This window comes from Chionomys nivalis, chromosome 2, assembly GCF_950005125.1.
Source record: "Chionomys nivalis chromosome 2, mChiNiv1.1, whole genome shotgun sequence".
Classification (NCBI taxonomy): Eukaryota; Metazoa; Chordata; class Mammalia; order Rodentia; family Cricetidae; genus Chionomys; species Chionomys nivalis.
This window is the reverse complement of record NC_080087.1, coordinates 110,719,846-110,864,024: the sequence shown is the minus strand read 5'-3', so window position 1 is coordinate 110,864,024 and position 144,179 is coordinate 110,719,846. Positions and strand designations below refer to the sequence as shown.

Here is a 144,179-nt window from a genome sequence, read left to right as displayed (position 1 = left end):
TTTTGCAAATCTTTTAAGTCTTGAAGCAGTCGCTTAGAAGGCGGTGGGGTATTGAAGGGGTGAAGACATGGCCCACAGCATTTGTTAACTTTCTCATCACTGTGACCAAATGAATGAAACAGCCGAAAGGATGAATTATTCACGTTGGTTCACAGTTTTAAGGTTACCCTTGCATCATGGCAAGAAATAGCTCAGAGTAAAGCAGCCAGGAAGTGGAGAAAGGAAGGACAGGAAGGACAAACATATCCTGCAAAGACGTACCCTGGTATGTCTTCCTGCTAGGCTCCACCTCCTACCTTTTGCCAACTCCCAATAAGGCCACATTGTGAATCCATGGAAGGGATTAATCCGTTCATTAGATCAGCGCCTCCACAGATCTAATTTTTCTCCAGAAACACCTTAATAGACACACCCAGGGGTGTGCATTACAGATAACCTTGGCGTTTTCAAATCAGCCAAGATGAGGAGATTCACCATCACGTTCATTGAGGTTATACTGGACACCTCATGTTGCTTCTCAGGGAATCTTCCCCCTCTCAGAAAGAGCAGGCAGAAAGGTTGGAAGTGTGGGCTGAAGACTTTCAAATATATGATGTCACTTTCTATAGCCACGCCTTTTTAACGCAAAATAATGTGACTCAGGGCAGTGCCAATCCTCCGTTACAGTGACGGTCATTAAAAAAGGACAATAACATATTGGAGATTTAGAATTCAGAATATACACTGTTAGTAGGAATGTTAGTGAGATGTCTACTGTGGGAAACAATCTGGAAGTTACCACGTGACCCATTCCATTTCTGAGTATCCACACGAGAGAATTTAAACCACACCCAGACAGAAACCAATATGTGAACGTCCTAACAGCACTGTTGATAATAGCTAAAAGTTGGAAACAACCCAGTGCCCAGCACATGATGAACGGGTAAACTAAATGTGGTATAAAACATCAGAATACTGTGAAACACTACTTGCAAAGGAAAAATAATGTGCTTTATTGATAACCGCTACAACACAGATGAACCTTAAAAATACTAGTCTAGAGAAGCCGATCCTCCCAAGAGTTAATACATATTATTTGATTTCACTTGCAAAATGCCCAGAATAGGTTAATCTATTGCCCTGGATAGGAAAGAGAGAAGTGGGGGTGTCTGATGATAGGGTGAGGTTTCTTCTTCAGGAGATGGAAGTGTCCCAAAGCTATATAGTTGTGATGGTCACACAACTCCACAAACATACTAAAGTCACCTAGCACACTAATAGGAAATTAAAGGACTTTGAGAGTTATATCTCAATTTCAACTTTTTAAGCTGAAAATAAAAGCATTGTTTGTAGAATCCTTGCTTTCCCCATTCCAAGAAAACCATGTGTTTTATAAGACAGACTAAGCAGGAAGTGTACTGAACCTGCTAGCTGACTAACTGGCTTTACAGCACTGAAGACTGAAGCCCTTGTCAAACCCAGCTGGAATTATCCATCAAAAACCAGCTTGGCCAGAAACAAAGGTAACATCTTCCAGTTCTGCTAAGTCAGGTCCCAGAAGAACACAGAAATGGTAAGATTAGGGAACTGTTTCTGGGAGAATAAAGCGGTGTAGTGTTTGCCTTTAGGATAAACTGGTGCTCACGATGTACATGGAATATAACAACACCAACTCCAGGAGTCTCGTTGCAGCCTCTCATGGACAGTACCATCGCCTGCTCACATCACTTCCTACCAGTTCCATAGGAAGGACTTTCCCTGACTTAAAGGTTAAAGATCTTGCTCCCAGCACTCGAGAGCCAAAGGCAGGATCTCTGAGGCCAGCCTGATCTACAGAACGAGTTCCAAGACAGCCAGGGCTATGTAGAGAAACCCTGTCTTAAAAAGAAAAAAAAAAGTTGGAGATCTTGAGCTGATGTCCACTTCTTTTTTTCTTTTCTTTTTGTTTTTTAGGGTTTTTTGTTGTTGCTGCTGTTGTCATTGTTGTTGTTGTTGTTGTTGCTGTTTTTTCAAGACAGGGTTTCTCTGTAGCTTTGGAGCCTGTGCTAGGACTAGCTTTTGTAGACCAGGCTGGCCTCGAACTCACAGAGATCCGCCTCTGCCTCCCAAGTCCTGGGATTAAAGGTGTGTGCCACCACCACCCGGCAAGTTAATGTCCACTTCTGTAATGAACTTGCTATGCTCTTTAAGCCTCAGGTTTCTTATCTGAAAAAAACGAAACCAGCACATTCCATGTCACAGGGTTGCTGTCCCAATTGAACACGGATGACAGGAAGCACTAGACAGGTGTAAGCAATCTCTTTGCATTGCTGTGATTCTTCCCAAGTGATACCAGCCTGTAACCCACCTCTTCTTCCAAACAGCTAGTCCCCCTTGTGTTTGAGAAGGGACAGCCCTGTAGGGGAGCTGCCTTCTTATCGTTCAGTCTCACGCCTTTGGGGTTTCCTGTGGTAACACTGCAGCTGTGACTTCTAGGGTTGCCCTCAAGACTGTGCCCCACCCCCAGGAACATGGCGCCGCCCTCATTTCTCTCATTCTCTGTCCAGCAGTGCCTCTGACCTATATGGCTCCACGCTCCTGTTCCTGTATGGCCTGCCCTGGCAGCTCTGCTTGCTGGCGTCGTCTGGGGCTGTGTCACAGCCGCATCTCCGATGTCCTCCTGCCTCGGGACTGGCAAGCCATGCCGGGGAGAGGATTCCCAAACCTTCTCACCTTCTACAGGTTCCCAAGCAAGTGGGAGGGATAAAGCCTTGAGCGTATAGTTCCCAGGGCCAGGCTCCGTCCTCAGACCTTAGTAGCAACGTGTGTAATAAATTCCTCCAGAAACCATAGGTCTTTCCAAAGGAAAGCCTTCCCCTCTAAATATTCAATTCTGCTTTGGTGGGCAGACTCTTGTGGTACTTTTTCTCTTTTCCACAGAAGCCCTCACTCCTGAGAGCACCCCTCCACCCTAGCCCATTTACATATATATATGGAATATATATATTCCAGTCACCTTTTTTGATTCATTCCATACATAGGCAGCATCTATTTAGCACACTGTATGTGAATTATCCCTGGAACTCATCAATAAACCTGATTATAACTCACACGCCCTTTCTACTAATAATAGAAAAACCTGCCCCATTCAGAGTAGGCCGTGCTGTTACCATGAGCATCCACAAGGGCCTTATGTTCCAGATTGGTCCGTTGTCAGTCCCTCCTCCATGGCATCGCCCAGTCTTTGGTTGATGTTCCTCTTCCACAATGACCTCAGCAGAAATGTTTCTAGCCACTGTCACTCACGGGAAGACCCTCGTCCATGTTAAGAACGGACTGAAGATGTCTTCATTCTTGCAGGACTGCTGGGTTACGTGTTGGGGCTAAGAGAGGGGCGTCTGCCCAGATGATCAGTCCCACTTGTGCTCAAGACGACACAAAAGCCCCTGGCAAAGGGCCTTCCACGCGGAGGCCTTCTATTCTACAGCAGGAGCGCGGCCCACTGTCCCACATTCTTCTCCTCTCCTTACCTTTGCCAGCTCCCTCTCCTGCAGAATGTGAAAGACACACACACACACACACACACACACACGGGGGGGGGAGGGAGGGAGGGAGAGAGGGAGGAAGGGAGGGATGGAGGGAGAGAGGGAGGGAGGGAGGGAGGGAGGGAGGGAGGGAGGGAGGGAGGGAAGAAGGGAGGGAGAGAGGGAAGGAGGGAGGGAGGGAGGGGCTGCTCTAGGGAACAGAACATGCCTGGCATCAGAGATGCCAGCTTGTCAATCCCGTCCAGGAAAAGCCTGCCCACCACTCACCCACATAATGTGCCCATCCATCTGCTGCCAGGTGGTGACTGGGTTCCCATGGGTAAAAAGAATCAAAGTCTGCTCTAGCTGGATGCTAAGCACTATGAGAGTCACCTAAACATCTTCACCTTCCAACATGTTCAACCTGGTCGGTAGCTAAGACACATGCGTTTAGAAACCTCTACACAAAACAAGTAGTGTTGGGTCCAGGAGGGTTCCTGGGAGTTTGAGAGGAAGACAGCACCATGTCAGGGTCCACAGCATTGTGTGCCCAGTGTATGAGCCAACCCCAAGAGCATCCTGGGGTCCTCTACTGCTTAAGATGAAGAGGAGGGGTCTTTTAAGCTGTAGGAAAAACCAAAACAAGGTTCAGACTTAGGAAAGCAAGGGAAGGAGGCCTGGATCCCATGGCCAGCGAGAGACTCGTGGTTTTTATTTCTTTTCCCAAGGGAAAGACTGCTTCCACAGTCTTTACCTTTTCAGAGGACTTAAAATAGGCATTCACGTTAGACAAGAATCCCTGCTTTGGTCGGCTTCCTCTCAGATGGGCTGCTTCGTTTCCGGGATGCCTTCGTTGCATTTACCGGTACACTTGTTTGCTGTCCCAGTCTTTGCGGTGGTATCACTAATCTGTGCTTTCCTGATATCTAAACGTCTCTGAAATGCCTCCGAGAGTTGTTGTGAAGCCTAAAGGGGACATTGAGTGGGGGGTGCCGGGTACCTGGCCCGGCACATCATGGTCTGGACCACCCTCATCCCATCACCCCTCTGAGGCACCAGGCCTAGGCCAGCCCACCTTCATGCCCCAGGGGTCTTGCTGGAAGCTTTGTAGGAAGGGGCGGGGGCACTCGTTAGGGTACCCTTTCCTTCCTTTAGAAGGAAGATCAGGACGGGACCCTCTAAGTTCCCTTGTCTCCTTCCAGGACACAGACACTAAACTTTTCTCCCCCAACCCCCCTTTCTGCTCTGCTTTGCAGAAAACCTTCAAGGAAATACTGCACTTCCCGTAACTCACGCACTTCAGGCTCTCGGGGCTGTTGCTGTGTCTCTGGGGGCCCTGGGAGCTGCCTACTTCATCGCTGAATCCTTGTGAACTGAACCCCAGGCCCATGGTCCGGCAGGTAGGAGGATCGCCTTGTTCCTTTCCTCTAGATAGAGCTATCTCAAGGTGGACTAGGCCTTCAGCCTGTCAGGGAAAGTTCATCGTCTAGGCAACTCATTCCTGACTCAAGATAGGCTGTCATGGCTGTTCCGGGACAATTTATAAGAACCATCAGGACGAACTCCTACCTTTTCTCTTGTCCCCTGCCCTGCTATGGCTTCCCTAGCCCCATGGGAAGAAGTAGCGTGGTTGGGATTAGGTTGCTCACAATTTGGGGTCTTTCTTAGAATGTCTAAGAAAACTGACCACCCTTCTCAACATCTCTAGTCCGACCTCTCTTTGGTGGCTTAGCTCCCCCGGTGTACCCCCCCAACTCCAGTGACTGTTTCCACTCACACCAGTGTCCTCCAGCCTGTTCCACAAGGTTCTTTGGAATGTGTGTGATCTCTCCTGCTCATTATATCACACCATCTCTGAGTATGGGGATGTCTTCAAAGGCCACTCCATTTCACCTGAGCCCCCTGAGCCCCTGAAGCAGAGCTGGAAACAAGGACTGGGTACACCCGATACCTTAAGGAAGTACTCTCAGGAGAAAGCCAAGGTGGGTGGGAAGGCAAGAGCAAGAAGGGAAGGCCTCAACCTGGCTCCATGGAGCCCCCGAATGTTATTTGTACAATAGGGCTGCTCCCTCAAGAGACACAAAGCTTCCCCTTCCATGTCCCTGCGCCCCTTGATCAGTATGGGACTATAGGGGTGTAGGGAGCAAATTTGGGTCTTGGTGGAAAAATCAGTTCCTCAGCCTGAGTGCCAGTCACTGGAGGAAGGAGTAGCCCTTGGTTATCAGCAGCCAAAATCTACCATTCAAAGAGCCAATGCATAAGCTGAGAAGGGAACTGGGCAAAGTGATCGCCAAGAGCACCCACGGTCATCCCAATAGCTAGATCTTGTTCAATGAATACTTAAAAAGTGGTGGTTGAGGGAGGGAGCCAGAGCCAAGGGAGATATCTCAGCCTGACCCTGAGCCGTCTATCGTCCATGGGAGTGGATGGGTGATGATTGAAGTCAGACACAGGTCTGGGAATCAATGCTTAAAATATTTAAACATCCAAATCCTGCAAATGGCTCCAGTGGGGGTCATTTTGCCAGAGCTCCTGATGTCCATTCAAGGGTCATCTGAGGAATAATAGTAAACCACCCTGCCCTCCAGGAAACATCGCATGCAGCACCTAAGAGCCTTGGCTTCCCTCTTCTTGCTGGGAGTGAGGAGGTGTTTGAGGGACATAGTTGGCGGCTGCTGTGTCTTGTTATCATACCAGCATGGCGCCCAAAAAGTTGCTGGATTTGGAGTTAACGTGACAATCTCTAGTCTAGACTGTACCGTTTGGATTCGGTGTTAGATGCATGTTCTTAACTTCTCTGTCAGTGTTATCTCTAGTCGAGAGTAACAGCTCTCTCTCTCTGAAGACTATGGACATGAGGAGTCAAAGAGAGAGACTCAGAGGTGCCATGTTCAGGGCCATTGCCCCAGGTGGGGATGACAGTGGCACTAGCCACATAAAAGATGCAAGCATTTCATCTATGAGATTCCTTGTAGCATCACTGCTTGGAAGTACGGGTTCTGCAAGCATGCAGGCTTAGGGTTAGATGTTCCTTTGGCATCCAGTGCCTGGAGCCTGGGGCAGTTTCTGGCATCTCATTCTCTTCCTGTTAAGTGGAGATAATACCAGCAGAACTCTCTTGTTGGGAAGACTGAATTTTAAAACTGGTAATGGCGAGATGTCTCAGTAAGTGAAGTATTTGCCTGGCAAGCATGAGGGTCTGAGTTCAAATCCCCATCACCCATGTAAAAAGCCAGAACCAGCAGTGTAATCCCAATGTTGTAGACTAAGAGGCGGGGATTCTTAGGGCTCTCGGGTCAGCCAATCTAGCCGATCCCTGATCTCTAGGTTCAGCGAGAGACTACACCTTGTCTCAAAATAAGAAGGAAAGCAATTGAGGAAGACTCATCATGTTGACCTCTGCCTTCTGCACATATATGTCAATCTGCACACATGCAGAGACAGATGGGTGGAGAGGGGAGGAGGAAGAAAGAAGAGGAAGAGAAAGAAGAGGAAGAGAAGGAAGAGGAAGAGAAGGAAGAAGAGGAGGAGAAAAGGAGGAATTTGAATCCTAAGATGATTAACCTTTTTACAAAAAGCATTTAGTTGTTGAACCCTCATTGGGAAGACTGTCAAAATGGAAAGTTGTCTAGATAGATGACAAGGGATTGATTAAGCTAATAACTGTGTCACTTACCTATTATTTATCTTTCCTTACAGATCCAGTGTCCATCAAAGGATCTCACTTGTCACCAAAATAGAGAAAGAAAGATATCTTGTCTCTTTTCATCATTTTATTTTATTTTTTTATTTTTGAGACAAGGACTTCCTACCTAGTCCAGGAGAGCCATTAACTCCTAATCTTCCTAGCAGAGCCTGCAGAACGCTAGGGTTTCAGGTGTGTGCCACCAGACCCAGGTAGAAATCTGTCTTCAGTGTGTTTTACTCAGAAATATAAAAGTTGGATCCAGCACCCAGGCATGGAGGTAAGAGCCTTGAGGATGTTTCAGTCTGAGAAGGAACCTACCATTCCTGGCTTGGCCTCTCACCAGGGAGAACCACAGTACACACATTAAACAGGACAATGTTTTCTCGCTCTAAAAGCAAGAACGACGGGGCTCATCTCAACGCCTAATTTAACTGGTCAGTCGCATGTCAGGCCAGTTAACAAGGGCAGGAGGGACAAGCTAGTAAAAAGCCTGTGTTCTGGGAGGCAAGGGCCCTGAACCCAGCAGGGCTATCTCTAGGAAATGGCCCCTCTTGGCATTACTTGTGAAGGGGTCCTGATCTGCTTGCACCCTGTGACTACATCTGGTCAGTGCTGGGTGGGCTTTTTCTTCTAATTCTTAAACTGTCAGGTAGAATCTTAGTCTACAGTAATCCCAGCAAATACTCCTGGAAGAAGCAGGTGTTACAAGGAAGGGAGAAGACAGCACTGGCGACAGTGGCCTCTGCAGGCAGCTGGAGGCAGACCCTGCTGGTACCACCTTGGAAGACAGCAGTACACACCGTCAGAACAAACCCACCCAAGAGAAAACTAACAGTTAGTAGCCGCTGCTACCTGCTGTTGATGGCGGCCTACCAAGAGGGAGATGGCTGTACTTCCATCCTCAGGAGAGGAATCCTGTAGACAGAGAAGAGTAGAATGGCAGAGAAAGTCATGCCCAAGCCTTGTGGAGCAGGTAAGGGTGGGATAAGAACCTGCTGTTCCTCTAAGAGTTGGCCAAGGGGGAAATCTAGCCAGACTGCCCCCAGTGAGGCAGGTAACTGATCTTCCTGGAGCAGTGGATAGAACTGAGTGGATAGGTCAGGCTAGTTAGTTACTGGAAGTCCCCAGAGCCTGTGAATCTTTGTTTAAGGTGATCCAGCAAATACCACTAGTTGAGGGAACAAGTGATCGGCACTGGGGTTCCGTCCCTGAGCCCATAGAAATGTTCTCTGAGAAGTCAGGCTCCTAAAGAATGCAGAACAAGGGACCCAGGAGGATCATTCTTCTGCCCTGTGCTGTGTTTGATATGACGAATCCCACAGATATCAGAGACCCAGTGGCCACTACTTCTGCAAGGCCTGACTCCTATGACCAAAGATGAACTCCTTTCCCTGGTATATTAATTAGATCCTCTTCTGTTGTAAATGACAACTTGGCAAAACTGTGACCCTGGTTAAATCAGCCCTCTGCACAGCACACAGGCTTACACAGCTACACTTGGAGCCGCTCGCCCACACAAGTAGTTCCCTCGCTCTTAAGTCTTCTCAATCTCCCTCGATGCCTCGTGTATCCCAGGCTGGCCGTGTCTTCCAGGACGGTCTCGTGTATTCCATATCCCCTCTGTAGGAGGAGACCACATTCCCTGAGGAGACCTTGAACGGATCCCCCTGCCTCCACCTCACAATCACTAAAATTGCAGGTATACACCATCATGCACGGTTTATTCAGTAAGAGGGATCAAACCCAGGACCTCGGTCAGTTCAGACAATCACTTTACCAACTGAGATGCATCTCTAGTCCCAGACTTACTTTCGATGCCTGACCACAGACTCCCGGTGGGACTGCAAGCCACTAGGAACCAGATCACCTTATATTCCCCGTGCATTTATTGGTTGTCCTCATGTCCCCACCCCCAGTCTATAAGACACTGCTCACAGCACCTCTATAATGACTGCCCATTACCCTGTCCCTGAGGCATTGACTGATTTGATGATGCTGGCCACAGGCCTGTTCTAGAAACCAAGATAAATGGGTTCTTCAGCCTGGCTGCTTTTCATACAACACAACGTTTTGAATTTATATTTCAGTCCTATATGTAGCAATTGTTCTCTTCTTATTTCTAAGTGTGTCACAATCTATTTCTTCATTCATCTGCTACTGATGGAATGTCATTTTTTCAAGTTAGGGTTCTTAAAATAAATTTAATATGCTTGTGTCATTTTTTTAATGGGAGCAAAGTTTTCATTTCATTTAAATATCTAGAAAAGAAATTGCTGGGTTTTTAGGTGGGCACATGCTTAATGGATTTGGTGAGAAAATTTTTTAAAGTGTTTGTACCATCTCAGCCTCATCTACCAGAACTGTGAGTGTTCTGAAGACTCCACACTGCCTAGCCGTGTAATTAACCAGCACATGGTACTCCTCTGGACAAACAAAACCCTTTCTACTGGCTCACTGTCTAGGTCCTTTATTAAGGAATGACAATAAATGTTTAGTTGTGAGAGTGGGTTTTATAGTCAGTGTTAAAATAGTCATTTATGCTGAGCCAGTGACCTCAGTTGGAGCAGGCCTGAGGCAGCAACCTCCACAGGAGCAGGTACAAGGGAACGACCTCTGAGGGAGCATGCCTGAACCAGCGACCTCTGCCTGAGCAGGCCCAAGGCAGCTGCCTCAGCGGGATCAGCCCCAAGCAAGCAACCTCTATGGGAGCAGAGCAACCGCTCGGAACACCAAATGACCTCCTGGATGACTGGAACTGTCGACCTGACTGCACCACCAGGAGTAACCATCTGAGCCTTAGATCCACTGGCACCTGGAAGACTGATCACCAGAGGCACAGCCCCAACTTCACCAGTGAGAGGAAAAGATGGGTAGACAAGGTAAGAACACACTCCACACCACAACGACACCAACAAAAACTAGTGGCCCTGAAACAGCAAGACTCGAACACCCAAATACAAATGAAGCAGAAGAAAAAATAAGTGTAGGAGAATGTTTAAGGCCCTTAAAGAGGAAAGGAAAAATTTCGTCAAAAGAAATGGAGGAAAAGACAAAAAATAGGAAGAAATCAAGAAATTCCTTAAAGAAAATCAAGAAAAAGCAATAAAACAGATGAAACAATTCAAGACTTGAAAACTGAAATAGAGACAATAAAGAAAACACAAACAGAGAGAATTATGGAAATTATGAGAAAACAATCAGGAACCACAAATGCAAGCATAAACAATAGAACACAAGAGGTGGAAGAGAATCTCAAGCTCTGATGATACAACAGAGGAAATAAACTCATTGGTCAATGAAAACATTAAATCTAACAAAATCTTAACACAAAATATCCAGGAAATATGGGACACCATGAAAAGAACAAACCTAAGAATAATAGGGTTAGAAGTCTAACTCAAAAGCACAGAAAATATATTTAACAAAATCACAAAAGAAAACTTTTCCAACCTAAAGAAAGATATGCATATGAAGATACAAGAAGCTTATAGGACACCAAATAGACTGGATCAACAACAACAACAAAAAAAAAAGTCCCCTCGCTACATAATAAAACACTAAACGTACAGAATAAGAAAGAATATTAAGAGCAGCAAAGGAAAAAGGCCAAATAACATATAAAGACAGACCTATCAGAATTACACCTGACTTCTCAATTGAAATAATGAAAGTCAGAAGGTCCTGGCAAAGTGTTATACAGAAATTAAGACACCACGGATGCCAACCCAGACTACCGTAACCAGCAAAATTTTCAGTGACCATAGACAGACAAAACATTTCATGACAGAACCAGATTTAACCAATACCTAGCCATAAACCCTACACAAAGTACTAGAAGGAAAACTCCAACCCAAGGAACTTAGCAACATCCAAAAAAACACAAAAAAATAGATGATCTTACAGCAGCAAATTCCAAAGAAGGGAAAAACACAAAACATCACCAACAATGAAAACTAAAATAACAGGAACTAACAATCACTGGTCATTAATATCCCTTAATATTAATGAAATCAACTCACCTATAAAAAAGACACAGGTTAACAGATTGGATATGAAAACAGAATCCATTCTTCTGCTGCATACAGTAAGAAACACACCTCAACCTCAAAGACAGACATCGCCTCAGAGTAAGGGTTGAGGAAAATTTTTCCAGTCAAATGGACCTAAGAAACAAGCTGGTATAGCTATCCTAATATCTAACAAAATAGGTTTTTCAAACTAAAATCAAAATAGACAAGGACATTTCATATTAGTCACAGGAAAAAACCATCAAGAGGAAATCTCAATACTGAACATCTATGCCCCTAGTACAAGACGTAAAAGAAACACTTCTAAAGCTTAAATCACACATTAAACCACACACACTAATAGTGGGAGACTTCAACACTCCACTCTCACTACTGGACAGGTCAGTCAGACAGAAAATTAACAGAGAAATAAGGGAACTAACAAGTTATGAATCAAATGGACTTAACACACATATATAGATCATTCCATCCAAACATAAAAAAATATACTTTCTCAGCACCTCATGGAACCTTCTCAAAAACTGACCACATACTAGGTAACAAAGCAAACTTCCACAGATACAAAAAAAATTGGAAAAGCTCCATCTATCTTATTGAATCACTACGGCTAAAATTAGAATTCAATGACTTCAAACTTTACTACAGAGCTACAGTACTGAAAACAGCCTCGTATTGGCATAAAAACAGGAGGACCAATGGAACCAAGTCGAAGACCCGGATATTAATCCACACCTATAAACACCTGGTTTTTGACAAAGGAGCAAAAAATATAAACAGGAAAAAAGAAAGCATATTTAACAAATGGTGATGGAATAACTGGATATCAACATGTAGAAGAACAAAAATAGATCCATATCTATCACCATGCACAAAACTCAAGTCCAAATGGATCAAAGACCTCAACATAAAGCCAGCCACACTGAACCTCACAAAAGAGAAAGTGGGAAGTACACTTGAACTCATTGGAAGAGGAGACCACTTCCTAAATATAACCCCAGCAGCACAGACACTGAGAGAAACAATATGTGGGATCTCCTGAATCTGAAAAGCTTCTATAAAGAAAAGGACACGGTCAATAAGACAAAATGACAGCCTACAGAATGGGAAAAGATCTTCACTAACCCCACATCAGACAGGGGTCTGATTTCCAAAATATACAAAGAACTCAAGAAATTGGTCATCGAAAGAACAAACAACCCAATAAAAAGACGGAGTACAGACCTAAACAGAGAACTCTCAATAGAGGAATCTAAAATGGTTGAAAGACACTTATGGCAATGCTCAACATCCTTAGTCATCAGAGATATGCAAATCAAAACAACTCTGAGATTCCATCTTACACCTGTAAGAATGGCCAAGATCAAAAACACTAATGACAACTTATGCTGGAGAAGACGTGGGGTAAGGGGACCACTTCTGCATTGCTGGTGGGAATGCAAGCTGGTACAACCCCTTTGGATGTCAGTGTGGCGATTTCTCAGAAAATTAGGAAACAACCTTCCTCAAGACCCAGTAATACCACTTTTGGGTATATATACAAAGGATGTTCAGTCATGCCACAAGGACATGTGTTCAACTATGTTCATAGCTGTATTGTTTGTCATAGCCAGAACCTGGAAACAACCTAAATGCCCCTTGACAGAAGAATGGAAAAAGAAAATGTGGTACATTTACACAATGGAACACTACATAGTAGAAAAAAAATAAAGGAATCTTGAATTTTGCAGGCAAATGGATGGAACTAGAAACATTATTTTGAGTGAGGTAACCCAGACCCAGAAAGACAATTATCACATGTATTCACTCCTAAATGGTTTTTATACATAAAGCAAAGAAAACCACCCTACAAATCACAATCCCAAAGAACCTAGATAACAATGAGGACCCTAATAGAGACATACATGGATCTAATCTACATGGAAAGTAGAAAAAGACAAGATCTCCTGAGTAAATTGGGAGCATGGAGATCATGGGAGAGGGTAGGATGTGAGGGGAGTGAAAGGGAGGGAAGCAGAAAAAATATATAGCTCAATAAAATCAATTTTAATAAAAATAAAAAATAATTTATATATTATAACATATAATGGGTATAATATATATATTATGGGTATGGAGATGGTGGAAATTCAGAGGAAGTTAAAATGGGTTGATTGTTGTGGGAACCTGGTGAATAGTGGGTCATTTTTCCTCAGGGGTTCATGGCATAGCACCCCGAATATGCCACTCTGCATAAGCTGAAAAGCCATTGAGAAAGAGCTCTTTAACCCCTCTGCACCACCTAAAAACAGAGCATCATTTCTGCTATTACAGTGAGATGACCGCACCCCAGGATGGGATGAACAGTCTTGTTGCTGGAGACAGGTTACAAGAAAACCACCCCCACAAAGCTTGCCTCGTCTGTCACTGGTATCCCCACATTCTGTGCCCTTCCACAGTCGGCTACCACACAACTAGCTCGTGAAGCAGCTCTTTAAGTCCTTCCTTGTGTTACTTTGCTGCACGCCCTCACGTGTGCATGCACTGCCTTGGAATAACTTGGTTTTTCTTTGGTTTTTCTCTTGCTAATCTGCCTGTTGTCAGTCCAATTTGGAGGACACAGTCAACAAACCTAACACGGGTAAATGAAAAAGGATTTTTTTTTCCATATTAGATAAGAATCTTTTATCATCCCCACCCCCCCCCACACACACACACACACGGCCAAATCTGTATGTTAAAACCTAAGCCAATTCCAAAAATGTCAGTATTAGAAGGTGAGGCCTTTGGAAGATGATTAGGTCATGAAGGTGGTGCCCTCATAAATGAGTTTAGTACCCTTAATAAAACAAAAGCAAAAGGTCTCAGGGCTGGGGATGTGGCTCAGTTGGTAGCGTGTTTGCCTAGCACATACAAAGTCCTAGGTTCAACCATTGGGACAACATAGACCAATGTTCTGGCACTTGCAATCCCAGCACTCTCCAGATAGAGGCAGAAGGATTAGAAATTGAAGATCTTCCTCCTCTGCTTAGCAAATTCAAGACCAGCCTGGGCTGCAGGAGACCCTGTCTCAAGTCCAGTTGTGCCTCCAAAAAGTTTCTCCTTGCTCTCATGTCTCGCAACACTGAAGACTTGTGAAAAACCTCTGTGATCTCAGGAAGACAGGAGACCTCGCCCCACCAGTAAGCCACACTGATGCTGTGATTGCCACCACTGGATCTTTCCAATCCAGTTTCAACACAACCTGCCTGGAGATAGATCCTACTGGATGAGGCTCACCTTTCAAGACTGGCCCCATCCAGCAGATTCCAGACCCAGGTCCTGCGCTTCTGAACCACTGGTGATAAATCAGAGTTTCCCCCAAGGTCTCTTCTGCTTTGAATTTGCTAGAATGACTCTAGGGACCCAAGGAAACATGTTTATTTGCTTATAAAGATCTGCAGAGGCTGGACAGTGGTGACACAGGCTTTTAATCCCAGCCCTCGGGAGGCAGAGGCATGTGGACGTCTGAGTTCGAGGCCAGACTGGTCTAAAAGCACCTAGCCACCTTGCCTTCGCCTCTGTTTAAGTCACTTGCTCAAGCTGGAGTTCACCCTATTGAAAACTGCAAGTTTCCATGGTGATCCCCAACAGCCCTCAGTATCTTCGAATATACCATGAACTACCTCCAGGCAAAATAAAGCCAGTTTTGGTTTTTCACAGGGGTCACATATCAGATATCCCACATACTAAATATTTACATTATGATTCATAACTAGCAAAATTACAGTTACGAAGTAGCAACGAAATAATTTTATGGTTGGGGGGGTCGCGACAACATGAACTATATTAAAGGGCTGCAGTATTAGGAAGGTTGGGAACCACTGGTCCAGGGGTTAGACATCTGATCCTAGAATAAAATCCTCTGCCAATGGCTGAATGCATTCTGGTTGGGGGGGTCAAAACTGAACAGTTGGACTCCTCAGCTCTGTGACCCCCAAGTGCACACACCGTGTACCTGCAGCAAGAGCTAGGATAGCAGTACTGGGGACCCTCAGACACTCTGTCTTCATCCTTGGGGGACGGTCACTCCGACAGACTAACCACAAACTGCAGAGGGAGAACCTGTGTCCTGAGGAGAGGAGTCATGAGTAAGGACAGATAGGAGCTAAACACCTCTGCCTTTCTCATAGTGATCTCCAAGGGGTGCTGCCTGCAGGGGCTCAAAGACCTACCATGCCTTCTTGTACTGGGGCCAAAGCCTTTGGGGGAAGGCTTGGCGTCACGTGATAAATGTCTTCCTTCTCCAGGCTGTTTCCACCTCTTGAGAACAAAGATGAACTGGGGGTCAGTCCAAGTCACCATTCATAAATCCCACAGGTGACTCCTAAGGTGAAAGGGTTGGAAAGGAAAACCCTTATGAAGAGGGGGGTGAACCCCATTCAAACTGGAGCAGCCAGGCCCCGCCCACCAAGGCACTCAGCCCGGTACAAAGCCATATTCTTGAGCAAGAGGAGGCTCAGAGCTGGGAAAAGAAACCCTCTTTGGGCCTTGGCTGCGAGTTTGCCTCTCACAGCTTAGCTCCCTGGAAACCTCCAGAGAGAAGTGACTCACACACACATCCCAGCATCCTCTGCTCTTGGCAAAGGCAGCTTCTTGGGGGAGCTGCTTGGAGGAGGTGCAGTGTGGGTGCTTTCTCTTCTTGCCCCCTCACTGTTCACAAACACAGAAAGACCTCATTCACAAGCCGCTATTGAAAGATCGCTGGAAATGCAAATTGCTCCGAAGTGGATTCTTCTTTTCAAACACCAACGTTGCATATTCCCGATGAGAGCTGCCAAGCAGGTCGGGCTTCCCGAGGCGGGTGGCTCCTGAAGAACTAACGTCTGCTTTTAAAGGAAGCAGAACTTGGGGCTAGCAGCCAAGCAGGAGGCTCGCCCCTTTGGGGATCTGCAGGTGTCAGGCCTCCGGCTTTGCATGCTGACCCCAGCCCCTGCCACTTTCGTCCTTTCTTTTGGGTGCCGCATTAATCATGGATGACTAGGGACTCTATTCGAAGTGGCTGTTTGCTCATTTACAGTTCAAATTCAGAGAACTGGATAAGCCACTAAATGAGTCAATAGTTCCTCTCCGCCCCAAGAACCTGAAGGCTCTGGATACAGTCTCCCACCCCAAACTCTGAAGATGGCTGTCAAGAAGCTTAAGGCTGGCTGATTGTGCTCCCTCCACTCCTCTGGTGCTCCTGACCCAGGCCCCACCCAGTATCCTGGGATCCCTGCCCCCCCCCCCCAGGACAAGGTGTTCTCTCCTCTCAGGCTTCAAATGGCTCCTTCTCTTCTCTCCATAGTTCCCATTCCCCACCAAAAAACCGCTTGGTTAAAATGGATGGGTTTTTTTTCTTCTGGATTCTGTAGAATTTCATATCAAAGATTTGTAACCTGCTTTTTCCATTTTCCAAGAGAATCTCTTTACAAAATCTCTTTGTTTTCAGGGCAGGGGTGTTTTGGTTTTACTTTGTTTTGTTTTTTGACAGGATCTCACTATGTAGCCTAGCCTGGAAGACACTGTGCAGATCAGGATGGCTTCAAACCCACAGTGATCCTCCTGCCTCTGCCTCCTGAGTTTTGGATGTGTACCAACATGTCCAACTTTGTTTGTTTGTTTGTTTGTTTGTTTGTTTGTTTGTTTGTTTGTTTAAGATAGGGTCTTACTAGGTAGCCCAGGCTGGCCTAGAACTCATGATCCCCCTGCCTCAGTACCTTCACTAGTGCTGGGATAGCAGGTGAGTGTCACTAAACGCAGCCAATTTCTCACAGTTGCATGATGATCCAGCATATGCCTAACCCTAACCTTAACCCTAATCCTAGCCTGGTTTATAACGGATCAAGCATAAGTCGACCAGGCTTGCATTAGTATCTGGCTCACCATACCACTCGGTGAATTCTGTCTATGATGTCAGTAACAGTCACAAATAAAGGAGAGGAAACCAGGTTCATCTGCCTGAAACAACAGGGGTACTCTAATAGCTTGTGTAACTGTATAATCTATAAGTAGCAGGCTTTGAGGAAGGTTTTAGCCTCAGACTCCTTTTCTTCCCCACTCCCCTTTTGCCCTCTGTGGAGTTAGTTTCACCCTGTGGTTATGATGGTTGTATTGGGACAGGAAGATGTGATTCCTTCCTCATCCATCATAAGAGCCTGCCCTCCTACAACAAAAGACAGGCCAACAAAAGAACAATACATTCGTTGCATCGGTTTTACTTCGGTACTGGAGACCCCAGGTCTGATGAAGCTCAGCTTCAATTCCACTGTTCAGGAGGCGGAGGTAGGCAGATTTCTATGAGTTTGAGGCTAGCCTGGCTCACATAAAAGAGTTCCAGGCCAGTCAAGGCTACATAGTGAGAGCCTATCTCAAAAACAATAAATAAATTAAGCTGGGTGGTTGACACACTTTTAATTCCAGCACTCGGGAGGCAGAGGAAGGCAGATCTCTATGAGCTCAGGGCCAGTCCAGTCTACAGAGTGAGTTCCAGGACAGCCAGGGATACACTGAGAAATCCTTTCTCAAAAAACAAAGAGAGAGAGAGAGAGAGAGAGAGAGAGAGAGAGAGAGAGAGAGAGCACCAAGCTGCAGGGAAAATTGTTTCCAGACTTAGGTTTGATAAAGCATGGACAGCCACATCGACGTGCGACTGGACAATGTAAAGCTAACAGAAGGAAGGTGAAGCCCAGCAGGACCTGTCTTCTCAGACTCTCGTTAGCCTGGGTGTAACACTCCTCCCTCGTGGCTATGGGGCAGAAGTATCTGGAATGATAGCTAGCCCTTAAGGGTGAAAGTTTTCTGACTTCTAGATAGATTTTTATGGTTTAGGGAAAGGTTCCTGTTCCTGTGACCCACCTTGAGGAAGAATTCTGGTTTCTCTGACTTTGGGAGGGAAGGGCAAACAAGAAACAGGAGACTGTGGTAGAACTTCTTTTATTTAGTTCAAAGGAGCAGACCAAAGCACCATACTTTGCAGTATTGTTTGCTGAGCTCCAACGGCTGCCAACAATACCTGAGGCTACAATAGATCTTTAGCCCCGTCCAGAGAGCATGCCTGTGAGCATGTTGGTCTCCTAGCATCCCAAGCAAAAGTTCTATGGTTCAATCTCCTTAGTTATCTTAGGTCACATGAACTCCTGTGACTGGGTTAGGGACCTGGAATTACTCAATAGGCTTATGCCACTCACAGCCTCTTGGTTGCAAGTAGGCTGCCTGAAGGATGGCAGGATATTAGAATAAAAATCCAGTTTTAATAGAAAGCCATGGGATACTGAGGCCTTCAACATATGCCAGTTCTCAGTATTTTTTTTTTTATTTTGAAACATTCTATTTCAAGAGATCTAGAGACTTCTCCGGTGTCTCACTTCTGGAAAGAGCACTGCAATGGGCATCCTCCATTAGACATTTCAGAAAAGAACCTTCTCAATGCTGTTCTCTGGTTTATAAACCTCGCCCCTTGTCCATGCCCAGTTCTTCAAGGTTGCCCCCACTTCTCTACACAGCTTCTCTTCCTTCCTCAAGCAGGTTACCTCATACTTCACTATCCCTACCTACCCAGACTGGTCCAGATGGCCTTCTGAGGTTGGAAAATCTGAAACTTGATTCTCTTCCTAAGACAGTCAACTGCGATGAAAGAGAATTCACATTAAATCAAAAATTCTGATTGGATGGGGCCCATCCACCTGGAGTCTTTAATCTACTTCTTAACTCCTCACGTTAAGCCAAGCACATTGATAGAAATTTGTCTGGCCATCAGATAAATTGCCCTTCCTGTATTCTGTGAAAACATGGAAGTCTTTAGAAATATGACTGAAGTGGATACAGTAACGTACTGCCCACAGATGAGCTGACTACCCGCCATCCTGGTGTCTTCACTGCTGGCCATTTAAAGCCATACCTCTCTCTGAGCGCATACCTCTCTCTGAGTGCATACCTCTCTCTGAGCGCATACCTCTCTCTGAGCATTGTTTTTTGTTTTTTGTTTTTGTTTTTGAAAAATAACAAGGAGGGCTGGAGAGATGGCTCAGAGGTTAAGAGCATTGCCTGCTCTTCCAAAGGTCCTGAGTTCAATTCCCAGCAACCACATGGTGGCTCACAACCATCTGTAATGAGGTCTGGTGCCCTCTTCTAGCCTGCAGACAGAATATTGTATACATAATAAATAAATAAATAAATAAATAAATAAATATTTAAAAAATTAAAATTATAACAAGGAAACTTTATTCAAAAGCACAGCAACGGCACAGATGAGAAAAGCACAGCCAGTGAGCAGTGGGCCACTTGAGCAAGAGCTCCCTCAAGGCCTTGTCTTTCTATTATGGGATTCAAGAGAAGGTGTTTGGCTACTAAGGGGAGAGGCAGCAGTGGGTCTCTGTTTTGACTGACAGGCTTCAATCATGGAAGCCTCTACTGTATGTGTCCTTACCCACAATGCATCTGATTTTAACCATACACACACCTCATCATAGGGTCATCAAGGATGAGTCAATCAGTCCATTGTTGGAAGTGGGGCATCCTTGCAACTGGATGGAAGTGGGGAGGGAGGGTCTCAGGCTGCTCTGTGCATTGTGAGGAGAAGGGCAGGTGGGGAGGGTCCTTGCTTGTCAGGTTCACTATTTTTATTTATTTTTTATTGCTTTATAAATAATACCATTCAAAATTTCCACTTCCTCCCCTCCTCCCATTTCCCTCCCGCTTCCCCACTCTGAGCATTGTTTTAACTAAAGAAAGCTGCCTCACCCAAGATCATACCACTTCCCAAGAGGCAATGTAGGTTGACTGACAGGTCTGTGTGTGGTTAATAAAAGTCTAGATCTGAGACTCGTTTGGGGATAATTCTGGAAGACCATCCTGCTGAATGGAAAGCAAAACAGAACAAAACGAACCAAGGACATGACTGTTCCTAGGTATGGGTCAGGGAGGCAGTTCATTGTAGATATGAGGGAAAGCACAGCCAGAGGCATCCGGAAGGGTCCAGACTGAACCAAGTGGGGGGCAGGGGGCACTGATCAAGAGAAAAAGAGAAGAGAGAGAGAGAGCAAAGAGACTAACTGGGAATCCAGAGACCAAAAGAACCAAGAGGGGCTTGTAGCCAAAATGGTTAGGTTATATAGGAATCACAGGCACGGGGAAGGGGAAACCTAAGGGAGGGAGTTGGAGGAGCCAGGACCCTGTAACAGGTATTGGCTATGCTGAGAGAGACCGGCCCTGCGGGCCAGCGTCCACTTTGATGTGTTCAGTAGGCACATCGGTCAGCCATTTGTCCTGAATTTGAGACCTAACTCCAGCTCCAAGGCTGCTTGTGTTTCGGTCACCTGCATCCACACAAAAACCAAAGTTAGCACCTTAAAACAACTGTGTGTTATTCCCCATGCTTTACACAATCCAGCTGAGGCTCTTCATGAAGCCTTGGATGGAGAGTTGATTAGAAACAAGAACCCAGGACGTCACTCAGCCTCGTGGTTTCTCTCCACAGTGTCTGCACTTGTCAGTCATCTGGTGTCTCTTTACAGACAGCAGCTGAATTCCAACAGTGTTTCAACTGGACACACCCCAGTATTCATCCATGGCTCAAGTTGGCTTGCCTTATTTTGGCTAATGTCCTATTGGCCGTGACCTGAGCCTTTATGAAACTACATAAGAATTTTAATAGCAGAAGGTGTGGCTCCCCCAAGGGCCACCAGTTCAATAATCTATCACAACCTGCCTTCTGACTCCCTCCCTGATTCACATCTACTTGTAAAATGAATCTCCCCTGGAGCAAAACCTTATCCAGAGTATCTTAAAGCAATCGGACTCTGGTTTGAAGTCCAAAGGGTCACCATCAAAGTCAGATAGCAGGGTGAGTCAAGTGAAATATTTCAAGGGGTATTACTGGAGGCAGAGGTCTGTGAACTACAAAGATGGCTTGCCTCCCCTGCACACAAAGGAAAAATCATGGCGGGACAGAGACAAGAAAACTACAGAATTCTCCCACTCAAAAAGGTTGAGTGAGGACCAAGGGGGCTCATTATAGCCATTAGTCCATAGCAGTTTTTAAAAATTCTTTTACTTAATCCCAGCACTTGGGAGGCAGAGGCAGGCGGATCTCTGTGAGTTCAAGACCAGCCTGGTCTACAAGAGCTAGTTCCAGGACAGGCTCCAAAACCACAGAGAAACCCTGTCTCGAAAAAACCAAAAAAAAAAAAAAAAAAAAAAAAAAAAAAAAAAAATTCTTTTACTTTACAGAGGTCTGAAAAGCTTCTGTAAGACAAGAACACGGTCAACAAGACAAAACTACAGCCTACAGAATGGGAAAAGATCTTCATCAACCCCACATCAGACAGAGGTCTGATCTCCAAAATATACAAAGAACTCAAGAAATTGGTTATCAAAAGAACAAATAACCCAATAAAAAGATCTCGGAGTACAGACCTAAACAGAAAACTCTCAACAAAGGAATCTAAAATGGCTGAAAGACACTTAAGGAAATGCCCAACATCCTTAGTCATCAGAGATATGCAAATCAAAACAACTCTGAGATTCCATCTTACACCTGTAAGAATGGCCAAGATCAAAAACACTAATGACAATTTATGCTGGAGAGGTTGTGGGGTAAAGGGACCACTTCTGCATTGCTGGTGGGAATGCAAGCTGGTACAGCCCCTTTGGATGTCAGTGTGGCGATTTCTCAGAAAGTTAGGGAACAACCCTCTGCAAGACCCAGTAATACCACTTTTGGGTACATATCCAAAGGATGCTCAATCATGCCACAATAACATGTGCTCAACTGTGTTCATAGCAGCATTGTTTGTCATAGCCAGAACCTGAAAACAACCTGAATATCCCTTGACCAAAGAATGGATAAGGAAAATGTGATACATTTACACAATGGAGTACTAAACAGCAGAAAAAAATGACAACATCTTAATTTTTGCAGGAAAATGGATGAAGCTAGGAAACATTATTTTGAGTGAGGTAACCCAGACACAGAAAGACAATTATCACATGTACTCATTCATAAGTGGTTCTTAAACATAAAACAAAGAAAACCAGCTTACAAACCACAATCCCAGAAAATTTAGACAACAATGAGGACCCTAAGAGAGACTCACATAGATCTAATCTACATGGGAAATAGAAAAAGACAAGATCTCCTGAGTAAATTGGGAGCATGGGAACCTTGGGAGAGGCTTGAGGTTAGAGGGGAGAGGCAGGGAGGGAAACAGAGAAAAATGCAGAGCTCAATAAAAATCAATTTAAAAAGGAAAAATTCTTTCATTTATGAATCTGGTTGCACCCCACGACTTTTGGTATTTTATTTTTACTTCATTCTAGATTTATTTGTTATATGTGTATGAGTGTTTTACCTGTGTGTATGTATGTGTACCACATATATGCCTGGTGTTCAAGGAGGTGCCGTTTAGGCCATCAGATCCCTTTAAATTGGAGTTAAGCCTCCATGTGTGTTCTGGCAAGAGCATTAAGTGCTCTTAGCCACTGAGCTGTCTCCTCAACTCCCTGCTTTCACTTTTATTCAATTAAAAATATTTTTCAACTTCATTTATGATTTTAAAAAATTGTCCCATGGATCAACTCAAAATATATTGTTCAATTCTTATAAATTCTAGGAATTTATAGATATCCAACTGAGATTGATTACAGCTTAATATTTCTATGATTGATTGCTGACTTAATACTTCACACCATGTGTGAGGTGAATCTTCGAAGCTTTGTTTGTTGCTTTTTTTGTTTGTTTGTTTGTTTGTTGGTGTTTTAAGGTAGGAAGGGTTATTTAGGCTCACTGTTGAAGAGTACAGCCCATCATGGCATCAAGAGCCTGGGACAGCCGATCATGTTGCATCTGCAGTTGGGGAGCAGGGATGAGGCTCAGCCCTTTGAAAGTTGCGACTTGTTTCATGGCCCAGCCTATGGTCTCTCGGTGAGTGCTCTGCATTTTTTAATTCAGAGTGACAGTCTCTGCTTTTTTATGGAAGTATTTCGTTCACCGCTATTAACTACTAACACCTCAGGTTTTTCTGTGTCCGTTATGTTTCTTTTCTTCTACTTATCCTGTGTATCATTTAGTTTGCCAGTGATGTCCTCTGTTAGTGTTTTCGTTTTGTTTTTGAGACAGGGTTTCTCTGTGTATTCCTGGTCGTCCTGGAACTCACTCTGTAGGCCAGACTCTGGCCTCACACTCAGAGATTCGCCTGCCTCTGCCTCCTGAGTGCTGGGATTAATGGCACATGCCACTGCCACCAGGCCTCTGTTAGCTTTTCTTGGTGTTGGTTCTAGTATGTTTTCTGGAAACCAAGAAAGGCACCTTTAGTTAATCTGTGCCCTAGAACTCCAACTTGCCTGCCTAATGCCCCTCCCCCAACCCCCAAGTCCTGGAAGACCTCAGTCCTCCCGCTCTTCATTCACCTACCACATGCGTACTTGAGCAACAGAAAGGAAGAAGGTCTGTTTATTTGAGCAATGCTCTCCTCAACTTTAGAGCAGTTTTTGGGGAGACTTCCCTCCCATAGTCTCCCCTGTGCAGCAAACAGAGATACCCCCCAAAAGCCCATGGTCTACCTCTGGTCTTTTCTCAGGGTAGACTTGACTGTCTCAATGGGCAATTCCCAGAACTTCCAGCCCCAGATAACACAGCAATATCTGGAAAGAAAGAAACTTCCAGAGAGTAGCTGAGTGCAGGGACTGAAGAGAGTGGAGACTAGGAAGGCAAGAGGCTGTGAAGAGCTGCAATTACTATGTATCTGCAAACAAGAGTGACTGGGTTGGGGGGGGGAGTTCTAGAAAGCTGCCCAGCCACCTAGAGGAGCAGATTTCCATGAAATCACCTTAGGGCTGTGGGCAGGACACCAGCGTGGCAAGTGCTGATACACTTTCTGCCCTTGCATGTTGAGTATCTGCACGTAGGATTGTCCCCTCCAGCTTCCTCAGTCAGTGCAGGCACACCCTAGGGGCTGAGTGCACCTCCTCCCAATACTGTTAAGTACTCCAGGGCCCATCAAGAACACAGTAGAGGCTTCCTTATGCCAGATTTCTGTCTCCAGTATTCTATATTTGTTTTAATTTTTCTATGTTTCAGGTTTTTGTTTTGTTTTATGTGTAGGGATGTTTCGCCTGCATGTATGTCTGTACACTATATGCATGTCTGGTGACTGCAGAGGCCAGAAGGAAGTGTCAGATCTCCCTAGAACTGGAGTTCCAGATAATTGTTGGCTGCTGTGTGAGACCTGGGGAAGTCCTCTGAAGAACAACCAGCGCTCTTAACTGCTGAGTCATCTCTCCAGTGCCTCGTCCAGCCTTTTTAACACACCTTCATCAAGTAAAACTGAGATGATTACCTCCAAGTGAAGGCCAGCTGGCATGGAAATATGTTTTCCTATGCCAGACTGAAACCAACCCTCGCCAAGTAGATGAAGAAATGAACTCTTCCAATAGTGGTGCCCTGTCTGGCCATCCAGCAGCCAGAACACAGCCTGGGGCGAGTCATTGAGTACCCACAGTCCCTGCCAAAATGGTTTGGTCTGTACTTTCTTCTATCACCCCTCATTCCTTTATGGGTCCTGGGGTTTCTCTGATTTCTACTCAGGCAGCTCCCGGGCTCTGGCTCCCACCTACGACTGCGTGGCCCATAAAACAACAATCGGGCAAAAAGAGACAGCCCAGAGAAGGAGAGAAGCAGGAAGAAAGAATGAACGGTGGAGAAGGAAAAACCATAAAAACAAAAACAGGCGGAAAGAGAGGAAACAAGGAAAAGGAAGGAGGCACCATGAAAAGGGGTCAAAAATGCGCCCTTTGTTTTCCAAACTAACCTTTTCTTGTTACCCTTAATCCTCACTGAAATCCTGCTGAAGCAGACAGCAAGGGCAAATGGTTTCAGAAATCCCAGTCTCCGATTACAGCCATAGAACACCAGAAAGAAGAACTCTCGTTGGTTTATGTTGGGGTGTGGATGGCCAGGAAGAAAAAAGATTCTTGGCATTCTGCCTGGTTTTTGTTTTTAAAGTCTCTGTAATTTCCTGTTAATTTCCTACCAGAACCTTTGCTGTGTAAATAGCACAGGTAAAGATAAGCTCACTGGCCCTGGACTCCAACCTTTGTGTAACATTCCCTCCTCCATCTGGTCTACCTCGCACCCCACCTCTGGAAAGTTTGGAATTTATTACCAGGAGATTGAGAGCCCAAGAGGAGAGTGGGCAGGTCAGGAGTGCTCCATGGAATGTCCATTCTCCTTAAAGAGGTGACCTTTCTGTTCACCTGGCTCACCCTGGCCCGGTCATCCTCTTAGCCTGCACCCACTTTCAAGGTAAAAGCATCCTTGAAAAGCGAGCCCCTTCTGTGTATACACCCTGACTGTGCTACAGAGGAAGAGGAATAAGGATGCTAAGAAGCTAATGTAAAAACAGGAGAAACCCCCACAAGGCCTCCACCTCAAGGCAAATAAATAAAAGGGGAACGGAAACTAGGGCCAAGTTAACATCTTAGGCCTGTGCTCTGGTGTCTGATAGGAATCATTACCTGTCTCTAGTCCCAGGCCCATGCATGGCACTCACAGACAGAGCAGGGTACAAGCCAGGAATGAGGTGAGAAGCCACAACAAAGGGGTCTTGCACTCCCTTCTCTTCCTTGTGTGGCTTAGGGATTCTAGCTGATGAAAAGAACAGGGGCCAGGAGAGAGAGCCAAACTTCTGACAAGTGATTTAATCCCTTGTGCTTGCTGTACGTCCTAATTAGGTTTCTACTACTTATAAACACCAAGACCAAAAGCAACTTGCAGAGAAAAGAATTTATTTCATTTTGCAGATTACACTCCATTCTCGGGAGAAAGCCAGGGAAGTAACACAAGGCAGGAACCTGGAGGCAGGAACGGAAGGCGAGGCCATGGAGAAGTGCTAATTACTGGCTTGCTCTTTGTGGTTTGCTCTTCCTGCTTTCTTACACCAACCCCATCTGCCCAGGGCTGGCACTGCCCACAGTGAACGGCACCTTCCCATATTAATCATTAAGCAAGAAAATGCCCCCGGAGACTTGTGTACAGGCCAATCTGATAGAAACATTTACTTAACTGAAGTTCCTTTTCCCAGATGACCCTAGAGTGTGTCGGGTTGACAAAAACCTAGCCAGCACACGCAATTACTTTTCTTGATGCGCTGGCAAAAGCAAGCTGAAGATGAAAGGGTTTGTTTTGGCTCGTGGATGGAGAGCACGGTCCATTGTGGTGGGGAAAGTGTGGTAGCAAGAGAAGGGACAGCAGAAACACGTGGTAACTGGTCACATTGTCTCCATATCCCCAAAGCAGAAAGTGGAAAATCCAACAGGAAGGCTGTCCTAACTGTATAGATGTTTGTTAAGGCGTGTAGACTTTGGGTCTGGTTCCTTTCTGCATGCGATTTCGTTTCTTAGTTGCAAGGTTTTTTTTTTTTTTTTTAATAATAAGGTTTTACAAGAGAATTTTCCTTTAAAGCAGAGAGAGATGACTGCCAGTATTCACCTCACTTTTTCCTATTTCACTCTGTATAGGACCCCAGCCAATAGGATGGGGCTGCTCACATTCAAGATGGGTCTTTCATCTATTAAATCTCTCTCTGGAAACACCCTCATAGACATGCCTAGATGTGCTTCCCAGGGGATCAGTTGACAACAAATTAATCATTACAAGTCCATCCCTTGTCAATTTTATACCTAAACACATCACTTTGTTAAATGCTACTGAACGTATTTCTTGTGTGCGTGTGTGCGTGTGTGTGTGTGTGTGTGTGTATGCACCCATACACGGGAGTGTAGCTGCAAGCATGTAGATGCAGGTGCATGCATGTCACCACATGCATGTGGAGGTCAGAGAACAACTCTCTGGTATCTTCTGCTACCTCGTGGGATTTAAAGATCAAATTCAGGTCATTGGGCCTGTAAGTTAGGCCTCTACCCACTGAGCAACCTCTCCAAGCCAAGCACATCATCTTATTTTTTATTGATTTTTATTGAGCTCTACATTTTTCTCTGCTCCCCTCCCTGCCTCTTCCCTCCCCTTCAACCCTCTCCCAAGGTACCCATGCTCCCAATTTACTCAGGAGATCTTGTCTTTTTGTACTTCCCATGTAGATTAGATCTATGTAAGTCTCTCTTAGGGTCCTCATTGTTGTCTAGGTTCTCTGGGATTGCAAGCACATCATCTTAAAATCATAACTTCTCATCCTCCAGGCTTGGCAGACACATGACAATCTTATAACACAAAGTGCATCCATTCCCATTTCACAAACCCTCCACAGCCTTGACAGTTCCAAATTATTCAAAAGTGTAAGTGCAAAGTCTCCCTCAAGAGTCACACAACTTCTTAACCGTAAGCCTCTGTAATATATATATACATATATATGTATATATATATGTGTGTATATATATATATCCAATGTATAATGACACAAAATGAACATTCCCATTTCATGAAAGAGAGAAATGGAGACATAGCAAAGAAAAATCAGGCAAAGCTTAAGGGAAACCTACTAGGGAAAGCACCAGGTTCTTCAACTCTATGTCCCGAATGTGGGGTTCTTTATGACGTCATCTGGGCTCCAACAACCCCACTTGCTGCTCTTTCTCACTGTAAACCTGGATGAGAACAGTGATCAGTAGCTACAGCACTGAGTGCTATTTGTGTTAAAAATAGCCTCTGTCTAACTAATTAGTTCATTCCCTTTTGATTCAGCCTCACACAAGTTCTCAGAGCATGGGCAGAATGTGGTCATATTCTTTCACAGAATAGCATATGGATAGCCCCTCTGGGACTATTTGTGTTTAGAAGGTTTCCCTCTGGGACCTTCTAAACACAATCTTTACTGTCTACCCTCAAAGAGTTCTGCTCTTCTGCTCACCCACCAGAATGGGACACTAAACTCTGCTCAGAGCATTTGGGGTTGCTCTAGCACACAGCACTAAACTCGTCCACCTCCCTTCCAAAAATGAATCCCAAAGATCTACAAACCACATGGTCAGGTGGATCACAGAAACATCCCTTTCAAGTACAATGATAGCCATCGTTTTTCTAGCTGCCGTGACTAACTACCTGACTAAAGCAACTTAGTGAGAAAAGGTTTGCTTTGGATTGCAGTTTGGGGTGTATTCCCTTACACCCAGAAAGACAGAGCAGCAAGAGCCGCTCTGCTGCGATAGCAGGAGCCCAGGCATCTGGTCACACTGCTTCCAGGGAGCAAGCAAAGAAATGATTACTGGGGCTCTGCTCCCTTTCTCCTTTTCCCTTTTAATTCCATCTGGGAGCTGTGTGTGTGTGTGTGTGTGTGTGTGTGTGTGTGTGATATGTGTGTATGTGATATGTGTGTGTGATATGTGTGTGTGATATGTGTGTGTAATATGTGTGTGTGATATGTGGGTGATATGTGTGTGTGATATGTGTGTAATATGTGTGTGTGATGTGTGTGTGTGATATGTGTGTGTGTGATATGTGTGGGGGGGTTCAACCCACATACAGGATAGGCTTTTACTCACTTAAATCACTCTGGACACAGCCTTGCAGGCACACCCAGAGTGTGTCTCCAAATGACTTGAAATCTAGTCAAGAAGACAGTGAAGATTAACCATCAGACGTGCTGCTGTCCTCCTGGACCTTAGAGCTTTGTGCATGCCAGTACTCCACCACTGAGATATACCTCCAACCCCTAGTCTCTTAATGCAGTGTTTGACTTATGTTCTTTTCCAGTGCTGCCATCGAGCTCTTCAGGGGGAGATGTTGATGGCTGGAACTTTAGCTGTCATTCTGGTGGTACGATGAGAGAATAATCACTGTTCTAAAAACTGAGTCCCCAAAGACCTAGTAAAGAGGAGTCCCGTTAATGAGAACCAGATAAAAATATGTTGCCTTAGGTGGGTGTTGATGGTGCACACCTTTAATCCCAGCATGAGAAGCAGAGGCTGGTGGATCTCTGAGTTCAAGGCCACCCTGGTCTACAAACTGAGCTACAGGACAGCCAGGACTACACAAGGAAACCCTGTCTTGCCGTGTGGTGGTGGCTCAGGTCTTTAATCCCAGCACTTAGGAGGCAGAGGCACACAGATCTCTGTGAGTTTGAGGTCAACCTGGTCTATAAGAGCTAGTACCAGGACAGGCTCCAAAGCCACAGAGAAACCCTGTCTCGAAAAACCAAGAAGAAGGAAGCAGAGAGGAGAAGAAATATGTCGCCTTCCTCCAAATACTGGCTAAAACCACTACTAGACTCTTAAGGAAGGAAGGGCTGCATCTTGGGCACCTTGGACTGCTCTATGCATACAGTAGGTATCCAAGAAAGATTCATTTTATGGACACGAAAACCCCTCCATGATGTTGGAACATAGTTATAAAGGGTACGGAACAAGGTATTTCAAAGAGAGGCTTGAGGTTATATGATGAATTAAAATTATATGGACATTAAAATGTTTTGACACCAACAGCCTTTGGGGAAATTACTATGTAGTGAAAGAAAGGGGAAATAAAGATGCTAGACACAAGCCACGGAGGCCTTTTGAATTTACATTGACGTTAAATAGCATGTAAAAGTCATTTGCACCAACTCCTCTCCTGTGTACAATAATAACCACGTGTGCGTTAAATAGCATGTAAAAGTCATTTGCACCAACTCCTCTCCTGTGTACAATAATAACCACGTGTGCCTGAGGTGACTGCGTTTGCACAGGGCGGGAAAAACATTCACAGGACATTCCTTTGGGCAAAGCTGCCCTGGTCCATGAAAATCATAGAAAATATGTTCCTGCTTCTAACCTGGTTTTCAGACAGACAGACACACAGACTTAGATACATACATACATGCGCACCTACACATACACACCAAACACCAGAGCATGCCAGCATCCCACATCTAACTCTAAATCAATGGTTCTCAATCTTTCTAATACTGCGACTCTAATGCAGTTCCTCATGTTGTGATGACCCCCAATCATAAAATTATTTTCATTGTTACTTTATTACATTAATGTTGCTACTGTTATGAATCATGACGTAAATATCTGTGGTTTCCAATGGACTCAGGCCACCCCTGTGAAAGGGTTGTTCAACCCCCAGTGGTTGAGAACCACTGCCTTATATTCTGGTCCACAGGGAACAACAGTCCCACAGTACCTCAGGCAGTACCCAGAAGTCAACAAGTATTTGTGGAAATAGTGGCCTTGGTCCATTTGAAGGGAGTGTCGGTGGTTAAAAACGAGATCACGGTAGAGGAGCTATGCCCTAGGTGATGGTTAATTCTAACCGCCAACACAATTTAAAATCACCCAGGAAGCCAGTATCAGTGCAGAATTGTCGAGGTCAGGTTGGCCTGTGAGCAAGTCTGGGGGTGGCCGGGATCATCTCAGTTGACTAAATTGATGCGGTAAGACCCAGCCTGAAAGTGGGTGATTGCTGTGATTGTACAAAAGGAGAGTTTATTGCTCTCCACTCTTGATTGTGGGTGTGATGGTGGCCAGCTGTCTGGAGCTCCTGCCTCTGTCACTTCCCTGCAGTGACGGCTGCGACCAGGAACCGTGGCCTAAAATAAGCCCTTTCTCTCCTTCCCTAAGTTGTTTGTGGAAAGGGTATTTTTATCACAGCAACAGACATGAAAAACTAGGACACCCTGCTTCGCTTCCCTCGCCCACCGACTCTTCTGCTCCATCTCGGTTCCAAAGCCTACACCACTGAAAAAGTAGCCCCTCACCCTAAGCCCTGTTGGACTCCTCCATATTAAACATTAGCTCCAGAAGCTAGGAACGGTGGCACAGGTTTATAATTCAAATTGAGACTAAGGGATCTCCAGATTCTAGGCTAGGATGGTGAGATCATGCCTTTTGGCGGGGGCGGGGGGGGGAAGGTACGGGGGGGGTGAGAGAAAAGAAAGAAATCTGAGACTGTAGAGATGATTCCACAATCCAGAGCACTTGACTGTTTCTGCAGAGGACCTGGGTTGAATTCCCAGAACATATTCACAACTCCGCTGGTGCCAGCGCTCATACACGCAAGCAAAACACTCATACACATAAAATCAAGTAAGTAAATAAGTCTTTTTGAAAAATAAATAAATCTGCTCCGGGGTTCAAAACCATCTTATCTTGAGCGGGTACGTTTATGAATTCGTTAACGTCCACTCACCCTCAGCCCCACAAGAGCCCGCACCTACTAACTGCTCAGGAAGTGTGTACTGGGTGTCTAAATGAACGAATGAATGAATCAATGATATTCAGCGCACTAGGACAGAAGCGCGCAGGACGCAGCCAGTGAGCCAGGGGGTCGGGGAGGCTCGGCCCTCGGGGGCGTGTCCGTAGAGGAGGCTGCGGAGCTCCGGGCCCCGCGCAGGACGCGGAGGCCAGCATGGAGAGCGAGCTGGAGCCGCTGGCCCAGCAGCCGGCGAGCCCGGCCGAGCCGCACTTCCAGGCGCTGGTGGAGGCTGCGGGCGGCCGCGGGCAGGTGCTGCTGGTGGGAGAGCTGTGGGAGCGCGAGCAGAGCCGCGAGCTGCTGCGAGACTTCTCCCGCGCTGTGTTCCCTCCGGAGCCAGAGCCGGAACCAGCGTTGGGCAAGTCGGGGAAGCCCGGTAAGCCGGGCCACTACACAGAGGCCGAGAGCGCTGCCACCGCGGCGGCCATCGGGCCGCATCGGGCTCCGGGGGCAAAGGCAGCGCGTTCCATCCGCTCGCCGCTGGTCTTCGTGCTGTGCCGCTCTTCGTCGCTGGCCGCCCGGGATCCGCGGCGCCTCCTGCGGGAGATGCTGCGGGATGTGCGCGGCCGGCGACCGGAGGGCGCAGCGCTGGTCGGAGTCCTGGTGGCCGATGCGGGAGCGGAGGACGCGGTGGCGTCGGGACTGCAGCTGCTGGAGACGCTGCTGCGCTCTGTGTTCGGCCGCCAGGTCGGGGGCCCGGTGCAAGCTGCTGCCTTCCGTCCCGGCTCCCCGGCCTCTAGCCTGGCAGTCCAGGAGGCGGCCTGCAGGGCCCTGCAAGCTGCAGCGCCAGGTCGACCAGGTGAGGCTGTGCGGGATCGAGCTGGGTACCGGTGAAGGCGTCTAGGGAAAGACTTCAGTTCCTTTAGTCCGGTTGAACCCCGTTAGGCCACCCAACTCTGTTGTGCACCATGGTAAACTGAGACCCGGAGCAGAGAAGTCCCTAGCACAAGGTCTTTGAGCCTAAGGTGACCTAACTCTGGAAAGGAGTTGAGTCGATCCAGACTGCCAGTGAAATGGGGGACAAGGAGCTTAGGGTTCAGCTGGTAAGTAAGTGGATAGAGTTGAACTGTTTCGAACAAAATGTACGAGTTGCAGGAGACTGGGGATAGCGGAAGAAGGTGGAAACGTCTCGGGGTGCAAAAGTTTGGGTGGTGTGCGTGGGGGATGGTGAAGAACTGAGACGGGCTAGGGGTGGTGACTGTAGCTTTAGGGCACGGTGCAGGCATGGTTGTCGCAGGAGTTGGGGGAGAGCGTGAGCAGCGCCGAGAGTCTCGGTGTGGAAGGGTGGAAGGCGGACACAGTTCCTGGCAGAGGCACGAAATAGGTGCCAGGAACCTGGTGTTGGTAAGCAAGCGCAAGGGACCGAGACCATGGTGACCTCAGTGATTCCTGGCTTCCCGCCTTCGCTGATCTGATCGCTGCTGCCAGACGTGGCGGGGTCACCTTTTTCTTTTCCACACACGCTTAAAGCGTAGAAAGGAGTGAGAGCTTCTCCCAGCCGGGGACTCTTCCATTACAGCCGGGTCAGGTGTCCCAGGGCAGCAGGTTTTGCAGGAACTCTGCAGTATAGTGGATTAAAATGTGGACCTTCAGTGGAGCTGGGGCAGACACTGGGAGATCTTTGCACTGCTCAGCTCCCTTCCGTTTGACTCTTTGCTATAGTAAGCTTCCCAGTTAATAAGTGGCTGTGTGGGGGTGTTGCAGGGCATCTGCTATTGGCCGTTAGCCAGCCACTGGGAGACGTCAGACCTATCTCAGCGGGGAGACACTATCTAATGTTCCAAACGTCACACTTGCGCCTGCCAGCCTGGCAAATGTATTTGTGTCATTGGAGGCTCCCCTAGCTTCTGGTCAACTTGCCTTCTATGGAGGATGAACAACCTCCAGCATCCTGAAAAGTGAGGGAAATAAATTCCCCGTGTATACTCCTGTTCTGAGCATATCCAGCCAGCTGATTCCTTACTTGGCCTTGAGGGAAAGAAGGGAATTCACACAAATTCTCCCTAGTGAGCTGGCACCTAGAAAACGCTAAGCCTTCCTTCTCTTAGCTCTCAGTTCCCCCAGGCACACTTAACTCTGGCCATGGTTTTGTGTACCTGACTGTGACCCAGCCCAGAGACCCCTCTCTTCTCTTCCTTCTGTAGCTCGCCCCACCCCTCCATTCAATCGGGGGAGCCTTCTGACAAGCCTGCACTCCCTCCTGCCTGCAAACTCACTAGTGAAATTTCAGAACCTTTGATCTTTGGCTCTCTCAGCAATGACCAAATGGTTTCGTCACTGCTCTCTTGTGAGTTTAACAACCCGAGGATTCCAGTTTCCTAACTCCCTGCCTGGCATCCAAAATGGATGACTAAATCCTTGCTTTGAAATAAACACTGACACCCCAGAAAATGGCACCTTAGCAGATGTATCATCTTCTGCTATAGCCGACTCTTGCCAACTTTTATAACAACACACTAAGAAAAACAAGAAGTTCAAGGCCGTGAGTTAATTACAATCCACTTCCTTACAGTTTATGGAAGTCAGGCATGGTAAGCCACGCCTTTAATCCTAGCAGCTACAAGGCAGAGGCAGACAGATCTCTGTGAGTTTGAGGCCATCCTGATCTACATAGTGAGTGTCAGGCCAGCTGGGGATAAGAAATGAGTCCCTGTCATTTAAAAAAAAAATGTAAGCTATTGGTGTTCTGAAATAGTTTGAAGCAAAGAACAATGATGCATACCTGTAATCCCAGCATTTGGGAAGTTGAGGCAGGAGGATGGAAAGTTCAAGGACAAACTAGACCACACAGTGAGATCCTGTCTCAGGAACGAACAAAAGGATGGATGGATAAACAAATGAAGGATTGGGGTAGGGAATCAAGGAAAGAAGGCGGGGTTTGAACTAAAACTGAGGGAGAAACGACTGCTCTCTGAGAGGTTTCTTTGGTGGTATGCGATTGTGATTGATTTCATGTCATTTTGTTGCTATGGTTCCCCCAGCATGTGCACATATCACAGAAATCTGTGAGGCTGAAGTAAGATAACCAGACAGATGAAGGCAGGGGGGTAGAAAGTCAAGACTCCGGGGTTGCTGAAGAAAGTCTCTTGGTTTTGAAGCAGGCACTAGCTGACCTCTGCCTTGGGGATTTGGACTCTTTCTAGCAGAAGGTGCCTGGGAAAGACCAGGCCTCCCTGGCCTACTGACTTGCTTTTCCTGGGGTCCTCGGAACCAGAGGAAGAACCAAGGATATGCCACCTCCTCCCAAGGCCCAGCTCAAGGTAAGCACATTGGCTGCCTGGATCCTGAGCAGACACAGGGGCCTTAAAGACACACTTCCTCAGTGCTGAATGGACAGGAGCACTCGGGTGCCTGTCTCTCCAGCAGGGCTCAGGCTGGCTCAGGCAGAGTTCCTACCCTAAGAGTCTTCCAACCTGGTGAAAGCAGGAAGAGAACCAGAGGACAGGAATTCCACATGCATAGTGGGGGATGTGGGGGCAGACCAGTGTCTCCCGAAGAACATGAGTGTTAAGGACCTAGTGGCATTTCAGCTGAGATACAGGGCTTCCTGTATGCAGACATAGGAAGATGCAAAGAGCACCCTGAGCAACGGCTGCTAGCAGATATCATATTCAGAAAAGGAAGCCCCCTCAAGAGTGCTCAGGGCTGAGGTGCAGATGGCAAGGGAAGGCCTTGAAGTGGAGAGCTGGGCCACAGAGGGGCACAGGGTCTTAGACACAAGCATGAAGATAGCAGCCTGTGGAAACACAGAGATCAGAGGCAGATTCCAGCTAGAGGGGACCACAGCAGCCCCTAAAGCGATATCGGGTGACCTCACCCACAAAGGCTCGGAGACTAGAAAGGAGGTAACTCACTCAGAGTGGTTTCTAGGTTGGGGTCATCTTGCTGGTAAATGGAGGCAAGGAAAGAGCAAACAATGAGTGGCGGCACAAAATAAGCTTTTATTGTGTCCCTTATTTAAAACTGACAATTCACTGACCTAGCAGCCTTCTTTCAATGCCTAATAATTTGCTACAAACAGTGGCTTAAAACACACACACTGGGCTAGGAGGATGAAGTGGGTAAAGGTGCTTGCCACCAAGACTGAAGACTTGAGTTTGATTCCCAGAATCTATATTGGGGAAGGAAAGAACTGACACCCCACACGTCATTCTCTCTCTCTCTCTCTCTCTCTCTCTCTCTCTCTCTCTCTATCACACACACACACACACACACACACACACACCACACACTAAATGAGTAAATATAAAAATGACATGCATTTATTAAGTGGCCAAAAATGAAAACTGAAGATGCTCAAAGCTCTTATATAAAATAATAGAGTAGCAGGTCTGGGGAAATGTCTCAGTGGTTAAATCGATTGCCAGGCAAGTATGAGGATGGAGTGTGGATCCCCAGAAACCCACTAAAGACCAAGAGAGTGTGCCAGCAGGCCTATAATCCCAGCCTCAGAGGGAGGAAGAGGAAGCAGAGGAACCAAGAACAGGCAAGCTAACAAAACTGATCATACTTACAAGTTCTGGGTTTGCTAGATAGACCCTTCCACAATGGATAAGCTGGAAGAACAATGGAGGAGGACTCTTGACGTCAACCTCAGGGGAGCCACCACGTGTATGTGAATGTATGCAAGCACAGACACTCACTTGTGTACTGGCACCCACACAAATGCACCCACATACATGAAAAGACATGCACACGTGCACATACCACACACAAGAGAAACGAGGGGGCACAGTGTGTGTGTTTAGCCTATGTAATCCTTCTGTACATTTCAGTCATCCCTAATAGAATGTGAACATTATGAGAGCACTAGCTATACTGTATTTATTTATGTATATGTGTTACCTCCATGTATGTATATGTACCATGTGCAGATAGTGCCCACTGAGGCCAAAAGAGGGCGCTAGATCCACTGAAACTATAGTTACTGACTTTTGTGAGCCACCATGTGGTTACTGACTGGGAACTGAACCCAATTCTCTGTAATAGTAGCAAGTACTTTCTACTGCTGAGTACATGTGTGTGTGGGTGTTTAGTTTTATAGAATTTTATACAATATCTTTCATTTTAAACAAAACAAAGCACCTTTTTGTGGTTCTGGGAGATGGACCTACAACCTCACTCTGAGCTACATGCACAACCTTTTGTTGTTGTTTTATTTGGTTTTGTTTTTTAAATAATCTTTATGTAGTCCTTCACAATTTTATACACGTTGTTTTGTTTCTGAGACAGGGTTTCATACATTCTAGGTTGGCTTTGAACTCAAATGTTTCCAAGGATGACCTTGACCTTCCGATCCTCTTCCTTCACCTCCCAAGTACTGGGATTGCAGGCAGGCACCATCACTCCCGGTTTATGCGGTGCATGCGGTGCTAGGGCTTGGACCTAGGATTAATGTGTGCTAGGCAAGCACTCTACCGACTGAGCTGTGTCCCCAGCCCCATTCTTAATGCAGAGCCCCAGCACACATAGAAACCCTAGGTCGTTCGCCTCATGCGCTCTCTGGATGCTGAGAATCAGTTGCACGGTTTCAGTTGCAGGTGGCGAAGCCAAGACTCAACCACTATAAACTGTAAGAGACCTCACTATCTCTCATGAAAACAGTGACGGTGACGTTAGAGTTGGTCAGCATCTCACAGACCATAAGGACCTGGGACTTTTCTTTCTCCCTGCTGACCCATCATTTCACCCTTAGACGGGTACTGAGATGGTGGCAGGAGTGTGGAGATCACTCCTAAGCCTGTCCTTGCATACACAGCTGAAGGTGGGCTTGCTGGGTCAAAGGGAGTGTGCCTATTCTAAAATAGTTTTAGGCCTGTATTTTGCTTGGCTTTTTACATTTCCGATGTGCACGTGGCATGGTGTGCTTGTGGAGGTCACAGGACAATTTGAGGGAGTTGGTTTTTTGCTTCCACCATGTGGGTCCTGGGACTCAAACTTGGGTTGTCGGCGTTGGCAGCCAAAACCTTTACCTGCCGAGCCATCTGACATCCAAAAAGTCCATTTTGGCTTTAAACATAGATCGTGAGCAAACTTCTTCCCTTTAAGTGCTGGATATTGACTCATAAACTTGACCTTTTCATTCTCGAATGTGCCAGAACACCTCCAGGTCTCGGAGGAGGAGCTTGCACTGACAGCCATGTGTCCCAATGGAGACTGTGAAGACCGAAGGAGTGGAGCCAGAGCCCAGGATAGAGTTGTCCGCACGCCATCTGAGCCCTTGGAGGACACAAGATGAGGACCGGACCCCTGGACTGGCCCTAACCTGCACACTGAGGTCTGGACCTTCTCAGTGGGCTTCCATGTCACAGTGTTGACCTCAGCAGCTGGTGACTGACTGACCACAGAGACCCCACTTGCTTGGGGACTTTCACTGTTGCCAGCGAGGCAGCAAGGCCCATGGGACCTGCCCCACACTTAGTGTTTCTTCTCTCTGTGAGCAAGGTGATCCTGTCTCTCCGTGCCTTCATTTCTCGGAGCCAAGGAGACACTGTACCGCTTTGCAGACATGCCACTCTGTCTGGGGCTTCTGTTTCCCAGGAAGCTGCCAGCCCAGTGGCTCTCCACCAGGGACTAGGATGCACCTCCAGGCAACATTAGAAACTTGTGGGGACAATTAGTGGGCATCTCATAGCCTGTAGGACGGTCCAACGCCAAATAATCCATTTTCTCAGAATACCAGTTGTGACAGTTTTGAGAGATGGAAGAGCCAATCCCTTCTCCCTGTCAGTCTGTGAAGAGATCCCCTTGGCTTTCCTGGGTCCTTGGTCCCCAGAACAAGTCAAACTCAAGACCTGACTATTGCCATGAGGGGGCCTGTCAGGTCAGAGTTGAGATGACCTGTGTGTTGCAGGGCCAGGACCAAAAGCGCCTTGCGTGCTGTGAGAAAAAGGGGCCTCGGTCTTTCCCGTGTAGACACTGATTACTGTGCCAAATCCTCTGTGGAAAAGTTTCCTGGGAGTTGCCTAGAGCACCAAGGACAGGGAAAGCCAGGGTGCTGGGGTGTTCAGCTCCCCGACTTATATTAGAGCTCAGGTCCTAGCCCAAGTATTCTGGAATCTTCCCTCTGAGGCTTTGAGTCACAGAGGGTTCACGCAGAGGCAACTGGGGATTGCCTCTTGGCCTTGCCTGCCCCCGGAGAAATCAGTCTTTGGAAGGGGAAGGGCCCTACTGGTTTTCCCTGATGTGAGAAGAGCATTGTCAGAGGGAAGTGGATAGACCTACATAGTCAACTGTGTTCCACTCTGCAGATACCCAACTGTGCTGTGCTTGGTGTAGCTCCCTGTGAGGCGATACACACCTTTGGGTCATCATCTCAACTCTTTCTGTGACAGCACCAAGGGAGGGGACCCTCCCTGCTCTGTGCCTCAGTTTCTTCTCGGTGAGCCACGGCCTAATCCTGTTCCCTCTCAGTCTCATGGAGAGAGCATGAGGTGCGAAGGGATTGGCATCTTCCCGGCATGAGGTGGAAGCAGACTCATTTTAATAATGCAAGGTTGTCCTGTGGGAAGTGGTCCAGCTAGCTTATTTTATTCAAGTGTGAGCTAGAGGCTGGGGTATAGTTCAGTTAGTTAGGGAGAATCTAGCATGCTAGTTTGATCCCCACAGCTATATGAACTGGAAGAGGTGCACATGCCTGTAATCCTGGTTCTTGGGAAGTAGAGAGAGGAAGATCTAAATTTCAAATTCACCCTCAGCTACAATATGAATTGGATGGAGGCCAGCCTGGGCTACACGAGACCCTGTCTCAAAAAAAAAGCAAGTTTGAATTATCAATTTGACTTGATTTTGGTTTTATTGCCTTTTTTTGTTTTGTTTTTCAAGACAGGATTTCTCTGTGTTACAGTCCTAGCTGTCCTGGAACTAGCTATTGTAGACCAGGTTGGCCTCAAATTCACAGAGATCTGCCTGCTTCTGCCTCCCGTGCTGAGATTAACTATGTCTGCCACCACAGCTCAGCTTGATTTTGTTTTTAAATGGGAAGACTGATGTATCTGAAGCTGCTATATTTTTGTTACAATGTTGACCTATGCAATCCTATGTGATCATTCAGTTGAGTTCCATTATTTGAACAAGAAAAGGGGCTTGAAATTTAAGCTGGGTATTTGTCTAAGACAGAAGTTACAGAGTTAAAAATCTTTTGTACTTGTTACCCGTGTTTGAAACTTAGGAAACAGCACACTTAAATCAGCGGAGTTTCCTGGATGAGGAAGGCTGTACCTTCCTCTCCGTCCTTCACTTGGAGCCCCATCCCTACTGTACCTCAGGGCCTTCTGAGGCCGTCACCTCTGCTCTAAAGGGCGATTTGCCCACCATTCGCATTAGTTGTGGTCTGAGTTGCCTGTTGTCTTGTTACTGGTTGCAAAGGTCGGTGTACTGAGCCTGGATTCTGTTTCCCAGACAACATCCTGCTGCCCATCTTAGTACTGTTTCCCAGTGGACAGCAGGACTTGGGTTTCACCAGGGATGGCCTTGTGGGACCCTTCCAGAGGAAAGAAGAGAGAACCAGGGGTCCCTGGGAGCCACATGTGAGGACCTGACCACCAGCTCCACTGGGTCCTGGGGTTCTAACCTGGAATGTGATGGTAGTTCCTCTGCTTTTGACATGAGTCCTGGCTCTTTAGATCTAATAAACCAGACAGTGCCTCACCGGTATCTGATAGAAGCAGAATGAGTCTTCCTTTTCTTCTCTAACACTATCTTCACGGGGGTCTGGGGAGGAGGGAGTCTGAACAAATGAAATACCCCTAAAAGTCCTCCAGGCCCTGGTGATTTCTTCACAACCCGTGTCTGGAACTGGAAAATATCTGGGGGAGTGGAAGCCAGTATTAAATAGATTTATTTGTTTATTTATTTTTACTTTTTACTTATGGTGGCGCATACATACCACAGCACATGTATGGAGGTCAGGATGACTTGTGGGAGTCAGTTTCTTCATCCACCATGTGGACCTAGGGGATCAACTTAGGTCATATGGTTTGGCAGCAAAATACTTTGCCCACTGAACCATCTTACAGCCCCAGAAACAAATATTTAAAAGGAGATTCTCTTTTTAATTGAAAGACAGCATGGCTTTGACATACAATAGAGGGTGTGGATGTGTATGCGTATGTGTGTGTTTAAGCAGAGCTAACCCAGACCTTCGCTGGCTTTCAGGCAAATCTTTGTGAGATTTGTGTCATGGTTTCTCTCCTGTTCAAGTGCTTGCCTCCAAAGAGTTCCAGACTTGTCAAAGCAAATCTTCAGGAGAGCGTCTACAGGAACCAAATGTGGTTGTCCTGGGCCTGCAATATCAGTGAGCTCCTCTTTTTCTGCAAGAAGCAAGGACCAAACTTCAGCCAGACGGTAACGGCCACTGACCACTGAAGAAGCAAAGGCAATCTGTGCTTTAAAATGCCAATGATGGCTGGCCAGTGGTGGTGCACATCTTTAATCCCAGCACTCGGGAGGCAGAGGCAGGTGGATCTGTGAGTTCCAGGACAGCCAGGACTACACAGAGAAACCCTGTCTCAAAAACCAAAAGCCAAAAACACAAAGCCAGTTACAAGGTAGGGCTTGCTTCACAGGGCCAGGTTGCCTGGACTTTGTCCTGTTTGCATGGTACACAGAGCCTGCCCTGTGAGGGGAGGAAGTTGTCTTTATTGAGGGCTGCGCCAGCACTCTGACCTGATTTTTTGTGTTAGTGGATCAAGCATTGGGACAGAGGTGGAATTTAGCCAGGACAGCCAGTCACTTGCATAACGTTGGTGTTGGAGCAAGGGGAAGTTGGAGGTACGGGACCACCAGGAATGTATGCACATCCTATCTGCCTTCAACTTTGAACCCAAGTCTTCAGCCTCACACTCATGGCTGCCACCTGGGAGAAGAGCATGGCTGCCTGTCGGACAGAATCACGGGAAGTAAATGGGTGAGACTGGAAGGGGAGAACAGGGTGTGTTGGGGGTCACATCCAGGTGGCCTGTGGCTTTGGTAAGGCTGAGAACCCTATCTACCTTCTTCCCTGGGATCTCCAGCCATGACTCCTACCCAAAATGCTTAGCAGGGCTTAGAACACCCTGCTTAGTCCTTGTGACCAAGCCCTGGTTTTGAGATCTAGTTATAAAAACTGGGTCTGTCTCTGTCTTCGTTAGGATTTTTATTGCCGTGAAGAGACACTGTGCCAACAGCAACTCTTATAAAGAAAACATTTAACTCGGGTGGCTTGATTCCAGTTTCAGAGGTTCAGTCATTCTCATCATGATGGGGAACATGGCCCCGTGCAGTCAGATGTGCTAGAGCAGAGAGTGCTACATCTCTCAAGCCACAGGAAGAAGACTAAGACACTGGGTGGTATCCTGAGCATAGGAAACCCTAAAGCCCACCCCCACAGTGACACACTTCCTCCAACAAAGCCATACCCACTCCAACAAAGTCACACCTCCTAATAGTGCCACTCCCTATGAGACTGTGGGGGCCAGTTATATCAAACTACCACAGTCTCTTAGCCCCAAGTTCTTCTTTTTATCACCAGTGTAGGAGGTCTTCATGCTGAGGGTGGTTTGCATCATTGCTCTTATTGCAGGCTAACTTCACTCTGACCTGCAAGTCCCTGTGGGCTGCCTGCTCCAGAACCCATAGATGTGGGGGACAGCTACTCTCAACTCCTTGGTCCCAACAAGAGGGTGCCTCCCCTTCAGCCTACCCAGAGCCAGGCAACAGGAACAGCTCCAGAAAGTAGGCAAGGCCCTGAAGGGCCACACTTGAACTAGAGAGCTTAAGAGGAATCTATGGCAAGGCGCAAGTGAAACTTCCCATTTTCTAGGAGCCTCCTTGGGGAAAAGAGCAAAGAAACAGGTAACGTTAATTTTAATCATGAGCAATCTTTGTTTCTTCTTCTTCTTCTTCTTCTTCTTCTTCTTCTTCTTCTTCTTCTTCTTCTTCTTCTTCTTCTTCTTCTCCTCCTCCTCCTCCTCCTCCTCCTCCTCCTCCTCCTTTATCTTCTTCTACTTCTTCTTTTTTACAGAGTCTCACTAGGTAGAGCTCTTTCTGGCCTAGAACTCACCATTTAAACCAGGCTGTCTTCAAACTCATGGAGAGTGAGTCACCTGCCTCTGCCTCCTAAGTACTGGGATTAAAGGCAAAAGTCACCACGCCCAGCTGAATATACTTTAAAAACACATTTATTAAGTCTTATGTGTATGTATGTGTGTGTGTGTGTGTGTGTGTGTGTGTGTGTGTGTGTGCCTGAGTGTATGTAAATGCATGATGTGTGTGCAGAAGCCCGTGGAGGTCAGAAGAGGCATTGAATCCCTAGGGACTAGAGTTACCGACGGTTTTAAGTTGCTGTGTGGGTGCTGAGAACTGAACCCAGCTCTCCTGCAAGTAAGTGTTCTTAGCTGATGAACTATCTTTCCAACCTTCATTTTCTTTTTTTTTTTCTTTTTTATTCTTTTCTTTTCGGTTTTCTTGAGACAGGGTTTCTCAGTGTAATAGCCCTAGCTGTCCTGGAACTAGCTCTTGTAGACCAGGCTGGCCTCGAACTCACAGAGATCCACTTGCCTTTGCCTCCCATACCAGAAATAAAGGCATATGCCACCACTACCTGGCCCAACCTTTGTTTTCTTAAATACAGGGTCTCCTGTATCCCAGGCTGTCCTTCAGCTTGTACTTGAGGATGACCTTGAATGAACTGCTCCTCCTACTTCTACCGCCCTAGTGTTGGGATTATATGTGTGGCACTATACCTGGTATCGTGTGGGTGTGCGTGCACGCACACACACATTCACAGAGGCCAGAGGACGACGTGGGTATACCCTTTCTTTACCATTTTCCATCTCATTCCCTTAAGACAGGGTGTTTCATTGAACCTGGAACTCACTAGTTTTTCCCTAGGGTGGTGGCCAGCAAACCCCATGTACGTGGGGCCATCTTGGATTTTTTTTTTTTCGAGACAGGGTTTCTCCGTAGCTTTTGGTTCCTGTCCTGGAACTAGCTCTTCTAGAACTCACAGAGATCAGCCTGCCTCTGCCTCCCGAGTGCTGGGACCATGCTTGGATTTTTATGTGGGTGCTAGGGATACGACCTCAGGTCATCTTGCTTGGGCAGCAAGCTCTCTTACCCACTGAACCGTCTCCGTAGCCCCACACCTGATTTTAGGCAAGCACACTACTAACTGAACTACACCCACATCCCATATAAACTTTACTAAGAGCAAAATTCTCTTTCAGTTGGAAATGAATAATAAAGCATTTTACATGTTTAAAAGCAAACTCTCACTACTTAGCCCAATAGCCTTGAACTTGGCTGTGTAGCTCAGGCTGGTCTTGCATTCATGATGCTCCTGCCTCCGCCTTCCAAGTACTGGCGTTACGAGTGTGAGCCCCCACGACATTTTCCATCCTGTTTTGCCAAACCACTGAACCCTGTGAGAACTTTAGCACTTAATTCATGGCCAGCAAAATGGCTTAGCATGTAAAACTGACCACTGCCAAGCGTTTGTGCCTGAGGTGGATCCCAGTGACCTATATGGAAGAAAGAGAGAACCCGGGGCTAGAGAGATGGCTGAGCAGTTAAGAGCACTTGTTACTCTCATAGACGATCCCGGTTCAAATCCCAGCACACACATGATGATGATTCACAACCATCCATAACTCCAGTTTCAGGGAATCCGATTATCACCTCTTCTGGCACCAGACGTGTATGTGGTACACATACATACATACATGCATACAGACTAAACACTCAACCCTGAATTAAAATAACTATTTAACATATGCATTTATTTCCCGAGAGAGAGATCTGACTCCTGTAAGTTAGCCTCTGATTTCACATGCACACCTTGGCACTGAAAACACTTGATTTCTATTTAGAGTCCATTACATTTAGTCATAAGAATATTCACACCTCAAACTGTTCCATCTATGAAGCTTTCCAGTAAACAAGTTGAGTATTTGTTCAATTGGGAAAAAATGCAATGAATGGAACTTCATTTGACATACCAGTTGATTACATTAAATCAATAAATTTTCTACTTCAAAATAAAAATTTAATGTTAAATGATTAAAATTAAATGCAATCTATGGTTTTGTTCCCTCACGGCGTGTGCCTCACAAGCACAAGGTCCTGGCTTCAATCTTGAAAAATCAAACAAAAATGCAATGTAGCTGGGTGGTGGTACACGCCTTTAATCCCAGAACTCTAACTCAGGAGGCAGAGGCAAGCGGATCTCTGTGAGTTCGAGGACAGCCTGGTCTACAAGAACTAGTTCTAGGACAGGCTCCAAAATTACAGAGAAACCCTGTCTCAAAAAAACAAAAATAAACCCGTAAAAATGCAAGGCAACTGTTTTGTAGTTCCAGGTGTGAACAGCACTGAGAACCAGGAAGACACTAAAGACTTACTGGGGGGAGGGGCGGGGGGGGCTGGCGAGACGGCTCAGGGGTTAAGAGCAGTGGCTGTTTTTCCATGAGCTCAATTCCCAGTAACCACATGGTGGCTCACAACCACTCATGATGAGATCTGGAGCCCTCTTCTGGCCTGCAGGCAGACATAAAAAATAAATAAATAATAACTATTTTTTTAAAAAAAGACTTTCAGAAGGGTTCAAGGTGATTCCTAACCCCTAATTCCTGGGAGGAGGCTGGCCATTTCAGAAAGAGAGAGAAAGGACCAGAGAGTGGACGCTCGTAACCATCCCATCTGGACATTTCCCTGTGCCTCTCCCTCCCCTCACCCTCACCTTCAGTGATCATTCGGTGCCTCAGTCTACCCACACCAATTTCAGCCGTGGACAGGCGTTTGGCATCCACACGGAGGGAGGGATTCGTGTTATCAGCTGAGGGTCACATTTCTCCTCCCTCTAATAAAAACTTTATCTCTAAAAACACGTGGCACTGGTCGTCAATGAAACAGTCCCAGCCGGACGGCTGAGTTGCCTTGAGATCTGCGGTGGTCGGTCGCCATTTGGCAGTAGAGACCAGGAGCCACAGGACTCAAACGACGCTCAGCCACTACACCACTCTACTGCTGGGGAGGGCGCCAGGTCTGTGGTTCCTGCCCAGCACTCTCCGGGATTGACGCCAGGGCTGGAGACCTGGGCCACGCTACCAGCAAGGGGCCTTGAGACCACCAGAGGGCGCTGTAAGACCTGCCAATTTTCTGCCCTGAGCCATCAGGATTGGAAGCCTGCATTCGCTTTGGTATGCCATTGATCCCTTTTCTTTTAGACTTAACACTGACTAAAACTAAGTAGCTAAAAAAAAAAAAAAAAGTTACGCTCGCACATGAAATTGTCATTTCTGACTTTCTCGGGGAAAGCATCGACTTCACAATGGAAGCCTGCACTCTTGAATGGCATTGCTATAAACTCCATAGAAGCCGCGTCCGTACACAGGCCCCTCTACTCCCTAGCCTTTGATACTATCGCTGTTACAACCGAACCTAGTATTCTCGTCCTCCCTGTGGCCTTAACCTTCGTAGGACCTTGAGCATAGTAAAAAAGAACTTTGCCACTAATCTGTATTCCTAGCACCCAAGCTCTGATTTTCTCTGAAGTACTAGGGACTTAAGTTGGGGCCTCATGCGTGTTACCTCAAGGGCTCAACCACTGAACTATATAAGTGGCCCTTGAGCTAGTATTTTCTTAACAGAGTCTACTTCCGTTCTTCTGAAAGATGGAAGGAGAAAGATCAACGACCCAAACCACCATGGCCAAATTAATTAAAGTAAGCAATTAATTAAAGCAAGTTTTTAAATTCAAGTACTTGGGTCCCCCTCCCCCCAGGCGGGGTTTAAGAGGACACCCTTGGATGTGAAGAAGACATAGCTCAGGGGTAGGGGGTTTCCGAATGGGAAATTCGGTGGGCAAAATAGAGTTACAGGGGCAGAACATAAACATTCAATCCCCCCTGAAACAAAGGCATGATTGCAAGGTGGGCATTCAAGGTGGTCATATAATCTTTTGAAACAAAGGTAGGGTTGCCAGTTGGTTATAAATAACTTTTTGAAACACAGTCACAATTGTCATTCCTAGAACAGGCAATACAGAACCATTTGTAGTTAAGGTTACAGGTAGGGCATAGCCCAATCCTTGAGGCACAGAGATTTAATCACAAACAGGAATGAACCTAGTTGGTCTTTACTATAAGATGGCTTTTATAAGGTGGAGGCAGGCTGGTTCTTGAATTCACTCTTTTGTGTGACCTGTTGGCAGTTGCCTGTGACCTCTCTAGGGGCTTGGGAACTCACAGTGTCGTTCTGTGGGAGTACCTCTGTAGAATTGCACGCCAAACGTTCAATCTGCTTATCTCTTATGCACACCTGTTTGGTCAGTGCCTTTTGATCTGAGTCACTGGCCCTTCAAAGGAGTTCGTTTCTTGGCAAGCATGGCTTCAGAATACCAAATTATTACAAGTTCATGCGTACACTCAAGTGTGTTACCAATCATTTAATCTGCTGGCAACCGCAAAGCATTGATTTGTCCCACTATATTAGATTGTTTTGAGAAGGCCATAGAAATAGGCTTCAGTCACTGCTATCCAAAGAGAAGATTGGTGTTGCAAAGCCAGTGGCTTCAACAGTACTGTTTGCCAGGGATAAGACTAAAAGGTAAAGCAAGACCGGTTTGGTCCCCAGCAACTCCCCCCACAGACATGTTGTTGTTAGGTTTACCACTAACTTTTGTCAAGATTTTCCCAGCATCAACTACCAAAGTCAATCTGCTGCTCGCTCTTGGCCTCCGAGAGCAGTAGGCACACATATGGTGCAGGGACACACACACACACACACACACACACACAAAACAAAAGAGAGTAAGTGAAAGCCACAGCCGTTACTTCACAATTCTTTTTTAGATTTATTTATTTATTTATTTATTTATTTATTTATTTATTATGTATACAACATGCCAGAAGAGGGCACCAGATCTCATTCTAGATGGCTGTGAGCCACCATGTGGTTGCTGGGAATTGAACTCAGGACCTCTGGAAGAGCAGTCAGTGCTCTTAACCTCTGAGCCATCTCTCCAGCCCCCATGTTACTTCACAATTATGAAGAAACACGAGGAACCTGTTGCTAGGAGGAGGAGGGAGCACCGGCTAGATAGGAAGAACGAATATGACATCGTTCCTTCTCTAGACATACTTTTTCCTATATATTGTCACATATTTCTGATTTTTGTTTTGTTTTCTGAAACAGGGTCTTTTGACAGAGCACTGGCTGTCCTGGAACTCACAATAGACCAGGTTGGCCTTGAACTTACAGAAAACCCCCTGCCTCTGCCTTCTGAATGCCTGGGGTTAAAGGTGTGTGCTGCGTCACCCAGCCAACCTCTGCTCTTTGAAACACGTGAATAGACAGTATTAGCTGCTCAAAAAGTGCAGTTTTAAAGGTCTTCGTGGGGTTACGGATGTAGCTCAATTGGCAAAGTTCTTATGTAGTATGTGGGAGGCCCTGGGTTCCAGCAGCAGTACTGTTTATACTAGATGTGTAATCTCTGCATTCCCCAACTGGAGGCAGGAGGGTCATAAGTTCAAGGTCATCCTTAGCTACATAATATGTTTTAGGACAGCCTATTATATAAGACCATTCCCCTAAATTCTCATTGTTTATCTATAATAGACTGATTAATTATTAATTCATTATCATAATAAAGTCCTATGAGAATTTTGTATTTTGGAGGCAAACTTTTTTTACTAGAAAGTCTATTTTTTTAGATATATTTTAAGGATTTATTTATTTGTGTGTATATGTGTGCAGGTCCTTGTGGAGGCCAGAAGAGATCATCAAATCTTCTGGAGCTGGAGTCACAAGCAATTATGACCTGCTTAATGTATGTGCTGGGAACTGCACTTGGGTCCACTGGAAGCTTAATCACTAAAGGCGGCTCTCCAAACCACCCGCAGCCCCGCCCTTTTTGACGCGGTCTCTCTCTGTAACCCCTACTTGACTGGAATTCACAATGTAGATCAGGCTGGCCTGGAACTCACAAAGATCTGTCTGCCACTGTCCCTCCTAAGGCATGTACCACCACGTTTAACTCTTGGGAACTCTATTTTTGTATGTGTGTTCATATTTGGGGGAGGAGGGGGATCCTCCGGAGGTGGTGGCTGCACAAAAGACACCGGCGTGGAGGTATATTTGTGCCAAGTATGTGTTTTTGTGCAAGTAGGCTAGAGGTTGTCACTGGGTGTCTTCCTCAAATGCTTGTACTCCTTTTTGGTTTGTTTGTTGTTTGTTTGCCCTGCGACAGGGTCTCACTGTGGAACTCTGGTTGTTCTGGAACTCTCTCAAGTAGTCGGTACTGACCTCGAACCCACAGAGTCACCCGCCTTTGCCTCCCGAGTGCTGTGAGATTAAGGTGTGAGTCACCACACCAAGCCACGTCATTTCGTGAAACAGGGTCTCTTACTGAACGTGGAGCTCACCAAGTCGGGCAGGCCCCAGAGAGGCGCCTGTCTCCACCTCCTCCAGCACAGAGACTCCACCCGCCCCAGGGAATCCAAATTCAACCTCAGGAGCTTGTGCTTTCGTGGCAGGCACTGAGCCGACCCAGTCGTTTCTCCGGTCGTACCCACCACCCCCTTTCCCCGCTTAGACAGCAGCTCTTTATATAGCCCAGCCTGGCCGAGAATTCAAGATCCTTCTGCCTCAGCCACCTTTCTAAGAACATACTTTGCTACACTCCCTACCGTCTTGAGTGGGCTGGCATTGCCGCAGTGAGACCTCCAGGGCCATAGGTGGCGCTGCGAGCATTGTTTAGACCTTCCCTAAACCCTTTCTTCTAGCAATGGCGGGTGATGAATGGGCCTCTTTTTTTGCAAGGGTGTCTATTTTGAAGCCTGATGACAGGTGCTGATCAATGTTCCTTCCCAGCCTGTCAGAGCTCTGATGACCTCGCGGAGAGTTATAAAAAAAAGCAACGGCATGGTTTTTGCCGTATTGCATGGTTTCGAGTGGGGGCAGCTGCCCAAAAGACACAGGCGCGGAGGCGAATTTGCGCCAAGTCTCAGGCGGAGGTGCGGGCAGCCCTAGGGAGGGCGGGGTCCTCGACTAGAAGCGAGCCGGCGGCCTGTGGAGGGGACTGAGTGAGCAGCGCACCCGGGAACCTGGAGCCGCGGCGGAGCGAGCGGGCCCTGAGCTGACAGATCCAGGGCTTGGCCAGGACTGTGGACTAGAGGAAGGGCGAGTGCAGGGCGCAGCCATGATCACTTCAGCCGGTGAGTGCGGCCGGCAGCAGGCGCCCCAGGGAGGAGCCGCCACCGCGCCGGCGTTTAGCTGAGTCAGGGCGAGTGACTGGGCACCTCCGGGTCGAGCGCCGGCCTGCGCGGCCCCTCTGCCCGAGGCCCACCCTGGGCACAGGGGCTTGGAGGCTGGCCAGGCCACTGCAGGCCCCTTGGCTTTGGAGGAATCGGACCAGGTGGCCACCTGGGCATCCCGCTCCAGCCACACCCCCGTGCCGGGACTGGACCGGGCTCCTAGGCGGTCGCTGGACCTCAGGGAGAGTTCCTTTCTTCTCTCTGTCCGCTTCTTGGACAAGTGACCCCCACCCCCAAGTCCTTCCCCTCAGGTGTTTCGGGTGGGGTGGGCCCCGATACCATTGTAAGCATCGTAAAGCAGCTCCCGGTCTGGCACCCTAACTGCTACACTAAGTGCTTCTGGCTCGGGCTAAGATACCTTCTCCTGGAAGTCCGAATTTAGATTGAGGTGACTGGGTTTGGGGGCCACCGTATTCACTTAAGAACCTCATTCGGTAAAAGCAAATTTGAATGGAGAGCCACCTTAACTCTGTGTGTTTAGGTGCTCGGGACTCGGGGCTACAGAGCGATTCCAATACACTATAGTTCTCGTTTCTCTCTCTCTCTCTCTCTCTCTCTCTCTCTCTCTCTCTCTCTCTCTCTCTCTCTCTCTCTCTCTCTCTCTCTCTCAGAGCGATTCCAATATACTAGTTTTCTTTCTTTCTCTTTCTCTCTCCTTTCTTCCTTTCTTTTCTTTTTCTTTTCTTTTTACTTTTCTCTTTCTTTTTTTCTTTTTGGTTTTTCGAGACAGGGTTTTTCTGTGTAACAACCCTAGCTGTCCTGTAATTAGCTCTTGTAGACCTGGCTGGCCACGAACTCACAGAGATCTGCGTGTTGGCATTAAAAGCGAGCGCCACCACTCCCCGGCCACTTGTATAGTTTTTTTTTTTGTTTTTTTTTTTTTTTTGGTTTTTCGAGACAGGGTTTCTCTGTGGTTTTGGAACCTGTCCTGGAACTAGCTCTTGTAGACCAGGCTGGTCTCGAACCCACTTGTATAGTTTTACACGTAGGTCCTTGTAGTGTTGATTGGATTGTAATGGGAGGGTGTAGAGATTAACTTCTAAATGGAGATTTTCAAGCCCACCGCGCCTCACGCATTGCAGACTGATTTGCATATAGCTGTCCCCAGCCTTGGTGCTTTTTCAACCTTGGCTGCTTACACACCCTTGCGTGGTTGTCCTTTTTATTCTGTACACTTTGCTCTATATGTATTTATTTTGAACAAACAGGTTATCTATCCATCGACAGTGATCTGTTTGGTGAGGAGCTTGAGACCATCTTTTTGAGGATTGAGTAAGGAAATTGGTAGAGATGCTAGGAATCGTAACAGTTCTCTCCTCCTTCTTTGTTGTTTGTTTTTTCAGACAAGGTCTCACTGTGTAGTTTTGGCTGTCCTGGAACTCACTATGTAGACCAGGTTGTACTCACACTCACAGAGATCCCCCTGCCGCTGCCTCCCAAGTGCTAGGATTAAAGGTGTGCGCCACTACACCCTGTGATGGTTATTTTCAAACACATGGAGAAGTGTTGCCTGTACATGTGATAGACTTTTGTCCTGAAGGATACAGGTGATTACAGATGAATTTCATTTCCCATCAAAGGAAGCATTTTTTTTCCAATTAGCTCTGGAGGTAAACTCTAGATTTCTTGCCATTTGTAAATATAGGCTTAGGTCCAACCATTCCCCCGGTTGTCAGTAGATGTTGTCCTCAGAGTGTTGGCTTCATTGATCTCTGGGTGCTTAATTATCTGCTGTTGGAGTAGACAGACCAGAAACAGCCATCTCACTTGGGATGTGGTCCAGGCCACCTTCATCTCTTCCTACATTATTATACTAGCCTCAAACTTTTGTTTTTCCACCAATACTTTTTCTAAGTCCATTCTTCTAGTTCCTGGAATTGCTTTGGAAGCCTTGCATAGCATTTCTTCTCAAGAACATCAATGATGGTTAGAATAAAATCCAGATTTCTAATACCCTCGTCCTTATTAAACCATGATCACACTAGACTTTTTGTTCAGTTTCTCTCCTATTTGAGAGTTCTTGCAGATCTTGCCCTACTCTGTCCTTTTCTTTCACAAGGTATCTTAGATCTTCGGTCTTAAATGTTCATCTCAGTCTTACCGCTCTAGTAAGACATTCTGACTCCCCCTTGGCAGTCACCTCTCCATCATAATTCTATAATGACCTTGTTAATTTGCCTTAATACTATTAGACTGAACTCCATGGTAGAATTTTGGTCAGGAAATGTTTCCACAATTTTTGGGGCATTGCGGAGTGTGTGGCTAATGTTAAAAAGTGTGCCTCAAATAAAGAAATCAGTCCCAAGTTTTTAAAACAGACTGAAAGGGAACTTGGTGAGAACATACGGAATTTTAGCTTCTTTGTGGTGTCAGGACTAAGGATTTGAGTCCTGCCCTGAAATACTGGGATGATAGCATAGTGTACATTTATAGCTATCATTTAAGTTTATCGAATTGCCAGCTTCTGCTCCAAAATTTGTCACTTTGTTTCCTGTCAGCTCAAGTTGCTTAGGACATGGCTTAGGATCTATCCCGGGTGTGACACAGACCAGAGTCAGGGTTCTAGTGTGTCCGTTCATTTGCTCATTTGCTCACTCCCGTGTATCAGTCTCTGGAGACAGTGGTGGGTAAGAGACTGATATGTGCCATTTTGGTTTTTTGGTGTTTTGTTTTCAAGAGGTTTATTTGACTATGAAAGGGAAGGGGGACAGAGATTATTAATTACTCGATGGAAACATGAAATTGAGTAAATTAGATTTAGCACAAGCAAATAGAGGAAGTAATGCTGACAAACTTTGAAACAATACTTTTCTACCTTCTGTCTTCTTCTGACCTCCAGAATTGACTCTGTGTGTGTGTGTGTGTGTGTGTGTGTGTGTGTGTGCGTGCGTGCGTGCGGTTGTTTTTTTGTTTTTCAAGACAAGATTTCTCTGAAACAGTTTTGGCTGTCCTGAAATTAGAGGCCTGCACCGCCAACGCCCACGACCATTTTCAACTTTCAAGTAATATTTCCAGGACATATCTCTATATTGATAAATAATATAAAAATATTGCTATTAATTGAGTCAGTAATTTAAGGCAGTTATGATATAAGCTTTTGTTTTTATTTAGATTTATTTTATGTGTGTAAGCATTTTACCTTTGTGTATGTATGTCTACTACCTGTGTGCGTGCTACCCATGGAGGTCAAAATGGGCATAGATTCCCCCAGAACTGGAGTTACAGATGGTTGTGAGCTTTCATGTGAGTACTGGGACTTGAACCTTGGTCCTCTGCAAGAGCAGCAGTCCTGGCTGTCCTAGAACTGCTGTGTAGACCAGGCTGGCCTCCAACTCTCTGAGATCCACCTGCCTCTGCCTCCCAAGTACTGGGATTAAAGGCGTGCACCACCATTGCCTGGCAGCAACCAGTGCTCTTAGCCCCTGGGCATCTCTCCAGCTCCATACAGTTTTTTTTTGTTTTTGTTTTTAAGATTTATTTATTTATTTATTTATTTATTTATTTATTTATTATGTATGAAATGTTCTGCTTGTATGACAGAAGAGGGCACCAGATCTCATTATGGGTGGTTGTGAGCCACCATGTGGCTGCTGGGAATTGAACTCAGGACCTCTGGAAGAGCAGCCAGTGCTTTTAACCTCTGAGCCATCTCTAGCCCCTCCATACAAGTTTTTATAAAGCGCATTCTTAGGTCTTTGCATGAAAAAAAGCACATTCTTGGTCTTCTCCTATCTAAAGTTGGATTCTGTTTCGTGTTTAAGTAGAAAATATTACTGTAGGAGTTTATAGCATATTTGATTTGGCTGAGCTCCATCACTGAAGGCTGACATTCTGTGCCTGGACAGCCATGTAAGGAATCAATCACAGCTGAAGCCACATGGGAGCGTCTAGAGATCCATCTCTTCTGGCAAAAAAGCCATGCTGATAGAACATTCATGTGGTAGGCAATAGTGTCTTCGGGATTAAGTGCTGTATAGTCATTCTGCATGTCAACCGTTCTGGCCTGCCATCTGTTCCACACACACACACTCACACACACACTAGTTACTTTTTTATTTTAACAATAAAAGTGTTTCAATAGTCAAGACATTTAACGGTTAAATTGATTTCATTTTAAGTTTATTTTTTCTCCTCTTTGTTCTGGGTGTGTCGTGCCAACCCAGCACACCAAGGCTTCGGCCTTTAGAGCAATGAGGTGCCCTTGTTTTGCTGCTAAACATTGTGCCTTTTCCTTCATGGCTCCCCAAATCTGCTGGAGCTGTTTGCCCAATCTGTTTTCCAGGTGGAAGAAGCTACCTCTTTGAACTAAAATGACAGGGACTCTTTTTAATTAACCAGTTTCAGTGTTCCAGAATGATTTTATAACCAGTGGAAAACATACTTAAGAAAACTTGGTTTTATTTATGGTACAAGGACAGAATTTCCCACTATCATTTTCTTAGTAATCTCTTGTGTTCTTGGGAGAAGACAGCGTTCTTTTATTCTGGTTACTGTTGTCGCTCTGAAGCTAAGGTGAGACACGAGGAGAACATCGTTTGGTGAGACTGTTATCATTTAGTAAATTTGTTGTTTGTGGGCCAGCAAGATGGCTTCATGGGTAAGGGCTCTCGCCTCCAGGCTTAATGGCCTGAATTCACTTTCTGGAGCCCAAATGGGAGAAGGAGAGCTCTGACTCACAGATTAGGAAAGTTGTACGCAGTGTGGCATGTGTGCTCAAACATAATAAGTAGATAAATGTAAAAATAAATTTTGTAATCTGTTATTTGTGAAAGGAAGGGGGTACTTTAATACAGTCACACTGAAATAATTGAAACATTATTTTTTCTAAGTTATTTTACTTCATTTTTTGAGTCAAAATCTGTTGTGGGAGCTGCGGGCTGTGTTCCTGCCGCCAGCTAGCTTACGGGCGCCACTCTGTAGTAGTGGGGAGCGCCAGGGCTGCGTCCCACGACCCGGTTAGCTTTACCCAGAATAATTACGGAAACTGTAGAGCTGCGGGCTGCGTTCCTGCCACCCAGCACCTGGCCGCCTGGCTAGCTTATGCCCCGAAATAACAACACACAAACTGTATTCTTTTAAACACTGCTTAGCCCATTAGTTTTAACCTCTTAGTGGCTAGCTCTTACATATTGATCTGACCCATTTCTAATATTCTGTGTAGCATCACGAGGTGGCTTACCAGGGAAGATCTTAACCTGCGTCTGTCTGGAGTGAGAGAGTCATGGCGACTCACTGACTTGGCTTCTTTCTCCCAGCATTCTGTTCTGTCTACTCCGCCTACCTAAGGGTTGGCCTATCAAATGGGCCAAGGCAGTTTCTTTATTAATTAACCAATGAAAGCAACAGATTAGAAAGAAATCACTCCCACATCAAAAATCAGCCTCAAATTGAATTCTCCTCCACATGGCAGGATTACAGCATGTACCACCACACTCAACAGTTGTTAGTTTATTTTGAGGTTTTTTTTTTTTTTTTTTTTTTTTTTTTGGTTTTTCTAGACAGGGTTTCTCTGTGGCTTTGGAGCCTGTCCTGGAACTAGCTCTGTAGACCAGGCTGGTCTCGAACTCACAGAGATCCACCTGCCTCCTCCTCCCGAGTGCTGTGATTAAAGGCATGCGCCACCATCGCCCGGCTGTCAGTGAGTTTTATCGACCTGTATTGAGCACAGGAACCACAGGAACCCTGGGTCTTAGCCCCTTATTTTCTGATAAATAAGTTCAGAGACAAGAAACAAGACCAAGATTACACTTGTAGTACGTTTCCAAGTAACAGTAACACTGTTGGACCAAGAACCATACTTTCAAAATGGTTGGGCTAAGCAAAAGATGATCTATAGGAGGTTGGTGAGATTTTATGTATTGATACAGATAGATATAAAAGCTCCAAAATATAAATTTCCACAGTTGTTTTGAAATGCTTTTATTCATGGACCACTGAGGTAGTTCAGTGGGTAAAGCACTTGCCCCAAGCCTTGACCCATGTGATGAAAGAGTAAACCCATTTCCACACAGTGTGTCCATGGCACCTACATGTCGTCCCCCCCCCCCCGACACACAGTAAAAAGTTGGTGTGTGTGTATGAGAGAGAGAATATTAGATTATGTACGAGGTATATACACAGGTGTGTGTGTGTTCCTGCACACAAACAGAAGCTAGAGGAGTACATTGGGTCTCCTGCTCACATGCTTTCTCGTGCTTTCTCTGTCTCCCCTTCTTCAACCCCAGCTCTCTCTGTCTTGTTCCCCTGAGACAGGGTCTCTCATTGAACCTGGATCTAGGCTACAGGCCTGCAAGCCTCATTGATCCTGCTGTCTCTGCCCCATTCTACTAGAGGTGGGATAGTTGGTACATGTGGCCATGTGGAGATCTAAACTCAGGCCTTCTTAAGCAAGCACTCTTACCTGCTTGGCCATCTCCCTAACCGCATTAACTTCTACAGTTTTAAAGAAATATAATTGTTTTCCTAACGAAGTTGTACTTTTTTCTTTGTCTTTTGTGTATATATGCAGTGTATGTATGAATGTGTTTTGAGTGTGCATGCACACATATGTGCCAGTGAATGTGGAGGCCAAAAGTTGTCAGATGTTTTCACTCTACACTTTGGTTTTTAGATAGGGTCTCATGGGGCACAGAGCTCACCAGTGGGCTAGACTCTGGCCGGAAAGCTCTGGGTCTCCGTGTCTGTGTGTCTGTGTTATGTGCCTATGTGTCTGTGCTGGGATTATACCTACCTGTTAAGCTGAAGCTAGGGCTTGCACTGAGTTCGGGGTTGACAGGAGGCATCTTCTGTCACAGTCCATCTTTTTTGAGACAGGGCACCTGCTTGTTTCTTCCTTTCCCTCCTCAGCACTAAGATCCTGCCCATCTTTATGGATGGGGCTGGGGCCCACCTTTGGCCCTCATGCTTGTGCAGAAAGCACTTTACCGAGTGAGCCATCTCACCAGCCCCATTGTTAGGTTTTGACCAGGTGTTAGTCTACATGTGCATGTTTCTTAATCATGGTATGTCTTTTTTCTTATAGCTGGAATTATTTCTCTTCTGGACGAAGAAGAGCCACAGCTTAAGGTATGAGTTGAAGAAAGTCACCTGGCTTACTGTGAATTCTGTGAAGCTTCTTTGGTTTTGTGATGTCTTTATATTTCCTGTCATGTAAAGTAATCATCCTATAGCCTATAGCCGCTAATTATTGAAATCTAACTAGAGAAGACAGTATTTTGTTTTGTTTTGTTTTTGATTTTCGAGACATTGTTTTCTGTGTAACAGTACTAGCTGTCCTGGAACTAGCTCTTGTAGATCTTGTAGACCAGGCTGGCCTTGAACTCACAGAGATCTGCCTGCCTCTGCCTCCCGAGTGCTGGGATTAAAGGTATATACCACCACCACCTGGCAAGAAGACAGTATTTTGATACTAGAAATTAATTTAAGGGTAATAAATCATAAAATGGCACATGAGTAACTGAAAGTAACCGGTTTCATTATCAACAGTAAAAACCAAATTTTGCTGCGTCTGTGCCCCATTCTGTCCTCACATTACAGCATTTTGGAATACTAGGTAGGAGAGATGGCTCAGCAGGTAAAGGCACTTGCTGCCTGGCCTGACAACCTGAGTTTGAGCCCCAGAACCCATATGGTAGACGAGAACTGACCCCCACAAATTGTCCTTTTACCTCCACAAGCACATGTGGTACATGCACACACACATGCACACACAGAGCTAATAAATGTAATAAAACAGTTGTTCTTAATGTTAAAAAGAATTAGAACGTTCTGCAAGTGGCTCTGCATACCTACCTGTATCTGTGTAATACAAACTAGTAAGCTGGAGTCTTACATTTTCAAAAAAGGAAGCATTCATTATAAGAAGTAATATTGCATGCATAGTTTGCTGTTTTGTTTGAAAACAACCAAAAAGTGAGTAAATCTAAGAAAAAGTATGTTTCTAAATTTATGTATATGTCAGACAGTGAAATTTTTAGATAAATGTTACTGAATTTGGCCATAAATTGTGGATTTCTTTTTTTTTGTTTTTGTTTTTGTTTTTTGAGACAGGGTTTCTCTGTAGCTTTGGTGCCTGTCCCGGAACTAGCTCTTGTAGACCAGGCTGGCCTCAAACTCACAGAGATCCGCCTGCCTCTGCCTCCCGAGTGCTGGGATTAAAGACGTGCCACCACTGCCCGGCTGGACTTTTGTTTTGTTTTGTTTTTTGATACAGGGTCTTTCTACATAGCTTTGGCTATTCTGGAACTCAATGAGAACAGGATGGCCTCAAACTTGTGGAGATCTACCTGCCTTTACCTCCTGAGTGCTGGGGTTAAAGGCATGTGCCACCACACCCGGTCGACTGGTGGATAATAAAGGGAAGCATGATGTTAAGTCTTTTTAAAATCCAGTTTTGTTTTATTTTACAGGAATTTGCACTACACAAATTGAATGCAGTTGTTAATGACTTCTGGGCAGAAATATCTGAGTCTGTAGACAAAATGTAAGAAAGTACTTTATTTCTATAAGTTTGTATAAAGTAGAATTGCTTACTAACTCATTTATGAATGCTAATTTGTTGCTTGAATATTTAAACTTTGAGTTTTCAAGGAAGATCATAGCTTAAAATGAGGCCTACCTTTTCTTATTTCTTTCAGAGAAGTTTTATATGAAGATGAAGGTTTCCGGAGTCGGCAGTTTGCAGCCTTGGTGGCATCTAAAGTATTTTATCATCTGGGGGCTTTTGAGGAGTCTCTGAATTATGCTCTTGGAGCAGGTGACCTCTTCAATGTCAATGATAATTCTGAATATGTGGAAACTATTATAGGTAATTATCTTCTATCTGATAAGGTTTTTAATCTTGGCAGATGTCTTTCTTGCTCTAATGGATAGAGCCTTTTTATTGACTTTAATCTGATGTTACTAGATTTTAGTTTTAGTTTAATTGGAAGTTCATAATCATCTAATAGCATTAAACAGACATCAGCTTCTGACTGAGTGCAGCTTACCTCAGCAGTGATTGTCATCTCCTGTCTGGTGAACAGTTTGGTGAAATGATGATATCAGATTGTTATGAGTAACCAGTTAAATAATACTGATTTTTACGTTGTCTGGTTTCTGTTTGTACAAGACAAGTTGTCAATATCCAGCAGTCTGGTCCTAGACTCCTGCTTCTGGTTCCTGGGTGCTGAGATTACTATAGGAACTGTCACAGCTGTCTTAATAATTGCTGCTAATACAGGGAGTGTTTGTAATCACTCTTCACACTGTGCTGGCCATTCTTCATAGTCTTGATTTGTCACAGCTGACCTGTGAGAAGGAACTAGCCTTGTTGCACAAATGAGAAGAATAGGGTTTAAAATGAAAAGGTACATGACTATTTAAAAGGATAAGAAATTAAAATCTAGATTGACTCACTCTAAAACCCTTATTGTTATTTTTTTGTTGGTTTATTGAGATGGGTTTTGCTATGTATATAGCCTGATACAGCCTACAACTCACTCTGTAGCTCAAGCTATCCTCAAACTTTTGATCTTCCTTCCTCCACCTCCCAAGTACTGGGATTGTAGTATGTGCCACCACGTCTGGCGTTTTTGTTGATTTTAGAAATATTGGTGTGGTAGTCACTGTAACAGAGACTTGAGATTATCCACTTTTAAAGAGAAAGTGGTTTGTTGTTCAGATTTTTTTTTTAAGTCAGGGTTTCTTTGTGTGACCCTGGCTGTCCTGTACTTTGTAGATCAGGCTAGCCTTATACTCAGAGATTCACCTGCCTCTGACCACTGAGTGCTGTGATTAAAGGTGTGTGCCACCACAGCTCTACTGAAAGGGGTTTAGTTCATGGTTTTGAAGGTTTCTGTTTTTGATTATTTGGACCTGCATTAAGGCAGTACTATTGTGGTAGCACATTACAAAGTAAAACTGTTCATCTCATGTCTAAAATAAAAGAGCCAAGAAGAAGAGACCAGGGTCTTGTTACCTTTATGTCTATGTTTTATAAGAGCTCCAAGCTAAGGACCACACTTTCAACAATGGGCCTTGGGTAACTCACAGGCAAAGCTTTGGATTCTCACTTGTCTTAAGTTGATACAACTGCATATGGTTTTCAGTTAAAGGTTTTGTAGCTTTAAAAATTGTTTGAAAATTAGCTGGGCAGTGATGATGAACACCCTTAACCCTAGCACTTGGGAGGCAGAGGCAGGCAGTTCTCTGTGAGGCCAGCCTGGTCTACATAGTGAATTCTAGGACAAACAGAGCTACACAAAGAGACCTTATTTTGAAAAAAAAACTTGATTGAAAATTTTTATCTGGAAGTTGAACACAGGGACTGCATGCTCTTCAGACATAGTTTTATGACAAAATAAGGATCACAGTTTCAGAGAGCTCAGGAAGGTTTCAGAGAGCTCAGGAATGTGTAGGTGCAGATATTTGCGTTGCTAATTAAAAGGGTAGTTGCATTATTTGCTTAGACCTTTAAAAGGAGAAATTTTGGTATTTTCCTTCAGAGATTTTTAGTCTGATAAACATTTTCTACAATCAGAATTGCTTGATGTCTGTTTTGTGATTGCTACTTTATTCTTATTAACTGACCTGAACTTTCATGGTGAACCTTAAATATGGTATACCCAGTTTATAAAGGTCCATTGCTATTCTCCCCATATAGACTCACTTCGCATGGACCATCTTGTGGGCTAACAGTTCTTTGTGCTGGTTAAGGTTAGGAACTAATTAGTCTGAAACTAGTATGTTTACTTCTCTTTGAGTGGGAGCATGTTAAACCAGTGAAGAGATGGTAGCTTATAAGGCAGCTTGAGGGGAAATCCCCTCCCCCCTTTTTTTGTTTTGTTTTGTTTTATCTAGAATGTTTAGAACATGATTCCAAATACATACAACTAACTTGTTCATGTAGTGTTTCTCATCTGGTGTGTTACTGGTACCATCAGTATGTCTCTTTCCTCTCTTTCACCCTAATCATTCTGAAATGTGGAAGTCAAATTGGGCGTACATGCTCCTGCATGAATTTTCAGGCACTCTGGGGGATATAGATTCCATATCATGTTAAGATGGTTTTTTGTTTTTGTTTTTTTGAGTTTTTTTTTTTTTCTGACTTGCTGTTGTTACTTGAAAAGTATTTGGCATTTCTTTGGAGTTGCTTTTTGAGCCTGTGGTACCATTATTCTACAAAGATAATTTACTTATAGTTCCTAATCTCGAAATACTTATTTCCAGATGTGAGGTATAATATATTCATTGTGGTAATTAATGTTACAGGCCTTTTTAAATATTCTGTGTAATGACAAATATTTTTTTAAAAAATGAAGCAGCAATTATTTTAGCCATCTCTTTTGAATTAATTGAATTGATAAGTATGATTTTAAATATTCTGTGTAATGACAAGTATTTTTTAAAAAATGAAGCAGCAATTATTTTAGCCATCTCTTTTGAATTAATTGAATTGATAAGTATGATTTTTATAAAAATAATTAGTAATAACCCTGCCTCGAAAAACCCAAAAATAAATAAATAAATAAATAAATAAATAAATAAATAGTAATGTTTGGGATAATGCCAGCATTGTTGGTTTTGATGTTTGGTCCTTTATTGTAACTATCATAAAAATGACTTATTTGGAAGTCCTAGTGTTTTAAGTCGTACTTGTTACTTCGTACTTATTTATAGTGTTCATGATCGTAAATTTATTTTCTGGTAGTTTAAACCAGTTTACAAAATAAATATTTTATTTTCTCCATAGCAAAATGCATTGATCATTATACTAAACAGTGTGTAGAAAATGCAGATTTGCCTGAAGGAGAAAAAAAGCCAATTGACCAGAGATTGGAAGGCATTGTGAATAAAATGTTCCAGCGATGTCTCGATGATCACAAGTATAAGCAAGCGATTGGCATTGCTTTGGAGACCAGAAGACTAGATGTCTTTGAGAAGACTATACTGGAATCTGTAAGTAGATAATGTCATTTAGAGGTTGGGATTGATGGGAAATCACTCTTTTTTTGTTGTTTTGTTTGTTTGTTTTGGTTTTTCAAGACAGGGTTTCTCTACGTAGCACTGACTGTCCTGAAACCAACTCTGTAGTCCAGGCTGGCCTTGAACTCACAGAGATCCACCAGCCTCTTCCTCCTGAGTCCTGGAATTAAAGGTGTACTTGTTATTGATTCTCTGACAATCTCATGCATGTATGTAGTGTATCTGAGTCATACCCACTCCAGCCTTCCTCTTCGCACTCCTAGATGTCCCCACCTCATGACCTCCTTTTTTTTTTCCCATTGCACTTTATTTGTTGTCTGTCTAGATAGAGCACACATGCGCCACAGTGCATGCAGAGAAATCAGAAGACAATGAGAATTGGTTCTTTCCTTCCTCCACGTGGGTCTTGGGGATTGAGCTTAGATCAGTCTTGGCAATAAGCATCTTTACCTGCTAAGTCACCCAAATACCTGTCCTTTCTTTTATAACTTATGGAGTCTCATTATTGCTTCCTCCCACTGACATGGCAGTCTACCGGTTGTCACACCTCCAAAGAAAAATGATTTCCCTTCCCCGGTAACCATCGCTGTCAGTAGCTACTCTGCTAGAGCTAGAGTCCCTTGAGCCTCCCTCATCCACACTGGAATGTTGACTGGCTTGAGCCCATGCAGGTCTTGTCCAGGTGACCAAGGCTGCAATGAATTCCTGAGTTCAATGGAATTCACGTCTACTCAGGTCACATGTCTAGAAGACATATTTTGCAGTCTACCTGTTCCTCCTCACCCTTCAGCTCTAATATTCTGTATGTTTTCTGTTCTTCAGTGTTCCCTGAGCCTTGGAATGGTTATCTAGATGTCCTATTTAGAGCTGAACACCAGTGAATCGTTCTCAGCACTTTGACTAACCCTGAGTCTGTATGTTAATCACTGCCCACTGCAGAAAGAAACCTTTCTAACCAAAGTTGACAGCCCCACTAACCTGTGGCTATAAACATAAATATTTAGAAGGTATCTGACAACATATCCATTGACAAAAACAAGAGCATCAAACAAAGGCCTGTGTCAGTCAGAGATGGAGATAGCTCTATCACATTGTGCTTTGTGGCCTTTGAGTGAATGTGGGCAGCAAGTCACAGGGGCTTTAGCAACAAAATAGGAAAAGGTAATTCAAAGCAAAGCATTGCACAGCCAGGTTTTTATAATTTTTATTATATGATCATTATAGCATACTATATTCACATAATGACATCCTGATTGATCATTAAGTAGTATTGAATTCTTTTTACTCCTTTTTTCTGTGTTTGTTTTATTTAATATCTGTTTGGGTTTTATAGCTTTTCTGAAATAAGGTCACATGTAGGCCAGTTTGGCCTCAAATTTGAATTCCTGATCCTTCTCCCTACATCACTCAAGGTGTGGGATCATGGATGTATATCACTGTGCCTGGTTTTTCATTCCATTTTTTTCCGTAAAGATATAGAAATATGTAATTATTCTTAGGATTCCTCCAAGCCACATGTGTGGTGTATGCCTTTAATTCCAGCACTTGGATGTGAAGACAGGAGGGTTGACTACACAGTGAGGTGCTCTGGGAAAGTCAAAGGCTGGGAAGGGACCTCAGTGGCAGAGTGCTTTTCTTGACTTTGATGCCTGTGATCACAAAAACAAACCTCTTAGCTGGTTTAAGTTTTCTAGTTTAAATCATTGGCTATTCTAAACACAAAATAAACAAATAAACAGTGATCTCTAAATGTACATAATGCTTCAGTAACTAGATAATGATATGTCTTTAAATTATGTCTTTCAGAATGATGTCCCAGGAATGCTAGCTTACAGCCTCAAGCTCTGCATGTCTTTAATGCAGAATAAACAGTTTCGGAATAAAGTATTGAGAGTCCTGGTTAAGATCTACATGAACTTGGAAAAGCCCGATTTCATCAATGTTTGTCAGGTACTTACTCTGATCACTTTACTCCATGAGAACTACTGCATGGTACAGCATAGTCGCTGTTTTGTTACGCTGAGTTGCTATGGGCTTCATACAGATCATTACACATCCTGTGAGGATAAGATAACATGATTTGTATTCCTTTTTACTGCTAAGTGGATTCTCATAACACTTAAAAATAATTTTCCTACAATTATCCTACAGTGTATTCTTTGTATTCATGTTTATTCTGTATTTAGTTTAATATAATGTATGGGCTCATAACTCAAAATACAACATTGGGTATATTTTATCTCTCTCTGTACCACTTAAATTTTTCAAGTAGCGTAGAAAAAATATGAAATAAAGCCTGATTTTTCCCCCCTTCTCTCTTGGAGGCCTTTCCCTAAAGATCATTAATGGTAGATGTTTTCCACAATTTATTGCACATTTAGATCTACTAAATCTCTGCTCAGTGTCTGCAACTTTCAGTGACAGAAGATATGCATGGTTTGCTTTTAAGCAATTTGATACACTGTATATACTTTTGTATACTGATTAAGAGTATAGTATTTCATATTCATTGTAATGAATACAATTATATATATATATATATAATTATATGTGGGGGAGTACATACATATATGTCCCCTTTAAAAAATGATTCAGAATGCAATTTGAGACAGAAAATACCAGGATTAAAAATGGCCACATTGAAATTACTCCAAGTCAACACAGGGTTTTAATTTGATTTTTTTTTTTATATTACCCAAAGTCAGTTTAATATTTAACACTGTATTTCTTTTTACTTTTCTTTGATGTTTTTGAAGTTCTGTTTCTAAATTATTTTTTTAATGCTCATATATAATATTTCTCTGCCCCTTTCTTCTGGTTCTACTTCTTTGTTTTACTCCCTTTGGTAATGTTTAATGACTTACTGTGGCTATTCAGTACATTAACTCTGCCTTACTTAAGCACTACTTACTAGTCACTTCCTTTGTTTCCATTAATTCTTGTTCTTAGTTTATAATAATTTTGACTATGTTTTTCTTGAAAGTGAGTAGCTTGCTGCTTATGAGGGAATAACATTTAAGCTGAGTTTTTAAAAAATTAAACTGAATTATTGAAAGGTTAGTTTTGTTTAAACACATGGAAGATTTTTAACAAAGTAAAAGAAATGCTTTAAAATGATAATTTTGATTACTCTTATTCTAGCACAGACAGTATAATACGTGTTAAATGAATGATTGATTCTCAACATTTTATGGCAATAGAGAAAGTATAGGTTAAAAAGTACTGGATGTAAATTATGGCTAGGCAGTGGTGGTACACGTCTTAAGTCCCAGCACTCAGGATGCAGAGGCAGGCGGATCTTGAGTTTAAGGCTAACCTGGTCTACAAAGTTCTAGGACAGCCATAGCTACACAAAGGAACTGTGTCCTTAAAAAAAAAAAAAACCAAATAAATAAATAAGTAGACAAGTACATGAATAAATTATGGATGTGATTAAAAGAAGTGAAGATTGCTGGGTGCAGTAGTGCACACCTTTAGTCCCAGTACTCAGGAGGCAGAGGCAAGCAGATAATCTGAGCTATATATAGGCTAGCCTAGTCTACATACATAGCAAGTTCCAGACCAACCAGTCAACTTAATCAGGGATACACAATGAGATCCTGTCTTTAAAAAAAGAGAGAGAAATTGATTCTGCAACTGATACTGAATACAATTAGCCACAAGGCACAATATTAGGACTGTGAATGTGATTTTTTTTTTTTTTTTTTTTTTCCTGTTTTTCGAGACAGGGTTTCTCTGTAGCTTTGAAGCCTGACCTGGAACTAGCTCTTGTAGACCAGGCTAGCCTCGAACTCCCAGAGATCTGCCTCCCGAGTGCTGGGATTAAAGGCATGCGCCACCACCGCCAGGCTTGTGAATGTGATTTTTAGGAAACATTTACTTAGTGTTGGGTTCTGAAATGGAATGCTAGACTGGATAAGTCTGTTCTGGTTTGTATTGTGAACTGTGTCATGCTAAGTTCCTGTATATGAAGTTTTCAGTTACTGTATGCTTATTCTTTATCTCCATTTCAGTGCTTAATTTTCTTAGATGATCCTCAGGCCGTGAGTGATATCTTAGAAAAGCTGGTAAAGGAAGACAACCTGCTGATGGCCTATCAGATTTGTTTTGATTTGTATGAAAGTGCTAGCCAGCAGTTTTTGTCATCTGTAATCCAGAATCTTCGAACTGTTGGTACCCCCATTGCTTCTGTGCCTGGATCTACTAATACGGGTACTGTGCCAGGATCAGAGAAAGACAGGTATAAGTATCTTCTTCATCACCGTTAACTGCACAAAAGATTTTTTTATTAATCTGGGGACTACATAAAATATTCACAGGTAGTATATTTTTAAGAATAAATAAGTTTAACTATTAGCTTCTATAGATTGTAAGGTCTTATGGTATTGCCCTATAATAGGCAAAGTAAGGACAACCAAAGTGAATCCTTCTAAAAAGAATTAGAAAGGATTAGGTGGTAGGGCAAGCATGTGAGATAAAATGTCGCTACTTTATTGTATTAAAATATGTGGGATGGGTGGGCCAAGATAATGGTCTCAGATCCATCTGAGATAGAATTTAGAAAGAAATGTTCTGGGCTTTGCGCTTCTATTAAAGCCAAATAAATAATGCCTTAGATTCATACAATATGCACTTTCCCCTGCATATCCTTATACATTTAGACCAGCTCTTTAAAATGTTTATATCTTGACTGTTCCAGCATATTTTTCTCCCATAACTGTCTGTTTAGCAGTAAGAGTCATTGTTTTGAAACCTATTAAGATCTTGCTTCCGTCTCAACTGTTAATGCCTTCCTCATATATTTCAAACAAAATTCTGTGTATAGGAAGTATCCTTTGAGGCTCAACAGTTATATCCACAAGCTCTGCATTGGCCGGTTAGACTGACTGACTGGGGAGGGGCAATCCCTAGATAATACAGTATAGTCACTACTTAGATAGCATACTAGGGTTCTTGCAAACTTGACACAAGCTAGAGTCATCTGAGAAGAGGGACTCCATTGAGATTTCCTCCATCAGATTGCCTGTAGGTAAATCTATGGGGCAGTTACTTGGTTGATGATAGATGTGGGAGAGGCCCAGTCTACTGTGGTTATTTCTACCCCTGTGCAAGGGGCCCTGGGTTGTATAAAAGATTGAGCTGAGCAAACCATAGGAACATCCAGTAAGCAGTGTTCCTCCTTGGCCTCTGCTTTAGTTCTGCTTTGATTACTGCTGTGACTTCCTTTCTTGACTTCCCCCATGATGAACTGAAATTGGGACATTGAAGCCAAGTGAACCCTTTCCTTTTGGTCAGGTGTTTATTACAGCAATAGAAAACAAACTACTGGATGGGTGGTGGTGGTGCACACCTTTAATCCCAACAGCAGTCAGGCAGATCTCTGTGAGTTCAAGGCCAACCTGGTCTACAGAGTGAGTTCCTGGACAGGCTCTAAAGCTACACAGAGAAACCCTGTCTCAAGGAAAAAAAGAGGGAGGGAGGGAGGGAGGGAGGGAGGGAGGGAGGGAGGGAGGGAGGAAGGAAGGAAGGAAGGAAGGAAGGAAGGAAGGAAGGAAGGAAGGAAGGAAGGAAGGAAGGAAGGAATTGGTATTGCTGTTAAGTACCTGACAATGTTGTTTTGGAGAGGACTGTTAAGTATTTGAAGTTTTGTTGTGAGGAGCCATTGAATGCTTAGAACTTAATGGGTTCTGTGAACTCTGAAAGATTTTTTTTCTCTTTCCCATTGATCTATTTGTTTTTTCTTATGAAGCACTAAGACTTATGTCTTCAAATCAGATAATATAGGGTGTTTCTATCCTAGTGCTGGGGGTCCTTGTAAATTCCACACACTCTACCACTGAGATACATCCACCACCACCGCCCCCAGTTTGATTCTCTTTTTTATTGTAGCTATTGTAGATCTGTTGCATTTCTGTGGGGATTTTGACTGGGATTGTGTTGAATCTCTTCACTGAACTCCATAATACTGAACCTGTAACCCTGGCAGTATTTAGCCCATAATCTATGAACATGGTACTCTTTGTCATTTACTTACATTTTCTTTACTTTTTCTCAGTGGCATATTATCGATACTATGAAAGTGTTTTTGCATTTTTCTTAAATTCTTCATATTCTTTTTTAAATTTTTTTATGTGCATTGGTGTGTTTTGTTTTGTTTTGCCATAGGTGTCAGGTCCCCTGAAACTGGAGTTACAGACAGGTTTGAGTCACTATGTGGGTACTGGGAATTGAACATGGGTCCTCTGGAAGAGCAGTCAGTGCTCTTAATCCATGAGCCATCTCTCCAGCCCCAAGTCTTTCTATTCTTAAGTGTATTATAGTTTTTGATGCTATCATGTAGTATTTTAAATTTTATTTCCAGTTTTTTGTTGCTACTATATGGAAATACTCTTTTTTATGTATTAACTTTGAATCCTGTAATCTTGCTAAATCCTTTTTTTTGGGGGGGGGGTTCGAGACAGGGTTTCTCTGTAGCTTTGGAGCCTGTCCTGGAACTCCCTTTGTAGACCAGGCTGGCCTCAAACTCACAGAGATCCGCCTGCCTCTGCCTCCCAAGTGCTGGGATTAGAGGCGTGCGCCACCACCACCTGGCTGCTAAATCACTTTTTAGTTTTAGAAAAATTTAAAATCAGAACCTTCTATAGAATTCTCTACATAGGAATTATGCATCTGCCAATAGAGACCATTTTACTTCTCCCTTTCACTCTTCCTACCCGCCCCTTTTTTCTACGCTGGCTAGAATTCCAGTTGCATTTAGAATAGCAGTAATGAAAGTAAATATCCTTTGTTCCTGATGTTAGGGGAATAGCATTTAGTTTCATTTGCTGCCCCATTCATATTTACACCTGTTTATTAAAAAAAAATTTTTAACTTTATTTAATTTTATAGATGAATGTGCTCATGTATTTCTACACGCCAGAATAGGGTATCAGATCCTATTACAGATGGTTGTGAGCCACCATGTGGTTGCTGGGAATTGAACTCAGGACCTATAGTAGAACAGCCAGTGTCTTAACTGCTGAGCCATCTCTCCAGCCCTTGAAATGTCTTCTTTTTGTGGGGAGGGTGTTTTCAGGACAGGGTTTCTTTATAACCTTGGCTGTCCTAGAATTTGCTCTGTAAACCAGGCTGGTGTCAAACTCAAAGAGACCCTCCTGCCTCTATCTCCTGAGTGCTAGGATTAAGGATATGTGCCACCATTGCCCAACTAGAAATTTCTTCTTGATTGAAAATTTTTTCTTTGTTCTTAAATTTTTTTAAAAGTCATTCTATGTTTATTTGCTGTCATGTGAGTTAGTCTTTTCTGAAATGATTAGGTTTTTTTCTCTCATTTTTAACCTTCTGCTAGTTGTATTTTTAATTTCTGACTTTTTTCTAATTCTATTTTGTTTTGTTTTGATATAGGAACTCTACCCAAGCTGGCCAGAATACTGGGATAATATAGGCATTAGCTGCTGTGACCAGTTTTATGTGGTGCTAGGAATTGAACCTTTATGCATGCTGTGCTACCAAATGAACTACATCCTTAGCCCATCTGATTCTCTTTTTTTATCTTAAATCACTTTTTTCCTCTCTTTCTTTCTTTCTTTCTTTCTTTCTTTCTTTCTTTTTTTTTTTTAAGAAAGAGTCTCACTATATGACCCTAGCTAATCTACAGCACATTATGCAGACCAGGCTGACCTCTGACTAGTTTACAGTGCATTGTTGTAGACCAGGCTGGCCTCTGGCTAGTCTACAATGCATTGTGTAGGCCAGGCTGGCCTCTAGCTAGTCTGCAGCGCATTGTGTAGACCAGGCTGGCCTCAGATTTACAGAGTTCCACCTGTCTCTGCTTCCTTAATGCTGGAATTAAAGGCATGTACCACCATACCTATAAAATGTCCATTACTTGAAATAATTTTTTTCATATTGTATAGAATTTTACTTTAGTCATTTTCTGTGGCTTATTTTACTAAAACTAGCCTTCTAAAACTTTTACAGAGGCTTGTTAAAGGTCATTTTTCCAATTTCAGTGTTCCCTAAAACTTCTTTTGTGTTAATGTTTCCTCTGCCCACTGTTCTCTCTCCAACATTGTGATTGACCCAGACGACGTGTCGGCTGTTTAGTGTAAAGTTGTGGGGTCCCAGATAGTTTACACTTTTAGCTATGGGTGATTCATCTTCACCTGACTATTTTGGGAATGGACAAGATACTTTTTTGTCCCCGTTTTTGTTGTGTTTATTATTCACAGAGTTTGCTAACCTGGATTCCTTTTCTGTTTGTTTTAAAGAGTTTATTTAGGGGAGATTCAGTATCTGTTTCCTCCATCTTAGAGGTACAAGAATCTTAATTCTTAACAAATAATACCCACAAAGTGAATATATTTTCTTGTAAAATGTTTTGGACATAGTTCAAATCTACAATATAACTAAATTGCCTGTCCCTTCTATTTTAAGAGATTTATTGAAATGTTGATCTTTGGCTTTCTTCATTTTAGTGACTCTATGGAAACAGAGGAGAAGCCAGGCAGTGCACTGGTAGGAAAGACACCGGATACGGTGAGTGGACTGCTCAAAGTATTCTTGAAGGGCCTTTTCTTCTTTTTTTGAGGGGGAGGAAGGGGGAGTGGGGTGACAGCAGAGGGGACTGTCATTGTGTCGCCCTGGCTGAAACTGACTGTAATAGATCAGACTAGAGGGCTGCCTGACAAGTGTTGAAGTTAATGGTGTTTGTTACCATGACCAGCATATTTTTTAAAATACATGATATATATTTGAGTTTTTGAAAGTTTGTGTTTTCTTTTTTTTTTTTTTTGGTTTTTCGAGACAGGGTTTCTCTGTGGTTTGGAGCCTGTCCTGGAACTACCTCTTGTAGACCAGGCTGGTCTTGAACTCACAGAGATCCACCTGCCTCTGCCTCCCAAGTGCCGGGATTAAAGGTGTGCGCCACCACCGCCCGGCATGAAAGTTTGTGTTTTCTATAATAAGTAGATTTAAAAATTCATCTAGAGGACCCAGGTTCAATTCCAATACCTACATTATGGTTTACAACTGGATGTAATTCTAGTTCTAGAGACCCTATGCCCGTTTCTGGTCTTCATAGGCAGTACCTGGCAAGCGAGTGATGCACAGCCAATCCATGAAGACAAATACCTATACACATAAAATAAAAATAAATGGGGCTGGGGGGATGGTTCAGCGGTTAAGAGCACTACTGGCTGCTGAGTGCAATTCCTAGCAACTACATGGTGGCTCACAACCATATGTATTAAGATTTGGTGCCCTCTTCTGGCCTGCAGGCAGAACATTGTATAGATAATAAATAAGTAAATCTTTAGAAAAAAAATAAAAGTAAGCAAGTCTTTAAAAATAAATATAAAAGTACGGGGCATTGGTGGTACACGCCTTTAATCCTAGCACTTGGGAGGTAGAGGCAGGCAGATCTCTGAGTTCAAGGCCAGCCTGGTCTACAGGTCCAGGACAGTTAGGGAGGGCTGCACAGAGAAACCCTATCTCAGAAATATGGATGGATGGATGGATGGATGGATGGATGGTAGATAGACAAACAGACAGAAGCTACCATAGGGGTCTGGCCTGGGAGATAGCCTAGCAGTTAGAAGTGCATGCTGCTCTTTCAGAGGACCTTAGTTGAGTTCCCAGCACCCATGTTGGGAGGCTCACAACTACCTGTAGCTCCCATCTCTGGCTATCTGATTCTTTCTTCTGACTTCTGAGGCTACCTATACACACATAGCATAATTCACACAGACATATACAAATAATTAAAAATTATAAATCCTGGTTTAAAAAACTACCTTGGGATAAATTGCATTCTTCTTTTGAATTTGTAGTCTATGTAAGTGGAATGTGATTAAAAAAGGAAATTGTGTTTCTTCCAAACATTGATAGTTGAATTTCCTAGATCTTATTAAAATATGAGGGAAGAAGGGTGTGGGAGGGTATGAGTTATATGAGTCCTGGTTTAAGGCTGATGAAATAAGCTTGGCTTAGTGAATTTTACTAATATTTGGATTTTCGTTCTTTTTTGTTTTTGTAGAGTCCAGAGCCCAAGGACCAGACACTGAAAATGATTAAAATTTTAAGTGGTGAAATGGCTATTGAATTACACCTGCAGTTTCTCATACGAAATAACAACACAGACCTCATGATCCTGAAAAACACAAAGGTAGACATTGTCCATAATGGAACATTCTTTAATACTTTTTGAAGCCTTTGTTTTATTTTCTATAATCAAGAAAATGTTAACTTTTTGTAAAAATAACAATGAATGTGGCTAAACTCAAAAAAAGCTACGGAACATGTTTGAATGTGTCCCTGGATTTGCCCCCCTCCCCCCCCCCCCCCCCCCCCCGCACCGAAAAAGATCAGTGAGTGGGGAAAGCACTCGCTTTCTGGAGGGAAGGGAATTAACAAAGATTGAGTTCCTGTTTTTGTGCTAGTCTCTTGTTGGGAAGTGTGGTGAGTTTTTTTGTTTCATTCTTAAAAACATTTTTATCTTTTTGTATTCACATAATAGTTGAATATGTTAGCATAATTAAGACTTTGCTGTTGCATTATTGAGACACTGATCCTAACAGATTTTAATTTTTGAATAGGTATGATTACTATTTCGTTCAGAAGTTTTCTAAAGGGCTTGAGTGATAAAGGGCTCAGTTGGTAAATGTTTAGTTGTTCAAAACATGACATGAGGTCAATCCCAGGAACCCACAAAAAAATGGCAGGTGTGATGGGGAGTCAGGTGAATTGGTTGAACTCCAGAGAAACCCTGACTCAAAAAGCAAGGTGGTTAGCTCCTGAGGAATGACACCTGAGATGACACATGTGCTCCCACATGAACACTCACATGGTGTTTTCAAGGCAAGTAGCTCATCTGTTATTGCTGTGCCCACTGCTCTCTTTACAGTGTACTAAATAAACTTTTCCTTCTTGGGAGTAAAAAGTTTTCATGTTAAAAGATAAATAGCATTAAAAAAAATCTTCTTTCTTACTTAGTATCCCTTCCCAGAGACATTTGTTCTTTTCTTACAGCCATGTACTGTTCAGTGGCTAAACAGTGTTTTATTTAATCATCTGTAAGGTGCCTTTTGAACCCTTAAGTTCATGTTTACAGATGACAAAAAGATACAGACTCGCATAATTTGTAAATAGGTTAGGGCTTAGGAGGTAGTTCAGGAGTAGTGTGATTGCCTGAAGTGTAAAAAGCCTTGGGTTCTATCCCCAGCACTATAACTACGTTTCTACATTGATGTATTTATAATTTGGTGACTGCCAGAGGTGTAGGCCAGAAGAGTTATAGCATTGCTACTTGAATTAGCCCAATACCTTGGACCCCTTAGGCAAGCTGCTAAAGAGAAACAGAAATTTGAGTAGTTAACTGAATAGTTAAGCTATTCAGGAGAAGAGTGGGAAATCTGTAATTCACACTTTAAATCTGTGATTAAAAAAATTTATGATTAAGCCAGGTGTTGTAATACAGGCCTAGAATCGATAGACTTAAGAGGAGAAAGTAGAAATCTCAGGAGTTCAAGCAAGTTCAGGCCTGCTTGGACTATTTAAAACCCTGTCCCATAAAACAAACAGAATATGATCATGACCTTAAGTTCATAATATACCACAAATAATACTATTTGGTTGTCTTGTTTTTCCAAGCTAGCTATGTAATCCTTATCTAAAGAAATGTCCCCAGATTAATTTTGTTTTTGTTTTTGTTTTTGTTTTATGAGACAGGGTTTCTCTGTAGCTTTGGAGCCTGTCCTGGAACTCGCTCTGTAGATCAGGCTGAGCTTGAACTCACAAGACATCTGCCTGTCTCCGCCTCCCGAGTGCTGGGATTAAAGGCATGTGCCACCACTGCCCAGCTCCCAGAATCATATTTTAAATCTCATTTCAATTGTTTTCCAATTACGCTGCGAAATATGGCTTCTGAATGTGTGTGAGCTTATGTATGTATAAATATTTTGCCAGTGATAAAGAAGTGTGTACTTGTTTTTGTAGGATGCAGTACGAAATTCTGTATGTCATACAGCAACTGTAATAGCAAACTCATTCATGCACTGTGGTACTACCAGTGACCAGTTTCTTAGGTAAATATGCCTGGAGAATTCCATTGTGGTGGATTTTTTTTTTAATAAGTTATCTATATTCCTGTGTCTGGGGGTAGAGTAGGTATGTACAGTTGTGTTTGGAAGCCAGAGGAGGGTGTCAAATCCCCTGGAGCTGAAGTTACAGGAGGTTGTGAGCCATTGACTTGGGTGCTGGGAACTGAACTTGGGATCTCTTGAAAGAATAGTACATGCTCTTAACCACTAAGCTGTCTCTCCAGCCCACCATTGGTTTGTAACTGAGATTACAATGATAGTACTTCTTACTATACTTTGAGTAGTCTTGAATTTTAAGTATGTTTGCTTGTTGCATATATTGTTTGTTTTACATTTACTCATTTAAAAATAAAATTAATTTTATTAGTTGCTATGGTAACTTTAAGGAAAAACTGATAAATTATATTTATAGATATATGATTTTCCTTTTCAAAGTAGAATTATATATCATCCATTTTAAGAATCTTCCGAGCTGGGCATTGATGGTGCATGCCTTTAGTCACAGCACTGGGGAGGTAGAGGCAGGGGAATCTCTGTGAGTTCCAGGACAACCAGGGCTATGCAGAGAAGCCTGTCTAAAAAACAAGCAAGCAAAAAACATCAGAATATTAACACATACGTGTAATAACAGCATTTGGGAGGCTGAGGCAGGAGGATCACTGGTTGAAGACCAGTCTGGGCTACAATGCTAGACTCCTTCTCAGAAAGGGAACAGCTTACGTAGGACAATAAGTATTAATAATGCTCGGCTTGCTTTGTTCCTTACAGAGATAACTTGGAATGGTTGGCCAGAGCCACTAACTGGGCCAAATTCACTGCAACTGCCAGCTTGGGTGTAATACATAAGGTAATATATTTTATTCATTGTGACTAACTATCAGAGAAGAAGCCAGTTTTCTGGGGCTAAGAAGCGTAAATTTATTGTAATTCATCAACATATGTTGTCAGCTTATCTCAGTCCTCAGACAGGGAAAAATAGAGTAAAGAAGGTACTAAAATAGATGTATTCCAACAGAAATCCTTTTCCTGTGATGACTAAGCCATTTTGCAACGGTTTGTCTTAGTTTAGCTTAGTTCTGTTGCTGAGATTCAATGGCCACTGCAATTGTTATAAAGAAAAACATTTAATGGGATGATTTATAGTTTAGTTCATTATGGGACATGGTGGCATGCGGGCAGACATGGTGCCTGAGAAGGAGCTGAAAGTCCTACATCTTGATCCATAGGCAACAGGCAGTGGACTGAACTATGCGTAGGAAACCTCAGAGCACACCTCCACAGTGACATACTTGCTCCAACAAGGCCACACCTCCTAATAGTGCCGCTCCCTATGAGTTAATGGGGGCCAATTACATTCAAACTACCACACAGTTCAATTGAAATGTTGGATAGTCTAAATTAATTTGAAGAAACATTGTAAAACAAAGTAAAAAGTAGATTTAGCCACCATGTTTTTTAATCAGGGTGTACCTAGTTCTCTTAAAGACTCATATTTGAATAATGGAGTTGTTTGGATGACTGCATATTCTGTTACCTGCATCAGCAAAGGGACATTCTGTGGAGATGATGGTGCATCTGTGTTCCTCTACCTTTTTCTTATCTCTTGTGACAGGGCCATGAGAAGGAAGCATTACAGTTAATGGCAACATACCTTCCCAAGGATACTTCTCCAGGATCAGCCTATCAGGAAGGTGGAGGTCTCTATGCATTGGGTCTCATTCATGCCAATCATGGTGGAGACATAATTGACTATCTCCTTAATCAGCTCAAGAATGCCAGCAATGATGTAAGTATTAGAATGAAAAGCCAAATTTCCATTATTTGAGAATCTAGGACAGTGGTTCTCAACCTGTGTATGTTGCAACCCCTTTGGGGGGAATCAAACCACCATTCACAGGGGTCACATATCAGATATTCTGTATACCAAATATTTACATTACAATTCATAATAGTAGCAAAATTGCAGTTATGAAGTAGCAATGAAATAATTTTGTGCTTAGGGGTCCTCACAACATGAGGAACTGTGTTAATGGGTCGCAGCATTAGGAAGGTTGAGAACCACTAATCAGATTATATATTTGCTTAATATTTCAGTGGATAGTGTAGTTGTTTTTTTTCTTTTCTTTTTTTACTCTTTGGGGGCCCACTGCCCAGCTCCCAAATAATCACATGGAGATTTATACATACTTATAAATGCCCAGCCTTGTCTTGACTTATTTCTAGCCAGGTTTTCTTAAATTTAGTTAATCCTGTTTACCTTTTGCCTCTGGGCTTTCACCCTTTTCTATTTTTATATACCTTTTCTTTCCTTTTTTGTGTAATATATTACTCTTTTGGCTCTTTGAGGGGGCCCACCACCCACCTCCCAAATAAATCACACACACACAGTAGCTTATTATTACTTAAGAATGCCCAGCTTTAGTTTGACTTGTTTCTAACCAGCTTTCCTTAACTTAAATTATCCTAACTACTTTTGCTCTGGGATTTTTCTCTTTCTTAGTTCTGTATATTTTTCTTTCATTCTTACTCCGCGGCTGGCTGGGTAGCTGGGTGGCTGGCCCCTGACATCCTCCTCTCCTTGTTCTCTCATTGCCTCTTCCTTAGCTCTCCTTCTGTTTATACTCTCTGCCTTCCAGTCCCACCTATTCTTTCTCCTGCCTTGCTATTATTCAGTCAACTCTTTATTAGGACCATCAGCCTATTTTAAACAGGCAAAGAATCACAACTTCACAGTTAATCAAATGCAGCATAAACTATTTCCTAGCCAAAAATAATAATAATAATATTTCCTAACATTCTTTCTTATTCTGTGCCTGACTAGGTGGCTGCCCCTCTCCTCCTTTTCTTGCCTCTCAGTCTTGTCTTCCTCATTTCTCCTCCTATTTATTCTCTTTGCCTGCCAGCCCCTCCTATCCTTTCTCTTGCCTAGCTATTTATCATCAGTTTGTGGTGTGGTTTTTTTTTTTTTTTTTTTTTTTTTTTTTTTTTTGAGACACAGTTTCTCTGTAGCTTTGGAGCCTGTCCTGGAACTAGCTCTTGTAGAACAGGCTGACCTTGAACTCACAGAGATCCACCTGCCTCTGCCTCCCGAGTGCTGGGATTAAAGGCGAGTGCCACCACCACCTGGCCCTTACCATTAGTTCTTTAGTAAACCAATCAGGTGTTTAGGCAGGCAAAGTTAACACAACTTCACAGAGTTAAACAAATGCAACATAAAAGAATGAAACACGGTGCTGGAGAGATGGCTCAGAGGTTAAGAACATTGCCTGTTCTTCCAAAGGTCCTGAGTTCAATTCCCAGCAACCACATGGTGGCTCACAACCATCTGTAATGGGGTCTGGTGCCCTCTTCTGGCCTGCAGGCATACACGCAGACAGAATATTGTATACATAATAAATAAATAAATATAAAAAAAAAAAGAATGAAACACATTTTAGCATCGTTAAACAAATATTAAACAGCATTAACAAAAACGAATGTAACACATCTTAAAATAATATTTCACAACAGGAAAGATTTCTTAGGATTTGGTAATACCAAAAACAGTACTTTCCGTAGTAATTTGGTGAGGGAGGGTTATGTTGATACTGCTTTTTTTGGAGGGGGGTTCAGTTTTCTTGTGATAGGGTCTTGCTGTTTAGCCCAGGTAGCCTTCCAACTCAGACATTCTCCTTCCTCAGCTTCCTGAATGCCAAAATTACAGAAATGAATCATCACAATTACTTTTTTTCCTTTCTTCTTTTTTTAATAGCTAAGTTTCTTTTCTTTTTCTGGAAGTTAAAATTGTGCTTTTATGTCCTTTAAGAACAGGTGACATAAGCAAGACATACATAGTTCTAAGTATCCCTAAAATACACCGTTGTCTCACTTATGGCTCTTGGAATGTTATTACTGTATTGATCCTGCTTCTCACCTGGTATAACCATGTCATTTTAAAGGAAATGCAGGGCTTCCAAAGTAGCATATACTCTGAGAAGTCAGAATTATTGCTTATTTTAATCATAAATAAGTTTTTCAATGTTATTTATTTTTGAGAAAAATTATTAATTAGTCCTGTTATTTTAAATGACTCTGAAATGACGTGTTAGACTTTAGTTTTCAGGTTCAAGTGAATTTTTAGAAAGTTATTAGGATAATGGTTAAATGAACCAGAACACCTTAGCCTCAAATGTCTGTGGGAAAAAAATGAACCAAGAAGATGGTGTGTCTTGATTAGCACTCCATGTATGTATGCACATCTTTACTTCACTTTCAGGTAGTTTATGGATAGACAGACAGACACACACACACACACAAAACAACAAAACACTAGTAATAGAGGCCTCTTCTGAATGAAGCAAGGAGTTCATAATCAGAAGTATCTTACATAATTAATGAGAATATTGATGAACCAGCTTTTTACTAAAAGCTGAGTAACTCTGAGTGATGCATTACATATAAATAGGAACTAATGGCGTTATGTCTTCAGGGACCTGTTGTCAGCATGAATAAACATGAAACATTTTTGTCCTTGAATTTCTCTAGTTGAAAACATTAAAATTCTAGAGGTGGAATGTCCTATTGCCCTGGCTTCAGCAGCACCCACGTTAGGACAGGGTGTGATTTACCAAGGTCAGCCAGTGGGGAAGGAGTGTTCCCAAAGAGTGCTGGAGTTCTGCCGCCAGTGAGCATAAACTGTATATTGGCAATGAACAACCTGCAAAGCCTTTTTCAGATGAAGATGAGCTTTGTGCTCTACCCTATCTCCCTGCTTGACAAATGTATTCAGTAGGTGCTTTCTCCTCAGTCCTTAGCATCTCCTGTACTGCCTCCTTCTCCAGAGGCCACAAACATCAGCATTTCACCTGCCTGCCTCCCGTTCTTTCACTGGTACTTGCTTCTAGTATTGTTCAGTCTCTCTCATGTAAATTTATGGAGGTACTCGTATTTCTTTCTCTCATGCACTTCTCCAGTCACTGTGTGCACCAGCAGACATCATAACTAAAATTGCTGACGTTGCCATGGAACTCCTGATTCTCTGATCTTTCTTACTGAGCCATCCTCTGTATGTTTCTCATCAAAATATTTTTTGACAATTGAGAAGTAGAAGGATCAAACAATTCAAGATCATCCTTAGCTCCACAGTGAGTTTGAAACTAGCCTAGGTTATCGCACGTGTGTACTTTAGAATTTTTTGGATTTTAAGTACTGTGTTCTAAATTATTGAAACCAATGCTTTTTGCCCTAGATTGTTAGACATGGAGGCAGCCTGGGCCTTGGTTTGGCTGCAATGGGAACTGCTCGTCAAGATGTGTATGATTTGCTGAAAACAAACCTTTATCAGGATGATGCTGTGACAGGTAAACATTTGTTACTGATACAACAATCTTCATGATTAATAGAATTGTGGGTTTGTTTTTTGTTTTTTGGGGTTATTTTTTGTCTTTTATAGTCTTCTTTTAAAAACTGAAGATGAAGAAATTCTAGGTTTTAGTTTTTTTTTTGTTTTTTGGGTTTTGTTGTTGTTGCTTTTTGTTTTGCAGTTGGCATTGCATTGGACAGGATGGAGAAGGCTAGTGTTGTCCTAAAAATTTAGTGGGTTTTTATTGCTGAGTGCAGATTTTGCTCCGTTAAGCAGGTTTATCTTAATACTTTTTTTTCTTACATAGACTTTCTAAAGAGGCGTATGCAGAGTGCTCTGACAGAAGTAACTTGTGCAAATAGAAAGTTTTTAAAGAGACCTGTTTGTGTCCTGAGAATATTCTATGGTGTTTGATGATAAGGGTTTTTTTTTTTTAGGGTTTTTTTTTTTTGGATATTTATTTTATTATGTATACAATATTCTGTCTGTGTGTATGCCTGCAGGCCAGAAGAGGGCACCAGACCTCATTACAGATGGTTGTGAGCCACCATGTGGTTGCTGGGAATTGAACTCAGGCCCTTTGGAAGAGCAAGCAATGCTCTTAACCTCTGAGCCATCTCTCCAGCCCCTGGTGATAATGTTTTAAAGCAAACAAACAAAAAAAAGTTGCCATAATATCTCTTGACTTTTATTACAAGATTTGATGCTGCATTTAAAAGGAAAAATAGCTATAAAAGATGGCTCCCTTTTTTAAAAATTGCTGATGGAGAAAGATGACTCAGCAGTTAAGAGCTCATTTTGATCTTACAGAGGTCCAGAGTTCAGCACCTACATCAGACAGCTCACAACTGCCTGTAATACCAGCTTTGGGGGATACAACCCTCTGACTTTCTCAGACATGTGCATATATGTACAAACACATGTACATACAAATAAATAGATAATAATAAAAAGTTGATTTTTTTTTTTTTAAGGTGGCAAGGGCTGGGGACATAACTCAGTAGTTAAAAGCACTTGTCACTCTTTTTTTTTTTTTTTTTTTTTGGGTTTTTTTTTTTTTTTTTTTTTGGGTTTTTTTTCGAGACAGGGTTTCTCTGTGGTTTTGGAGCCTGTCCTGGAACTAGCTCTGTAGACCAGGCTGGTCTCGAACTCACAGAGATCCGCCTGCCTCTGCCTCCCGAGTGCTGGGATTAAAGGCGTGCGCCACCACCGCCCGGCCCAGCACTTGTCACTCTTACAGAAGGCCTAGGTTTGGTTCTCAGTACCCACATGGTGTCTTAGAACTGCTCATAACTCCAGTTCTAGGAATTTTAATATCATCTTTTGACCTCTGCAGGCACCAGGCAGTATGTGGTTGTACATACATACATCCAGGTAGAACATGCATAAATTAAACCTCAAGTTATTTTTAGTTCCTTTCAGGAGGTTAGGCTAATGGTTGTTTTGATAATTGGTGCAAATAGGTGCTACTTTCAATTGGATATATATGTTTTTTGGGGGCTCTATAAACATTACTGTTGCTTGTTATTTTACTTCTCACTCCAGGGGAGGCAGCTGGCCTGGCCTTAGGTTTGGTTATGTTAGGTTCTAAAAATGCCCAGGCTATTGAGGATATGGTTGGCTATGCACAAGAAACTCAGCATGAGAAGATTCTTCGTGGTCTAGCAGTTGGCATTGCATTAGTGATGTATGGAAGGATGGAAGAGGCTGATGCTCTCATTGAATCTCTCTGTCGTGATAAGGTGAGATCCTATTTGTTTTCTCCCCTACGTTCTCATTCTATAACCTCTTTGTATGCTTTAATAGTCCTCCCCACATCCCAAGACAGGTTTTTTGTTTTGTTTTTTGAGAGAGGTTTTCTCTGTGTAACAGACATGGCTGGCCTGGAACTCACTTTGTAGACCATGCTGGCCTTGAACTCACAGGGACCCACCTGTCTCTGTTTCCCTGTTGCTAGGATTAAAGGCATGCACTGGTACCAGACAGGGTTTCTTTGTATAGCCCTGGCTGTCTTGAAACTAGCTCTATAGACTCACAAAGATCCACCTGTCTGTTTCCTGTGTACTGGGATTAAAGACATGCACTTCCACTGCCTGACTTAATAGTCCTTTAATAAGCTATAATGTTTATTATCTTTTCATCAGAAAACTGGCATTCTCTATACTTACTTGAGTAAAGATTTTCTGATATCTTATTTATATGATGGTATTATGTGCAGAGGTAGTAAGAGTTACACTCTTCTCTGTAATGCAATCAATACATTATTGTTTATTGGCTGGTTTACTAATTAATTTGTTAATCTATTGGATTCCATATTTCTTCCATGCAGTACTCCATGCTCAAGAATAAGGAAAAAGCAAATTAGAATATGGTGATGGTACATGCCTTTAATTCTAACACTAGGGAGGCAAAGGTAGGAGGATCTCTGTGAGTTCAAGGCCAATTTGGTCTGCAGACTAAGATACAGGACAACCAGAGCTATACAGAGACACCCTGTCTTGAAGAAAAAAAAAATACACCAATTCTTCTTTTATTGAGGGTTTATTTTCCCCATTCACTTTGCAAACTACCAATCACAAATGAATAGTTTTAAGGTTCATGGTTCGCACATTAAACAAGTCTGCCTGGAGTCTGTGCTACTAAATCTGAGGTGTTTTCTTTCAGAAGGGAATTCACTTCATTGCCCAGGTTGTCCTGCAACAGCTGGACACAAACCTACCATCTAAGCCTCCCAGATAGTTGTTGGAACTGCAGGCTTGCTTCACAGTGCCCACCAATAGCCACTCTTGGAAGTAAGTTGAAGATTAATTGGAATTACTCTTTTTCAGGACCCAATTCTTCGAAGGTCTGGGATGTATACTGTAGCCATGGCTTATTGTGGCTCTGGTAACAACAAAGCTATTCGACGCTTGCTACATGTTGCTGTAAGTACGCTGATATTTTTTAGGGGTAACATGGAAGGGCAAGTTTGCAGGTGGACAGTAGAGGTGTAGGCTATCTATACCATATAATCATGTAAATGATCATCAGTGGTCTTAAGCTTAGATTCTCATTTATTGAACACAGTAATCTATAATTCAGTAGATTTTCAGAAATAAAATAGAATAATACTATGTCAGCATGAATCGTCCTCAAAAACAAATATATTTTCTGAAACTCTACCCCAAGGAGCATTCTCATTTGTAAGAGACAAAATCATAAAAATGTGTAGTCATCCTAAAATAGGCTGATTTAAAGACTGTCAAGAAACCATTTTTTCTAGCCAGTGCAATTAGCTTTAGGTACCACTAACTGGGAACATGCTCTGTTTCAAGAGATCTCCTGCACAGTACATCTGATGCCTATGCTTGCCAACAGCCTTTTCCACAGTCTTCTCAATCTAGACTATAGTTCATTAAGAATAATGTTGCCAGCTCAAATAGTTTTCATTCCACATTTAACTTCATGGATTTCTACCAACTTGACAATGGGAAAAGGGAAAACAGCATTACTTCCAATACAGAGAGGATATTTATCTCTACTAAAGATATACTCTTGTCCTACTTTATTAGCATCTGTGCTTGATCATTATCTTTTTGTGTGGTGGTGGTGGTGGTTGTTGTTGTTGCTATTGTTGTTTGAGACAGGGTTTCATTGTGTAGCCCTGGCTGGCCTGGAACTCACTCTATAAACCAGGCTGGCCTCAAATTCAGAGATCCACCTGTGTCTGCCTCCTGAGTGCTGGGATTTAGACATATGCCGCCACCATTTGGCAAATCCTTATCCTAGTTAAGGTTCTATTGCTGTGAAGAGACACCGTGACCACAGCGACTCGAAAACATTTAGGGCTTGTTTAGAGTCCCATTGTCATCATGGTGGCACATAAACAGACATAACGTTAGAGAAGTAGTTGAGAGACCTGTTCTGTGGGCAGAAAGAAAAGAGTGTGACACTGGTCCTGACTTGGGCTTCTGAAACCCCAAAGCCCACCTCCAGTTACATACTTCCTCCAACAAGACCATACTTCCCAATAGTGCCACTCCCTATGAGCCCTATGGGGGCCATTTTCATTCAGACCACCATAGTCAGCATAGTGTGCATTATATCGTAAACATTTCTATTTTGCTGGATCTTTGTTGTAAGAAGGACTGCTTATTTGTTTCCCGGCCACCCAGACTCCTGTAATAATCACATAGAAACTGTATTATTTAAATCACTGCTTGGCCCATTAGCTCTTGCTTCTTATTGGCTAACTCTTACATCTTAATTTAACCCATTTCTAGTAATCTGTGTATCGCCATGTGGCAGTAGCTTACCAGGTAAAGTTCTGTCTGGCTCTGGTGGGACTGCATATCTCACTCTTACTCCGCTTCCTTTCTCCCAGCATTCAGTTTAGTTCCCCCCCACCTACCTAAGTTCTGCCCTATCATGGACTCAACACAGTTTCTTTATTAACCAATGATATTCACAGCATACAGAGGGGAATCCCACATCAGGTCTTGAGGCATATCATTTGGAAACATCAAAGGAATGTTTGAGTGTTCTTATGCCCACAAAAGCTACAATGTAGCTGAATTAGTCTTAAGTGGTTCTGAACCATAACCTCACCAGGCCACAAAGGCATCTAACTAAGAAGCTTCAACGTGGAATTCTTTGATTTAATTTTTCAAATTAAGAAAAGAGGGTTTTTTATTTTATTTTATTTTTTGAGAGATACTAGTTAGCCTTGAACATCATATGAAGATAATTTTGATCTCAAACTCACAGAGATATACCTTTCTCTGCTTTCCTCATGCTGGGATTAAAGGTGAACTAGGAAAGACTTTTTAAAACTACATGAGCTAGTTCCAGGACAGGCTCTAAAACTACAGCGAAACCCTGTCTCAAAAAAACGGGGAAAAAAAACTACATGTGTTATTATTTTTTAAATTTATTTACTGTATATATTTGAGGTATACTGTATATATTTGTTTTTATATACTTAGTAAAGAAAAAACTTATCAAATATTAAGGCCTAATTTACATTTGAGTGATGATGTTTATCTCAGTGTATTAATGGAGTGTGTATTATAATGTGTGTTACAATCATCTTAAATTTCCCCCCTAGGTAAGTGATGTTAATGATGATGTCAGGAGAGCAGCAGTAGAATCACTTGGCTTCATTTTATTCAGGTAATAATTTTTAGCTTCAGATTCTGTTTGCATTCAATTTTTTACGTAAAAGTTTAAATACCTAAATATATTGAAGTTCAGAGGAATGCCCGTGAGGTTGCTTCTGTGTGTCTGAAAAAAAAAATTGTGAATTTGAGAATTAAAATGCCATTTTTCTGTTCAGTTTTCTGTAGTATCTGCTTTTTAAATTTGTCTCTTACTATGGCTCATACATGTGCTAAATCCCAGTTTCAGCAGCAGGTGTCGCCTCTGAGCCATCTTTTTTGTTTGTAAACTCCTTTTACACCATGATAGTCAGGTGGCACTAGTGAGTCAAATGATGTATGTGCATGTTCTGTGTTACCCAGGCTGGTCCTGAACTTGGGCTCAAGAGGTTTTCCTGCCTCCGCTTCCTAAGTAGCAGAGGTTACAGGTGTATACCCTGTGTGTGGCTTAAAGGACCTTGATGAGTTGTCTTCCAGAATACCTTGAAGAGGTAGGGGCTAGGAAGTGTTGAGTATCTTGCTTAAAACATTTTTATAGATGAAGAAAATTGAATGTGGTCAATTAGTTTAAGGAACAGGAGTTTAAAAGTAAGTTCTTTAAATTTTACTTCAATGCATTGTTCCAAATATGAAATTGTAAAGGTGAAAAGAACTTAGAAATCAGTAAGTACTCTTTTTAAATGTTGTATTACTTTTACTTACTTGTATATGTATGTCTGTGGGCATGTGTGTACCACGATGCACTTGTGAAAGTGAAAGCAAAAATCTGAGAGTCAATTCTCTTGTACCACGTGGGTCCCAGAGATCAAACTAAAGTCATCAGGCTTGGCAGCAAAGTGCCTTTCCCTACTAAGCCATCTTGTTGGCCTATATTAAATACATATTTTTTTACACTGAGACTATTAAATTTCACACAGTTTGCATTGTGGAGCTAAATGATGAGCCTTAGATTCCAAATAGTCTCATGATAAATCTAGCTTTCTCTCTCCCTTTGCTTTTGTCAGAGCTCTGTCTTCCTTGAAGAGGCGCTAATAGAATATTGTTCTCAGTTTCCTGGTTGCATTTAATATTTGAGAAGTGTCTGTCTTGTCTAAAATTCTTATGTTTCCTCATGTGACATCATTTACTTTCAAGTATTGTGCTCTAGTTTTTTGGTTTTTTGTTCTTTTTTTAACTATGTGTTAAACTGTGTGTTAAAAACTATGTCAGCCTTCCTGCATGTATGTATGTGCATCACATGTGTGCAGAAACCACAGAGGTCAGTACCAGGTATCAGATCTACTTAGAGTTGTGATCCTAAGTCCTTCTTCTGCAGAAGCAACACATGTTCTTAACTACTGAGCCATCTCTCCAGAGCTCACTGTTTTGTCTTTCCCTTTCCTCTGATAGTCAGGGTTTGGTTTTTGAGCCAGGTTCTTGTTCCAGGCTGGCTTCCTACTCACTATGATTGTAGCCCAGGCTGGCTTCATAATCATCCTGCCTCAGCCTTCCAAGTGCTAGGATTACAGGTGTGTACCATCATCTCTGATCTCTTAAAATAACCTTTCAGTCGTTTAGCTTATACCACGTCTAAAGGATTTATTTCGTCTTGATTTATAAAAACAAAAACAAACTCTTTAGATATGCTAATTGGACATAAATATCAAAAGCATTTATTCTTTCTCAGTTGAAATGGAATTATCTTTGTGTATAATTCTCATCTGTATTATTCCCTTTCTTCACAAGATAGACCGTGCAGTTATACTATTTTCAGTCTTCAGACTTGGAAACTGTTATTCGCTTATAATGATTATGATGATCAGTGGCAAAGTAGGACTGGGGGTTGATCTCAGTGGTAGGGCAATATTCTGTCATCTGCAAGACTGTGAGTTTGATCCCTAGTGCCGCATCAAAAGACAAAATCCAAAACCAAAGAAGCAAAATAGAGGTTTTAAAAAGTTGATAGACATCATGGTTGTATATGCCTTTAATCCCACCTTCAGGAAGATCATAAGTGTAAGACTAACCTTAGCTACATATGCTGAGACCTGCCTTTTTTTAAAAAATAGTCATAAAATATAAATTTCAATTAAATAACAATAAAATTTTGAAACTGTGTTGTTCCTTTTCACAAATAGTTAATAATAATGTTATATGTTAATCAATAGACTATCTGGAAATACTAGAATCATCTCACTAGCTATAGATAAACTCAAAGATACTTTAAGTAATAGCCGAAGCTACTTTATAGATTCTGTTATTGTTTTTGTAGGTGTACAGTAATGGAAACCTGCAAACAGTACAGAGCATGTTGGGCAGTGCTTTGGTAGTATTACCAGTAACTACCAGTAACTGTGTTTATAGAGTTTCTGAAACACCTGTATGTGCTTCTGGGTATATAAAATGTGCAGCTTAGAGTATTATCAGTGTGATGCCTGACAGTAGCCACCTTAGGTTAGGGGGGTGGCTTTGCAATAAGACACTTGTCTTGGCTTTCATGAGGCCCTGGCTTTAATCTATAGCATCAGGAAGGGGAAGAAAATAATCTCTTTACTATGACAAGAATATAAATTGTAACATATGACAGACTCATCAGATTATAACCTCAAACCAAAACAGAATGATTTTTTTTTTCTCTGTGTCTGGCTTTTTTTTTTTTTTAATCTATTTTGTGGGTAGGGAAGTATAAATTATTTTGATATTTGTTGTTATTTGTTTGTTTTTTTAACTGAACTATTACATCTGTATCCTGTTTTTAAAAAGTATTAAGACCACTAGGGGAAAGTGCATAGTGCTTTCATGATAAATTAATTAAAATTTGCCTGGCAGATGATTCAGAGCCCATACATATATGTACATATTGGGGTCTGTACATCCATGTTCTGGAAAAGATTCTTCCTCTAGAGGAGTATATGTCTGATTTACTTACACTGAGATTATCCATCCCGCACATTTTATAAGGTAATTATCCTAAACTCAGTTGCCTAGGAAAGCTCAGTGATAGAGCAGGAGGTCAAAGTGTAAGTACAGCTCAGCTTTAAATGGCAAAGCCAAGACATGGGCTCATCTTCATGGCCACCTCCTCCTCTTCATGGCCACCCCCTCCAGCCTAGATTTGTTTGCTTTGAGTGAATGAATGCCCCAGCAGTCAGCAGAACTGACACTGTTTGCTGATCCCTGCTAAGGATGGCACAAAATGTAGATTCAAAACCTGAGGTACAGCTAAACTAAAGATCATTTCTACGTTCGGTCAGCTATCCAGTACAGATTGGACTCATTTCCAACTCTTAACAGTGCAAGGTGAAACAACAAACAGTAAATGAAAAATTTTGTACTAGAAGTTCAACCACATCATTGGATAGATATACAAGCAGGGGTGACCTCTGTATGAGACCGCTCACTTACTACTTAGGTCTCTGCATTGGGGTTCCATAGCTCCGGTTTTAGCATGTTGTTTTCACACCTTTAAGGAGCATGGTGCGGATCAAGTACCCAAGGGTGATTTCATTTGCTTTCTCCTCCTCCTCTTCCAATGGACCTGCTTCCGCTGACAAAATGCCTGTTAGCAGTTCCACTGCGAAGGCCTGTTACATTGCCTGACATCTAACTACTGCCCTCCTGATGAGGAAAGATGACTGCATTTAGCTATCTTACCTTAAAGCCACTCTCATTTACCTCTAAATATGATTTTTTTAAAGTTTTTTGTTGTTTGTTTTGGTTTTAGGGTTTTATATGTATATTTTGGGGGGAAAAAATCCAGTTTGTATCATTTTCGTGGGATTGAGGGAGGTCTCACTGAATGTGGAATTCATTGGTCCAGCAAGAGTTGCTGGCTAGTGAAGTTAGGGATCCTCCTGTCCTCGCTAGCAATAGGATTGCAGACAGGCATTTCTATACCCACTTTCCATGTGGGTGCAAAGGACCCAGACTCAGGCTCTCATTCTTTCATAGTGAGCTCTGAACCATCATCTCCCTATTCTATAATCACTGTTTCAGTCATTTTTGTCTTTTGGTCATGTCACTATTGTTTATGCCTTATGCTTTTAAAATTTTAGAGAGTTGAACTGCAGAGATGGCTCAGCAGTTAAGAGTACTGGCTGCTCTTCCAGAAGACATGAGTTCAATTCCCAGCAACCACATGGTGGCTCACAACCATCTATAATGAGATCTGGTGCCCTTTTCTGGCTTGCAGACAGAACACTGCATACATAATCAATCTATCTATCTATTTAAAAAAAAAAAAAAAACTAGTCAGGCCTTGGATGCACTTTAATCCCAGCACTCGGGTGGCAGAGGCAGACAGATCTCTGAGTTCAAGGCCAACCTGGTCTATGAAGCAAGTTCCAGGACAGCCAGAACTGTTACACAGAGAAACCTTCCCTTAAACAAAACAAAACAAACAAAAAACCAACTTAGAGAGTTAACATTTTATTTCATTCTTAGCCCAATTTTACTTACAATTAGGAACTTAATTTATGACATTGATTTTTTTTTAAAGACTAAAATTTGTTGATTTATATAATTTTATTTCATTTGAAAACCAGAGTAGGAATTGCTTTTGTTTGTAGCCATACAAAGCTACTTTATCCATGTTTTGACTTCGTTTAGATAAGGAAATTGGACAACCTGAATATTAACTCTTGCTTTCAGGAGATGATGTTTTATTCTGTACATTTGTCTTGGTGCACTAGCATCGTGCTCATCCCCTTACTTGAGCTAGATGAGGACTGCCTGTTCTGCTACACATAGCTGACTTGCTCTTCAGTTTTGTCCCCATCATTTTCAGTGAGGAGAAGTGTATCCAGGAGAATGATTGATGAAGACTGAATGGTTGAACTTCGGAGCCTCATTGGGCTCTGGTACTTGGCAGGATTGATCCCATTTCGAATTCCATGTTTCCTGAAAAATCTAGAGTTTTCTACCATTGAATTCCCAAAGTAGATTGTACTGGAACATTTTCTAAGGACTTTTACTGACTTTGTGGCCCGGTAATTGCAGGTGATGTATCTGCAGAATGCTTCCCGAAAGGTTTTATTGAAGAGGGTGTAGATCAAAGGGTTCACCCCTGAGGAAATGTAACCTATCCACACAAATATCTCCAGAAGCGTTTTGAGAGTAGCCTGGTTGCAGGAATCACACAAAGCTAAAGTTATATTTGTAATAAAAAAGGGACACCACATAAGTAGAAAGAGGAAAAATACAATTCCAAGGACCTTTGAGGCTCTCTGTTCGTTAGAAATGGTCTGTGCTGATTTTTTTCCAACTGAGGACATTCTTCGTATAAGAGTTTCATCACTTGAGTTAGGTAGAGTTTTATCCTTGTGAGAACCATCCAGCATTGCAACCTTTTCGGGTGAGGAAAAGGATGACTCTTCTCTTTGGAAAATAGTGGACACAGTCCACCAAGTTAGGCGCTGAGATGGCTTGTTTTTGACCAAGTAAGCTTTCTTTCGTAAGGCATGAATAGTAAGAAAGTAGGTGACTATCATGATCGCAAGAGGTGCAAAGAACGCAGCCAGTGAACCAAAGAGCATGAAGTTGCCAAAGCGTTCTTTCTTCAGCGCGCAGGTGATGTTGTCTGGGTTAATCACATCATTCTCTATCCCTTTAATAGGGACTGGGATGGCGATGCCTAAGGAAGACGAAGCAAGATAAATGGAGTCATTTTCATGACCTCTTGTTCCTAGATTAGTTGTTTTGAGAGTTAATTTTAGAAATTCCATGCTGATGAATGCATTATAATTCCTGAGACCTTCAGCTTCAAATCTGTCAGGCGTTACCAGCAGATCCTTTACAAATGGAATCTAAACAAAGAACTCTAAATGAGCAAATCTGCTTTTTCCAGGTTGGAAAGGAACTCAGAAGATAAGGCTAATATCCAGAGTAGTTAATTTGGAGAGAATTTAGAGATTCAATGTCTTCATTTTCGAATGGTATCTATTTATCTATTATCTTTGAGGTTATACATCTTCACTTAAGAATTTTGGTATTTGTGAATGTATTTTAATCCTTTATAGAGAAAAAAATGGACTTTCTTTAAAAATTGCTGCTTAAGAAACAAGACTGTACAAGTTATAAAACTTGTTTTCAAGGTTGAAAGTTCCTCTAATGATAATATGTATACCTTTTTTTTTTTTTTTTTGGTTTTTCGAGACAGGGTTTCTCTGTGGCTTTGGAGCCTGTCCTGGAACTAGCTCTGTAAACCAGGCTGGTCTCGAACTCACAGAGATCCGCCTGCCTCTGCCTCCCGAGTGCTGGGATTAAAGGCGTGCGCCACCACCGCCCGGCTCAATATGTATACCTTTTGCTATTTCTTTAATACTTTAAGTACTATAAAGTATTTAAATGTAATGTTGATCAGTGAAGTAGTTATTAGAAAAGGGAATAACACAAGAGTCACACCTTCAAAACAGCAGATATTGTTTAAGTATGTGAGCTAATTAATCTTTTTTTAAAAATTTATGTTATGTGTGTTGGTGTTTTGCCTGCAGGTAAGTCTGTATGAGAGTGTCAGATCTTGAAATTACAGACAGTTGTAAGCTGCCATATGGTGCTGGGATTTGAACCTGGGTCCTTTGGGAAAGCAGTCAGTACCCTTAATTGCTGAGCCATCTCTCCAGACCCAAGCTGATTAATCTTTTATCTTATATTGTTTAATAAGTCCAAAAGCACTCTGTCTTCTTCACAACGTATTTCTAATACCCCACAGTTTTTAACAAGGCAATTTTCTCAAACCTTTTATAGTAGCAGCCTCTACCCTTGCCATCTGTTACATATTTACCACTGGAAAGAAGAGTTTGTGTGCTCTGCTCCAGGGCATCAGTGTCTATAGCTAGAGGAACACTGGCATTCTGTTTCTGTAAGTTTTGTTAGAACAGCCATCCTCATTAGTACTGTATTAACTGTAGCTTCTTTTACCCAGAACAACTTGATAGCCAGAGAGGCAAAAGTGAATGAGGGAGGGAGGGAGGGAGGGAGGGAGGGAGGGAGGGAGGGAGGGAGGGAGGGAGGGAGGGAGGGAGGGAGGGAGAGAGAGAGAGAGAGAGAGAGAGAGAGAGAGAACACACTTTTATTCTTCTACAGAACAGTTAAGTCCATGGAGCCTGCAACCTAAAATATTTACTTACCGCATATAACTGCTGAGAACTTTTTCTTTTTTGTTCATGTATTCTTACAAGCTTGAAATTTACTTTTAGTAAAAATTTGATGTTGATAAAGTCATATTACCCAGCCTTAATTTAGATACCCTCTAACCAACAAACTGTCACCACATTCCTGCCCATTATAAAAGTCTGCTGACCCTGACCTATCTTTTTATTTGTGCTCTTCTTTCCCTTACCAGACACTTCACTTTCTTGTTCTGGTCATTACTATTTGATATTTAAAAAAAAAAAAAAAAACTCTCTATTCTGAAGACATTTCTTTAACTCTCCTTCCTTTCTTGCCAGACTAGTAGTTTGCCTTGACGTTTACTCCCAGGCATTTCCAAGAGAAGCCATTATTTCAGGAAAGTGAAGATAATCTTGGTGTCTTTCTTGCTTTATTGAGCACATTTTTACATTGGTTAGAGAGAAGTAAGCAATAGTTTTTGTTTGTTTGTTTTTACTCCCCTTCTAATACTTCAGGATTCATAATTATTTTCTTCAAAAATTTTTTCTTTCTACTGCAAAGCAGTGAATGTGTTGATCAGATCATTTGTTACAAATCTGCAAGTTTGTTTTTCTGCACTATCTTAAGAGAGCTTTGAATGGACGGTGCACTTCATTCAAGGCACTCTGATAGCAGCTAGCCTTGAGCCTTCAAGATGACAGCTCACAACCAGCTGAAATTCCACTTCCAAGAGGCCTCGCGTAGCCCCCTCAGGCTCTAGGCACACACAAGATACACATATATACATGTGGGCGAAGCACTCATACATAAAATAAAAATAAATAAATCTTTAAAAATATCAAAAAGATTAGTGCAGAATCATAGAACAGTTTAAAGAAAATTGATTTCTTTCTATAAACCATTTCTAAACATTAGCTTAACATCTATCTTAGATTTTTTTGACAGTTAAGACACTAAAGTGGATATTTAACTGCTTTCAGTCTGTACACATTGGAACATAACTTCCTGGGTGAATTTATGGTCTTTAGTGCCTGCTTACAAAGTTTGGCTTGGTCGTCTTTTTCTCCTCTCTTGTTTATGCTGTTAAATGTGATTTAAGATGCATTTCACTTTTTGCTGTTTTACTTTGGTGGTTAGATTCCTTATGCTAGTTAGAACTTAATAATTTATTGGCAAATATAACACAGTTTGCGGCTTAAATTTCCTGAATATCAAAATTGAAGTATGATGGGAACTCAGAAAATACTGACTGGTTCCGAAGGCATAGACTTACTGCTAATGGAGGATTTACTGATAATGGCTTAAAAGCTGCACAGTGAATGTGGTGTGCAAGTTCTTGGATATCAATGGATTTCCTTGGCCTCTGAGTTTTTCTAGGTACCAGACCTGACATTCTGGCCATATGGAAATAAAGACTGGACACTCCACTGAGACCTTTGGCATTCCCCACATACCTATTGAAATTAACCATACCACTGTAATCTTGACGAATGTAGTAGCCCGGGAGTTGCACTGATTGGCCTGTATTGGCTTTTTGATGGCTATGTAGCGATCCACCGAAATAGCACAGAGATGCATGATGGAGGCAGTTGAAAAGAGAACATCAAGGAATAACCAGGCGGGACACAGGACCAATGGGAGGGGCCATATAGCCTCTGAAAGAAAAAGAATTTTTTGTTTATGGAATAGCAGTCTTGAGATTAATCTTTTTTCTTACTCCAGTACATATTTTTTAGCCTCTTAAAATGACCATGGAGATGTCCTTGATGTTTCAGATGAGTCAATTCAGATGTAAGTAAGTCTTTGAATATGAGTTTATGGAGGGAAGAGCATTTATCAAAATTGAAATATTAGTTGAAAACATCCTTTAGAACATTGTGTACCCTGATTACAAATAGTGAATAGAGATGAATGTCACCTGGGTCATTGTTTGGGAAAGTAGGCTCTTAGGTTCCATCTGATACATACAGGCATTGTATGAGAATGCAGTAAACCAATCCCCACATGTTCTGTATGGAAATGAAAGCTTAAACATCTATTCTGTGGGAAGACTGTAGGAAAGGCTATTTTAGTCTTAAAACATATGTCTGGGTGTACTTGTGTGAAATAGACACTCAGAATGTCTCCTAGAAAGGAACATTTAGTAGCTAAAGTGCTTCCAATCAAGCATGAGAACTGAGGTCAGATCCTCGAAACCCTTATAAAAGCCACGTGTGACAGTCCGCACTTACAATCTCGTACTGGAGTAATCCCCAGTGCTAGGGAGACAGAGAAGGGTCTCTGGGACCTGCTGGCCAGCCAGGCTAGTCAAATCAGTGAGCTCTGGGTTCAGTTGAGAGAGTCTGTCTCAAAAGATACGATGGAAACTGATGGAAGAAAACTCCTGACATACACACCACATACACACATGAAATCTCATGGGAGCCTCTTAGAACAAAGACCTGTGATAGAACCTAAGCAGTTGAATTTTCTTAACTGTAGTGTTCCAGTTTTCTGTCGTCAGTGGAAAATAGCAGTGCATTCTTTACCCGACATTAAAGGCAAACAGTGTAAGAAGGGAAAGAGTCAGTGATTAAGAGAGTTTCACAGTGGACACTCATGGGAAGCAATACCCTAGATTCTGGGCTAGGAGTAGGGAAATAGAAAAATTAGGATTGTGTAGTCCCCATAGTTCCAGGTACTGTGGAAGCAGACATGGAAGGGTCACTTGATTCCAGGCCTTAATCCAGCCTGCAACATAGCAAGATCCTCATCAAAAATAAAAATACTTTAAGAGAAAGTATGTTGCTAGAGATTGAAGCCAGGACCTGAATTATGCAAAGCAGCCTTTATACCACTGAAATTACTGCTATTCTGTTGCTTGCCTTGGTTTTGTTTTTTGGTTTAGGAATTTTGTTTTGTTTTGTTTGAGATAGCACCATGTGACTCAAGCTGACCTAAAATATGCAACCCTTCTGCCACACCTGGCTATGTTTTATCCTCACGTGCATACAGTCTCTGTAGAACTTTTAAAATAAAATACTTTGCTACTAATTTAAACTTTCCTACTTAGCTACTCTTAATTATGTATTCTACATTTGAAAATTAAGGTCTGGAAAATTCTAGTCATAAATCTTGTAGCCATGAGCAGGAAGCCACAGGGAACACATAAAAACTACATGCCTTTGGAATTTGACTCTTTGACCTATGGTATTTCTCCTTATAGGCTAAAAGGGCAAGCCTTCCAGTGCTGACTTCATTAGGCCTAGGAAGCCTGTTAGCCTTATTTTCCAACAGAGCTAATGTATTTATGAATACCAATTTTGGAAAAGTGAGAATTAAAATTAGTTCAGATCACTAGAACATTCTTATTTTAATCAGAACTATCTGGCAGTGGTATAGATTTGAAGAAAGAGCAGGATTTTATAAGATTGAGAGAGATACACCTTTAAGATCCCACCTTTCATGAAATACTAATGGATAGACTTATGAAAGCAATATAATGGCACTGAATTAATAGAAACCTTTTATTAAAAGCAAGAAAGTGGTTCAGAGTCTGGCTGCTCTTCTAGAGGATCTGTGTTTAATTCCTAGCACCATATGACAGCTCAACCATCTACAGCTGTGGTTCCAGAGGACCTGACATCCTTTTCTGTCCTTCGCCAGCATCGGGCACACCCACGGTGCACAGGTGTACATGCAAGCTAAGTAACACATAAAGTAAGATTAAAATAAAATAAAATCTAAATGGGGTGTGGAGAAGACAAGAATGTAATTATGGGCATGGTAGCACTTGCTTGTGATCACTTGGAGGCTGAAGCAGGAAAATGAAAACTTTCAGGCTAGCCTGGGCTTCATAGTCAGATGAAAGCCAGCCTTGACAACATAACAAGAACCTATCTCCAAAACAAAAATTCAACAGTGTAGAAAAGCATAAAAGGAGCTAGGAATGTAATCTGATAGTGGGGCACCCATGTAGCATATAGGAAGCATCGGGTTTGATTTATAATTATATTTGTTTTTTGTAATGCCTTATGTTCCACCTATTTGCAGCAAGACTTGGATTGTGTATTAATTAAATTTTTAATAATCAAGTGAAACAGGAAAGATTTAAGTTTAAAAGAAGTTTAAAAATAGTATCTATGAGAAGTTAATCTGGCACATAGATTAGTAACTGCTTTTCTTGGACTCTCACATAAAATTTTTCTGAAAAACAAATTCTACCCAGCCTATCCTCTTTTCTTTAAACCTTATCACCACCACCACCATCCCTGAAGTGAACCAGAGCCTCGAGACTAAGCAAGCACTGTCCCATTAAGCTGTGCTCCAATCCAACTGTCTTCCTTTATTGCCTTTGAACTAAAACTAAAAAAAGGAATATTTGAATAATGGCATTTCTCTGGGTACCCAAAGTAATTGTAGGCTAAATGTCATAGAGTAATATTTGAGGAGCAAAATGTGTCTTTGGTTTATAGATCTTTTACTCGGCTGTTAGTTAAGACAGTGCTTTTGTTCATTGTCTTTGTTCATTGCTGTAGAGACCGTATCTGGGAGGGTAGTCACTCGCGTGCTGCCTAAGTTCCTGTTTGCCTCCCAGCAAGGTTTGGCAACTTCATAGGCATTGACTGTTTCTAGTACCTTCCTCAGAAAATAGGTTAGTTGGTCATCTCAAGGATTTGTACAACTACTAGGTGAGGCCTAAGTATTCTGTCACATACTGAAAGATACAGGGTTCTGTCTCACCATTCCCAAAATTCTATAGGCTTTCTTGTTAGTCCCATATGCTGAACATAATACTTTGGGTTGGTAGAATCAGCATTTGTCTTTGAGAAGGCAGAGTAGAGCAATAAGGACTGAGCATAGGAATTTTCCAGAATCAGTCCTGGATCCACATATTGCTGCCACTTATTTTATCATCTCAGAAAATTTAGTTAACTGTTGTAGATCTTGTCTACGGTGGTGCCATTACCTGTTTTACAAGCTTGCTACATTATTGTATTTAAAGCTTTGAAATACAATAAAATAATATTGCAAAGTATTTGAAACAGTGTGTATTCAGAGAGGGCACTCAGAATAACAGTTGTTACTGTTCTGGACAGTGACTATAGTCAAGCAAATAGCAGTGACGGCACACATATTCAGAAACAAACCAGATCACCCAACCCATGTAAAGCCAGTGTCTATATCTGTGCAAGTAGAGCAAGAGTGCAGTGCATCTGCTTGAATGTGAGCCTGTACTGGGGAGGCAGAGAACACAGTGGGAACGTACCTAACTGCAGTGCTGAAATTTACAGGAAAGTGTCTTAGTAAAATTGAATGTTACTGCACTGGAACACCACTAGCCTGTGCATATTGTACCTGGGCTGTGTCCATGCTTCTGCGTGGAGGAGGATATGTTGTTACTTATTACTGCTGTGTACCCTAGGGCTCGCTTCCAGTTTGCAGTCTTCCTGCCTCAGACTTCCCTGCCCAAGTATTTCTAATGTAGGTATTTTTAGGGTTTGTGTTAAAAGCTATTGTTTTATGATCATGGGTTTTAAGAATAAGAGATAAAACATTAAAATTAATAAGTAAATAAACCTGTAAATGTTGCATCCAGTGTTCCCAAAGAAGATTTGGCAGAGAAGTTAAAAGTGTCATGTCAAGAGTGTCATAGTCTTGGTAAAACAGAAATTCAGACAATACAGAGTTAAATATTACAAATAAATGTTTGAATAAAATATCCCTCAGTTAAGAACACCAGGGCCACTTTGTTATTTCTAGCTCATTCTTTTTAAAGTTTGACTTTATTAGAATGCTTAACGGCTGTAAAGGTTTTTAGTGGCTTCTTGTAATAGCTTAAATTGTTCATAATGGTAATTAATCCTTTATGATTATATAACCAAGAACACTTTGGTTTGTAGGTTTCAGAAGTTCTGAAGATTTCCCATATAATTAGAGAAAATTATACATCGTTTACTGCTACTTCTAAAAATTATCAAAAATTCTTGCAAATGTGTTAGTTTAGAAAGTCTTAGTATTTATCTAGCTGGAAAAGGATATATAAAGATCTTACTATTTGAAGTCAGGTCCCCACCCATTCACTTCAGATAGTTACTAGACATTCATTTGGTGCTTTTCAAGGGTAGCATCTGTCCATATGCCCTGTGATCATAGATTTTGTCTTAAATAGTGAATTCATACTGTGACATTTTAAACGGTGATTACATTCCCAGGTTAGTTAGGGTTGCTTCCCCATCCCCCAATCTAATAACTCCTTTGTACAGCATAATTACTGGTAGTAACGTGGTTGAGACTATGAGACATTGTATGTTAATTGTTTTATAAGTATTTGAAGAATGAAATGCTGTTAAGATGGGTTATAATTTAAGGCATAAGTATGTAGGTGTTCTATATATTTTATGTTAAAATGTTTAGTTTTCTGCTGTGTTTTATAGCCAGGTGATGGTGGTACATGCCTTTAATCCCAGCACTCGGGAGGCAGAGACAGGCGGATCTCTTTGAGTTCAAGGCTAGCCTGGTCTACAGAATAAGTTCCAGTACAGGCTCCAAAGCTAGACAGAGAAACCTTGTCTGGGGATTGAGGTAGAATATCTTAAGCAATAATTTTCTGTATAAGCAGTTTCTTTATCTCATGGGGTGCCTGCTATTTGATAATTCCTTGTGGAGTGTTTATCAGCTAACTTGTACACTATAGACTTTTCTGTGTTAAGATTCCTTATCCTAATGCAATGAGTACCTAGCTCAGAATTTTGCATATAGTAGATATTTGGTAGTTACAGACTAAGCTTTCAAATTAAAATTTACATCTGTAAAATTCCTTCAGTTCTTTATCTGATATTTTCAATTTTATGTTAGTAAAACAAAGATAATGCACTTTTTATTGATTTAAAGATAATGCATTTTGATATTTTTCTGTATGCCTAGCAAAGCATCAAAGAGTACAGTTTTATTCTGCAAGCTGTTGTTAGGGAGTTGAGAATTGGAATCTTAATCCTGTGAGGTCCTTCCACATACATCCCTGCATCATCTTTCCTAAATTCTTTGAGCTCCGGGTTGTTACTAGAGTGTCGTTTCTTATGTGATTAACGCATACCATTGGGATATTCAAGAGATTACAGAATCACCAAAGGAAAGGGAAAAGAGAGCGAAACAATACTACTGATTAGAGAATCTAATAGGGCAGTAGAAGTTTGTTTATCGGTTAAAGCTGGGGGAGTGTTGCTTTGCAGTAGGAAGTTTTAACTTCTGACCATCTTACTACATGTAAAGACACAGCTTCTTCATTTTGTATGTCTCCCTGTTGTTTCCTATAAGAAATAATTGCAATAGTAATTTTTCTTTTTAATTTAATAAATGAGTGTGCTCTGGGTTAATAAATTTTACTTCTATAACTTGTGTGTTTATTCTCCACATATAAGCACAATTCTTGGAAGCCTGAGCATCTATAATTTTCTTAAGTGGTTTATTAGTGGAATATCAGTTTATCCCAAACATTGACTAATTAAATATTCTTTTAGTGCTGACTTTGAAACTAGGAGCCCTCATAATTCCTCAATAAAATCATTTGTGTTTGCTAACATAGTTTGGGATAATGTACACACAGAAGAAACTCCTTATGCCTACTTTGATATATTATCTCTTTTTTATTATAACAAAGATCTGAAAGTCAAACTATATTTTTATTATCATGGTAACTCAGGATCTGTTCCACTTATTTTATTGACTTACAGGTTTATTGGGAACACAGATGGTCAGATATCATAGAAAAGTTAAACAGATGGGTCTTCTCTTGAGGTACTCTGAGCCAGACAATTTCCTTTTGTAACTAAACATCTTTTCTTAAAGGTTCAAGGCAAGAACTGTAATAGGAATGGGACTCGATGATTCAGTGATTCTGTTATTAAAGTCCCAGAATTTTGCAAGGTATTGATTACTTTGTTAAAGGAAAAGTGAATAGTTTTTTTGACAAGTGTAGGTTTTTTACTTATTATAATTTTTAGGTAATGCATGCAGAAACTGTGAATATTGCCAAATTAATGATTTTATAAGGTGGCTGAGGAGGGGGTAAAATTGTTCCTAAGAAATTACTTTTGTGTCCTTTTACATTTATTACAAATCGTAGAAAACAATAAGGGAATGTTCCCTTCTATGTCTTTAATCCAGGTCCATCTTTTATTTCAAAGAAAATAAAGATCAAATGAATGTCAGGTTCTTTAGTGGATGGGGTTCAATGGCAGGAACAAAGGGAAATACTTACCAAACATGATTGTCAAGAGGGCAATCGGCATCACAAACAATCCAACCAGCAAATCAGCCACCGCCAAGGACATTAGAAAGTAGTTGGTAGCATACTGCAGCCTTTTCTCCAGCGACACAGCCAGAATAACAAGGATGTTCCCCCCAATGGTGGGTATTATCACCATGAGTATCAGCAGAGCTGCCCAGTGCACTTTAGTCCCCTGTTCCTCAGCAACCAGCTTCATCTCCTTTGCTGTTGATTCTGTCTTTAATCCAGAATGGTTAGACAAGATCAAATGATCATATATATTCTGTAGAATGTGTTCAGGATTTGTGCTTTGTTCCGACATTCTATAAGAGCAAACTGTTCGCTGTTCTGTGATTCAGTCCAGTACCAGACAGTGGTCAGCATGGTCAGTAGCTAAACTTGTCATCTGCTTTTTCAAGGCGTTGTACCCATGCCAAACATTCAAAGACAAGGTTGACTTATATTCCTTTTTAAAGATTCAGGTTCTGCAAGGTGGGAATGTGTACGCATCTGTCCATGTTTGCTGGTAAGACATCCAGATTTTTAGTCTTTTTCTAGAGGCTTAGATTTCAGAAGATTCAATGAAAAATATCAATAGAGGTAGAAGAAAAAAATATTAGTTTCTCATCCTTTTTAATGTAATTTTAAGAGAAGAATTTAAACTTAAATATCAGAGAGTTTCCCTTAGACACAGAGAGGTTGTGTTATTTCCAGAAATCAGTAAAGCAAAAAAACAAAACAAAACACAAGAGCTAACTAAGTACACCCTCCTATTTTGATAGGTTAGTATGCATTTGTGATAGTTCAGTCAGTACCCACAAAAATACTGTATTTCTGATTTGCCATAGAGGCAGTGCTAGAAGCACACTACATGCTCTCTGACCCTTGGATACTTTCTCCTTAACTGTAGAAAACACACAGAGCAGTGGTCAGAGCTCTAAAGAGTTACAAGTGAGGGATTCGGTAAGTACTGCCACCCACCCAGTCAGACTCAAGCCCACCTAAGGGCTGAGTCAGGATTTACCCGCTGAGAATCTGAGTGCTGTGATCATTTTTCTGATGGGTGCTGATTTAAATGCTTTTTTATGATTCATTTTATAATTCCTTTAGTTGGAGAGAAAGTAGTCCAAAGTATTACTAGCCAAGTACTTGATTTTAGTAATAACTGCGTCTTTCTACAAGGTTTTAAATGTGATCACGTAAGTCTGCCAAATTTGAACCGTTCTTTTTTAAGTACTTCTTTTCTCTTCCCAATTCCCTTGAGAAGCACTCTAAGAGAAAGATGAAGTTATTTGTTCATTATACTCACAATTCCCATATTAATTTAGCCCTTCGTATTTATAAACTTTAATCCACTGAATAGATAGAAAAGACTGTGGAAACAAAGCTCCTGAAGATTAAGATGGAAACAGCAAAAACCTAAGTTATATTCCATACGTATTTGTTAGCTACTTACCTCTTATCTGCTTGTGAGTTTCCTAAGCATGCCGTCCTTGTGTCTGTTCAGTTGGGCTCCTTCTGACATCCTCCTCCCATTGATTTACTCTGAGCTTCCAGCACTGGCACTTGTAAGCAGCTGTACGCCTGCCAGAGAGGTTATTTCCTCTTTGATACTGTCATTATTAGAGCATAGCTGCATTCGTTGTAATTCATAAAACCACTCTCTAATTGTGGCCAACCAGTTCATGACCCTTATTCAAGTTACATTCTTATCTTTGATATTTGGGGGAAATGTAGTAAACTATTACTTTAGCATAAGATGATTTTATTTTATTTGGAATTAAGCCTTCACTGTTTTTCCCTTCTGAGGAAAAAAGAGATATAATCTAGAGGTTTTGGAACTTGTAATTTCTAGCAGTGAAACAAGATTCTTATCCAGCTTTGTGCCTTTGCTGTGGAGCACAATTAATTTGCTCATGTCACTGCCTTATATAGAAGAGCACACAGAAAGGTCTGCATGCTACTTGTATACATAGGTTTTGGCAGAAACTTTGTCACTGCTCATTTCTAAACAGCCTCTGAATTTGGGAGCTGTTTCATTGCCAGCTTCTTTTCCCACAGATTTTTAATTGGGAAGAGTGTATAATGTATAGAAAAAAATGCATTTCTGCCCATTTTTAAAAAGCAATGTATAAGTCTTTACAATTATGCTCTTGAAATTTAAACTATAAAACTTGCTTAGTGTTAAAACTTTAGAATTCTCAGGGTTTTCTCTTGAAATGGTCTTCATAGGTCCTTTGGAATTTATTTACTTATTTACATCTAGATTATTGATGGAATTTGTGAGTTTTGGTTGGTTGGTTGGTTGGTTGGTTGGTTGGTTGGTTGGTTGGTTGGTTTTTTCAAGACAGGGTTTTTCTGTAACAGCCCTGACTGTCCTGGAACTCATATGGAGACCAAGCTGGCCTTGAACTCACAGTGATCCGCCTGCCTCTACCTCCCAAGTGCTGGGATTAAAGGTGTGCACCACCACTACCTGGCAGGATTTGTGTATATTTTATAATAATATTTTTAAAGTATTTCCATCATATTTTCCCTTTCTTCCTCCCACTCCCGTCCATTGCTTTCCTCTTCCCAGCTATCCTGCCTCTACATTCATTAGTGTCTGTCTCCCAGCAAGTTGTTTCATTAGGTCATTTACAGAGCATGGGCATCTTACCAATGGCTGTAACACTGAAGAAAGTGGTTTCCCCTTCCCCATCCAACATTAGCTGCAGACAGTCCTCTAGATCTATTTCTTTTTTTTCTTCCTTTTCTCATTTTTGCTTCTTTTGGGTCATTATTCTTGTTTGGTTCCTCATAATACTTTTTGTTGATTGCATATAATTTAATGTATTGTTTTGTTTTCTGTACTTCGTAAAATTCTTCTTAAAGTTTTGTTAACAATTTTATTTAGTGTGCGTGTGTGTGCGTGCGTGCGTGTATGGTATGGGAAGGAAATGCATGCCACAGCACATATATCAGAGGACAGCTACATTTGTCTCCTTCAGTCATGTGGATCCCAAGGGCCAAACTCAGGTGGTCAGGCTTGACTGCAGGTGCCCTACCTGCCAAGCCATCTCACTGGCCCCTATTTTATATACCCTGATTATTGGTTTTTGGAAGCTTGATAACATTCAGATTCTGTTTCTCTCTCCCTATTTATTTGTTCATTTCCTAATTAAGAGCTAAGAATGATGATTTACATAAGGTCTAATTGTTTTCATAATATATTAGTACTCATTGATAACCATGTTGGGATCCCTTGTTTCTTTATAAATGCAAAGTGATTATACAGTTGTATCATGACTTCTTTTACTGCTACTTTAAGTCACTATATACATATGATGTGCAAAGATTACTATGCAGGTTTTTGTTTCTGGTATGTTTTTGCATTGCAGTCACTGTTTAGAAACTCCTTTGTCCATTAGAGCTGTCTGTCGAGACACTGACAAGCCTGTGAAGAGCTTATGGCTTTATTGTGCTCTTCAAAAGAGATTAAATGCCTAAGCTAGTTTATTAAAGGCTGTCTTTCCTTGTCTAAACACTTAGGTTTTCTAAAGAATGTGTCAGAGCTGGAATGTTATCAGACTAAAACTGACAGGTTTTTTGTTTTTTATAAAAAGGCTTTGAGTTTCCAGCCCTTACTGCTAGTTTCATTCTTAGTTGCAGCCAGCGAGCTAGTTAAGCCCTGTAACAACTCCGAGGATTTGTGTTCTCTAGCGGTGGAGGAGGGTGAGGAAGGTCAGAGCACACTGTACACGTGCATGAGAATAGGACGGGACCGGAATCCTGTGCAGTGGATAGGAAGGGAGGAGAACTAAGGGTGGATGTGAGGCATTGACTAAAGAATGGTGTTGGGAGATCTTATTTATTCCTACTACTTTCAAGTGAAGACTATAAAATAGTGAAGTTTTAAGATAGGTTCTTAGGTAAACTCTTTTCTATGCATCAGTTTTCCCTGGAATATCCCACCCTTACTGCAGCCAAATGACAAACTGTAAAATTCTGTGGGCCACTGGTGCCTAAAAGTTGCTGAGGAGGGGCTCTGAGGTTAAGAGCACTGACTGCTCTTCCAAATAGGACCTGGGTTCAATTCCCAGCACCCACAGCGCTCACAACTGTCTATAACTCCAGTTCCAGGGAACCCAACACCCTCACACAAACATACATGCAGGCGAAAGTCTATGTGCAGAAAATAAAAAATTTAAATAAATTTAAAAAAAGTTGCTGAGGAAATCTGAAAGTGAAAAGCTTAAGTATAACAAGCTACCTAGCAAATCTAGCTTGTTTAATTCTTTTTTGAAAGAACCTTTGACTTTGGGTTACACTGTCTTTAAAGAGATCCAACCACAGCTATTAGCACACAGGTGCCAATTTCTGATCCAAAGCCAAATTCTGGTTTTGCATTAAGATTTCAGTGGTGACAGCATAGAGACATGTCAGCTCTCGTAGCATGCACAAAAAGGAACAGATAGATAATTGTGAGTGAAACAATTAAGTCTCAGTAAGATTCAGAGCTTGTCTCCCTGATAGTAAATAATCACCCTAGGATTAGAACCCAGATCTCTCTGTTTCCTCTATCTCAATGAATTAAACACAAATAAGTTAATAGTAAAAGCAGATAATAAAAGCAGAAATCAGAGTTAAGAGTTTTGCTTGATTTACTGGCAGATCGGTTGAGGAATCAGAGAATGAATAGAAGAGAATTGCATAGATGAATGGTCATGATGAGAGAAGTGGTTTAAGGGAGGGGGAATGTTCTTTAGTCCTCTTTCTGTATGTTGACAGAGGTGTCAATGATGTCCTTGGTTAGAGACATCCAGCTGGCCCTTAGATTCTATTTAGGGTGATTTTTGGATCTTAGGGAGGGCAAGAACCTCACAGGAGCTAATATATCTTAATTCCTTTTCATTGTGCTAAGTCTCTGATGTCATAGCACTTACCTAGTGATAATCATAAACTTGTAACTACCAGAGAAATATCATGAAATTTTATGCCTTCAAAACTTACTTTGTGATGACCCTGCCAAGAACAGTGTTTCTGCCTGTATAAATATATTACTAGTTTTCTCTCTATTAGTAGAGAGAGCTAGAGAGTGGATGGGAAAGACTCCATATTCTTAAAGCACTTGATTTATTAATATGATGTAATGTGGTAGTTGTAGAAAATACTCAGTAAAGAAATAGTAGTTAGAAGTCAGAATGTTGAAACAAAGAAATTCATATGTGCAATTTATGATGAGATGATGTTAGTGATTTGTGTGCATTCCCTTCTTCATTGAGTTCTTGCTCTTGGAAGGTTTATACAAATAGTAACACTGGTAAGATGACTGTTAGGTGTAAGCAAAGAACTTTTTATTAAAATAAAATATCTGAATTTTGTTACTTATTTCACTGTGGCATACCCACCCCCACTCACTCACTATGTAGCTCTGGCTAGCCTGGAACTCGCAATGTAGACCAGGATAGCCTCAAAGTCACAGGTATTCTCTGCCTCCAGAGTGCTGGGATTGGAGTGTTTATACTTTGTGTGCTACTCTGGAAACATCTAAAAGACTCTGTAAATGCCTTTTCTAATGTAACAAAATGCATAGTGCCCAGAAAGTAGGGAAGGGGGCACAGAGGAATGTGCTACATGTGCCTGACTGTCCACTTTGAAAGGTGCTAGGAAATAGCCAGCATGCAGAGAGCTTGCTTAAGGAATCCCTGATATAGGCCTCTTTCTCTGAGTGTTTTCTGAATGTAGAAAATATATTTCTACTCTCATTCCATGGAAGTTTTTTTCCCCATAATTTTTAATAGTCTTACCACTTTGTGTTCCTTGATAGCTTTGAATTGCCTATGTAGTACAGGCTCTGCTCAAGTGATGATCTCCTCACTAGTGCTGGGATTGTAGGTCTGTGCCAACACATCCTGTTCTGTGGAAGATTTGTAATTCTACAACTTATTTGTTAAATATTACGTCGTTTCCTGTATCTTAGAAAAGACAGTAAAAGCTGTTTAAAAGCTGCTCCGTTTGGGTTTATAACATATCGCCTGTAATACTGTCTTCTTTTTTGTTTCCTATCAGGACGCCGGAACAGTGTCCAAGTGTTGTCTCTTTATTATCGGAGAGCTACAACCCTCATGTGCGCTACGGAGCTGCGATGGCCCTGGGGATCTGCTGTGCGGGCACAGGAAACAAGGTAAGGCCTCAAACCGATGAGGTCAGCTCTTTCCTGGCACCAGGCTTTTCTGCTGCAGAAAAGTGTGAAAATGCAGGTGCAGTGTGATCTCTGAGACTGAGCTTGGCACACAGCTTCACAGTGCTCCCCACTCTTACGTGTTACAGTGCCTGAGGCTTCCTAGAACAAACAACAGTGCTCGTGGACAGCTATTGAGAATTGCTCTGTCATGTTACATGCTTATTCTCTGTTTAATTGGTATTGTGGAAATTAAGATTGCTGTTTAAAGCCACCCAAAATTAACTCATTTTTTTTTTTGTTATTTTTAATTATATGCATGTGTGTGGGTATGTGTACATGAGTGAAGATGCTGTGGAGACCAGAGGCATGAGATTCCCCAGATGGCCGTAACATACAGTCTTGATTCACAGCATTGATGTAGTCACCATACTTTACCTCGAATAGCATACATGTATGTAGGACCCTTGGGTGGCCCTTTTTTTAAACTCAGGTTTTTTTATTTTTTTTTTTTAATTTGTTTTTAAATACATATCACCTACACCATAGTGCTTGTGGAGGCCAGAAGAGGGCACTAGGTCCCTTGGAGCTGGAGTTACAGATCAGTTGTGAACTGTGAGCTATGAGCTGTGGCTGGATGCTGGAATTGAACCCAGGTCCTCTGGAAGAGCAGCCAGTGCTCTTAACCACTGAGCCATCTCTCAGGCCCAACTTTCTTGACTTTTTCCTCTAATAAAGAGTGTTCATATTAGATACACCCCTGTCCCCCAACACACATCATTAATACTCACTGTGTACACACAAACACATCATTTCATGCAATAAAGGTTCTGAATTTCCTTTGGGCTGGCAAGGTAGCTCAACAGGTAAAGGTGTTTGCCACCAAACCTGGCAGCCTGAGTTCAGCCTCTAGGACCTGTATGGTGGAAAGAGACGACCAGTGCCACAGGCTGTGCTCCATGTGCACACTATGGCATTTATGCCCATACGAGCTCAGACACACACATACACATATACCACACACCAATAAATTAATTTTTTAAAATAATTTTTAGATCTGGGACTGGAGAGATGGCTCAATTCCCAGCACCCACAAAGCAGCTCACAACTGTCTATAACTCCTGTTCAAGGGGATCTGACACCATCACAGAGACATGCATGCAGGCAGAACACCAATGTGCATAAAAAGAAAATAAATATTTTTAAAAAGGATTTTTACAGCTGTTTCATTCTCTCCTGGTGTTTTATAGGCATTTATTGCCACCTTGCATACTGTTACAACTATTTAGCTTAATATCTATGTCCCCTCTACTGAAACATAAGATTCCCGTGAGCAAAATGTTCACTGCTAGGACAGCAATCGTCTTGGCACTTGATTTATTAGGGAGGGAATTTCTTAGGGAATCTGTGAAGACAGGCATATATTTCCAGTCCTAGCATTTGTGAAGCAGAGGCAGGTAGATCTTTGTGAATTCAAGGCCAAGTACCAGGCCAGCTAGGGCTAAAAAAAGCATATATCAAAGGCTGGAAAGATGACTCCATGTTTAAGAGTACAGACTGCTCTTGCAGCAGATCATTATTTGGTTCCCAGCACCCACATCAAGTAGCTCACAACTGTCTTTTAACTCTAGTTCTGGGAAATGCCACACCTTCCTCTGGCCTTGAAAGGTACCTGAATTCCTGCCCCCACCTCTACACACACATACTCATAATTAAAATATTTTTTTAAATGTGTATCTTCACCCAGTTTTGATGGTGCACACCTTTAATCCCAGCTCTCAGAATTCAGAGACAGGTGGATTTCTTGAGTTTGAGGCCAGCCTTATAGAGTGAGTTCTAGGACAGCCAGAGCTGTTACACAGAAAAATCCTGTCTTGAAAAAGAAAGAAAAAAATTATGTATCTCCATTTTTATTAGAACGATCATTAAGTGTATATAAGAATTTTGTCTTATAGGTGGGAGGGAATACACACATGCCACCGCACATATGTCCAGGTCAGAGGTAGCTTGCAGGAGTCAGTTCTCTCTTTCTGTGTGTGGGTCCTGAGAATCAAACTCAGGTTTTCAGACTTAACAGCAGGCTGCTTACCTGTTGAGCTGTCTCACTAGCTGCCTCTTTTTCTTGTATACATCTGTTCTGTAAACACAGGAAGGATGCAGTTGGACATTTTGCTAAGTATTTTTCCTCTTAGGCTTTTAATTTACATTTATGTCAGCTCTCATAAGTTAAATACAAATTGGATTTTTTTTTCTTTCCATATTATTCTAAACTTAATGTGATATCTAGGAGCAAATGTTCTTTGAAACATGGCATCTGACAAGTTAATACAATGAAAAATTTTTATTGCTCATACTAAACAAGTCTGCTTTATTTCTAGATAATTTGTGTGACCTAGGTATCTGTACATAGCTGAAAGAGATTTGGCATTTGATTACTTTTATTTAAGAAACTTAGCCAGGCAGTGGTGGCACACACCTTTAATCCCAGCACTCAGGAATCAGAGGCATGTGGATCTCTATGAGTTCGAGGTCAGCCTGGTCTACAGAGCAAGTTCCAGGACAGCCAGGGCATAGAGAAACCCTGTCTCAAAACAAAACAAAAAATCTTAAACATTACCCTAATGTAAAATATACCTTTGAAAGCGATTGATTTGCAAATGCAGCCATCCCAACTTCACTTAAAGTTTTGTTTGTGTTTTTGTTTGTAATGATTTCAGGAAGCAATTAATTTACTAGAACCAATGACGAATGATCCTGTGAACTACGTGAGGCAAGGGGCTCTGATAGCGTCAGCTCTCATCATGATCCAGCAGACCGAAATCACTTGTCCAAAGGTGAGCAAAGAAGCCCTAGAAGGGAGGTAGTCTGGGCTTTGCTTTAGTAATTTATCTTAGTCACTGAAAGTGAGAAAAAACACATTTAGGGGACAACAGACTAGAGTGTTGTAATTATGTAATTTTACTTGGTGTGTGTTTTATAAACTTAGGTGACTTTGTTAAGTATATAACATGCTTAAGAAATGATAAAGTGTGCTTTTTATTTGTTTTGGTATTTTGTTTTTGCCTCTTTGTTTTTAAATAGATACAACAGGACTAACTCAGTACCGTGTTAGAGAGTGCAAATTTAAACTTTTCTGCTCCAGCCTTCTGAGACAGTGAAAAATCCCACTTCACGTTATGTGTATAGCCAACGTCGGTCTTAAAAGAATGCAACTACATTCTTACCCTCCTAGGCAATCCTGGGAAGGGTGTCAGTGGCTCGGGAAGTTTTTAAAGTAGTTCTTGGTGATGGTGTCTCAGCTAATGACCAATACCTGTCACTTTTAGATGTCAGATTCAATGCATAGTGACTTCCGATCATGAGTCCTCCAAGTGTTCCCTCTGAATCCTCTTTCTCTGGATCTGTGCTGAGAGAAAAAGACAGCCCAACTTTCCTCAAGGAGGTGGTCCTCATAGGCTGCACCTCCTCTGGATTAACCATAACAGATTTTAAGGCATTTATTTAAAACTTCCCTCATGACAGTCTCTTATACCTCATATTAGTCTTTACTGTACAGTGCTTCTGAACACAGCCAAAACATCTCATTCGCTTGAGAACAGAAAGTGTATATGCATTATTTGTATATTCTCAAATTATCTTGCTTGATGTATTCAGTAGAAATGTAAGCCACTGATAGTGTACAAGTGATACCTACCTGTAATCATAGCTTCTCAGGAGGGCCTCAAGTATCAGCACTGCCTTGGCTACAGGGGATTTCAAGACCAGCGTAGACAATTTAGTAAAACACTAACCCAGTATTAAAACAGATGAGGCAGGGACAGGTGGGGCTCAGTGGTAAAGTTGTATGTGTTGGCTTAATCTCCAGTACTAAGAAAGAGAGGGAAGGAGGGAGGGAGGGAAGGAGGGAGGGAGGGAACGAAGGAACGAACTTAGCCCGTGCCCATAATAATCATATTTAGAGCATTTAGCAGCTTTAAAATGTTATGTATATCTGAGATACAGTTAAAAACAAAACATTACTAGCAGAAAAAAAAAATGTTGATGCCAAGTGTGGTAGCAACTGCAGACAGTTGCAGCACCTAAGAGACTAAGGCAGGGGTATCACAAATTTAATCCTGACCTGGACAACGTAGTAAATCAGTGTCCTTAAAAAAGAAAATAGAAGAGAAAGGGGAAGAAGGAGAGGAAAGGGGTGAAGCCATTGGCTTCTCTTCAGCCTTAGCAGTAGGCATGGGACATCGTTATTTTAAGCAAAGGAGAGTCAGGAAAGAGGGGTGCACTTACTAGACTCTGCAGTGTCCTGCCTCTTCAGAGCTTGGTCTGACAAACCTTTAGTTTCTAAGCAGTCACTGTCATTTTGTCTCACTACCCAGTGCTTCTTTAAAAATCATTTTTAGCATTTCTGAAAACTGTATTATTGCACGTAGACTCTGGCTTCTCATCTTGTTTTTCCAAGAATTGCTTAATATGCTGTGTCTTTTAGAACATAAACATCTTTGCAAACACAGACTACATTTCTTCATGCTTTAAATATAGCAGCTATCATATGAGTAGCTTTTATTTCTGCTGTTGATGCTGCACTGAGCCTTGAGGTTTTCCAACTGAGCAATGTCATTAAAGAATGTACCTCCTCAAATAGTCATATATAAATATTTATCCACTCAGACCTCACATATTGCTTTCACACTGCTTCTATTGTCAGCTAGACAAAAGTTTAGCCATCTTCATATCCTGGCTATAGAATTTCAGTGGGGAGATGGCAAATGAGGTAAGAATGTTTGCTACATAATAATGAAGACCTGAGATTGTACCCCAGCACCATGTAAATGTCACACATGGACACAAATGCACCTGTAACTCCAGCACTGTGAGAACAGAAACAAGAGGGTCTCTGGGAATTACAGCTGCCAGCCTAGCTCCAGGTTCGGTGAGAGTCCTGTTTGAAAGGAACAAGGCAGGGAGTGAGTGAGTGGCCCTCTTCTCTGGCCTCCATGCATATGCTGTACACACACAATAAAGAAGTTACGTAGTTCAAACAAAACTGGAGCTCAGGGCCAGCCTACATCAGTAAGTCTGAGGCTGTCCTAGGCTACATGAGATCCTATCTCCAAAAAAAAAAAGGAAGGAAAAAAGAATGAATGAACTTCAGAATTTCAGAGCCAGGCAAGGTGGCACATACCTTTGATCATTTGGATCAAAGCGTTTGGGAGGCAGAGGTAGGCAGATCTCTGGGTTCAAGATCAGCCTAGTCTACAGAGCAAGTTCCAGTAGAGCCGGGGTTACACAGAGAAACCTGTCTCAGAAAACAAGTTTAAAAAAAGGAAAAAAGAAGAAAAGAAAAATAATTCCAGCACTTTTTAGAGGCCACAACCTCGAACTGTGGCAGAATCCTTTTGAAGTAGAATAGGGTAATCTAGTTTTTCATTTTTAAATTGACTCTTAAGAAATGTCACATTTAGAAAAACAGGCAGGGTAGAGCAGTTTAAGTAATTGATTTTCTTTTTTAAAAAATTGTAAGTTAGGAACTTGAATGGAGTCTTAACTGGTATGAACAAATAAAGTACTCTGCTATCTTGAGGCTGTATCAGAATAATGAATACTAATTAAGAATGTTTAAGTAGTACTGGCAAGATGGCTCAGTGGATAAAAGCAGCTGCTGGCAAGCCTGAATTCTGTCCCTGGATCCTACATAATAGAGGGGAAAGCTAATTCCTACGGGTTGTCCTGTGATTTCCACATGTGCATTGTGACACTCATGTACCCAGACACATAAGCAAATGCTATTTAATAAAAGTAAAAATTTAAATGTACTTATAGCTGCTAGTTCTGCAATTAATACAAATCGAGAATCAAATGTAAATGTTTGCATACTGACTACAAAAGCAAAACTATGTCTGATAATGTCTATGTTTTTAAAGAAAACAAAATTCTCAAATCCCCATAATTCTACGTTTTCAAATCAGTACATGAAATTATGAAAACATCTCAAACGCAAACATCAGGGAATTTAGAATTATATCCTGGGGCTGGAGAAATGGCTCTGCAGTTAAGAGCACTGGTTGCTCTTCCAATGGGCCCAGGTTCAATTCCCAGCACCCACACACTCAACCATTCCAGTCCCAGCAGGTCTAATACTCTCATCGGGCTTCCTTGGGCACCAATCACACACATTGTGCAGAGATCTATATGCATACAAAACATCCATATACATAAAAATGATTGAAAAGAGAATAATTGCACTCCTTCCTCAAAGAAATGCAAAATAAAATGATCTTGGATATTTTGTAAGATTCATAATGGAAATCTGCAGTGTTTGTGTAATATTCTGTCATGGTTCTAACCCTTAACCTGCACATTGTGCTCTTGGTTTAAGTAATTCCAGTATGTCTTTGCCTTGTTTATATCAGTTTCTCTCTTGTTTACACCCACAAACATAAACCCAGGATCATAGGCACACTTCTGTATTATTACAGACAGAAAATTTTAAGTGTACACTTAACCTTTTAATGGGTTCTTGAGTTATTTTCTCTCTAAAACCTAACTCCTTTCTTCATGAATCATCTATTGTTTGTCTTGTTAAATGGAATCCACCATTAGCAGTTTATTTGAACATTTATATAGTAATATGGTATATAAAAAGGTGAAAAATCACAATATAAAAATAAACTCTTAGGGTTGGGGAGGTGATGGCTCATTCATTAAAATTAGTCCTTGCTGTTCTAGTAGAGAATCCAAGTTCAATTCCCAGCATCCACATCAGGCAACTTACTAGCTGCCGTGACCCAGCTCCAGCGTATCCAGTGCTCTGTTCTGGCCTCTGAGGATATACACAGACACATAAATAAATAAATAATAAAGCAAATTTAGAACTAATAATAATGAAATCTAGTGCTCTTCTTTGCCTCATATCATTTGGCCTATGTCTGGCACAAAGAATCTTCTCCAACCACTGACCAGTACATGTTGTCCGCCCCATTGGCAACTACCTGTTTTAGAAGTAGGCTCGAGTTGAGCCAGACTTGTTAAACTCCTTACTTCTAAAATGAAATTACAAGTTTTGTTAGATAATTAGGTTTTTGTTGGCTATCATGATTCATCAGAAATGAGTCCAAACAATTTTAATCCTTTTCCCTTGATTAAAAAATGGCATTTCCCCTTCCAGAATCGAACCCAGGTCCTCTGAAAGAGCAGCTACTCCTCTTCACTGCTGAGCCATCTCTCTAGCTCTCATGTTAGTTTTTTAAGCTTAAATTCCACATATATCTGGCCTCGAGGATCTCATGGAAGGAATTGCAGTTGTGTAGTTGAAGTTCTAAATACAGATGTCAAAAATATTATTAAAACTTCCAAACAGGTTCCTGATATGCGGAGATAATTTCTTTTTCTTTTCTTTTTTTTTTTTTCCGAGACAGGGTTTCTCTGTATCTATCAAACCTGTCCTGGAACTAGCTCTTGTAGATCAGGCTGGCCTCGAACTCATAGGGATCCTCCTGCCTCTGCTTCCCGAGTGCTGGGATTAAAGGCGTGCACCACCACCACCCCGCACGGAGATAATTTCTGTAGCCAGAATGAAGAAGGGAAGGGAGTATGCTCTACAGAAGAAATAGCTCTAGAGAATTTTGTTCCTTTCTGATTTTTCTAATAGTATAAGGTATAAAGTACAGTGCAAAACATGATGGATTTTTTAAAATGCATGACTTTAGAAATTTGTACATAGTAGAACATGTGGATCACAGAATAACCTAAATGTTAAGTTAATATTTTCCACAAGTTCTACTTGAGTGGGGAAGTGGTGTTACCATTCTGTTTTACTGTTTTTTGAGACAGATGGCTCCTTGTATAGTTTAGGCTGGCTTCCGCTCTCAGGTTACAGGGTTATAAGTTTGTGACTCTTTTTCCTGGCCATGGCGCCAACATATTCTGAACAGTGAAGTTAAATTAGAAAACCATGATATGGTAAGATTGTATTAAATTCTTCTTTGTAATGTACATACAACGCTTTGTCTCATATTTATTTTTACAAGTTCATAAAATATTTTTTAACCTTTATCACATAAAATTTCCATTCTATATAAGGTAATGTAAGTATTCATCTAAAATAAGTTCAGAATCAAAGGAATTTGACCTGTTGAGCCAGAGTAAAAACATCAAACTGGCTGTGAGTTCAGTGATGATTTAATCACGCTGGATTTTGTAGTTTTTAAAAAAGTAAGGCTGGAAGTGCATGACTTAGTAGTGATCGTGTGCGTTTTGTTCCCGCAATACAGTTTATTGCTGCTTGTGAATAAAACCGAAAGCCATCTTTAAGGGGTGTTATTTTGTTAGCAGTGTTTAGATGGCAGAGCTGATGGTAGTCCAGAGGGTCATAAGATTCTGCCTCCATAAGACATTTATACTGAAGTGTGAAATGCCTCATATTTACGTGACCACATGTTACTTCCAGTAGTCTTTAGAACATGGATGAGGTAGATACTATAATCCTCAGAGGGGAACACTAAGGCACAGAAAAGCTGGTGAGAGGTCAGATATAGTGATGCTTACCTGTGGTCCCAGCCACTAGAGAGACTTCAGCAAAAGGATCATTTGCACTCAGGAGTTCAAGACCTGAGCCACCTTACAAGAAGACCCATTTGAAAAGAAAATGGACACAGAACAGACAGACAGACTAGTAATTTACCCAAATGGCTTCTAAGAGCAGAGAGAATCATATGCCAGGGCTACCTGATTCTGTTACTCAGCCATAGTGTCACACTGTAACCTTCAGAAAAATACAGAGAAGAAATTCTGAAAGAATATGTGCAAAGCTCATTATATTAGGAAACTCAAATCTGGTGTTTTCTGCTTTTGGCAGATTTGGGGAGCTCCATGATCATGTGCTTCTTGAACAAGCAGACTTCTTCCTGAGTGCCTACCATTTGAAAGCACTGTCGGGAAAACAAGGAAGTGTAAGACATGGAAGAAGCATTAGATAGTGCCCTCTCTCTACCCAGACAGTTTAAAAAGATCAGTGTATTAAGAATATTTTATAAGCATTTTTATGTGGAAGTACTATATAGTAATTTCAGGAAAACACTGAAGCATACAGAATTACTGGGGATCTCATCCTGAGTTGGATCATAAGAGTACTGATTCTTGGGCTGGAGAGGTGGCTCAGAGGTTAAGAGCACCAGCTGCTCTTCCAGAGGTTCTGAGTTCAATTCCCAGTACCCACATGGTGGCTCACAACCATCTGTAGTGAGATCTGATGCCCTCTTCTGGCCTGCAGACGTACATGCAGGCAGAACATTGTATATGTAATAAAAGTACCCACATGGTGGCTCACAACCATCTGTAGTGAGATCTGATGCCCTCTTCTGGCCTGCAGACGTACATGCAGGCAGAACATTGTATATGTAATAAAAGTACCCACATGGTGGCTCACAACCATCTGTAGTGAGATCTGATGCCCTCTTCTGGCCTGCAGACGTACATGCAGGCAGAACATTGCATATGTAATAAATAAATAAATCTTTTAAAAAAAAAGAGTACTGATTCTGACAAGTCTTCGGAAACGGGTGTGTATTCAGAATGCACATCTCTAATGTTTGTATATACTCACACTCTGAGTGAAAGGTCATTTGCTTAAGGTAAAACTGAAGGGCCATGCCTGTTAGGAGATCTGCTCAGTTGACAGTAAGCAGCATAGTGTTTGTGAGGACTGTGGGCCTGCTGACTGGTGCAGAGTGAAGTCTTAGTCAGCACTCCCTTGAGTCTGAATTGCCCTCTGTGGAATGAGGACCGAGAGTAGCCAGTGCTCCCACGCTAGGAAGTCAGAACACTGATCTCAATGTTCAGCCTTCACATCTGGTCCATCACCCTCTTCTAAATGTCTTGAAATGAGAACTGAGTCTCAGTATCATTAGCTCAGTTTACTGGGTGCTTTTTAATAGCGCAACAAATGAACAGACCATAATTTCTTTTCTTGTTTCTTCAGGTTAATCAGTTCAGGCAGCTGTATTCCAAAGTCATCAATGACAAGCATGATGATGTCATGGCCAAATTTGGCGCTATTCTGGCCCAAGGCATACTGGATGCAGGTAAATGTTCTTAGGTCTTCCAGATGTATTATATAAATCTAATGAAAGAGTTAATCTAATGTTCTGCATGACATCATGGAAATTGAGTCTGAAGCAAATAATTCCTGGGTAGAATTTGAGGAGTATATAATTTCCAGAGATAATTTTAATTTATTCAAGCACAAACATAATATTTGAATAGTAATCATTCCACTGCACTCACATGCACAGTGTTCCCTCTTGCCTCCCTACTAAAGACTGAACCTAGAGCATCACACATGGAATGTAATTATACTACTGCGTAACTACATATCACCCTTTTTATGTTTTATTTTGAGGCAGAGTCTATAAGTTGCCCTGGTTGGCCTTGAACTTGCTGTCCTCTTTTGTCCGCCTCTTACAAGTAGCTGACACAAATGCTCAGCAAGTCCTAATCCTTTTATATAACAACTGTATACGCTCAAGTTATTTTCTCTCTTTGTTCCTCTTTCTTGTTTTGTAAGGCCTCCCTTGTAGTGTTGGTAGCACTAGAAATACTGGAGAGAAGTTAGAACAGTTCTATTCACTTGGTAAAGTGTTCAGTGACTTTCAGCTGGGGCTTTTGTGGGAGGAGTAGGGAGAGTTCACTGTGTAATCCAGGCTACCCTCAAATTCAAACCAAACTTCCTATCTCAGCCTCCCGAGCACTGGAATCATGATAGTCATGTGCCATTACATCCTGCAAAAATCCAGTTCTTTACCTGATGAATTGACTCGTCACTCTAATTCACTGGCTTTCAAGCTGTACTTCTCTATACTCCCTAAAGGGGTAGTCTAGAGGTGTAGCAAGAGACATAACGGATTGGAGTTCAGTCCATTCACTCTCTCACAGTACAAACTCATGATCAGAATCAGCTTATTTCATTCTTTATCATACTCTTCCTCAGAAAATGTGTTAAATCAAGAATTAAATGTTATAATTTTCCTTTTGTGGAGCTGGAGAGATGGCTCAGTGGTTAAGAGCACTTTCTGCTCTAGCAGAAGACCCAAGTTCAGTTAGTTCCCAGCACCACATCAGGTGGGTCACAACCACCTATAGCTTGAGTTTCAAGGATTCAACACCCTCTTCTCCCTCTGTGTGGGCATCAGATACCCACATAGTACATATACAACATACATGTAAACAAAACACTCATGCACATAAAATAAACCATTAAGTGCTTTGGTAAACACCTTTAATCCCAGCACTCAGGTTGCAGAGGCAGCTGGATTTCTGTGAATTCAAGGTTTGCCTGGTTCCAGGACATGATGAGTTCCAGGACAGCCAGGGCTAAATATTGAGACCCTGTCTCAAAGAAAAACAAAAACCAGCTAATTCACTAATACAGTACCTAAAAGTGCTTATTTTCATCTCAATGGGTTGCTTTGCTAATAGTTTTTCTCTTTTTCTGCAGGTGGTCATAATGTCACAATCTCCTTACAGTCCCGGACTGGGCACACTCATATGCCTTCTGTGGTTGGCGTCCTTGTCTTCACCCAGTTCTGGTTCTGGTTTCCTCTTTCACACTTCTTGTCATTGGCTTATACCCCTACCTGTGTCATTGGCCTTAACAAGGACTTAAAGGTATGTCTGTGAGTTCTGAGCTTTGTGGGATATCCTTGTCATAACAGCCTGTGTTCATAGAGTCCGGTGACTTGAAAGATGACCATTGCGGGTAGCATATTTTCATTCAGTCAGACTGAACTCAAGTTAGTCCTTAGCCCTTACAGAGTAAAGTGTGTCTGTAGAAGTTTTGAAAGGAAACGTTTACTGGCTGGACACATTTTTTTTTTTTTAAGATTTATTTATTCTTATGTACATGAATGCTCTATTTGCATGTACACTTTTATGCCAGAAGAGGGCATCAGACCCCACTATAGATAGTTGTGAGCCACCAATTGGTTGCTGGGAATTGAACTCAGGATCTCTGGAAAAACAGCCAGTGTTCTTAACCTGAGCCACCTCTCCATGGACACATCTTTTGACAGGAAATGATGTGGTGGGGTACTTAGTACAAAAATACAAAGAGATTTTATATAAGCCATTCTGTGTATTTTGGGTGTTTTGGTTTGGTTTTTGTTTTGCAACAGGGTCTTACTTTGTAGCCCTGACTGGCCTGGAATTCATTATGCAAACCAAGCTGGGCTTCAACTCACAGAGAACTGCCTGCCTTTTTCTCTAGAATACCTGAATTAAAGGCATATGCATAGAGTCATTCTGAGTAGCTCGGTGATCTTTCAACTCAGGATCCCTCTGCCTTAACCTTCAGAGCACTGGGATTCCAGGCCTATGCCACCATGCTTGGCCACTTTAATCCAAAGGCAACAAGAGGTTCAGCACAATTCAGTAGCCAGTGTCGGTTCAAACTTTGAGAGTCTAACCCTGAGTCGTTTATTTTAGGCATATTTAAGCTTAGCAACAGTTTGATGAAAAATTTCCTGGCAATAATTAACTCGGTCTCATGTGTACAACAAAGCTATGACTACATCATAACTCTTAGTGAAGTATGTATCTTTGATAAAGACGCAGTCTATAGATTGAAAAGAAGAAATAACATCATGATAAGGGTCTGGGGGAGGATCGTGTGTATCTCTAGCCACACAGGTAGCGCAGAGGTCGCCAGGCTATTAACCACATCCGTTCCCAGACTTCTGGATAGAAAACAGATGAGATGCATGTTTAGCATGACTGGTCCCCCAGTGCTTACTGTGAGCCTGGCCTGCTTCTGTCCCTTCAGTGGTGGCAGAAAAGAAGATCGACAGTGAGGAGTCAGGGAGTCTGGCAAACAGAACTGATCACAAAGGTTAAAAGCTTTAAGGACTACATGCCCTGTTATCACAAGTTTTAATCACATTTTTAATGAGGTTTGTGATTGTGTGTTTCTCAGTCTTGAGACCTGGTGATTCATCTTGTTCTTTAAAGGTCAAAGGCTTCTGGACCTTTAAATACCTCTTACATTTTTGTCATTACTGTTGTTAAGATGTTTTGTTTAATTTTCAGAATGGAAAAATTTGTAAACTCAAATTTTTAATTAAAAATTCCTTATATTAATATTTCATTATAGCTGTACAACTAGTTATTCTTTATTAAGTATTTCAATATTAAAACTGCTCACAGTTGCAAATATTCAGCATCTTTATCTTTCAAAGCAACAGTATTTTGTTTTCCTAATCCCTAATATTTGACATTGTCTTTAAACCTCCTCTGTAATCTTTGGAGACTTGCAATCTGCCAAACAATTTTATACTGTTTTCATTCTTCACAATAAAAGTGAGGTAAACAAGATAAGTTTCTGTCTCAGCAAATGTGCTGCTTATTACCATTTTTTCATGAATGCAAATTAGGTAAGTAAAGAAAGCTGTAGCTAGAGAGCAGGTTTGTTCCATAAGTAATATGAAGCTAGTTTTCCATTAGGCCCGTGTTATATGGAAACTAATACAGACTAATAATGGCATAACTGTGTGGACAGACTAGTAAGTCTGTTAGTATGGTAAGAGGAGTCGTCATGGGGTTCACTAAGTAGGTAACGGTTGTCCCATGCTCACAGTGTGAGTAGGGCTTAGCCCACTAACACTGGGTGGTTTGTGAGAAAACAGAAGAGAAAATGATGCTTGGTCAGTGGCAAGCTTTAAGATCTGTAGGGAACTGAGTACCAAAATTAATTCACAGCGCTTTTCATAGAGTGCTGACATGAAACCAGCACTGTTGCTGAACATTTAACCTACATGGAAACTTTCCATCTCCCTTTATGCTTGTAAAAACAGTGCATAAGTCTTGATATTATTTCCATGGAGAGAACAAAAGAGTATTTTATTTCTTCAGATGCCGAAAGTTCAATATAAATCAAATTGTAAACCATCCACATTTGCATATCCTGCCCCTCTGGAAGTACCAAAAGAAAAAGAAAAGGAAAAGGTAAGTTATTTGATTCATTAAGTAACATGTGTTCTTATTAGAGAAGCTACTGGCTGTTTAAGTGATACAGTTGCTTTTTGTTTGTTTTTGTTTGATTTTGTTTGAGTTTTTTTGTTTTTTAAACAATCTTATTTTACATACCAATCCCAGTTCCCTCTCCCTCCCCTCAAGTGATAGAGTTTTTAAGTCTGATTGGTTGGTTGGTTGGTTGGTTGGTTGGTTGGTTGGTTGGTTGGTTGATTGGTTGGGGTTGGTTTGAGTAGGGTCTCACTATGGGGTCCTGGCTAACCTGGAACTTGGTAGTATATCATACTGACCTCAGACTCACAGAGTCCACCTGACTCTGCCTCCAGGTACAAAGATTAAGGCCTTGTACCATCATGCTGCACAACTTTAATTATGTGTGGGGAGGATATTCGCCCGTGGAGCTAGAGACATGAGATCAGCTGCCTTACAGCGCTTTTGGGAACCATACTCAGGCTCTTAGAAGAGCAGTATGTGTTCTTAGCTGCTGAGCCATCTCTCAGCCCCAACCTTGTTTGTTTTTAAAAGCAAACTTGTAGTGATAGCTAACATTAGACTTACATGTAAAGTAAAGGGCCTTATTTCTTTTGGTATCCCATCCCCATGATGCAAGAGTTTGCTCTGTTCTGTCAGTACCTAATATCTATATCTATCTATCTATCTATCTATCTATCTATCTATCTATATATATATATATATATATATATATAGAGAGAGAGAGAGAGAGAGAGAGCGCACTATATTATTTCTTTTATCTATGCACCTGTATATCTTTATATTCTTTCTTTTATCTGATGTACACTTTTATTTGATACACTACAAATGAGACTACAATAAAAGTGTTTGTGTATATATTTGTGTTCTTGTTCAAGTGTGTCTGTCACTTAGAATAGCAGGTAGGAATTGTGTGGTCAAAAGTAACTCATGTTGCTGGGTGGTAGTGGCACACACATTTAATCTCAACGCTCAGGAGGCAGAGACAGACAGATCTCTGAGTTGTGAGTTCAAGGCCAGCCTGGTCTACAAATTGAGTTCCAGGATAGTCAGGGCTGTTATACAGATAAACCTGGCGGAGGTTGGGGGGGATAGTAACTCAAGTTGGTTTTTTTTCTTTTTTTTTTTATATGCCTTGTTTTGCCATGGGTGCCAGGTCCCCATGAACTGGGGTTGTAGACAGTTGTGAGCTGCCTTGTGGGTGGTGGGAATTGAACCAATGTCCTCTGGAAGAGCAGTCAGTGCTCTTAACCGCTGATCCATCTCTCCAGCCCTGATATTTATTTTCATGCGTATTACCTAATTTGCCTTTTGAAAATGAATAAAACTAACTTCACCAATGGTTTTGAGCACATTCATTGATATATAAGGAATAATGGATTTACAGAGCTGCACTGGTTATGGTGTTATACTCAATAAAACAAGCAGCCTTTTCGTGATTCTTATGTGGAGAAAATTGTTCTTTATTTTAAGATAATGTTTCACATTAACTATCTGTTGATTTTGCTTTAAGTTTTGTGTATAAGTAGAGTTAATTTTACAACTGACCAAATTCAAGGTAGCAGCTGATGAATAGCCTTTCACAGCACCTTTATTACTCCATTTTCAAAGTCTTGTTTCCCCTTTGATTTCAAGTGAGATTCATCAAGAAAGGCCTCTTCTAGCTAACTATTGTGTATTACCATTTCAGGGTATCTAGTTACGAGAATATCTCTATGGCCAAGAATTTCTCAGTGCTTTCCCCATAAAGCCAATAAGAACATAGCACTTAAGTGTGTGTCTCAGAAGTAGATGATAGCAGATTCACACCCAAGGAGGATCAGAAAGGGGGAGTGGATTTTGGACTCGGCCCCAGCAGCTAAAGATGATAGTGGCAGCAACGATGTGCCTTACTGCCCTGCCTGCTGTCCATTTACTCTCCTGTGGTTTTGTTGTTTATGGTTACTGACAGGAAACAGACACTCTAGGACTGTTTTCTTTGGGCTGTTTCTTAAGATGTAGGTGAGAGATTATAACCGTTACCATTTTGACTGTTTCTAGGTTTCCACTGCTGTGTTATCTATTACTGCCAAAGCTAAAAAAAAAGAAAAAGAAAAAGAAAAAAAAGAGGAGGAGAAGATGGAAGTGGTAAGTGTAACTCAGTGGTCATATGTGTTAATCCTGTTGTGGCCAGATTCCGTAAACACCGTTGTACTTTGTGCTTAGCTTTTCCAATTATTTGTCCTGCTTTCAGCATACAGAATTACATCGTTATATTTAAAAGAAACCCTAGAAAACCATGTCTGTGTTAGCTTGCTTTTCTTGTTGCTGTGACAGTAGCTGACTGAAAGTGACTTTAGAGGGGAAAGAGTTTGGGCTCATGGTTTTGAGGGCTACGGTCTGTTGGGGCAGGAAGCATGGTGGCTGGGGCTTCATCTTTGACCGTGTTAGTGTGCAGCATGGCTTACTTATATCTTAATCAGGAAGCAGAGAGTTAAGGCTGGCAGCACAGCCACTCTGTGTCCCTTAGGCCCATCCCTTAAACCAGTAAGAGCCTGTGTCCAGAAAGTTCCCAAGTATTCACAGCCATGAGCTTATAGAGGGCATTTCACAGTCCAGCCATAACAGTGTCCATTTGTGGGGATGACAGATGAGTATAAAACAGGAGTGAGTTCAGAGAGAAAGTCACAGCTAAAGGTCGGCTTTGAAGAACAAAGTTTTAAGTAGACAGTGACTCAATGAAAAAGAAAGACTTTGGAAAAGACAGTAAATGACTCTCTTCTGGTCTCTGCTGGTAAACAAGCTACACCATCCCCACCGCTAAGTGGAGTCTGCTGTCATTTTAGTTGTGCTGTGTGTCTGTCACTGCCTTGTGGCTGACAGTGCTCTACAGACTTAGCTGACAGACTCAAGTGATATGGGCCAAAGTGGTCCTTTGTTGATTGCCTTTCTCCCATCCTAGGATGAAGCAGAAAAGAAGGAAGAGAAAGAAAAGAAAAAAGAACCTGAACCAAACTTTCAGCTGTTGGATAATCCAGCACGAGTTATGCCTGCCCAGCTAAAGGTGTTAACAATGACAGAGACCTGCAGATACCAGCCTTTCAAACCAGTAAGTTACCAATGGCTCTCAGCTGTATTTGCCGGGGCGGTGTTAATCTGTAGGACTAGGTAAGACTGACAGAAGAGGGTAGATCCCCAAAGTGTTTTAGAGCAAGGCCACTGGTGTCATTAAAACAAAGAATGTGCCTGACAAAAACAAGAACATACCCCTCAGCTCAGCTTCGTATAGATTTTTGAAGAACTTTTCTCTAGTAATTTATTTTATTTTTGAGGAGGAGGAGGGGATTCAAAACAGTTTCTCTGTGTAACAGCCCTGGCTGTCCTGGAACTCACTTTATAGATCAGCCTTGCTTTGAACACACAGAGATCCCTCTGCTTCTGCCTCCCTAGTGCTGGGATGTGCACTCTAGTAATTTTTTTAAAAAAATATTTATTTATTATGTATACAATATTCTGTCTGTGTGTATGCCTGCAGGCCAGAAGAGGGCACCAGACCCCTCACAGATGGTTGTGAGCCACCATGTGGTTGCTGGGAATTGAACTCAGGACCTTTGGAAGAGCAGGCAATGTTCTTAACCTCTGAGTCATCTCTCCAGCCTCCCACTCTAGTAATTCTTAAGAACTGTTTTTTCTCTTGTGTCACAGATTTAGGCACATAACTACAGAGCCAGACACACTGGGCTGAATTTTAATATTCCAATCATAGGCTTTGTAAGTCCTAAATGTTTCTGTTCCCTCCATTTGCAAAATAGGAATTATCTTCTTAACTGATAGTCATATATCAAAAGCTTTAATATGCAGCCCCATGTGGTGACACAAACGCCTTTAATCCCAGCACTTAGGAGACAGAGGCCAGCCTGGTCTACAAAGCAAGTTCTAGGACAGCCAAGACTGTTACACAGAGAAACCCTGTCTCAAGAAACCAGAAAGGAAAAAAAATTTATTTGCAGGCACTGGGAAACTAGGAACAAGACCTGGCCCTGCCAAATAAGAGATCACCATCATAATCACACTGTTGTCATAAACACACTGAATTTTAGAATTTCAAAAGAGCATCTTTGTGATAGTCAATTCATCAAGTCAAGCCAGAATGTTTCTTATTAGGAACAAGTGTATATTGGTTACCTTCTCGTTATTGTGACAGACTCACTTGCAGAACTTAAGGGAGGCTTTATTTTGACTTAGGATTTGAGAGGGTATAGTCCATTATGGAGTTTGTTGCAACAGGAGTGAGTGGCCAGGGCTCCTCACATCTCAGAAGACTAGGAAGTGGAGTCACGAAGCAGGCCCAGGATATGACTCCCAAGGCTTGACCTTATGTCTGTCGGTTGCGCCCTACATTCCAAAGGATCATAAGCTCCCAAAACAATACCAACATCTGGGCACCAAGTGTTTAAACACATAAGTCTGTAGGGGACATTACACATTCAAACCATGATAAAATGCTTATCAGAAATTTTATTTTTGAAACAAAGTCTTACTGTATAGTCTCTCTGGCCTAGAACTTAACTTTGCAGCCTACACTGGCCTTGAACCAATGGGCAGTCCTTCTGGCTAGGGCTCCTCAGTGCTAAGATAAAGACATGAACCAATAATGCTACCCCTGACCTAGATTTCTTAAATCTAGAAAGACTTACAGTAGACCAACCCATACAAGATATCCAGATAGTGAGTCTGTGGTTTGAAATATTACAGATGAGATTTCTGTACATTTATTTTTAATCAATCCAATGATAAATTAAAAACAACTCTTGTTTCGGGTATGAGCCAAGGTGTTCCTGACTAGATTTTCAGCTTACAGAGACAAAGACAAAAAATGGACATTGTTGTGTGGTTGTTTCAAGCTGAAGGTGAACATGGCCGGGTTTGTATCCTGGCCCTTTTATTCAGTGGTGTGACTTAGTAATCCCTTTGTATTTCATTTTCTTCACCTGTAAAATTAGTATAGTAATTGCCTCTACTCTAGTGATAGAGTGAGGGAGGGCATTTCCAGGTCAGTCCCAGGTGGACTTCTTCAGGTTGATACAGGTGCTCTCAAGTTTATTAGAGGTGACTACACACATTTGTGAATGTATTAAGTTTTATACATTAAAGGAATGTTTACATTCCTTTATATTGTGTGAATTATTTCTCATCTTAATAAAGATCACTTCTTCATATGTACTTTAAAGAAAGAAATTGCCCTTTAACCCACTCCATACTCTCAATGACAAGGTCATCAACATGTTTCTCAGATGGTGCATTGGAAAGATACTCTGAAGATTGGTGTTTCATTCCTCTAATCCCAGCACTTGGAATACTGAGGCAGGTGGATTCTGTGAGTTGGAGTCTGAGCTCCAAGCCAACCTCGACTATATACTGAGACTCTGTCTCAATTCCCACCTCAAAAAAAAGTAGTATTATGATAACATCCCTACTCTGCTTCATCAAGAATTCGCCATCTTAGGTGCTTAATAGCGTTTTAGTCAGCAGAATAGTGAAGGAATTTTTTCTCCAGCTCGAGAAGCATTAATCAGTCTGAAATGCAGCATAAATAACTCTTTAGATATGTGGATTGTGTTGCAGAATGTGAGTGAGATCATTTAGTTCTGATGAGCGTACTGATGAGAAGTTAGAACCCATAGCTAGAGGTTTCTAGAATCTTGGAAGTTCTCTTCTAAATGGGTATTTTATTCTGCTTGGAGGTTCATCTCCATTTGCTCAACTAGGAATTTACATAAACATTTAGGCTATGGAAGATGAGGACAGTGATCATATTCTCTGTTGTTCTTAGGCTGTTGCTAATCTAGGCAGATAGTCCATTCATAGAATGGCATCTTTACAAGAAAAGCAAACTTCTTAAGAGAGAGAGCTATAGATTCTTTGGTGTGAGTACATGTGTTAATAGGGGGAAAATGGTCTAGAAATTCTTGGACCCACACCAGTTTTATAGCACAGCAAGGCAGAGTCTTGATGAGCAAAATCAGATTAGTTTCAACTGCAGAGATACTCACCCATGTGAGTCCTTTGACTGATGGTCTTGTGCTGCTTTCCTTCCCAGTAATGTGCTTTGTAGAAGTATGCTTTTTCCAGATGTGCCTTGCCACTGTTGACTGATTTGATTACAGAGAGCAACTTTCCATTTCCTTTGACACAGGCAAGCAAATAGAATAAGATTAGCATGCCAGGGATGGTTGACTAGTTTGGTGTTTGAATTTACCATCAGCTAATAGGCTGAGAGAGGGCTTAATAGGATTGCTACTACAGTCTACTTTCCTTGTCTTTCCATCTGGTTTTTCATTACTTACATCACAGTAGTTTCCAAATTACAGTGAAAACTCAGATATCTGTTATATTTATTATTTTCTCTGACATTCTGGAATTGCTGGAGGAAAAAACAACCTATTTGCAGATTTTCTTGAAGCACACAAATAAGAGTGCTTCAAAAACTGTAATTCAGGGCTGGGGAGATGACTCAGCAATTAAAGCCTCAACATATGTTGTGCTGTGTGTGTAGGAGCACAACAAAAAAACTATAATATACATTCATATAAAAGGTCTAAGGGTGCTTGTTACTCTTCCAGAGAACGCGGGGTCTGTTCTCCAAACTTACATAGTAGCTCACTGCTGTCTGTCACCCCAGTTCCAGAGGATGCAGTGCCCTCTTCTAGCCTCCTCAGCTATAATACATATGAGGCACAGACATTGATACAGACAAAACACCTACCCACATAAAATAAAAACAAATTAGAAATCTTTTAAAAGGTTGTGGGAAGAGGCAGGCGGATCAAAAGGTACAGAGAAACTCTGTCTCGAAAATCAAAAAAAAAAAAGGTTGTGGGGTTATGGGGTTAGTCTCCAGGCTGGGGCTAGCTTTTCCATGTTTGAAACAAACTCTGGAGTGGTAAAGTTGCTGATCAAAACTACTGTCTTGAGTGGGGTAGGAAGGAAGTAGAATGCGATGTTGGGGCAGTAAACATTTTACCAACAGTCAGACGGAGGTTAGTAAGCATTTCTTTGGGTGGGAAGCACTTCTGTTGGAATGCAGCATCCACATAGAACAGTGTCCTGTGGCCCACGGTGCGCTGGGTTAAACTGACGGTCTTCAGTGGAGTTGTTTCATGCTAGTGTGATTCTCCCTCAGTCTTTTCCTTACACAGCACCCACTCTGGACGGCAGAACATTGTGAAATGTGAGTGGAGCTTACTGTATTTTCCTCTGTGTGTGCAGCTCTCCATTGGAGGCATCATAATTCTGAAAGACACCAGTGAAGACATTGAAGAACTTGTGGAACCTGTGGCAGCACATGGCCCAAAAATTGAAGAGGAGGAACAAGAACCAGAGCCCCCAGAACCATTCGAATATATTGACGATTAAGGATCGGGGTAAGTGTAAACAGAGAATGGACTTTAGTTTCCTGGCCACCCTAACCCAAATAATCACACAGAAACTATATTAATTCCAACACTGTTTGACCAATGGTTCATGCATATTTCTAGCTAGCTCTTACTTCTTAAATTAACCATTTCTTTTTTTTTTTTTTTTTTTTTTTTTTTTTGATTTTCGAGACAGGGTTTCTCTGTGGTTTTGGTTCCTGTCCTGGAACTAGCTCTTGTAGACCAGGCTGGTCTCGAACTCACAGAGATCCGCCTGCCTCTGCCTCCCGAGTGCTGGGATTACAGGCGTGCGCCACCACCGCCCGGCTTGAATTAACCATTTCTATTAATCTGTGATCACTACGAGGCTGTGGCTTACCAGTAAGGCACCAGCCTCTCTTTTGGCAGCTACATGGCGTCTCCTTGACTCTGCCTACTTTCTCTCTGTATCTCTGTTCGGGTTTCCCATCTGGCTTTACTCTGCTAAACCATTGGCTGAAACAGCTTTATTTATCAACCAATAAAATCAACACATACAGAAAGACATCCCATATCAGGTAAGTATTCATCAGTCACTTCTGAAGGGAAGCAAGAATAATGCTGTTTCACTTCTCCTCCTTGTATTCGCTCCTTATTTATCCAGATAGCATTAAAATTTCCCCTTTCTCGGGCTGGAGAGATGGCTCAGAGGTTAAGAGCACTGGCTGCTCTTCCAGAGGTCCTGAGTTTAATTCCCAGCGACCACATGGTGACTCACAGCCATCTATAGTGAGATCAGGTGCCCTCTTCTGGTGTGCAGGCATACACGGAGGCATAATGTTGTATTTATAATAAATCTTTTTTTAAAAAAATTCCCCTTTCTCAACCCATCTTCACATGTGCACTTTTTCTTTCTTCTTTGACTTTGTGCTGTCGTGCTCTGCTGACTCCTCAGAGCCACTAGTCTGTAGACTCTTCTTAAGGAACCAGCGGTAGTGGCGCACACCTTTAATCCCAGCACTCAAGAGGCAGAGGCAAGAGGATCTCTGTGAGTTCAAGGCCAGCCTGGTTTACAGAGTGAGTTCCAGGAGGCTCACAGAGATCCTACTGTCTATGCCTCCTGAATGCTGAAATTAAAGGCGTGTGTGCACATACTCCTATGGATTTCCTCTGTCCTTGTCCTCTTGGCAGTGATTCTGGTACTGGAGCTTCAACGTTCACATGTTCTGTAGAGCTATAAAGACCCTGGGGTCAAACTATACCACAAACACCTCTGACTGATCAAAGATGATTGCACCAGCTGTTTCAAACGGAGGTGGTGGGGTTGCTGGAGAGATGGCTCAGCAGTTAAGAGCACCGCCTGCATTATATGAAACTGTCACTCATTTAATCTCTCATTTTCTTTTATAATCACATATTTGAAAACACATACAAAAGATACGTAATTATTTTTTTAGTTTCACTAACCTAACAGACATTTTCAGAAAAATGGAAATTACTTTTACTCTTTAAAGAAAGTAGGCAGCCAGGGAGATGGTCATGGGTAAAGGCTCTTGCCAATATCCCTGACAGCCTGAATTCAATCCCTCTAAGACCCCCTAAGGTGGGAGGCAAGCACAGACTTCTGCATATAATCCTCTGACTACCACAGGCATGTTGTACACACAGGTACCACGTAATACAAAATAAATAACATTTGTTTTAAAAAAATGGGGAGAAAATAGGAGCTCTATCATTTGCTACAGTAGTATAAAAAATATATTTAGGCCGGGTGGTGGTGGCGCACGCCTTTAATCACAGCACTCGGGAGGCAGAGGCAGGCAGATCTCTGGGAGTTCGAGGCCAGCCTGGTCTAAAAGAGCTAGTTCCGGGACAGGCACCAAAGCTACAGAGAAACCCTGTCTCGAAAAACCAAATATATATATATGTATATGTATATGTATATGTATATGTTTGGGGCTGCGATTGTAGCTCAGTGATGGAGTATTTATTGACCCTATACAGGGTCCTGAGTTCAACAGCACACACAAAATGTACAAGTTGCTAATCTAGCGTAGTGTATGCATTAATTAGCAATTAATGACGGGACCCGCCCTGCCATTATTTAGAAAGTAAAATCCTATCTCAGAGAGGGAAGATATGTAGAAGTGCTCTGCTCTTCACTGCCCGGCATGCTTGTCCTGTGGTCTCTCAGGACTGACTCGCGGTGGCCATTTCAGCCTTTCCTACTGCCTCCCTGAGACCAACCTGTTGTATGGTTCAAGACAGTGGCTTACAAGTACAGCTAGAAATTGAGCTTTTGGGTGTGTTTTAAAGGGTGAAATACTTATGTGTTATGAATTTGGAGAGCAGAGCAGCATCACAAGCTGGTGTAACAGGGCTGTAGGTGCTGAGTGAATCTGGGTTTAGATTTCAAATAGTAATTTTAAAAAAAAAAGACAAACTTCGGGAATAATGAACAATGTCAGCTTCTGCCACTTTCTTTTTCCCAGGATTTCACCTGCTCAGTGAAGATGTCTGTCCTGGCGCATACTGAAATGTCTGTGAGGGAACCCACACTAGACCTACTCGATGCACGCATCATTGCCTACGCTGACCTAAAGAACCTGTGTCCCGAGCCTTTGGTTGAGAAGAAGATACACAGCTGTTAGTGTGCTCTTTCACAGAATTTGGTTTTCAAATAAATATATTAAAATCTCCAGATCAATAAGACTTTAGTTGGTTGGTTTTTTTCTTCTTTTCTCTCTTTTTGTTGTTGTTTTTTGTTGCTTTGTATTTTTGAGATAGGGTCTCTCTGTGTGTAGCCCTGGCTGTCCTAGAACTCAGTAGGCCAGGCTGGCCTTGAACTCATAGAGATCTACCCACCTCTACCTCCTGAGTGCAGTTGATTTGTTTTTAAACCTATTGTTTTGTTTTGTTTTGTTTTGTTTTGTTTTGTTTTGTTTTTTATGGATCTGATGCCACCACCATAAGCTAATAAACTTGCTAGCATCTGGCCATAACTCCAGCATTTAGGGAGCTGAAGCAGGAGAGCTTTTGGTTCTTAGACTTAAGCTTAGGAGACTGGATTTGAAGAACTCTTTGTTGCAGTGCTGGAGATTGAACCCAGGGTTTTCTGCAGCTAGACAAGTGCTCTATCACTGAGTTATGAACTATATCTCCAGCCCAAATGTGGAGGAAAATGAATAAATAAACCTCTAGAGAGGTCAGCCCTAATGCACTCATCTATCCAGTCTTGTTAGGTCTGGGTCTAAAGGTTACTGATTTCCAAGGACGGTTCCACATAGTTAATTTCATTGTATCCCCTTCTTTGTAAATTCCCTGTTTCCTCAATATCAGATGATTCTATAAAAGAAATTATCTAATTTCCTAGCCTCTCATTAGCTATGCCCTTCCTGTTCAAGCTCTTAATGTTGCTTGCATTTCAGACAGTTATCTCTTACATTTCCCTTAATCTATGAAATGATCGAAAAACAGAAGTGTCTTGAGTACACCATCATCCAGAAGTAAGCAGTCTGGGAAGAGGTAGTATATTCACCACGCTGCTTAAGGAAAGAGCACAATTCTCGTTAGGCAGGGCACTTGGATCTGAGTATCATGAGACTTTCCTGGTGGATTTTGTTTTTCCCTAGATTTCCTGGGAAATGCTGAAAGCTGACAGCAGAATAAAGTCACATGAAAAGGATAGGAGTGAGAAGTCTGTAGCAGGAATCGGAGGGTGGAAGGTAGAAATCCCCAGCCAGATGTCACTGGGTCTCACCTTTCTAGGGTGAAAGGCTAGTTAGGCTAACAACAAAAAGGTGGAAGTAGATGATTTGGGTTCAGAAACTGGGTCTGATCTAACATCCAGTCCCTCTTCAAGTCTGTAGATAAAGGATTCCTGCCTTTTACAACTCCTCTTTGTGAGCCAGGCCCTTTCTTTCATCCCAGTAGGAGGCTGAGGCTGGGCATTGGAAATTTCAAGCCTAGCTTTGGTTATATGACAAGAGCCAGTCTGGAAAGCAGCCGGAAATCTTCATCACCCTGTGGCATGCTCCACTATTCCTCCAATGACTTGAACCTCTCTTCATTTCCAAGGTCAGACAAGTGTTGGTCTTAATTTGGACAATTTGTGCAGGGATGTGTTGGCACTTGCGCAGGTCCTACTTGGTCTGACAGCTCTAACTCCTAGCTAGCCCTCAAAGTTATTCTTTGGTCCTCTTCTTAATCTGCTTTGTCTAAGCAACACTTCTATCCCATACCGTCATTGTGCCCATGATGGGTACCCTACCCCATTCATTCTCCTGGCATGCACCTCCAGCTGCTGGGGCTTCCTCATCTGGGCTGCCTGAATGAGCACAGCTTATCCAAGCACAGTTAGTATTCAGCCTTCTCCACTGCTTTGGGTTTATTCCTCCGCCTCGCTGCCCACACCCAGGGCCCGGCTTTCTGCCATGGTTCAGCTCTGGGCCTCTGCAGTGACTACAATTCCACTCTTCTTCCCCAGTGCTCACTGCCCCAGGAATCTACCTCCAGACTCAGCCCACTCTCATCCTTTCCCCAAAGCCATCATTGTAAATCATTTGGTCTCCTGCTTAAAAACTTGCTGGATAAGCTCCAAATCCCCTAATATATGTGCATCTATGAAAGACCCGAGCTGCTGCTCATCTCTGCAGTCTCACTGTCCTCCCACTTCTCTATAGCCTGCCCTTTGCATATATGATCGCTTCTACCTTAAGTGCACAACTCTTTGGGCACTGCGATTTTGAAAGATGTGTGTTTATGTGGTGTGTGTGTGTTGCCCATGGAGGTCAGAGGCATCCGATCCCCCAGGAGCTGCCTTAGTGGTGCTGGGAAATGACCTCGTGTCCTCTGTAAGAACTGCTGAACCATCCCTCCAACCCAGCTCTACACCATTTTACCTCTAGATCTGGTATATATGCAGATGAGCCTTGACTCACATCTGATCAATGTAAATTGAAAATATGTTTTCTACATCTACAGTAATTGTAGCTTAGCAACACAATACCACCGAGGAGTACCAGTTGTCTCCCTCTGTGACTGCATGGCTGACTGGCAGCTGTGGCTCACTGCTACTACCCAGAACTCTCAGAGGGCTGGACTTCACTAGCTCAGGAAAAGACTCACAGTCAAAATTGAAAGTACAGTTTCATTGGCTATATATTCACTTTCACGTCATAAAACTGAGGTGTGATAAACCAAATTGTAAGCCAGGGGCTGTCTTTAGTGGATTAGGTGACTGTTTCTGGAAACTTGAAGTAAGCCATCCCTGATTTCTGCCACCTAGGTGAGACCATGTAAGGCCTCTTATCCTCACAATGTGTCATCATTCATTGCCTCATTTCTGGCCTAACTTCTCCCATTTTTGTCTTCTGTTGTCTATCCATAGTTGTCTTACTACTGTTCATTTATATAGTCTCACTATGAACTCACAATCCACCTGCCTCCGGTTCTCAAGTGTTATACTAGAATTTCAAGCATATGCTATCATATTCAAGAATCCCAGCACTAACTATGTTTTTAAGAATGCCTTGTGGCCCTGGCTACCTTGCCTTCATGGTACACCCAACCACCTCGCTTATTGTTTACTCCTCTTCCCCTGGTGGGTATATGAACTTAATGAGGACAAAGCCTGTCTTTAAAGATTGCTCTGTTACCGGGTAGTTCTTGTTTTCTCAAAGGAAGGAGTTTAGTCATAGATGGTTTCAGCAGAAGTTTTCACCAAACAAAATATGAAGTATACCCTCTGGAGAGACTAGTGTGGGCAGATCCAAAGGAGAGGAACAGCAGAAGCTTTCGTGAACGCTAATAAGGTGGGTGGCATTTTCTGTAGGATAGTGTCCCTTTTCCCCTTCCTTTTCCCAATCATGGTGGCATATCTCCCTTTTGGATATTTTTTCTCATGTTCTCGGGATCCATAGTGTGAGTGAGATTTCCATGAAGCCTTTGGGGCTTGCGCATCCTTAGTGCCGTGTAGCAATCGGAAACTTTTATTTCTCATACAGCAGGAAGAGCCTAACTGAGTTGTTTTGTTGTTATTTGGTTTTTTGAGACAGGGTTTTCTGTGTGACCCTGGCTGTCCTGGAACTTGCTCTGTAGACCAGACTGGCCTCAAACTCAGGGATCCACCTGCCTCTGTCTCCTGAGTGCTGGGATTAAAAGAGTGCTCCACCACCACCTGCTGAGCCTAACTAATTTAATTGCAGTGGCATTGTGGCGTCATACCTAGCTACTGAGATAATGCCGTTTTCCTTGGTTACCTCCTATCTGCCTACCAGGTCTCAGTCCCACTCCTAAAGTCCAGAGCAGTTTCTAACTTTCTGTAGGCACCCAGTAAATATTTGCTGGATGGGCAGATAGCAAAGTGGGTTTTAGTTCCCAGGTACCAGGCCCTACTTCAGCACCCTTCACATGGTCCTTCTGAATCCTTACCGTTCCACTGTGAGATGAATATTATCTCCCACTTAGAGTGAGACTGGAGAGTGGGAAGGGTGGAGAGATGACCGGTGAGTTAGGAGCACTTACTGCTCTTTCAGATGACCTGAGCTCAGTTCTCAACACCTATGTGAGGCAGCTGACCGCCACCCGTAATTCAGCTCCCAGAGGATCTAGGGCTTCCTTCTGGCCTCTCAGGGCATCTACACACACATAGCAGAAATCACACTCACACACACACATACACACACACTAAATAAAAGTAAATATTTAAAAGAAAGAGACTTTAGGACTAGAATTAGAGTCAAAGTCTCTTTAAGCACAAGCTCGTCTGTCTTCTCCTTGACAGTCTTATGTTTGTTTTCTTTTCTTGTTTGGTTGCTTGCTTGCTTTATTTTCTGAGACAGGGTTTCTCTGTGTGGCCCTGCTGTCCTGGAACTTGCTTTGTAGACCAGGCTGGCCTCAGACTCACAGAGATTGACCTACCTCTGCCTCCAGCATGCTGGGATTAAAGGCATGTGCCACTTCTGCCCAGCTGAATCTGTATTTTCAGTCCTCTTACCTCAGCTTCCTAAGTAGTTGGGATTGCAAGTGTACCCTGTCAAACCCTGAGAAACTCAAGAGATTTTGTTTCCAAGATTCACAGAGTCATGTGCAATCCTCTAGATCAACTGTTGGGAGGCAACTATCCCAGAGAACACAGAAAACAGGGAGCTTGCCAAATAGTGTAGCCATGAGCCTGATCTTGGCTTTTTATACACAAAAAACATATGCTGGTTGACTCACTTCAGAATAGTAAACAATAAGCAGAGCTACAGAAGCCAAAAAGCAAGGTGTGCTAGTCACAGTTTTCCAGAGGACCAGAGCTGACAGAATGAATATATATTAAAGGGACTTATCACAGCTTACTGGCTGTGATACAGTTGTCCAACAATGGCTGTCTACCAATGGAAGATCCAAGCATCCATAATTGTTCAGTCCAAGAGGCTGGACATCTCAGCTGGACTCCAGTATACATCTGAATCCTCAAGACGAAGGTGCTAATGCAGTGGTTCTCAATCTGTGGGCCTCAGACTCCACAGGGGTTGCATATCAGATATTTATATAATGATTCATAACGATTGCAAAGTTATGGCTGTGAAGCAGCAACGAAATAATTTTACAGTTGGGGGTCACCACAACATGAGGAACTGTATTAAAGGGTTGCAGCGTTAGGAAGGCTGAGAACCACTGGTCTAATGTCAGTGAAGGAAAAGCAAGAGCAAGCAGTTACAGAGCAAAAGATTCCTTCTTCCATGTCCTTTATATAGATAGACCTCCTGCGAAGGTGTGGTCAAGACTAAAGGTAAATCTTCTCACCTCAAAAGATGTGGATCAAAAATGGGTCTTCCCACATCAAATGATTTAATTAAGAAAAAATCCCAGCTGGGCAGTGGCGGAGCATGTCTTTAATCCCAGCACTTAGGAGGCAGAGGCAGGCAGATCTCTGAGTTCGAGGCCAGTCAGGTCTAAAGAGCAAGTTCCAGGACAGCCAGAGGTAAAGAGAAACCTTGTCTCAAAGAAAGAATGAAAGAAAGAAAGGAAGGAAGGAAAGAAGGAAGGAAGGAAGGAAGGAAGGAAGGAAGGAAGGAAGGAAGGAAGGAAGGAAGGAAGAAAAATTTTCTCACAAATGTTATCCACCCACTCAGGTTCTAGTTAATTCAGATGCAGTCAAGTTGACTTTCAAGAATAGCCATTAAAGGTTAGTACATGTAGGGATTTCCCAGAACTATGAACTATGACAGATTAGGTTTTTGTTCTTGTTTTGCAGGTGTTGGAATCTACTGTTAGGTCAAAATGGTGTCCTGATGTCTCTAACATGGCGTCAGTTGCACTAAGATCTGGGGACCTGTTATACAATATTCTCATGCCTCAGGCTCAAAGCAAAGCCATGCTTTATCACTGAACCTGAAACTAAGACCACAGGGCTGTGGTACAGGAGGAGTAGCTGCTCAGAAGACAAAACCAGCCAAACAATTGACCAGAAGAAACTGGGGCAGTCAGTCCACACATGACGGAGCTTAGCTCATGTTGCTGTACCGGATGAGAGAAGATCCAAGAATCCTGTTTAGTCATTCTCCAGTAAGTGAGTGAGTGTGTGTGTGTGTGTGTGTGTGTGTGTGTGTGTGGATGTGTGTGAGTGTGTGAGTGTGTGGGTGTATGAGTGTGTGTGTGAGTGTGTGTGAGAGTGTGTGGGTGTGTGAGTGTAAGTGTGTGGGTGACTGTGAGTGTGTGAGTGTGTGGTTGTGAGTGTGGGTGTGTGTGAGCATCCATGTGCGTGCCACAGGGTCTTTCCTTCACCCCGTGGGTCATGCAGATTACACCCAGCTCTTCAGGCTTGGCATCTAGTACCTTCACAAGCTGAGCCATCCCACCAGCTCTCTCTAAGTGAACAGTTATGTTCTTACCAGCCCAACAGGTGACCCCTTCTTAAGGGGAGGATGAGAGCTGGAGAGACAGCTCAATAGTTAAGAGCACTGACTGCTTTTTTTCCAGAGGACCTGAGTTCAATTCCCAGCACTCCCATGGCAGCTCACAACCCTCTGTAACTCTAGTTGTAGGGGACCTCACAGCCTCTTCTGGCCTCTGTAGGCGCCAGGCACACAAGTGGTGCACAGACAGACATGTGGGCACACATAAAATAAACTAAAATAAAATAACACCCACACATAAAATAAAAAAAAATAAAGGGTGGGCAAACAGAGTATATTGTCTACGAACATTATTTTAAGACAAGAAAGAGAATAGTACAAATCATGTTGTTTGTTTGTTTGTTTTTTTGAGACAGGGTTTTTCTGTGTAGTCCTGGCTATCCTGAAACTCACTCTGTAGAACAGGCTGGCCTCAAACTCAGAGACCCACCCTCCTCTGCCTCCTAGATAAATACTGGGATTAAAGCATGTGCTACCACTACCACCTGGTTACAAAGCATGTTATTAAATCTGGGCACTGAAAAAGTGGAGACTCATGGCCCATGTCTGCATACTCGGTGGGGTGCCCAGGTACCTCTCTAGCATGTTCCTTTGGCAGGCCTGGCCTCTGGCAAAGTTCTCAGTCTCTCCCTATAAGGTCATGTAAGGACTGAGCAGGCAGAGAAAATGAATGGGTTCCCCTAGCTGGCAGGGCTCAGAGCTTCCTGAAGCAGAGAGGGTGGGTGGAGGGCTGGGACCAAGAGACCCCCCTTCCAGAGATTAGCCTCCTCTGCACCCCATTTTGAGAAACTACCAGCTGGAGGCAGACTCTCGGTTTGATGCTGGACAAGGCAGACTTTCAAAATAAGTAAGGAAAATTGTCCACAATGATTCTATTACTTGCCTCCAGATAGATAGTTCTAGAAAAATGTGTCAGGATATCAGAGCACTGGGGGCTCTTAGGACCAGAATGAGGGTTAGAGAGGGTCTTTTTCTCGGTTTTTTCCTCAGATCCGGCTTTGGCAAGGATCCTGTCAGTGGTGAAAGGCCTGGACCAGAGACACAACTGTTCAAAGGTCTCGACAGCTTAAAAAGGCTTTATGACCCAGACCAAGACTGTGATGCTGCAGAGGCCAGGCTGCCCTGTTCTCACTTGGCTGCCATCGTGTACCGCCCTTCTCGGGGCCCTTGGATGAAGCAGGGGGGTTGTCAGTGCCCTGGTCTCCCAAGAAGGTGCGTGCTACTTCCTTACCCTAACTAAGCTTTAGCCTTCCAGGTTCTCCGGAGAGAAGGCTGGGAAGACACTGGCCTCTCTCCGCTTCCACGGTTGTTCTTGGAGCTCGAAATGTTTATTTCCTAACCTTCACTCAGGAAGGGACCATCGTGACCAGGCAGAAGGGAAATGGCGGCACGGGACGGGGCAGTGACTCAGCCGGGTCATCCTGGGTCACACACACTGCCCTGCACAGAAACCTGGATCCAAACTGTCTCAAAACAGAAGAGGGTCCCAGCAATCAACTGAGCTACTTTCTTTGTTCCCTAGTGCCGCCCCCACCACACCAGGAGAATGCTGCCCTGAGCCAGGCCCTGTGGCTACCAGAAAAAAAACAGGATCTGGGGGTCTCTACTGAACTGCCTCAGGACCATTTGCCTTGATCTAGGGTCTGAGAAGCAACGAGTGAGGGCACCTCAATAGAAACAGGGTCCTAAATCACCCAGAGCGTGGGGATTTTAGGAAGTCAAGGGCAGGTGCAGTTATCCTCAGGATCCCCAGTCACTATAGAGGCCTTGGGAGGTCCTGGGGGATCTTTTGGTTGTCCTGCACTCTTGAGTTACACAAAGAAGACTGTTCCTCAGTCTCAATCCATGGAGAAAAGCAGCCGAGAGGACAGAAGGCCCGGTCTCGCTCTGCCTGAATGAATTCAGACCCTTGCAGCTTAAGTTTGTCTGAAATGTCCTGTGCCTACCCGAAGACACCTGGATCTCGCAACCAATCTTTCTCTGAGCTGAGACTGGGAAGAGGGCCTGTCAAAGGGTTGGAGGATGGGATTGGCTGCAGGGTGGAGGCGCCCGAGGTCGTCGGAGCTGGCGGAGGTAGGAAATGGAGGAAAACACAGCCCGGGCGGCCAGCGTGGTTTTCTGGGAACGCCTCCGCCTCCAGACCGCCAGGCTAGCGAGTCCGAGCCCGGGGTTCCTGGAAACGCGCACCGGAGGAAGGTGGGGTGGAATGACTGCTTCCCAAGACTCTGCCAAGACCTCCAGCTGACTCCGTCCTTCCCAGGCTCGAGGTCACGGCAGCAACACCCCAAATGTCAGGCCGTAGGGCAAATCTCTCCCCTAGCTGGGTGCGATCTGGGTGGGTAGCGGCGGCGCCCCGTTGGGAGAGTCTTATCCCGGCGGGCAACGTATGCTCAACAGCACCACCTGCCGGTTGGTCTGCAACCCTGCCAGGCATCTCCGCGTCAAGGCCGCGGTCCCAGCCTATGGGTCGTCCTCACTCCAGCGACAGAGGGTTTGCAGGGCCAGCCAGCAAGTTCTAAGTTCTCTCCAGGGTTTGCTGTGCATGGAATGCCAACCCAGGGTCAGTTTTTAAAATTTTTTTCCTCACCAGGCCCATAGTTCGTCCTCTGGTGTCCAGGAGAGGTTTATATTTTACCTGTGATCACAGGTTCAGGGTGGTTCCTGAGACAGTACCTCTATTATCCTGTTTATTGTTAGACTAATGAGCCATGTTCTCTTTAGGTCAGTTGTCACAACTCACACTTCAGCTCACCCGTGAGTCTCATTCTAGAAGCAACCATCATAATGTAAGTAGGTGTAGGGCAAGGAAGACTACAAGAACACGCTCCTGAAATGTGGCACATTTACACAATGGAGTACTACACAGCAGAACAAAATAACGACATCTTGATTTTGCAGGAAAATGGATGGAACTAGAAAACATCATTTTGAGTGAGTTAACCTAGATCCAGAAAGACAGTTACCAAATGTACTCACTCATAAGTGGTTTTTATTTTTATTTTTATTTTTTATTTTATTTATTTATTTATTTATTTATTTATTTATTTATTTATTTATTTTGGTTTTTCGAGACAGAGTTCTCTGTGGTTTTGGAGCCTGTCCTGGAACTAGCTCTGTAGACCAGGCTGGTCTCGAACTCACAGAGATCCACCTGCCTCTGCCTCCCGAGTGCTGGGATTAAAGGTGTGCGCCACCACCGCCCGGCTCATAAGTGGTTTTTAAACATAAAGCAAAGAAAACCAGCCTACAAATCACAATCCCAGAGAACCTAGACAACAATGAGGACTCTAAGAGAGACATACATGGATCTAATCTACATGGGAAGTAGAAAAAGACAAGATGTCCTGAGTAAATTGGGAGCATGGGGACCTTGGGAGAAGGTTGAAGGGGAGGGGAGAGGGAAAGGCAGGGAGGGGAGCAGAGAAAAGTGTATAGCTCAATAAAAATCAATTAAAAAAAAAACATGCTCCTGGCTTGCAGGAGCTCCTCCGGAGCATCCCTTCCAAGAGAGAGAAGAGCAGAGGAACTGAATGTGGTTTCCAGGTTCCCACGAAACACAACTTACTGGGAGTTTTGTTGTTTGTTTGTTTTTGTTCCTTATGTTCCTTCTGTTGGTTTTTTTTGTTCCTCTGTGTAGCCCTGGCTGTCCTGGACTCGATCTATAGACCAGGCTGGCCTCAGACTCAGAGATCTGCCTGCCTCCGCCTTCTGAATACTGGGAAAGACATGAGCCACTGTGACCCCAAACTTGCTGGGTTTCAACATGTGCTGAGTGCAGGAAATCACCCTAAAGTGAACCCTTTAGCATAGCATCCTCTCGCCTACTCAGTGTGACTCCTTCTGGGCTCAAAACACACACCTTGCGATGCTCACTTCCCCGCCCCCTTCACTTTCTTCCATTCTCTTCCTTCCTTCTCTCTTTATCTTTTTTCTCTTATTCTTTAAAAAAATAGTTTAAAGGCAGGTGGTGGTGGTGCACACCTTTAATTCCAGCACTTGGGAAGCAAAGGCAGGCGGATCTCTGTGAGTCTGAAGCCAGCCTGGTGAGTTCCAGGGCATCTAGGACTGTCACACAGAGAAACCCTGTCTTGAAAAACCAAAAAAAAAGTTCAAAACTTGCTTAGTGGCCATTGTGTCTGTGACTAAAACCACCACCGAAGAGTGGAGTATGGTTACTTTGAAGGCATCTTGGAAGCCATGTTTACCTGTCCACAGTCCCTCTCACGGCCTGAGTCTTTGTGTTGACCTCATCCAAGTCACTGTAGTATTAGTGTTGTAATGATCTAACCCCAGAGACACAGCAAAGACACTACTCCACAGCCCCGCTGGCTCCCCCATCATCCCCGTGTTCAGACACGCTGTCCCAGGTGCTTCCAAGACAACTGTCCTAGGGTAGCTGGAGCTTCCCTTCATCTTCATCTCTGTAATCCAAGCAGTTCTGGGAAACCGCGAAGGAGAGCGGAGGTTCTCAGCTTTTCCACTGCCGCAGACCTTTTAATCCAGTCCCTCATGTTGTGGTGACCCCCAACCATAAAATTATTTCTGTTGCTATTTTGTAACTGCAATTTTGCTAGTGCTATGAACTGTAATGTCTGATGGTCTTAGATGACCCCTTGTGAAAGGGTCATTCGACCCCAAAGGGGTTGCAATCCATAGGTTACGAACTTTTGCCTTGGAAGCTGGCAAGATCCCAGTTCTTTCAGAGATCCACCTGTCTCTGCCTCCCGAGTACTGGGATTAAAGGCATGTGCAACCACTTTCCGACAAGGTGTTTTTGAAAAAAACTGAGTTCTGGGGCTGGAGAGATAGTTCAGAGGGTAAGATTACTATCTGCTATTCCAAAGAACCTGGGTTGATTCCAGCACCCACATGGCCATTTATAACCATCCATAACTCCAGTCCCAGGAGATCCTTGTGGCCCTCTTCTGACCTTCAAGGGCACCAGGCACGCATATAGTACATGAACAAACATAACACTCATACACATAAAATAATAAATACATGAATCTTTAAAAGTAACAAAAAACAGAAAAAAATATCAGTTTTAAAAGAGAGAGAGAGCTCAAGAGAGCTCTGTGATCTTCCCAAAGCTCAGGGTTCAGTCCTCAGCATCTATATTGGTGGTTCCCAAAACTCAGAGTTCAGTCCTCAGCATCCACATTGGTGATTCACAGCTGCTCATAGCTCCCGCTGCAGGGGACCTGGTGCCCTTTTACTGGCCTCCACAGACACCACACATACATGGCATACACTCACACAAACACATAAATACATCTGTCTAAAAGGGAATGAAGCTATTCTTGAATTCTGTGACACACCACAGAGACCATTCCCCCACTCCCACCCCATGCACCCCTCTAGAGTACTCAAGGTTGGGGTCACAGAGGGCTGAAGACTGATGTTTCCCCACCCCTGAACGCAGGGCTTGGCCCGTGCCTTTGATGTCTAGCGTGCAGCTGAAGATGATGGCTGACAGGCTCTGCAAACCCAAGGGTTTACTTCAAGGGCAAATTTTTCCCAGCAGCCATGTCTCGATAATCCTTGAATCTGAGTGATGGGTTTATGGGGATTTGTTAAAGTGGTCATTACTTTTCCATTTATTTGAAGTTTTCATAATTAATATTTTGATTTTTTTCTTGGACCCACTGGTGAAATTTGTCCTGCTTTGAGGAAGCTAAAGAGTAAATGAGAGCCTTGGCAAGTTCTCAGAGCCTGGGAGTTGAACCATTCGGCTCAGTAGATTGCTTTGAACCCATGGGGCAGCAAGGACAGAGGCACTTTGGTACTGAGCAGAAGAAGCTGCAAAGCTAAGTGGGTAGGGGGCTAGAAACGTGGCTCAAAGGTTATGAGCACTTACTGTTCTTGCAGAAGACCTAGGTTCAGTTCTTAGCACCCACATCTGGAGACTCAGAATCACTAGCTTATCTCTCATTCTGGGGACCCAGCTCCCTCTTCTGACCCCTTCTGGCTCCTGTTTATACAGGGTGTGCATAAATTCGCTCAGGCCCACACACATGTGTATAAAGTAATAAACAGGAGCAGCAAGATGGCTCTGTGGATGAAGATGCTTGCTACCAAGTCTTCTTAGCCTGACAACCTAAGTTTGATCACTGGAGTTTTTGATCCCTGGAGTTTACACGAGGAAGGAAAGCTGCAAGCTGCCCTCTCCCTCTCCCTCTCCCTCTCCCTCCCTCCCTCCCTCCCTCCCTCCCTCCCTCCCTCCCTCCCTCCCTCCCTCCCTCTCTCTTTCTCTCTCTCTGTGTGTGCGCGTGTCACACACACAACTAAATGTAATACATTTCAAAAAATAATTGGTAAATAATCTTTAAATCTTATATTAAGCATCATTTGGTTGTCCTAAAATTCAAAAGAAGTTTGAAGAGGAGACATAACTGAGAGAGTAGGGTGGTTTAAATGTCTGTTAATTGCATCAGGTGGTAGGAACTTGTTCCAGGACTGATCACTTTTGGGTCACTGTGACCAAACCACTTTAGGGAGCAGAGCTCGGTTTTGTCTTATTGTTTCAGAGGGCTTCAGTCCATGGCAGGGAAGCCATGGAGGCATCTACAGAAACGGGAAGCACCAGACTGGAAACAGGAGATGGTGAGACCTTCTGACCTACCTCCTAACACTTTTAAAGTTCATCCAAAATTGTGCCACCAGCGAGGGAATGCGCATTCAAAGAGGAGTCTGTTGCCGGGGTGTGTCTCAATTTCAAACCATCATCTCCATTCACAAAGATTGTATGGGTGGGCCGGGCAGTGGTGGCACACACCTTTAATCCCAGCATTCAGGAGGCAGAGACAGGCAGATCTCTATGAGTTCGAAGCCAGCCTGGTCTACAAGAGCTAGTTCCAGGACAATCTCCAAAGCTAAAGAGAAACCCTGTCTCGAAAAACAAGCAAACAAACAAGAAAACAAATATTGTATGGATCACAAGCCGACCCAGATCCCTGAGAAGGAAGCTGCTGCCAAGAAATCACCTCCAGACAGCCTATAAAGAAACAGGGACTGGGTACATGACCCAGGGCTTTACAGTGCTTGCCGCTGTTCCAGACTCTGTTCCCAGCATCCTGGCCAGGTGTCTTTTCCTTACCGCCTGTAATTCCAGATTAGGGAATCAACCACCCTCTTTTGGCCTCCATGGACTCCTAAACACAGGTGACATATATTCACATAGACATACAAATAAATAGGAATCAAAATAAATCTTAAAAATAAAAAATGAGAGTGGCTGAGAAATGGCTCAGAGGTTAAGAGAACTGGCTGCTCTTTTAGAGGTCCTGAACTCAATTCCCAGCAACCATCTATAATGAGATCTGGTGCCCTCTTCTGGTGTGCAGGCATACATGCAGGCAGAACACTATACACAATAAATAAAAAATAATAATCTAAAAATAAATTAAAAATGAACCCTCCATTACAGAAGTCCCTTTGAGCTTAGATGACATTGTAACTAATAAAGTAGATTTGGTCTCGGACATACACCCTCCCCTCCTTCCTGACACAGATCTAATCCCTCGGACTTTCCTGGGTGATAGGAGATGTCTGTGGTCCAGTAAAGTAACTCTAGCTCCTGGATAGAGACTGGTCACCAGAAAGAGAAAGCCATGGTTAGAGACTGAAGATTTCCACTGTCAATCAGAAGGCAGCCACTATAAAAATCCCTGAATGCCTACTTCTGCCTGCCAAACCATGTAGGGCATTAGTGGGGTCTCAAGGCACCCTGATCTTTACCTTACCCTGTGTTCCACTTTGTAATCTATCTGTTCATCTGTATCCTTCACAGAATTCTTTCTAATGAACCAGTAGACGTGTTTCCCTGAATTTAATACGCCATCCAGGCAGATGCATAAGACCGAGGGGAGGGAGTTGTTCAGAGAACCTTGATTTCAGAGTCATATAGAGTGCATTGGGTTAGAATAGGATAGCCGTGTGATTGGCATGTGAACTCTGGAGGCACTCCTGTAGACTGAGCCCTTACCCTATGGGACCTGACTGCGGTTGCAGGTTGCTACTATCAGAGCTGAATTAGTGCACACCCAAGTTAGTGTCTGCAGGAGATTACTCAACGTATAGTGGAAAGCCTCCACAGATCTAGTGTCAGAAGTGAAGTCATGGGTTTCATGTACACATAGCAAAGCTAGTCTCTTTTCCCATTTGAAAGACGTATGTAGAAATCATG

At 42.5% G+C, this 144,179-nt stretch overlaps 4 protein-coding genes across 5 annotated transcripts in view; 3 read left to right on the top strand and 1 right to left on the bottom strand.

Moving 5' to 3' along the window:
- Window positions 1-7,305, top strand: part of Spata3 (spermatogenesis associated 3) — a 9,186-nt gene extending 1,881 nt beyond the window's left edge. Inside the window, exons 2-4 of the mRNA XM_057763295.1 lie at window positions 2,526-2,700; window positions 4,739-4,882; window positions 7,182-7,305. Coding sequence (XP_057619278.1) covers window positions 2,526-2,700; window positions 4,739-4,844 — 281 coding nt within the window. The 3' untranslated portion in view covers window positions 4,845-4,882; window positions 7,182-7,305. The remainder of the gene's footprint in view (window positions 1-2,525; window positions 2,701-4,738; window positions 4,883-7,181) is intronic.
- Window positions 7,306-31,437: 24,132 nt separating this feature from the next.
- On the top strand, window positions 31,438-40,042 carry C2H2orf72 (chromosome 2 C2orf72 homolog). 2 transcript variants are annotated; one of them, XM_057763279.1, is made up of 3 exons: window positions 31,438-32,176; window positions 34,524-34,637; window positions 37,476-40,042. In XM_057763279.1, the coding sequence occupies exons 1-3, from the start codon at window positions 31,534-31,536 to the stop codon at window positions 37,613-37,615; spliced, it is 897 nt and encodes a 298-aa protein (XP_057619262.1). In that variant the 5' UTR covers window positions 31,438-31,533; the 3' UTR covers window positions 37,616-40,042. The 2 variants fall into 2 exon arrangements, with proteins under 2 accessions (XP_057619262.1, XP_057619261.1); XM_057763278.1 differs by having other exon boundaries at window positions 34,521-34,637.
- Window positions 40,043-49,405: 9,363 nt separating this feature from the next.
- Window positions 49,406-129,794, top strand: Psmd1 (proteasome 26S subunit, non-ATPase 1). Its single transcript, XM_057762508.1, has 25 exons — window positions 49,406-49,571; window positions 56,692-56,735; window positions 58,079-58,152; window positions 58,307-58,476; window positions 61,402-61,607; window positions 63,441-63,584; window positions 65,648-65,874; window positions 70,112-70,172; window positions 71,671-71,799; window positions 73,629-73,717; window positions 74,501-74,579; window positions 75,345-75,518; window positions 78,960-79,071; window positions 80,619-80,815; window positions 81,902-81,997; window positions 84,160-84,224; window positions 105,597-105,711; window positions 108,426-108,542; window positions 115,682-115,784; window positions 117,197-117,366; window positions 119,605-119,697; window positions 121,756-121,842; window positions 122,657-122,803; window positions 126,964-127,118; window positions 129,581-129,794. The coding sequence occupies exons 1-24, from the start codon at window positions 49,556-49,558 to the stop codon at window positions 127,108-127,110; spliced, it is 2,862 nt and encodes a 953-aa protein (XP_057618491.1). The 5' UTR covers window positions 49,406-49,555; the 3' UTR covers window positions 127,111-127,118; window positions 129,581-129,794.
- On the bottom strand, window positions 88,927-99,777 carry Htr2b (5-hydroxytryptamine receptor 2B). Its single transcript, XM_057762509.1, has 3 exons — window positions 99,537-99,777; window positions 92,752-92,952; window positions 88,927-89,819 (listed from the first exon to the last, which is right to left on the bottom strand). Exons 1-3 carry the CDS (start codon window positions 99,760-99,762, stop codon window positions 88,927-88,929), a joined length of 1,320 nt encoding a protein of 439 aa, XP_057618492.1. The 5' UTR covers window positions 99,763-99,777.
- Window positions 129,795-144,179: the final 14,385 nt, after the last annotated feature.

Excerpts from the sequence above, each read along its gene's own strand:
- C2H2orf72 (XM_057763278.1), top strand. The coding sequence starts at position 31,534 with ATGGAGAGCGAGCTGGAGCCGCTGGCCCAGCAGCCGGCGAGCCCGGCC. Across the intron at positions 32,177-34,520 it reads TGCAGCGCCAGGTCGACCAG|CAGAAGGTGCCTGGGAAAGA; the intron begins GTGAGGCTGTGC and ends GACTCTTTCTAG. Across the intron at positions 34,638-37,475 it reads CTCCCAAGGCCCAGCTCAAG|AACACCTCCAGGTCTCGGAG; the intron begins GTAAGCACATTG and ends CGAATGTGCCAG.
- Psmd1 (XM_057762508.1), top strand. Across the intron at positions 56,736-58,078 it reads AAGAAGAGCCACAGCTTAAG|GAATTTGCACTACACAAATT; the intron begins GTATGAGTTGAA and ends TTTATTTTACAG. Across the intron at positions 73,718-74,500 it reads ACCAGTGACCAGTTTCTTAG|AGATAACTTGGAATGGTTGG; the intron begins GTAAATATGCCT and ends TGTTCCTTACAG.
- Htr2b (XM_057762509.1), bottom strand. The coding sequence starts at position 99,762 with ATGAAGCTGGTTGCTGAGGAACAGGGGACTAAAGTGCACTGGGCAGCT. Across the intron at positions 92,953-99,536 it reads CCTCTTGACAATCATGTTTG|AGGCTATATGGCCCCTCCCA; the intron begins GTAAGTATTTCC and ends TTTTTCTTTCAG. Across the intron at positions 89,820-92,751 it reads GGTATGGTTAATTTCAATAG|GCATCGCCATCCCAGTCCCT; the intron begins GTATGTGGGGAA and ends CGTCTTCCTTAG.